This window comes from Mustela putorius, unplaced genomic scaffold (genome assembly GCF_011764305.1).
Source record: "Mustela putorius furo isolate JIRA1106 unplaced genomic scaffold, ASM1176430v1.1 tig00003853_pilon_pilon_pilon, whole genome shotgun sequence".
Taxonomy (NCBI): domain Eukaryota; kingdom Metazoa; phylum Chordata; class Mammalia; order Carnivora; family Mustelidae; genus Mustela; species Mustela putorius.
The window spans coordinates 8,026,425-8,168,804 of NW_025422005.1; the positions used below are offsets into that span (position 1 = coordinate 8,026,425).

General features: G+C 51.9%; 1 protein-coding gene and 1 pseudogene across 1 annotated transcript; one reads left to right on the forward strand and one right to left on the reverse strand.

The window, feature by feature from the left end:
* The first annotated feature begins 27,078 nt into the window (after positions 1-27,078).
* Positions 27,079-75,522, forward strand: DISP3 (dispatched RND transporter family member 3). The gene is made up of 21 exons (XM_004741498.3): positions 27,079-27,490; positions 45,904-47,008; positions 47,883-48,102; positions 56,369-56,505; positions 57,397-57,531; positions 57,819-57,979; positions 59,237-59,376; positions 60,341-60,489; positions 60,694-60,855; positions 61,723-61,884; positions 63,932-64,045; positions 64,864-65,000; positions 66,085-66,269; positions 68,045-68,175; positions 68,251-68,423; positions 69,404-69,530; positions 70,100-70,245; positions 72,155-72,314; positions 72,867-72,980; positions 73,456-73,622; positions 74,254-75,522. Exons 2-21 carry the CDS (start codon positions 45,907-45,909, stop codon positions 74,614-74,616), a joined length of 4,185 nt encoding a protein of 1,394 aa, XP_004741555.1. The 5' UTR covers positions 27,079-27,490; positions 45,904-45,906; the 3' UTR covers positions 74,617-75,522.
* A 43,810-nt stretch (positions 75,523-119,332) lies between these two features.
* On the reverse strand, positions 119,333-119,749 carry LOC101687645 (annotated as a pseudogene).
* Positions 119,750-142,380: the final 22,631 nt, after the last annotated feature.

Genomic DNA, 142,380 nt, shown 5'->3' on the forward strand with positions numbered 1-142,380 from the left:
AATGAATCCTGTAAGACTGCAGGATTAGGGCGGGGGAAGAGGAGCTAGACAGATCCCTGGGACCTGGGACTTACGAGGCTGAGAGGTATGGGGTGGACTGAGGGCTGGGCTGTGTGCCCACTGGTCACGGTGGCCATCCCAGATGCCTGTGAGGGGACAAATGTCTCCACGGTGTCGTCCTAGCCGTCATGATTAGGGAGCTTGCTCCTAATACTTCCCCCATGAGGACAGGGACATCTGTGCCTCACATTCTGGGAAGTTCACAATAGTCTTTGGCCTTTGACTCCTTGGCCCAACCTTGTGGGAGACCCTCAGCCCACTTAGGAGAGATCTCAGTGGGCAAATTGGAATTATGTGTTTTCTGTGCTTGTCTGGAGAGAAGAAAACGGATCCGTGTAGGGTTGTTAGTTGGGGGCCAAAGGCTGGGGGAGGTGTGAGGTAGGGAGAGGAGGCCAGAGCTGACTTTCCAGAGACTGGTTTCCAGAAGCTTCCACTGCTGGACCAGTAGATCACATTGGACAGGAGAGGTATCTACATTGTTCACTGCCTTGGCACGGGTGAGCTAATGGCCAAGTGGCCATGCCAGCCAGGAGACCCGTGAAGGAACCGTCCAGAAATTTCCCCATCCCTGTCTGAAACCAGCGGGTCCGGGTGGGAAGGAGGGGAGGAACGTGGAACCCTACACAGGTAGGACCCGGGTCTCTGCCAGGAAAGCCACGGTCCTCTCCCGCTGGAGGGTAGGTGCTGAGAGGTCAGCTGTTGAGACAGCGAGGCCCGAGTTAGGATCCTGCCCTGCCCCCACACCAGCTAGTTGACCATGGCGAGTCACTCAGTTTCCTCTGTGGAAAGGGGGATCATTTCTGGGGTTTAGGGTTTTCGGGAGAGTTGAGTGAGAAAAGGCAAACATAAGGCTGGCATGCAGGGGGGGCTTGGGGAGTGGCAGCCGCTAATCTTTTGTTGCTTGAGGGTCTCTCCCTAGCGGCCCATATTCTCTACTGAGAACCCTCTGCTGGGAGCAGAACAAGTGCATTGGGGCCCTTCCCCTGCTGGTCCCTGTGCTCCATCACAGCACAAGAACCCTCCGACCCAGGTCTCTCCACAGGCTGGTGTCTCGGGGCCTCCCCGCTCCCCAGGCCCTCCCTCCTGGCCCATAACACCTTCCCAACCCAGCTTGCCTGGAGAATGAATGACAGGCTGGGAATTTTCTCATTTTATCTCGGGGAAAGAAAGGCCCGATCTAAAATCCCTTGGACGAATGCCCTACAAGGATGGAGAGAGGGCTGTGACTCCAGCCAGGCCTCTGTGACAGGGGTGGCAGAGGCTGAGACCCCCCCCCCAGGGCAAACTGGAAAAGGGGCTGTCTCCCTGACATCGTCGTCTGACTCGTGGACAAGAGTCAGCTTCCAGGAGAATTCATGTCTTCAAGGAGGACAGTGGATGGAGAGTCACCACTTGCTCCCCTCAAAGCCCAGGAGAAGCCACTGGAGACCCAGAAGCAAGTTGAGGTCGATCCCTCAGTGTGTTCTCCCACCTAGAAGATGGCACTTCCAGCCCTCAAAGCCGCATCTGTCCTGGGTGGAGCCATCTCTGGTAAGAGCGATGAGAGGCATCTCTCAGGATTTAAAAATGCACCAGCGCTTGGATCCAGCATCTTCACTCCAAGGAATGCACCTATGGAGACATTCAGCGTGTGTGCCCAGAGCTGCTGGGGGCGGGGTCACTGGGGCCCAGGGAGGGAAGCCACCCATCCCGAGTGGCCCTGCTCTGTAGCCACAACGTTGAACAGGCTCCACAGCCCCCTTCCCCAGACCAGAATGGCTTTTCCTCCACCAGGACAAGGCTCTGCTGAGCAGCGACTGGCTGGGGAGCTGCTGCACGTCGGGCTGAGAAGCGGAAAGCGGATCCTGGGGGAAGGCAGATTGAAAAGACTTGTCACCCAGAGGGAGACGAGGAGCAGGAGCTGGACGTGGCCAGAGGAGTCTCTGGGCTCTGGAGCCCTGCTGGGATTCATAGTCACTGCCCCTCTCTGAGCCTCCATTTCCTGCCCCTCCCCCCGAAACTGGCACTGAACTGACCCCTACCACTTAGTGTTGGGTGAGACGAAGGTGCAAAGTGGCTGGGGGGGCACCTGCTCACCCCGGGGCTGCTCAGGAGCGGGGCCGGATGCTGCCTGGGATGGGGGGGGGGGGAGTGGTCTCAGCCAGAACACCTGGAAGCCTGGGTTTTGAAGGCACATCTGGAGAAAAAGAGAGAACCGAAGGGAAGAGCTAGGTTGGGGTTGGAATGGGACAAGGGCAATGGCAGGCTAGGACGGGCTGGGGGCTGGGCTGGGGAATCTGACTCTGGCCTCAGGAGCAGCCTCTGAGACATGGGCACAAGCCCATTCTCCTCCTCAGGCGCCTTCCACTGGTCTTCCCACCCACACCTCTAGGCTTCCTGCCCTGCCTTCTGCACACTCCAGTTTGCCTCCTTTCTGGCCTCCATCCACGTGCAGGGCTCCTGCTTAATAGTCCCCAGGAAGGATTTAAATTGGATCAAGAATTAATTATGAGAGAGAGAGCCTGCCCCATGGGCTGCAGTTAGGAACCAGAGCCTGAACTAGCAGACAGGCTGACAGCTAAGTGGGGACATTGGGGAGCTTCCTGGGTGCCTGGCTGCCTTTTGTCTCACCTCAGCTACAAGAGAGAGAAAACAGCCCTCCAGAGACCCAAGAACCAGCTCAAGGTGGAGAGGCGGAACCACGGTCCCCCTGAGCCCCGAGCAAAGCCCCTGCAGCGCTGGGTGAAGGAAGGAAGAGCAAGCTCTGGGCCGGGGCATCAGACCCCATCACCACAAGCCCCTCTCTCCCAGACCTCGGTCGCTGGGGACACTGTGTTTGGGGGTTACAGACCCAATTCCTCCTAAAAAAAGGAAGGGCTGATCAGTGAACTGTTGGTTTCCCCAACATCTCGAACTGTTCATGAACTTAAGAAGTGAAGTGAACCTCAGAAAGTTACTGGGGACGGTGTGTCATCCCAGATTTGTACCCGACTCACCCTTGCTGAGCGCGCTCTGTGTGCCTGACCCACGCAGGTGCTCGACGAGGACAATCCTCCCCAGACGTCGGCATCGCAGGCTCGGGTGAGCCCCGGGCACACCTGAGATCAAACAGCAGCTCTGGCACATTCCCTGGACAGGTCGCTCCTCAAGGAGCTGGTGTCTTCATCATCACCACTTTATAGATAGGTAAACTGAGGCTCCGAGAAGCTGAAGGCTGGTCTGAGGATCCGTGGCCGGTGGGGAAGCTTGGACTTGAACCACGGCTGATTGGACTCCAGAACCTCGTCCCTTTGCCTGGTCACGTGGGCTGAAGGAAGCTGGTGATATCTTTGTAAGAGCCCAGAAGGGGGGGGGGGTTCCTGGTTCCCATTTCTCAACTCCTGCTCTTGAGTCCAGAGCCAATGTCATCGCTGTCCCTAACCACTGTCACCCCTGCTCTGTCCAGCCCCTAGCCAGTCTTTCTTTCTGTACTTCTCCTGATGTGGAATGAACTTTGGTATGGGCAGCAGGCAGGCATCTTGGGCTCCAATCCAGGCCGAGACCTTGACCTTGGGTAAGCTGCTTGCTTTTTCCGGCCACATTTGTGAAGTGGGGATCTGCCCTTGATTCAACCAGTTTGATAAAAATTGAGTACTGTGAGAAGGGAGGTGACCCAAAGATACCTACCCCATCACGAGGAGCTGGGCCTCAGGCAGAGACTGTGGGAAGCGGGAAGGGACCCCCACTGGAGCTCCATGGCCTGACAGGTGGCTCTTACCCCACACCCAGGAAGGAGAGCTGCCTTGTGGACCATCCCTGGAGAGCCATTTGGGCTGGGTCCTTTGGTCTGAGCCTCAGGACACATTCTGCCATCACCGTTAACACCTGAGCACCGAAAAGGAGCAGGCTGGGGAGGTCAGCGTGTGCCCATACGGTGTGCTGGGGAGTGGGCCTTAGCAGGCTGGACGGAAGGGATGGGGACCGGCTCCAGCGTGGCCACACATTCCCTCGACAAGGCCCTTCCCTCTCCACTGTTCTGGGCCTCTGCCAAGGGCTCCCCCTGCTCTTTCGAGCCTGGACACATACCCAGGCATACGGCAGGTAACACACCTGCCTGGCTCTCTGCTGCACCCCTGTACCTGACTCTTGGTGGGGTCTCAGCCTACCTTTGCCTGCTGTATTCTGCCTCTCCTCACCCACCTCCGCATCCTATCCCTTGCCATCCTGTGCTTCCCACCTGACCCACGGCCCGTCCGCATCCCTGTGTGGTCCCTGCAGAGGCCGAGGCACCTGCCTTTTCCAGGACCCCATTCCCTGGCTGGCTGTGCAGGACCGCCGGGTGGTTGGAGCCGCAGGGTGGGGTGAGCGGGGCGGCTGGACAGCGACAGCGGGAGGACTAGACGACCTTACCCAGAGCATCCCAAGCCGCGGAGTTTTAATTTATTTAATCAATTCCGGCCCCCAGGCTGGGGAAGGAAAACGGCAGGATATTAAATCTGTCGCTCTCACCAATCTGTCACAGGGATGTCAGCACACATGGATTCTTCTCCTCCCGCCTTTATTAACTACCTCCTCCAGGGGCCGCGGGCTCTGCCAGTTCGTCCGGACCCTGCCCGGGAGCAGGCAGCAGATTGCAGGTGGAGAGGAGGAGTGCGGGGGCCCGCGGGGGGCAGGGGGGGGTGGAGAGGGTGGGGGGCAGGCACAGGAACCTTTCAGGAGACAATTATTATAAGAAAATGTTTAGAATTGGGAAGCGAGACTTGGCAATCCAAATTCTGCTGGAGAGCAGAGGGGCGCTGTCCCAAGCAGGGTGGCCAGTTAGGGGCAAGACGGGAACCGGGACGCAGGACTCCTGACACCCAGGCCAGGGTTCTTTTTGTTCATTGAATCAACATATTTTTCTTGTGTGATGACTAAGCAGTGATAGCATTGATCGCTCATTAGGGACTGCGTCTGGTCCCTGGGACTGCTGTAACCACATTCCCAGAGACGCAGTGGTTTGAAACAACACAGATGTATTCCCTACAGTCCTGGAGGTCAGATGCCCAAGATGGGTCCCCCGGGGCTAACACCAAGGTGTGGGCCGGGCTGTGTTCCATCCTTCCACGTTCAAAGCCAGCGACGGCTGGTCAAGGCTTTCTCACGTGGGGTCACTTTGACATTGACTTCCTGCTTCCCTCTTGGACTTCAAAGGACTCTTGTGATTACACTGGGCCCACGTGGGTAGTCCAGGTTCACGTCCCCATCTCAAGGTCAACTGATCTGTAACCTTAACCTGCCCCCCACCTTGGCCCACAGAGCGACGTGAAAGATCCGTGCTTTAAAAGGGGGCGGGGGGCAGGGACAGGCCCCTCAGCCTTTAGGAGGCACTTTTTGCTCTAAATAATTGAGCATCCTCCCCCCCTTCACTTCCCAGCCCACTCTCCCATCATATGATTTATTTGCTCATAAAATTGAAGGCCCTCTTCTCTGGCACCATTTTCTACTCGGCTTAGACAAATATTTAGCAGCCAGACCTGACCTTAATTTCCTTAAATATCAGGGGCCCTGGAAGACAGAAAGCCTGCCCAGTGGATGAGGATGCGGTGAGTCCGAGGTGGGGAAACTGCTGGCATGTTTCCCCTGGTGAGGACTGCATCTGCCCGTGACCAAGCAGGTGCACAGCCCCTCCCTCTCCCCCCACTGTCAGGTGTCCCCACTGCTGAGCCTGCAGGAAGAGGCAAGAAGCAGATGACAGGGCTGAAGGGACTCCTGTGCCCGCTGGAGCTGGCATTCTGGGCCAGGGTCTCTCTGCTGGGGGTGATGGGCAGATCTCCCCCTGCGGGGTGTGGGCTGGGCTGTACAAAGCGGAAAGAGGAGGCAGGAGTGGCCACAGAGAGTGGAGGTGCTGAGACTGGTGACTCTCTCCTTCATTCCTTTCCCACACATTGACTCAGTGACTCATTTCACTCATTGATTTATAGAGAAGTATTTCCCGTGTTAGGCCCGGGGATCCGAAGTCAAAGCCCAGGGCTCTATACCTGGAGGTTGGCCAGTGAAAGGCTGTGCAGGGAGTTTTGGAGGCATGGGGATGGGGGGGGAGGGAGGAAGGCCAGGACTGTCCTCACGGAAGAGGAGCTGGCCGACCTGAGTCCTGGAGAATGAGCTGAACAGGTTTCCTGCAGCGGGCTGGAGGCGCGAAGGAGCTCGTCGGGTGTGCAGGAAGCAGGACCTGGGCTGCGGCCAGAAAGACAAATGGTGCCATCGGCAGCCGATGACCCTTGGGTCCTATCTTCAGATTCTGCTTCTGAAGTCACTCCAAATTCCTTGTCGTCCTGCCTGCCCCTTGCCCCGAGGCTGTCCCTGCCTTCTGTACTCCTGTTTGTGGAAGCGGGGCCACCAGCATCCTCCCAGCTGTCCAAATGGGACCCACCACCGCCTCTGATGCCTGGTGACAGTACCCGCCACTGCGCTGAACGCTCACGGTCTCACAGCCCTCTCGCAGCCGCCCTGGGAATTCGGTGCTCCTCCTATTTCTGTCTTGTAGAAACAGAGGTCTGTAGAGGTTAGCCCCTGTCCAAGGCCACCCACCAGCATGACGTCAAGTTGGGAGTTTGCCAACGGGACCTGGCTGGGGGGAAGGCACCCAGGCGCCAAGGGCAGAGCGTGCAGCCCCTTCGGAGGACAGCAGGGGGCTCGGGCAGTGGGAGAAGCAGGGTGTGCCACAGGGAGGACAGGGAAGTGGCGGACAGGGAAGTGTCCTTAGAGTCAGATCTTGCGTGTCTTAGAGTTAAGTGGTGACAGTTTCCGAAGGCCTTTCCCTTCCAAACCACCTTCACTTCTGTCCTCTTTTGATCTGGCCCAGTTGCTGTTGAACTAAGTGGCCCAGAGAGGGGAGGGAGGAGCGCATGTGTATTCAGCGGCTAAGAAGCAGAGCTGGTCCCCAGCCCGGTCACCCTTCCCTGCCCCTCCCCCGGGGGCTTCTCTGCCCCTTCTGGGGAACTGGAGTCAGGCTAAGTTCCCATTTCCCAGCAAGAGGGAGGCAGGAGGGGCAGTGGGAGCCAGGGTCTCTGGCCTCTTCTTTTGTGGGGTCTCTCTCCAGGGCACAGAGGCTGGAGCCTGTCACCCCCAGCCCTTAATGCCTTGTGACCTCAGGCCTGTCTTTCCCTCCTCTGGGGCCCAGTCTCCCTGTCTGTAAAATAACACTCTCCAGATCTCTGCTCCTGGGTCACTTCCTCCAGGAAGCCGCCTTGTATCTGTATGTCTATCTGTATCCTATGCCCCAACTGAATGTGCTCAGAGCTCCAGGTACACCTTCCCCCTCACCCCACTGTCACTGCTGTGATGTTCCAACTATGGCGTGACTCTGTGCAACACGTTCCTGGGCCTGGGTCAGGATGGGGGGCCTGCCCCATGTCAGCTACGTGTCTCTAAGCCTCAATTTCCCCCCTCAATAGTCTGGTTTCAAAAGTGGGCCTAGTAATGGGACCGACCTCTTAGTTCTGGTGGGAGGACCCAATCAGACAGCTCATGCCTGAGTGCCAGGCATCAGATAAGCTGTCCGCAAACATGAGCTTCCTTGTGGGTTGAACTGTGCCCCTCCCCTCCCCGCCAGGAGGTATGTTGAAGTCCTAAGTCCCCAGGACCTGCAAATGGGAACTTATTTAGAAAGAGGATCTTTCCAGGTGTCATTAGGTTGAAATGAAGTCATAGTGGCTGAGGGGGCACCTGACCCAGTGACAGGTGTCCTCATAAGGAGAGGGAAATCTGGCCGTGTGAACACAGAGGGGGAAGTTGAAACAAGGCAGCGATGAACACAGGGACACCAAGGTCGGCTCACTGTCCGCAGTTAGGGGAGAGGCAGGGCACAGACACTCCTTCAGAGCCTCCAGAAGGCACCACTTTTGGCAACACCTTGATTTTGGACTTCCAGCCTCTAGCATGGCAAGAGAATACACTTCTGTTGTCCTCGGCCTTCCCGACCGCAACTGCGTTCATCCGCCAGAGGACTCTAAGCCAGCGTTAGGGTACAGCAGCAATCCCCCCCACAGGTCTGGGTACCCAGCAGTGCTCACTAGGGTCCGGCTGCCTTTGACCTCCTCCGGGCCACCCTCTGCCTCCACCCTCCCCTCCTCCCCCTCCCGGTGCCTGTGCCCTCCCTCCTCTAGGGCCAGGCCAGTCTGGGCCTGGGTGGTGACCGGGGGCCCGGGGTTGGTGGCCAGAGCAGGTCCTGGCCCTGCGCCCGGAAGCACAGCCCCTCATTACCAGGCAGAATGTAACGCAATTTCACCCATGGACGGCGCCGAAAGCTGGGCCTTTGCTGGGGTAACGGATGGGCCGGCAGCTGTGCTTGGCGCCTCCCGCCACCCCCCAGCCCTTCGAGAGCCCCGCAAATCTCTGTTGCACCCGCGAAGCTGGCACGCAGTGCGCCGCACAGCTGACGCGCACAGATAACCCTCAGCAGAGCGCCCGGCTCTTCGCCACCACCGCCCCTCCCACACGCACCCCCCCTCCCCGGCCTGTCCTGGAGCAAACGCCAGGAGATGAATGGGTCTCTCTGTGGGCAGCGCCTCTCGGCTGGCCCCTGCTGCCGGCTGGGTGCCTCCCCTCTGCCTGCCCAGCTCCCCTGTCCAGGGCTTTGTTCCCTTTGTTTCCTGTTTGCAATAAACATGATTCATGCCAGGGCGGCCGGGCCCCCTCACCCCGCCCGAGGCTGGCTGTATATCTCGGCCAAGAGCTGCTGTGGCCGTGGCCATCGGATGGCAGTGGACACAGGTGGAGTGAGTCGGACAGGAAGCGGCCCTGTGGGGGCAGGCAGAGGTGATGTGGGCGCCACCAGGCAGGGAGCAGAAGGCCAGGCCTCTGGGAGGTGTCCCTGTGGACCAGGCGGGGGGGGGGGGGGGGGGGGGGGGGGGAGGCACGCCTTTGGGATTAACCCTTTCCACCCTGACACATCTGTAAGTGGCTCAGCTCCTGGCTTCGTTCCAGGGGCTGCCGTCACTAGGTATCACAAGCCGGGGGGCGTAAGAAGCTGGGAATGTATGCCTCACGGTTCTGGAAGCCGGAATCCCAATATTCGGGTGTCAGCTGCGCCATGCTCCATCTGAAGGCTGGAGGGACCGGTCCTACCCTGCCCCCTCCAGCTTCTGCCAGTGGCTGGCTCTCGGGGGCGCTCCACGCCGGCCCCGGCTTCACTCGGCCGTCTTCCCTCACGTGTCTGTCTTCGCCTGGCATTCTCCTCCCATGTCTCTCTCCTCTTCTTGCAAAGACACCAGTCATGTTAGAGGAAGGGCCCACCCCACTCCAGTGTGACCTCATCTGAACTAACCACATCTGTGATGATCCCGTTCCCAGGTAAAGTCACATTCACAGGTCCTGGGGTTAAGACTTCAGCACAACTTTTGGAGGATACAACTTTTGGAGGTTCGAGCCATAAGAGCTCCCAAGGCTTCCCGGGGTTCCGGCCTCTCCCTTTCTTCCTCATCGCTCATCGCTGCTCGTCACACACCCGAGAGCTGGCCATCCTGGGCTACTTGCCATTCCCTAGACGCGCCGCGTTTTCCCTTTCCTCTGGGCCTCTGTGTGCGCTGTTCCTTCTGCCAGGATGCCTGACTTGTATCTAATTGTCCACCTGTCCTCCATGATTGTCAGTCTTGGTGAATAACTCTTCTCCCATCAAAATTAAGCTTGGCTATAACGTTTCCTGGGAGCCTTCACTGACTCTGTATCTGGGCTCCCTTAGTACCCCGTGGTCGCCTGCACGGCAGCTCACAACCCACGGAGGGACCAGAGGGGGTCCTTCTTCTGTCTGCCACTCCTCCTCAGCCTCTTAGCTCGGAGGCTTCAAGTGGGCAGGGTCTCTGTCCCAGCTCTGCATCCCCAGGGCAGAGGGGCTGAGTAAATAAATTATTAAATGAAGAATCAATCTGTATTTATTGAGCACTTACTGGGTCCTAAAACCACTCACTGTCCTAAGCCCTTGACTTGAATGAGTTCATTTCATCCCCACAATAATACTATAAGAGAGGTGTATTACCCCCATTTTTCAGATGAACAAACTGAGCTCAGAATGGTTAAGCAACTTGTCCAAGATCTAGTGATTGACAAATTACAGAGGTGGCCATGCGAATCCAGCAGTCTGAACGAGGACCCTAGCCCTGCCTCGAAGGGCCGCGCAGCTGAGCCTCAGGGAGACGATCACATACTTCGGGGTCCGAGGAGAGGCCCTTGGACTAAGGATGAGACACTGTTCTTGCACCTAACCGTGCAAGGGTCCTTCATCCTCTCCCGAGACCGCAGACTCCTGGGCGCGGGCGCGGGCTCCCCTCCCAGATCCGACAGAGCCCACAGCAGGCAGAGCCCGGCGTCTCCAGGCCTGGGGCTGAACCGGTGGGGTTTCTGGGTCCTCTGTCCCAGCAGAGCAGCCGTCCAGCGAGTCTCAGAGAGAAGCAGCTGAAAAATGCGCCAACTTGCCACCGGAAGCGGGAAAGCTCGGTTTTGGGGTTAGACCTATCGGTGCCTCTGTGCCAGTGCTGTGTGACCCCTGCCCAGTCATTTGAGCTCTCTGGGCCTTCCTTTCCTCATGTGTACGCTGTGACGGACAAGAAGGGAGCATAGCAGGCAGCTGCTGGTAATCACCATGCCTCCGTGCTTCCCCACCATCCTCCTTGGGGTGATGCACACAGCCTCCGTTTTCCCGGTATTCAACGCACATCCTTAAATTCTCGCCATTTTTTCTTTTAAGAAATGAGGCAAAACACAGATCAACAGCCACTTAGAATCATGCCTCCATAACCCAGGAATTCTCCTTCCGGTGCAATCTGTTCAGCAATTATTCTGTGCAGTGGAGGGAGAGCATCATGGGTAACCGTAGCACACCAGTTCCCAGGGGGCAGGTGAGAGCCCGGCTTCTCCAGATTGGTCTTTTCTCACCAGAAGTGTTAGCATGTCCCCAGTTTGGAAATCCAATGCTCTGTCCTGGTAAGCTCCAGAGGAGGCGGGTCTCTGCCTGTCAAGGCAGCAGCTAGCAGGGAGTGGGGTGTGGGGCAGCCAAGTCAGAACCAACACTTCTGTTTACTGCTGTGAAAATGGCCAGTGGACATCCTCTGGGCGCTGCTATGCCCACGGACCCACCAACTCGGAGGGGAGACTCGGGGGGAGCCACAGCCTTTGTCCGTGCCCAGCGAGTTCACCCAATGGCTGTGGAAATGCCCAGGCTCATGGTGAAGCTCTGGCTCCATCACTTGCTGGCTGTGTGGCTTTGGGCAGGTCCTTTAGCCTCCCTGAAGCTCAATTTCCTAGGCTGTAAAATGGGTAGCAGGAGCACGCAACCTGTAGCTGGGTGGCAAGGACTGAGAGGGAGCCTGGTGGTGCCCATGAGGAGGTTTGCCCGTGTGGCTGTCTGGCTGTCCATCATCCCAGCCAGATGAAATGAGGACTGCCTTGACAGCAGAGAAAAGAGCCCAGAGTTCTACCTAAGAGACCAGGAAACACTTCCCCTAGGAGACGGCCTTCGATCTGAGCCTTGGAGGGGGAAGAGCTGGATTTCTGTGGGGGTTGGAGACCCCAGCACGTAAGCCCATGCCCTGAACTGGCGTAAGGTTTCATTGTGAATGAGGCTCTGCACACAGAGCTTGGCACGTGGTGGGTGCTCCCTCCACGTTCCCCTCTCTCAGGACCCCAGGCCTGGCACCCGGTATGGGCTGAGTACGTAGTCCTTCACGAGGCTGACACAGAATGGGTGTTCTATACACACTCCTCTCCTTCAAAGACTGGCAAGGCGCTCAGTGCACGTCGCCCTACACAAGACGCAGCCTACGGCTGTGTTCATCCTATGCCAGGATCTTTCCCCTCCTCATCCCCCTTTAAAAGCAGAGACTGTGCCTTCCCCTTGCTGCCCCACTGCATCTCACCCATGGCTGAACACACAGTAGGTGCTCATAAATGTAGACTGAATGGGCCCTCCTCACTCCTTCTCCCTCCGAGTAGGGTTGAGCGCAGCAGATGGAGCCACACAGGCAAGCTGAGGGAGGAAGCGTCTCCAAGTCCCTGGAACTCGGCTGGGTGTGTGAGCGTGCTTATAGTCCCGGTGCTGCTTTCCCTGCCTCTCTGGGGTCAATGATCTGACGGCAGTCACCGCCCCACTAACCTGCCCCTTGGTTCCTGGCTGGAGACTGCGGGTTCGACACTGCCGCCTGTCCGCCTGCTTCTCTTCCTCCCTCCCACGTTGCTGGGAGGGTGTCGGGCCAGACAGGCTGTGCAGGACAGTCTGGCAGCTCAGGGTTCTGCACCTCTCAGCCCTGCACCTGGGCAGCAGGAGACTCTGAGTGCCGGAGGATTGGCAAGTGGGAATTTGGCCGATATGCTGGTGGAGGGAGGTGCAAAAGGTACCATTAGCAGGAATGTACCGGGGCCCCTGAGGACATCTTGCCCCTGACACTGGGAATCTGAGTGCCTCGTTCAATCACGTTTGTCTTGAGCATTTATCCCTAGCAAGCCCAGGGCTTAGTGTTAGGGATCCGAATGGGTCCCCGATCTCCAGGATCCACAGCCCACCAGTGGGGGAGGCAGACTATATTGGAGATGCATGATGGAGATGTAGGCATCTCCCTTCTCTGGTCAAGTCCAGCTGTCCCCACCTGGAGGCACAGGGGACTTCATGGAGAAGGTGTCGTTTGAGTTGGGTCTCCGTGGTACAATAGGATTAGGCCAGAGGAGACATCAGGGCCTGGAGGCGACTTGTACAAAGTGTGGGGGTGTGGAAGGGCATGGACGTGGGGACAGGTCGCCTGCCCCCTTGACACGTCTTTCTGGCCCATGTGGAAGCACCAGCTTCTCCATCTCTCAGAGTCTGAGGAGAAGGAGAGAAAAAGCACTGGGTGCCAGGGTCCAGGCTCGCACCTGCCACGAACACCGAGGAGGAGCCTCAGAGATCAGCCAGCACCTGGCATGGTAAAGAGACTTAAATTTCAGGGCCAACCCCAGCCACCCCAGAGGACCACACTGCCTGCGGACATGGGAGGAGTGCTGAGAGAAGTCCGGGGTCTGTCCAGGCACACTGGGGAGCAGTGCTGTGACAGATGGGCAGTGTGCCAGGGGACTCTATGGAGGATGGCAGCCCCGCTCTGCTGCACCCCTCCCTCATCTACACATGTGGAAACTAAAGCCCAAAGCAGGAGGGTCCCCCCCAAGGACACATAGAGCCAGGAACAGATGCCAGAGCTCCTCTCCCAACCCTGAGCCTGCCCTAGAATCACCGGAAAGACTGCTAAAACATAGATTCCGGGCCCCATCGCCAGTCTCTGATTCAGATGTTTGCATTCCTAATAAGCTCCAGGGTGATGCTGTTGGTCTGGGAACTTGGCTTTGAGAACCACTATTCTACACCAACCTGCTAGGCTGGAAAATTTGGGTAATGCTGGTTCTGAAAGATGGGGACAAGCAGGCCTTCCTGAGCTACCAGGCTTGTAGCGAAGGGCCTATGAGGTCAAGTTTCAGGACGTACTCTGTAAAGTTAAAACTATGGTCCCAGCCTCAGCTGCACATTAGGACCACCCCCTGGACACAAAAAAGTCCTGTTTGAAAAGGGATGATAACTGTGTTCGAGAATGCTATGGTGGCGTCTGTTTTGCAACGTTAAAGTGTATCAAGTCATCACATTCACACCTTAAACATATACAATGTTACGTGTCAGTTATATCTCAATGGACTCCTGCAGCCCAGGCCACAGCCCAGTCCAATTAAATCAGACTCTCTGGAATAGATCCACACACTAGGGTTTTCCAAACCTCCCAGGGTGATGCTAATATGCGGCCAGCCTTGGGAAACTGGAGAACCTTTTGGCATTGCAGATTCACATTCAGAAGGTGGGGAAATGGACAGAGAGTCTGCATTTTTAACAAAAGCCTAGATACTGCATTTGCATAATGCAATAAATGCATCTGCATTGCGTAACGCAAAAATGCATCTGCATTTTTAACAAATTCCCAGGTATTGCCAATGCTGCTGGTCCATGGACCACACTTTGACCAGCAAGGTCCAGAGGAGAAAGAGAGCCTGGTGCTGTCACCTCTGAGGCTGGTCCATCCTAGGGGTTCATTCTCATATTTGCAAACCCTTCCTCCCCATTACCAGCAGGCCATCCTGGCTGCACTGGTTCCATCCTCTCTGCAGCCCTGACAGCGGGGATGTGGGGACCATTCCAGAGCCCTGCAGGCCCCCAGCTGCTTTGTCAGGCGGGTGCCAAGCACACCATCCACCATTGCTTGTTTCTTTCAACTCCATTCTAATCTTTAGCAAACAGCCTCAGATATGATAGATTTTTTGTTTGCAAACCTAGCCTCCAGGCTGGAAATTGATATCTCCTTTCTCCGGATGTATCCTTTACATCCTGCTGTCTTTTTGCCAGTGATTGCTCCTTATCAGTTGCCCATAAGGCAGTTCAACCAATTCATGCATTGATTGAGTACCTACTGTGTGCAGAGGAGAGTACAATTTGCTCTATGCCCTTCAGCAAGTGTGTTACCCACCCCAACTGAGCAGTATGTGGGTCAGGACCTTGTTTTGGTCCCCTTAATGTCCTGAGAAATTCATACAGTGCCTGGCAAGTAGACTGTCCGCAGCTAGTATTTGTTAAATGAGTCTGCTGAATGAATGGCATCAAGGACCCTCTGAGCCTTGGTTTCTTTGCCTGTAGAATGGGAATCCAGAGGCCCCTTTCATAGAAGTGCAGTGAGGTTTATCACTATTGGGGAAGTCTTTGGTTTTCAAGTGGACAAACTGACACCAGTATATACAAGTAACAAGTCACCGGAGAAAGTGGAACTGCAACCCAAAGTATTCTACTCAGGAACCTCCATGCAGGGCAAGAGAGCCATTTGCCTTCTGAGGAAGCGTGGCCAGGCCAGAAGTGAAGCTGGATCCAGGAGCTGTGGCCAGGTGGGAGGCCCTGTGAGCTGGAGGGGAACACGGCCAATGGTAGCCCAGGTCCTGGCAGAGAGACGGGGGGCCAGCAGCCAGTGCAGCCATTGGCACCTTTGAAGATTGTCTCAGCAGGTGGGGAAGCCGGAGCGAGGTGTGAGCTTCCACTCCCTTTCCTGAAATATCTGCTCAGAAAGGTCAGCCAGAAAGTGAAGGCACTGATGCCAAGATGGAGGTTGGCACACTGGGCCAGGCACCCTGCCTCAGAGCAGTCCGGTCTGGGGCAGGCTTCTCTGCTCTCCCTCTGAGCAATACCGCTGTTTGCAGTAGCCTCTCGCAGCCATACGGCTTGCACTCTCCCAGGCCGGCTCCGACCCCATCTCTTCCCTGGATGAAAGGAGAAGAGGCTGCTATGTAGAAACACAATCACGAAGGGCCGTTGCCAAGACGAGGAAGCTGGGATCATGCATCTCATGGCATGCGGCTCACCCAGGCCAATCTATAGTCTAGTGCTTAGAACTGCAGGAGCTCCTGGTATGGGACAGATGCGCTGGCACCAGTGGGGGCCCATAAAGGCAACTTGGGTCCTCCCTTACTCCACACCCGCAGCTTGGAGGCCCTCCCCTGTTTCTTTCAGTCCGGCTTAGTCTCTAAGGACTTCATCTCTGAGATTCAACACATTTATTATTCTTTTTTTCAAAGCTTTATTTATCTATTTTAGGGAAAGAGAGTGAGAGAGAGCACGAGCAGGGGGGGACAAAGGAAGAGTGAGCGAGAACTCCAAGCAGACTCCACGCTGAGCACAGAGCCTGACACGGGGCTCAATCTCATGACACTGACACCACAACCTGAGCTGAAGCCAAGAATCAGAGGCCCAACTAACTGCCCCACCCAGGCAGCCTCCATATTGATTATCTTAAGCATCCTTGGCATTAGCTTCCCTAAATTCCATGATTATAAAATTCCATGTTTATTTAATCAGGACTCCTTCAGTGACAGAAGACCTGTTTTACCTGATCTAATAGCTGTAAAGTCTTGAGGTAGGATTTCAGGTATAGCTTGATCCAGGAGTTTAAGTCAGGTCTCTCTTTGTTCTTCACTTCATGGTGAGGTTGGCACCCTTTATTCTTGGAATCAATCTGGTGCCATGATGGCTATTAATAACACAGAATCTATAGCTTCTCTCCCACAGGAAAACCAGAATCCCTTCCTGGCTTCTCACTCCTCATGTCATGCCCAGAGAGCTGACAAAAGTCCAATTCTGAATTCTCATTGACCTGAATTTGCCAGGGGTCTATTCCTGAATCAGTCACTGTAGCCAAGGAGACGATGGGATGCTCCGATTGGCTCAGGCCTGGGTCACATGTGCATGCCTCTCATCAAATCTCATGGTCTAAATGAGAAATGGTGGTTTTCCGTTGGCAATTGATGGGTGTGGGTGTGGGCTGCAATAAAAAAAAATGGTGAACTGATGAAAATAGATAAAAATTGCTAAAACGTGTCCCCACACCAAGGTTCTGAAGCTGTGCAGATGTGTGGCCCTATGAGAACTTGACTCAAAGGTCCCTAAATCTCACCTTTCAGATTTGGGACTCTGGGTAGTGCTGGAAGATGGGGGTGAAGATAGATCTCCTCTCTCCATCCTCCCAAAGTTAAACATACTAAGTGCCGGCCTTCCCCTTCCTTTACCTTCAACTCTTGGTGCCCGAGTATTCTCTTCACATTTCTTTTCCATCACTGTTTTGCAATCATCATGGGTATGTTTCAGATGGGGAAGGTGGAGCATCAGCTGAAAGTTCTGTGGGTAGTAGCTGCAGGGAAGGAAGCTGAAGAGACCTGTCTAGTGGCTTGGGGGGCAGTCAGCGACCAATTTGAATCTGTAGGAGGGCAGGTGGAGGCCTAAACTGAATTATTGGTCTTAATTCTCCAGCCTCCCAGACAGGTATTTTATATTTAAAGCCTTGCCATTGCTACAACGTGAACCGAGTCTCCTTTGTCACCAGCTAACTTTGAGCTCGGCCAGGGAACTTGCTCTTGTCATTGGATGGCAGCAAATACAATGAGAGAAGAGCCTTGAGATGTGTTTAGTCAGTTGTGCTTGCGTTCTACCACAGCCACAAGAGGAGCCTAATCAGGGTAGCTGCAGCCCTTTATGGGACACATGGAGTGGACATGAGCTGGACCACAGCCTGAAGCAGAGTTCTCCAGTCAGGTTGTAGACCTGTGAGCAAAATACAGGTATTAGTGTTAAATGCTGCTGAGACTTTGAAGTGGTTTGTTATGCAGCATCATTATGGCAATAGCTGACTAATAAAAGTAGCAGGGAGGTTTAGAGGGTCTGGATGGCAGACAGAGGGAGTGTGCATCAGCCCAGCTGTACAATGGAGACTTTGGGGAGCCCCCACAGGATCAGAAGTCAGGGGCCCAGCTTCTATAGCTCCCTAGTGAGGTGCCATGTGATCATGGGGAAGTAACGCCTGACCTCAACTTCTGGAACAGGTGGTCCTGGAACTCTAGGCTCAGTTGCTGCTTAGGGTCTGCCCTGCATGCCCCCAGCCCTTGCCTGGAAAGTGACCCCCTCTGCAGAGTCTTCATGTCCCCTCACACCTTGTGTAACCTCATGCAACAGAATCTATATAGAAAACAAATCAGACTGTGACACATGCAGAAATAGACGTGTGAAATTGTTCCAGGAGCAAAGGAGAGAGCTGAGGACTCCGAGGGAAGAGTGGGTGTAGGGCTGGGGGGGTGGCTCCATCATGGAAGGGATGAGTTGGGCCTTCAGGATGAGTAATGTTTCAACTGGTAGAAAAGAAAAAGAGCCTTTCAGACAGATGGAGTGATGTGAGAAAGGCTGAGAGGCATGTCTGAGCCATCATGGGTTCTTGGGGGTAGGAGTGGAGTTGAGGCTCCTGAGGTCGGGGAAGGGCTCCAGTGACAGGACTGGAGAGAGGCCGCTGAGGAGGAAAGGGCCTTGGGTGCCGTATTGGGTCAGGGCTGTGTCCTGTGGGCGGTGGGGAGGGCAGAGCCATGGAGCACTTGGATCTGCAGACCCTCTATCAGGGAGCAGGAGTCTTGGGAGCTTCCTGGATGCCTGGAAGCTCTCCGGGCCTCCCACAGCTCATGCCAGCCCTGGGGTAGAGCAAGGCTGGATTCAGGGTCTCTGCAGGTTCCCATGGCCTGGGAGCCCCTCAGAGTGAGCAGGTTTGGGAATACAAGTAGCCAGGGAATCTGTCAGAGTTAAACAGGAGTCTCTTTGAAGCAAATGACTGAATGGGAACGACAGAAGGAAGCAAGAGGGTGGCAGGGGAGCTCATCTGGGTCACAGCATTGGGGGAGCTGGCTGAGCCTCGAAGCCCATTCTGCCCTTCCCTCCCAGACACAGAGCTGCAGTGTGAAACCCGGAAGCCTGGGAATCAGTCAGAACTGGGTTCAAATCCCGACTCTGCCATTTACTAGTTATATGACCTTGGACCAGTGACTTAACCTCTACTGGTTGCTTCTTTTGTAAAACAAAAATGGTAACATCCACTTTCTGAAATTGGTGTACAGATTAAATAATAGTGGGTGACATTTATACGAAGTACTTATCAAGGCTCAGCCCTGATCTCAGGATTTTCCATGTTCCCCTAACTCCTCATCGCAGCTTTAGGAAGTAGGTGCTGCTATAAGCTCCTTTGACAGGACAGTGAGGCAGAGAAAGGTTAAGTGACTTCCCCAAAGTCACATAGCCAGTATGTGGCAGAGCCAGAATTTGAACACAGGCTCTCTGGCTCTAGAACGTGGGCTCAGTACCAGCACTATTTACATGAGATGATATGACCAATTCACATATCACACATGGGACACATACAAAAATGCTGGCTATGACCATGTTACCTAAAGCCACACACTCCCCCAAAATAGGTGGAAGAGCAGTATCTAGGGAATGAGTATCAGCGGGACCACCTTGGGTTAGAGGACGTATGTTTCTCTAATGCTCTTGACCCAGAATGAGATGGAGAAGGCCATGGCCTGTGGACTGGGTACCAGACACACTACATACACTACGTTATTGATCTTCACACACACCCCCCCCTCGATGTGAGTGTTGTCTCTGTTCTACAGGCAGCGTGACCACTACCATCTGACCAGTGGCATAGCTATAAATGGACTCAAGACCCTGACTCCAGACCCCATGCCTCTAGCCACCTGCACCGCAGGCCTTCGTTATCCATGGACTGAAACGACCACAGTCACGGGGCGCCTGGGTGGCTCAGTCAGTGTAGAAACCAACTCTTGATCTCAGCTCAGGTCATGTTCTCGAAGTCGTGGGATCAAGCTCCACATTGGGCTCACATGCTGGGCCTGGAACCTGCTTGGGATTCTCTCTCTCCTTCTCCTTTTGTCCGCCCCCTCTTTAAAAAAAAATTTTTTTTTAAATGCTTTGAAATGACCATAATCGAAAAGTCCCCAGGGGATGAGGGGAGTCCTCACTTGCACATTTTCCTGACTTAGCGAGCATGTTGAACAGATGACTCTGGGCTGCCCATACACACTGTGGGAAGGGAAGGCTCAGAAGGTGCAGAGAACACAGCAACCCAGGGGGCAGGGTTGGAATCAGCTTAGAGCTTTAAAGGAAAATCAAAAGACAAAAAGCACATTTACCAGGGGCGCCTGGGTGGCTCAGCGGGTTAAAGCCTCTGCCTTCGGCTCAGGTCATGATCTCAGGGTCCTGGGATCGAGCCCCGCATCAGGCTCTCTGTTCAGCAGGGAGCCTGCTTCCCCCGCTCTCTCTGCCTGCCTCTCTGTCTACTTGTGATCTCTGTCTGTCAAATAAATAAGTACAATCTTAAGAAAAAAAAAAAAAAACCACACCTACCAAACAATCCATCCAAGACCAAAGAGAACGGATCACACCACCTCCGACCTTTTCCTCCGACCTTCTTGTCCCATATGGGAGGAGGTGCTCTGTCCCCCGCAGAAGGGACAGGAAAGTGTGTGGGCCTTACACCCTGACTTCTCTGAGCCATACTCTCCTTATCTGTAAAAGAGAGATGATTATTCTCCAAGGGCCCGTTGTGAAGATCGAAAAGGATAGTGCAGGAAAAATGCGTGGTACAGAGCCTGTCACACAGTAAGTGCTCAGCAAACATGGACTGCGGTCATTATTCAGGGAAGGAATAAGTGTAAAGGAGGGAAGACGAGGAGTCTGGAGGAGCTTGGGGTATGGGGGCAAAGAGAGGAAGGAAAACAAGGGGGAGGGGGAGGAGCAGTGGAAGGGCAGGGAGAGAGGAGGAGGAGGGTAAGGGGACATGTCACCAGCCTGGCTCCCCAGGCACAACCGGCACGCAAGCCTGGCCCAGGCTGCTCCACGACGTGGTCATTAAGACTGTTCACGTATTCCTCCTGCATCCTGCTGCCACATCCGCCAGATGTGGTCCTGGATGCCAGCGAGAACAGCTGTCCCCAGATGTACCCAGCTGCAAAATGAGGGCTCAGAGGTGTTGGGAAAGACACAGAAGCCTTGGAGGAATGGCCAAAGGAACAGGGCTGTCAGGAGGCAACCACATCACTGTAGTCACCTGCCCTGGGCCTTCATCTTCTCATAAACGAGAAGCTAGGAGTTGGCCTGGCATTTTGTGTCAGGTGATGGCTATCATGTAATGCATCTACAGCCAGTAGCCCTGGCCCCTGCACCTTGTCCTGGAAGGGAAGAGTATGACCCTTCCCTTCCGGGTCCTGAGAACTATCTTACTATTTTGCAGGATGACCCTAGTCTCCATGGGAGAATGTTCTCAGACAAAGCAATTCTCAACTTGGAATGTGAGCTCTACCTTAGCATGTTGCCCTTGGTAGACTGGGGCTCAGGGAGAGGCAGTGACTTCCCTAAGGAAGTACAGGGAGATTAGCTTCGTTGTGTTTTAGACCTAGGAAGGGGACTCTGCGAGTGGGCACACAACAGGGACCTAGTTCACTGGGGAGCAGTAGAGTGAACAGATAAATATGATATCTCCAACATCAGGCAAATCTTGGTTCAAATCCTCTCCATCACTGACTCTTCTGTGACCTTAACCAATTCCCTCACCTCTCTGACTCTCGGTTTCTCCATCTGCAAAAATGGGAATAATAACGTGGTAAAGAATCTGGGCTATAGAATCAAACTGCCTAGAGCTGAGTCTTTACCTGCCGTGTGACCTGAAGCAACTTACTCTCTGAGCCTTAATCTTCTCACCTGGAAATGAGGACAGTAAAGGGCTCACCTCCTGGGATGGTTGTGAGTTTAGATGAAGTAACGCATATATGGGACCCGGCACTCAACAAACGGTAGCCATTAATTATTAATGACGCTGATGTTGTCAGAAGCACTCCTTCCTGCCTAAAAGGTAATTTAACTGCCTGAGCACTGATGGTCTCTCTACCAGCCCTTCATTCCAGCTCAGGGGCCCTGGCCACAGAGTTCTCTGGCACAGAAGATTCCCCACCCTGCTCACACTGGATGTGCTGGAATAAGAGCTAGCACTGGGGCAGCCCATCAGAGCTGTGCAGATCTCTGACTGGGAAAATGCCAGAAAAGCTCTTTCTTGCAGTCACTGCTGGGGCCGAGATGGGGCCTGGTGGTCAGGGTTAAAGCTGGCTTGGCTTCTGGCGCCAGTGGGCCAGCCAGGCTGAAGCAAAGGGAGGCACTGCCAACTTGTGCCAGGAAGCCGAGGCCAGAGGGACAAAGGGTCAGGGTAGGGCGGCGTGGGAGTGGGGAGAGATGGGGCTGGAATTCCATGCTGAGTCATGAAAGAGCTCACACACAGGCAGGTGCACCAGGAGCCTTAGATATTCCTGGGGAGGGGCTGGGAGACGGGCCCATACATGACCCTGCTCTGTAACACTTAGGCAATCCCGCTGGGCACTCGGAGACACCCACCATGGGTAACTGAGTTATTATTAAACATCAGCATCATTACAGCATCTCTGAGGATCCAACTGAATGGCTAAGTCCATGTCTCTCATCCTTTTGCCCTCACCTCAATGGTGGCCCAGAGGTTTGGAGGCTGGCATTTGCCGCTGTTCATGGTCCTGAAACACTCTACCAGTGAGAACTGGGCTGAGGACTTCTACCCAGGCTCTCCCAAATAGTTCTGAACCAGGTGATGATCTTTTCCCCCTGCCTTGATAAAAGGTAATTGGTTTCTTTTACTGATGCAGAACCAATGGATTTGTGACTCTAGGCTTAACTATTTATGTAACTGGTTTCATGTTCTCTTGGCCGTTCTATTACCTTTACTACTACTGCCATTCACCCCTGAAAAATTGGGGATTCTACACTCCCATGGCCTCCTACCCATTCTAAACTCATTCCTTCTGCTCACACTCTTCTAAAAAAAACTCAGTTAGAGGGGCTCTAGAGCTCACTAGCTTTGTGCCTTCCTTTGTCAGGTCGGAACAAGAGGCCAGACTGGAAAGGGCACCAGGGCCACAGTGGAAGTTATAGCAAACCTGGGTTCAGCAACCAGACCTCTTAACTCCCTATCTACCTCCTTCCCCATTGCCTCCCACTTCTCTCCCCTGCCAAGGGACAGGGGACCCACAGGTAGCATGGAGCCTCCTGCCAGGGCTCTATCCATATAGAACAAAACACCATTATTTACAGCTCGCCCCATGCCACCCACTGTATTTCTATGTGCTTCTGCACAGCATTTCTCTGAATCTCCCTCCATGAAGAGGTGTGACCACCATCCCCAGTTTACAGATAAGGAAATGAGCTCAGCATCATGAAGGGATTTTCCCAAAGCCACAAAGCTAGTATGTGATTGAACTGATTCGAACCAGAACTTTGGGTGCGTTTCTGATCTCTCCCTTGCCAGTACTAACAATAAGATCCTCAGGAAATATATTTAAACCTTCAACCTGGAGGTTGTACTCTCTTCTACACAATGGGATAGACTTTGGCTAGTGCCACACAGTGGGCTAGATCTTTGGCAAGAGCTTGTTCCTTCCTGCCAGTGCTTTGACCCTGCTATGCGTAAGATCTAACCCTTGAGTGACTTCCACTTTTAAAGTCCTCAGAAAAACTTGGTCTTCTCCAGATACTGGGGTCAGAGCAAAGGCCCCTAGGAACATGGATGGGGAGCAGGGTGGTGTTGGGGGAGGATTATGCAGCAGAGTGAATACTGAAAAAGCTGTAATTGGTGTTTTTTTTTTTTTTCCCAGAGCCTTGGTGTCTGCAGGCCCAGGCACTAGGGCTAATTGTTGGAGGCAATTAATAACTTGGATTGTATTCACTCTGGCACAGGCTGCCTGCTTCCTTGGAGGAGGCAGGCAAGGCTGGGAAAGGAGTGCTAGGTCTGGCTGCTTGCAGAATTCTGGAGGCAGAAGAGTGCTGCCATCTGTCCAGCCTCCCCCAGGCCCTGTGTTTTAGTGCTCCTATCCCAGCCTGGCCCTATCACCTTTCTCCAGAGCTTTCTCTCTTTTCTTGAATTATTGACCCCTCTATCCTGTGCTCCCCATAAACTCACACTCACCTCCTGAACAGAGCTCCAGGGAGAAGGAGGAAAGATGGTGCCTTGGTAGAAGCTCAAAACTGAACCCAGGGAGGCCTGCGTCCAACCCAACTCTTCCACTAACTTCCTATATCACCTTGAGTCAGAAATTGATTCACCATGAACTTGGGCAAGTTTCCTGAGCTCTTTTGCATCCATTATATCAAAGGAAGTGCAGTCAACCCTGAAAGTCATGGAAAGAGGGATTGATCATTCCACCTATCTCTACATATAACTATAACTACATATAACTATATATATAACTAATTATCAGATAGTTGCCTATAAATCTGTGTTCTGCCTCAGCCGAGAAGATAATTGCAGGAATACTGTAGGCACAGGTCGTTTTACTCCCATTTTGCCGCTGGGGAAACTGAGTCTCAGAGAAATGAAGTGACTTATCAAAGGTCATAGAGTTAGTAAAAGTCTTCTACATCCAGAACTCTTTCCAGCACACCCAAGTCCACTTGCCTCTACTCAGTGGTTTCCTGGAGAGGTGAGACTAGTTGGGGCCAAGAGCTCCAAAGTCAGTGTGTTAGCAGACTGAAGAAGGAATTACTTTTAAATGTAATTATTCTATTCCTAGTTGCTGGAATAATGGAGCAACTGTCTTACTCTTCCATAGTTTTCAGGATAGACAATTCCAATCCCACCCATATACTCTTCCCTTGAGCTGCTCAACCATCTCGTGAGAGACTTGGTTTGTACACAGCTCATCTCATCGGGGGTGGGGCGAAGAAATGAGAAAGGTTATGGTCACCTCCAGCAACACATCTCCAGACCATCTCTTGCTTAGCAAGCCATCCTCCTCCTCCTCATCATCACCATCACCACCTAAACATTTATTTAGAGCTTGGTTTGTGCCATGCACTGTGCTAAATGCTATTGCACACTGAGATTCATTCATTTAATAAACTCTTCATAACCACTACTATGAGATAAGTACTTCTCCCACCCCCATTTTATAGACAAAATAACTGAGCTCAGCAAGGTGAAATGACTTTCCCAAGGTCACACAGCTGGTAAGGGGTGGAGCAGAAATATGGCTTTACTGGGAGTGGTGGACTCAGAGGTTAGGCTCAGAAGCCCTGCTTCAGACATAGCTGGAGAGAAAATGAAAACAGAAATAAAGGGATGGGAATGAAGGACAAAGCAGCCCTTTATAGCTCAAACCCGTTACAAAAGAAGCTTTTGAATTAGTCGTGAAGACAGAGTATAAGGGAAGCTGCTTATCGGCACCAAGAGGCATTTAAATCAGACCCAGGAAGAACTTCCAGCAGACAGCACTGGAGCAGGGCACGGGGCGGTGGGGGGGGGGGTGTTGAGGGCTGGGGGGCGGGGGCGTGGGGAGGTAAGGGGGGAGTATGGACTGTGGGAGATGGAGAATCTCAGTCTCTGCTTCCTTTCTGCAGGACAGATAACTGAGGTAAAGGAGGCTTCAGGGAGGTGCCCTGAGGTTGGGCAGGGATCTCTGAGTCCAACATCCCCAGCTCCCCATAAACACACGTCCTACAGGCAGAGTGGGGAGTGGAGGGAAGGAAGCCTGAGGATGAGGCCCCGCGAGGAGGCTTCTCATGACTTTCCACACCCGCGCCAGCTCCCGCTGCCACCACCAGTTCCACTTTATGGCAGGCATATTTCAAAGGCCCAGTTCCATTTGCATTTTTAAAACTCTGCTGATGGCCTGGGAAAATTGCATCTTTTCAGTGTTCTTGGGCACCACACTCCCTACCTCCTCCCCCACTTTGTGGGCCTCTGCCTCTGCATCCTCAGTACCCAGAAATCCCCGGACAAGGGCAGAGCAAGCCCATCCCCTACTGGAGATCATCTGGAGACCCCCAGAGGCAGGGAGGGCTTGGAGGAGGGCGTAGTTAGGGTGTCTACAGCTGTGGCTAGCTAGGTGGCATGAAGCTAGGACCCCCGTCCCACTAAAAGTAGTTCCCAGGGGATCGGGGGCTGTGTCCCCAGGTGTGGGCTGGGGGTGGCACCGTACTTTGGGGGCTCCCCAGTGGCATTCTCTGTGGATCTGTCAGACTGAGAGCTACAGTCCTAGAGGCTTGGAGAACTTTAAGAAGACTTCTGGAAGCAACAACTCCAGGAACCAACTGGGAAGAGTAAGCCATTCACCCAGCAAAGAAAACCCTTTGCTCTCAGCTGGGCTTGGGAACACATTTTGTATCTCCCCTATTGCTCCCTTAAAAACCAATCTTTCCCCTGTTCTCCTTCCTCCCACCCTCTCCCATTGCTCCACATTTTCTGGCTTCCCTCTGGGATGTGGCAAGAGAGACTCAAAGTGTGCACGGTGGTGCTAGGTCTGTTCCTTTGTACTCCTGTGTCAGCTATGGCCACTGATCTTGGGGGGAAGCAACACACATACTCCCCACTTCTCAGGAGAGGCCTCCTGTGTCTGTCCCCCGCCCCTCAAGCTCAGGGTGACACCCTTTGAGTCAGGAGCTGCTTCCAACCCTAAATGTTTTCAAGGCCAGATGAAGCCACTGGGAGTTTCCTAACAGGCTTGGCCAGTCTGGCAATGGCTCCCCTGAGGATCCTGAGCACATGGGGAGTGAGTGCTGGGGCAGGGACACTGGCTCGGGCCATTTGCTTCTGCATAGAGGAGCTCTCAAGGCATCCAGGGTCATAAATACCAATGTGTCTAGTTGGCAGTGAGCCAGCGGGTACAGCTCCCAGGAACTGGACACCACCGAGCAGGAATGACAGGTGAGCCACAGGGCAGGAGCTCCACTCAGCACCCTGGAGTTAGAGGTCCCCTCAACTCAGCTTTCCTCTTTTAAAGAGAAGGGCTGGAGAAACCAGCATGGGTTGAGTACCTGTGTGTGAGTGTGGGGCTTAGTGTTTCATTTTAGAATTCTCTCCTGTTCTCATCCTTCCCAGAAGCTGGGAACTTGCTGTAGGCTGAGTGTGTTTCCCCCATCTCTGTACTCCCTGCTCCTCTCCGCACACACGCTGAGGATGTATGATAATCCGGCTCACCCCTCACACAACAGTGGTGGTGGCCTCCCTTCTTCCTGGCTCCCATAAGGAAAACCTCTGCATCCTGCAGCTGGCGCCCTATGGCTACCCCACTTTTGAGGCGACCCCTTCAGCTCTCCCCAGGTGACACCGATGTTTATGCCTTCTGAGTCCTGATGGACAGAAATGGGCCAGGCACTGGCCTTTGCTGCCCAGTCCTTTCTCCTTGTGGCCTTCAGGACGGGGGTGTCAGGCAGACCACGTGCTAACGCTGGAGGGATGCCCGGTCCCAGGAGTTGGCATGGTTCTGGGCTCTGGTGCCAGGAAGGTGAATAAAGGAGGGAAGAGGGGATGGCGCCAGGAGCCCGGGTTTGGCAGCTCCCTCCGGAGAAGACCCGGGGATACCCTCGAGTGTCCGGGCGGTTGGTGATCTGCCAAGGCTGTGCGGAAGGGGAGTCAGGAGCGCAGGCCAGAGAGAGACCTGAGGACCTAGGAAACTTGGGGGCGGGGCAGGAGTCACGGCCTGGGCCGTTTGCAGAGGCGTGCACCGACCCCCAGGGGTCGCTACGCCTCTCGCAGCCCCGCCCGCCGGCACTTGGAGCCCGATTGTACCACCGTGCGGCTCCCGCAGGGGGAGAGGCGGCCACCGCGGCGCCTGGCGGCGGACTCCAGAGACAGCAGTAAGCGGCGGACCGCAGGCCCTCACCGGCCACTGACGCAAGGCCAGGCGGCGCGAAGGCCGGAGGCGCCCGTGGTCTGGGGGCAGTGCAGCGCCAGAGCCTGCCCCGGACACCCCCACACACCGTGGTAGCAGCCGGGACCCAAACAAAGGCGGGCGGCGAATAAAAGGCGGTGGCGGCGCTGAGTGCTTGGGTTGCGCGCTGGGGACCAGGATCAGCACCAGGCTGTGCGCGGTCTGTGCTCTCTGGAGTGGAGCGGGGAACCCCGGCCTCCTGCAGCCCTGAAGAGCTTCTCACTGAGACTTCCGCGAGGGGACAAGTCCTCCCGGCGGGGTGGCCGCAGCCCCCAGCCCCTCCCGTGCACCTTCTTCCAGCGCCCGCGGCTCAGCCAGCTCAGCTTGGCCAGCCGAGGTGAGTGCGACGGCCGCTGGGCGCCATCCGGGTCAGGGCTGGGGGATGCATTGCTCGGAGAAAGGTGCAAGCCCTTCGCGCCGCCCCACCCCGGCCTGCACGGGGCTGTGTGTGAAGTTCTCTAGCTCTCCAGCCAGCCCCGGGTGCAGGCCTTGGCGTCCCCAGGAAAGCCAGCTGGCGGTGGGCAGAGCCCGGAGCTTGCCCCCCGCGGCCGGGCCCCAGCTGCGCACCAACTCGTCCCGGGGCTGGAGCAGCTTCGGTCTGCGCGGGTCAGTTTGACATCCACAGTTGGCGAGATTTCCGGTCTCCGGGGAGGCTTTCGACCTCCAGCCCCCTGCTCGTCCTCGCGGGTGGATGACTGATTCCGTAAAAGTTGAGTGTCAGTCTGGAAGCCGCCTGGGATCCGGATCTCAGCCAGGCTAGAGCAGAGGGAGGAAAAGGTTAATGACCTCCTCTTCATCCACTCCGCACCTTAGCGCACTCGTGCTTTCGACCGGACCTTTCCCGAGTCCTGGAAAGCAATTAACCTGGTTGCAGGTCCTGTCGGGCGCGCGGGAGCTCTGAGGCAGACTGGGCGGGCGGATGAAGCCGAATGCGATAGGGTCCCCGGGCCCTGCGGAGAGGCGAGTGAGGGTGGAGATGGGCTGAGCAGCGGGGCAGTGGTGGTGCTGAGGCTTGGAGTAAGATTTCTCCTGCGAGTAGCGCGGAGTTCCGTGAGCCAACCTTGCCGCTGGGAGAGAACTTTTCCCAACTCCCCGGGGAGATCCACAACTGGGACTGAAAAGGCGCCTCCAAGGAAGACTTGGAGACTTCCTTTCCGAGGCCCCTGTCCGGCAGCCCCCCTGAGGCTGGACGCAGGTGCCATTCCCGTCCACGCCCCGGCTCAGCACCGCGGACAGCGCCGGGAGCCTGCCTTGGAGACGCACAACCCCCGCGCACACGCCCACGGACCCAGGGTCCCCGCGCACACTCACACCGACCTACAGACCACCTGCAAACAATCCCCACACAGATTCACAGTCCACACATGCAAATATATATCCATTCACAGTCCACACACAGAGGGGCGATCCATCCACTCATACGTGGGCAAACTCAGGTCTTCCCACAGACCCTACCATCTGTGCGGCCTCTTCCTCCAGGTCCTGCTGTCTCTGGACATCTTACTAAGCCTGACTCCAGAGCTCCTTTCTGGGTGCTCACAGAGATAACCATTGATTCACAGAGCTACTTAGGCTCCCCACACAACACACACCACACACACACACACACACACACACACACACACACACTTTCTTGGTGAGGGAAAGCAATCCCCCCCCCCCACCCCCAACCCCCAATGCAGACCTAAGCAGAAAGCCAGGCATCTGCCAAACAGAAGGAGAAGGCTGTGGCCCACTGGAAGCTATGGGCAGAAACCTGGCCTTACAGAATCTGGATTTTAGGCTCAGAGTCCATTTTGCTCAGCTCACCACCCTCAGACCTGCTCCCCTTCCTCAGACCCTACTCCAGACAAATGTGTACCAGGGTACACGCCACTCTTTCTGCATCATTTTTTGCTTGCACTTTCTCTTTGTTTCCCTGTTCTCTGCTCCTCTCCTGTGTACCTCTCTGTTCCCCCCGACCCCACCGTCTTTCTCAGTTCACGCTCCACCAACTTTCCTTAGCCTGGGTCTGACCCCGTCAGTCAGTCTTTGCTCCAGTATGGACACAGCTGATCTTAGAGGGAGCTGACTCCATTCTCCAGGCAGACCCCCCCTCACTACCCTCTCTGTGAAAGTCTGACACTGCCTCCCTCCCTGCCCATGGCCTCAGCAGCTTCCGGCCCCTCCCTGGGAATATGTCTAGGGACGGATGTCCCAGAGCCCCAACAGTCTCTCCAAAGGGCCAGGATTCCTCTGTTCTGGAGGGCCCCCATCCCATGGGGATTTTGAAGGCTCTGGTACCCATGTTCTGGCTTGCCCTTTGATACCTCTTCTGCTATTGCCCTTAATATCCAAAACTGTTGGAAAGGGAAGAGTCCCAGTGTGATGTGGTGGAAAGAGCACTGGAGTGGGAGTAAGGAGACCTGCATTTTGTCTCAGCTTGGCCACAGTCTCCCGGTGTGTCTTTGGTCAAGTTACTTCCCTTCGCTGAGCCTCAGGCTTCCCATCTGTGCAAGAACAGGGCTGGCTGAAGTGAACCTTAAGGGTCCCTATTTAATCCTAATAATAATGGGGAACATTAACTCACTCTTGAGTGTGGGTGGGATTGAAAATCAGGGTTCTAACCTCAGAGGCTATAGTACCTTACCTCCCTGCTCAAGGCACACCCCACTGGTGAATTCATCCTGTCCCCTGAATGAGGGATGTTCAGATGACTTCCTTTATAGGAACAGAGATGTCAAGTAATTTTCCTGAGGTCACATTGCCGAAGCACATTCTCTGTTGAGGCAGACATTGATTCTGCAAGAACACCTGGTTCTGCTGGTGGATGCTTGGTGAATGAATGAATGAATGAATGAATAGTAGAGTAGGAACTTCAGCTGGGATCTCCTGACCCTCAGAGCCTTAGAATTATGGTTTAACCCCTTTTCTCTAACAGTTTAAGCACACTTATCTTGTCCCTTCCTCTCCCCTTCACTCCTCTGGTCATCCAAAGGCAGACGGAGTTGTCTGAGTTAAGGTCAACTCCGGGCTGGTTGTAAATGACCACAGAGAAGACACTAGCTGAGAACACCATTAGAGGCCTGCCTGGTGGGTAGGGTCTTGGTAATCAGCCCTAAGACCTGGACCAAGTCAGCGGATCATGGGCAGCTGGCCAAGATCGGAGGCCAGGAGGGAAGACAGTCACTGCTGCCGTTTGACTGAGTGGCCACTTCTTACAGCCCCGTGAGCTGAGTTCTGCAAAATCACCTTTACAGATGAGCACAGTGAGATGCTGATAGACGAGGTGGTTTCCCTAAGGGCAGTCTTCCAGGCCACTGTGAGTCATAAAAACAGGCACCCAAAAGTGGTGGTGGTGGTGGTGACAGCCTTAGTTGATAATAACATTATTGGTATTGATCATGATTAGCCTCTTTGGTTTTTTCCTCCCCACTCTGTGGAGTTGTTTCCCCACCTGAACCTCTTCTATTCCTGCCCCCACCCACATATGGAGATCCCGAGGGCTGGACCAGTGAGGCAGGGGTGTCTGATTGTTGGTGGGTCCTAGCTGAGAGAAAGCTTGTCATTTTAAATCCTCTTCCCCCTGCCCACCCACCCCCACCAGAGCATGTCTCCTGCCAGAGGAGCCGGGAGCAGTGTCAGAGTCTGTCAAAATGCCCCTCTGAGCTGGGTTCTAAAGGCAAAGCCCAGGGAAAATAAATACAGAGAGCAGTGTCAGCCCGAAATAGAAACATGCACCAACTCCCAAATATGCATGTTTTCTGAAAGTCGTATTTCACGGGCAGGCGGTGTGCCTCACACTCCAGCTGCTTGACAAAGGCCAGAGGCGTGGATGCTGCCAGGACAGCCCAGGGAAGGTGGCAGAGCCTCCCCAGCGAGCCAGCTCGCTGCCCGGCCACGGGGAGACCAGACGGACTCTTTGCCCCTCACCAGCTGGAAGGCACATGGGTGGGAGGGCTGCGATTCTGTGTGGGCATCAAAGCTCTCTGGAAATGGGCACCGTTCAAGGGTAATGGCCTCAGGTCCTCTGGCTTCCAGGGGGAGAAGCAGGCCGGTAGTAACAGTGCGGATCATGGTGCTGCCATTTGTTGGGTACGTACTAAGCATCTACATATACTGTTCCATCAACCTTATAACCACCTCGTGGAGTAGGGATCATTATTCCCATTTAATATATAGGAAAACCAAGGTTTGAGAAGTGAAGAGGCTTGCCCAAGGCCATACACTGAGGAGAGGCCAAATGGGGGATTTTTATCAAATAAACCGAAAGTCCCCGTTTTGCCCAGTACTCCGCATTGTTTTTGGCATTCATCCATCCATCCATTCATTCATTGAATGAACAGTTTTGTTGAGAAACCATTTACATGATGATTTTCAAAAGAATGTGAATTCCTCTGCTGGCCCCACCAAGGGTGAAGGGTGAAGGGCAGGGCTGTGTCCCGAGTTCAGCTCTGGCCATCTCTCAGGGACCGGAGATGGGTACCTGTGCTTTCTGGGCTAGCGCTGGGAGTGGGGACTTTGCCTCAGTGTCTTGGACTCTGTCCCCAACCACGGGAGCCCAAACCTGTCTGCCTGTGGATGGGCTCAGGTGGGAGACTCCTTTAAAGCTTGAATTGGGAAAAATGATTTAACTCTGTGAGATGTCAGGGCTTTAAGAGGCCTCTGCAGATGGGGAAGTGACTTCAGAGAGGGCGAGCTGCCCAGCATCATGCAGCAACACATTGGTAGCAGAACCTGAATGCCAGGGAGCCAGGCTGGTGTGTGTGTGTGTGGGAAGCATCCAGGGGACCCCAGGGAAGGAGCTGAGCCGATGCAGGCGGTCACTGTAATACTTCCTTTCCAAGCACAGGGGTGAAGCACGGCTGGCTTTCACTGCATGTCACACCAAGTCCTCTCCTCTGCACAGGGCACCCCCACCTCGAGCCTGACCATGCTCACACACCCAGGTCCCCAACCGTGCATGATCATAACAATACAGAATATTTGTCATGTGCCAGACACTGTGCTAAATGCTTTACACGCATTAATTGATGGAATCCCCACAACAACCCAGAGGCAGGTATTTTTACTCCACTTCACAGCTGAAGGGACAGAGGCTAGAGAGGTTGACTCACTCGCCTAAGGTCACACAGCTAACCAAGAGGTAGGTGGAGCCCACAGAGCCCCCCACTGGCAAGTTTTTTCTGTGGGTAGGAAGGGGGAGAATCTGGAACCAAAGCCAAAGGGAAGGAGCTGCTGATGGGCAGCAGCAAGCTATTTATACTATACCTCTAGGTCTTGTCACGCTTGCTGGCATTTGTGCCAGGAAGAATTGTGTCTCTGCCAAAACCTGGAAGGAAGAAGCCTGGCTCAGGGTCCTGGGACCATTCCCTGGGGGACTTTACTGAAGTGTCAGGTCTGGGTATGTTTCTCCCTGAACTCAGGGGGAAACCCACTGGGCAGGCGGAACCCCTAGAGCGTGCCCTTGCTTCTAGCATCCTGTTTCCTTCCTTTGTTCCTCTCTCTGAGGGAACCAGACTGGGAACCTGGGAAATTCAGAAAAAGCCATCACATGGCAGAGCTAGGGTCTTGCTTTATGCAGTGAACGTGACCCCTGGAAAAGAGGAGGTGGCGGGGACAATGAGAAGGAGTGGCTTGGATTCTGATGCCAGCAGGTGCCATCTAGGACTCTTATAGGGGTGCTCCTTGAACCAGGGAGTGATGTCCTGGGAGACAGTGTCCAGAGGCTTAAACCTCTACCAGAAAAAGTCTTCTCCTTAGTCCCCCATCCCACACGTGTCTGCCCAGGCAGCCCCACTGTGTGCCAGACACTGGGCGCAGAAGTGGAAAAGCCTGTCTCTGTCCTTGTAGGGCTCACCAGAGCCTCCCATCCCCAGCCAGCATCTCCTACTTGGAGCAGAAGTGATAGATGAAAACGATGGCTCCTGTAGGTCCCCTGCCAGAAGTAGAAGAGAGACCCAGGTGTCCTCTGGGGCTCAGAGGACATGATCCAATCAAGCAGTCATTCCAGGGTCAGAAGAAAAGCCTCCCACGGGTGGTGCCTGCAGCATGCTTGGGTGACCTTCCCAGCTTGATGTCTTGGTGGGAGATGGGGTGTGGTGGGGAAGGCTCATCCCGGCCCAGCCATCTGCCCAGGCACCCGATGCATATCCTGGCACCTGGACAGTGCCAAACCTTCTCAATAGGGGAGACAGTACTCCTAGCTGGACACCACTCCTATTACGGACGAGAATGTGGGGATCTTCTTGTCTCTGGGAAAGGCAGCTTAGATGGGGCTGAGTTGGGCAAGGGGTTTGGCGAACTGGTGTTCCTGGAATGTTTGGGGAGGGGCATGTGTCCCTCTCCCCCATTTTGGCCTTTGTACTCTCCGGAGGATTTCGCATCCTCTTGGCTGGGAGGGCTCTGCCAGGTGACGCCTCCGATGATGACGATGATGCTAAGAACAGCCAACAGATTTGGAGTGTTTCTACCTGCCAGGCACTGGCTTAGAGCTTATAGGTGTTACAACTCCATCTTCATAGCAGCCTATGAGGACATCACTATTATTACTCCACTTTGAGGATCAGGAATGTGAAACGCAGAGAGACGAAGTAGCTTGCCGGTGAGCAGTGGGACGCGGGCAGGCTGGACTCAGGTGTTGTAAGAGCAGCCACCATACGATGACCAAAGCTTCGGCCTTTGTAGTAACTTGATTTGGGTCTCTTAAGATTGCAGCCAAAGTGCCTTTGGACCCTTCAGTAATCTGAGCAATTTGTAGGTACGGGGCTGTGTCCTAGTTGACAGGGCGACATGGGTAGACCATTTGCTTCTTGACTGCCAAGCAGCCACACAGATCATGTTTCAGATGTCCAGATGTGTGCAACATCTGGCAGACTGGCAGGCCTTGTCTGGCTTTCCTCCAGATGTTTCCCCCTTTTCATTCCATGTAGACACAGCTGGGACTTGGATCCCTCTGGACATGACCGCATGTATGAAATCCCTGGTTGAAAAGTATTTGCTGGCTTTGAAGCATCATCCTGTGACTTCCCGAAGGCAGGATGTTGGTTTCAGACTGAGACACATTAGGGTAGGCTAGAGAGAAGTCAGGCTTTGGAACAGTGTCGGTGATCAGAGGAGGAGACCCCGCCTTCCCTTCTTCCAGCAGAGAAGCTGGAGAAGCATTGCGGGAAATAGGTGCTGCGTGCTCTTTGTAAGGGTTCCTGGCTTCCTGACCCAGTCTTCCAGAGGCTTTGAGCAGATGGTTCCAGAGTAACAGAGCCAGGAGCTTGTGATGGACAGGGATGTGTTAGCCGAGGCATTCATGGGCATGGATGAGCACTAGAGGCATTTGTGGGCATGGATGAGCACTAGAACAGGTCTGGGCTGGGAAGCTTGAGAGAGACTTCTGGGGAAAAGGAGTTCAAGTAAAGACAATTTAACAGCAAGTCTTTATCTTATAGAGCGAGCACCAATGAGTGAATGAAGGAAGACAGTGAATGAATGAATTAGGGGATGAGTGAATGAATGAAGTGGGCTGTGCCAGGGCTTTGCCAGGCCCTGGATCTGACAGAGCCTGATGCCAAGTGCTGACAAAGGGAAGGGACCTGTTCTTGTCCCCAGAGCATCCGTCAGCACAGGATCCGGGAGATTGAGCCTGAGTCCTTGAACCTTGTCCTCTCACTTCTACCCCCGCGCCCATTCTGCTGCACCCTCTGGTCACAGGGCCCCTCTGGCTCTGGTCATGGCACGGATTGGAACCAGGTTGCTGCAAAGCTGATAGAGGTGACAGTCCCAGCACCCTGAGAAATCTGCGATGCTCTTCACCTTCCTAGCTGCTCCCTGGGCCCTAAGCCACCCCATTTTCTCTCTTGTCCTACTTCTGTGTCCTGGCCCTTTGTGGACTCCAGATGACAACTGGGTGGTGTATCTGAAAGCTCCTTGAGTCTAGCCCTCCCATTTGACAAAGGGAAGGAAGACGAGCCTGAGAGCCCAAGCAGATAGGAGACAGAGCCCCATGATTGTGACAGGATTGGGGGAGAGTTCCCACTGACTCGGTTAACACTGCGCCATTGAGCAGGGGGGTGGGGTGGGGCAGAGAGCGACTGAGATTCTTGAGCCCAGGTGGCTTCACTGGGGTCTCTCCTGGCCTCTGGGGCTGGGAGCTGCTGTTAGTTCCCCGGGAGCCTGAATCTCCCAAGCATTTTATGGGAAAGGCAACAGAGTTGAGGAGGGAGGGTACTTGGAGATCCGCTCTCCATCCCCGGCCCTCTGCTCCGACCCTCAATTCCTGTCTCCGTAGGTAGCCACACCTTCACCGAGTGTGGGCTGAGGCGAAGAGCCAGTGTCAGACTCCCCACCCTGTAAGGGGCCTCTGTGCTGGCCTCATGTATGCAGGGGTACAAGGTACCCCTCCTAGACTGATCCCTCGACCCCCACTATAGGCACCCGAGTTGCCCATCGTCAGGGTAGCCAGGAAGCCCTTCCCCGGAGCCACTGACTTGTGTGGGCACCGGAGCTGCGTTTCCACCCGGACTCCCAAGTTGATGAACTTGCTTGTTAGTCCCTGAGGCTTGCCTCCTCCCTTCCCTGGGGCCAGAGCTGAGCCTAGACGGCGGCCAGAAAACTCTGGGGGCAGACACTGAGAGAGAGACACGAAGAGAGCAAGAAGGAGCTCACAGGTGTGCACACCAGTGGGGACGAGGAGAACCGCGTTTTCAAACATGTGAGACTCAAATAAAATCGACTATAGTGAGATATATCAGGCTTATCAGAAATCTGCTTCAAATAAATCCCTTTACTTCTTTTAGCCTCCTTTTTCTTGTTTGCAAATTAGAAATGATTCCTAAGACTTGGAAACCCCTGTGAAAATGACCTACAAGCTGTAAGTTGCTGCATAGACACAAGACCCATTCGGTCTCCCTGGGTGGGAGGGGGAGGGGCCGGGAGAGTGGTGGCTCTGGCCTGGGGACACAAGGAGCCTCCAGCATCTCTGTGCTGCGCTTCTCTCATCCGGTGCTGGCCCCCTTGTCCCTCCGCAAGCCCCAAACCTGGCAGCAGGGGCTGGGGGAGCCCTGAGGGTTCAGAGGGGACATTTGCCCTGAGGTTTCACCCTTCCCGTGCCCCTCCCCCCCAGCCCTGGGCAGTCAGGCTGTGGTCCAGCCTTCTTAGAGCTCCATCCCAGGCCACTTGTTGTGACCTCTCTGTGGATCTGAGCACTTTGCATTATGTGCTTTGCATTTTGTGGTGAGGGGCTGAGAAGGGTCTTGCCATGTGCCTGGACCCACAGATGTGGTCTGGGTGTGCTGGGGGGTGGGGAGAGATAGAGTCTCCAAAGTCACCCTGGAGCTAAGAACTGACAGGTGGCCACCTGCTGTGTTTCAGCCAAGCTGATGGCACGGGGCACACTCCGCTTAGCTGGTGTCACAGCAGGACCCTCCCTGCATGTCCCCAGGGCCCCCCAGTTGTACAACAGCTTCTGAATGGGATGAAAGGGAGCCCTCTCCCTAGCCTTTGTCTCTGTGTCTTACAGCAGAGGCTGAGAATCCAAAGAGGGAGAGTTTGAGAGCATCTCTGCCTGGATGGGGGACTGCTCAGGGGTTGTAAGCAACTTGCTCTCAGTCACACAGCCAGTAGCAGGGGGCATCCCTAACCCCAGCCCCTGGGGCTGCATTTACTGCCCCAGATGGCAATCCTTGCTTCTGCCTCCTTCCTTGTCCCTGAGCTTTGAGCTGCCAGGAGAGCTGGCTGGAACCAGAGATGACAGGGGAATTGTTTTACATATTTGTTAATCAGGTCTCAGAGAGAGAGAGAGAGAGAGAGAGAGAGAGAAGGACCCCAAGCTCATCATCTACAAAGGAATCCAATTTGGCTTTTATGGCCATGGTTATTGGTCGTATTTTGTAGGGATCTTTTTATTACTATATTTTTAAATTCACCTAGCGGTCCAGGGGCTGGGTTGCTGACTGGCTACCGGGCCCAGTGGGTCCTCCGGGCTCACACTGAAGTCCAGACAATGGCCAGGGACAGCGGGGTGGGGAAGAGATGGTGGGAGGGGGACACGTTGCCCAAGGCATATAGTGAGGGTTTTTAGGAACCTTCCGACCCTTCAGGCAAGGGGGCACCCAGGGGCCTGGCTGTATTTTATGGGCTCTGTAAGTGTTACTCATTTTATTAAGCTTTCATTGCCTTTTCTTCAGAGAAGCCAAGGCTTCTTGGCGGGCTCCAGGAGCCAGGACTGATGGGTCTGGGGCGTGAGGCCTGAACTCTTAGGCAGCAAGAGGTGGGGGGGAAAGCGGGGAGGCAGGCAAAAGTGGGTCAGTCTGGGTATAACACCCCCCAGCAGTAGAACACAGAGGCTAAAATGATGGGGCTCTGACATTACCCTGCAGAGGCCCAGACCGCAGCCACCCCCAACCCGTGCACCCTGCCTCCTAGAGACGCGGCTGGATCAGAGATGACATAGATAAGTGAAGTGACCAGCGCTGGGCACATGGCAGTGCTCGGTTCAATCAGAGCTCCCTGACCAAGCCCCTCGCACAGCTTCTGCCAGACAGTAAGCCCCTTGGCCTTCTATTTCCTTTCACTGCTCGTTGAAGAGCTGGTTGGCAGATCTGGGCAGTCTGTCTGGGTCCCTCTCCCTGGACATAGAATCCTGTTCCTGGCCCAGAGGCTGTCATTTCGCCCTTCTCCACCGCTGGTGGAAGAGGCGCTTGGAGGAGTAAGCCCTGGCCAGAGACCCAGGAGCCCGAGTCCATCCTCAGGACCAGGGGTATGGCAAGTCTGCAGAGAGGCAAGTGTGAGGCCCTGGCCAGGGAAACGTCGATGGTTAGACCACCTCCTTGAAGAAGTCACTGGGGACTGGGGAGGGGACCGGGGTAGCAGGGTCTTTCAAAGGATCCTGGACCACCTGCCACAGAATCATCCAGGGAGATGGTATGACTACAGGTTCCTGGGCCTCACCCCACCCATCGCCCCCACCCCGTCCCCAGAGAGTCTGATTGACTGGACCTGGTGTCTGCCCTAGAAATCTGCATTTGAATAGGTGCACCCGGTGCCTGACCCATGTTAAAGTCTGAGGGTTAAGGCGGTAGAGAATAAGAGTTGGCTCTGGCCAACTTCCACCCTTGCTCATGGGCAGAGGCCAGATTTGGGGCTCTCCCTATCTCTGAAGCTCATCACGATCGTACTGGCAGCTGTGACTCGGCGAGCAGGGTGTCACCTTTGCCATTGTACAGATGAAGAAACTGAGACCCCAGGCCCCCAGCGGGTGGCAGAGGTTTGAACCCAGGTTTATCCGACTGCAAAGTCTGTGCTTAGTTCCCTACCACCACCCCCCAGAATCAGGCCCCAGTGCTCTCATACCCCATAATCTTCTTAGTGATGGGGGGATGCGTTTGGTCCCCCTGAGCCCACTAGAGAGAACACAGAACGGGAGAGGGTTGCGGTGCTCTTGTAACCATCAATACTGGATTCCTCTGGTGCTGGCTGGGACATTTCCCCCGGTGATATATTGACCAGAGCAAAGCTTGTTTGCCGGATATATATTGAGCTGTTGGGCTTACGAGTCAGTGCCCAGTTTCCTCACCAGCTGTCAACCCGGGGAGAGCAGCTGTCCTTCATGAGCGCCATCGCAGCAGCCCGCCCTGCTCTGGGAAATGAGAGGCTAGACAGGCTCACCGCAGAGGCCCTGCGACGCCCTCTCCCACTCCTTCTGACTCCCGGTAAATAAGCCCAGATTTTCTTTGCGGGAAGTGGCCATGTGCATCCCTCTAAACTTCCTGCCCTCTGCTGGCACATTTAGTTAATGAGGCTGGTGTTTCTTGGGGGACAGGAGGTCTGAGGGGTGTAGGTGCAGGTGCTTGCTTCAGCGACAGCTGCAAAGCCAGGTTTCTCTCAAGCCTGGGGCAGGGAGGGTAGGGGTGGGGGATTTCGGGGCCTCTTGCTAGAGAAGGGCTCAGACGTATCCTGAGAGCTACCTAGCTACGCCCCTCTGTCTACGGATTTGGAGGTCATTCCCTGGCTCTTTAACCATTTTCATTTGAGATGCTGGGTAAGACGTGGGGCTTTTGGAGAGAAGACGCTAGGAGACACCTAAGATCTAGCTGCTGAGCTGGGGCTCCCTGCATGAACCCCACTTTGCCTCTAGGGAAATTGTATTAGAAAGAAACAGAACCGATGTGATGTGGATGGATGGATGGATGGATAGATTAGAGATAAGATAGATGGATGGATAGATAAGATGAATAGATTATAGATAAAATAATTGGCTCAGGTAAGTATGGAGACTAAGAGGTCCCACGGTCTGCAATGGGCCACCTGAACACCCAGGAGAGCCAATGGTCTAAATTCCTGCCCGAAACCCAGCAGGCTTGAGACCCAGAAGAGCCGATGTTTTAGGCAGAGTTTGAGGGCTGGAAAAGACCGAAGCCCCAGCCCCAGCAGCCGACAGAAGTGCCCTCTCACTCAGCCTTTTTATTCTCTCCAGGTCTTCCATTGATTGGATGAAGCCCGTGTTAAGGAGGGTCTTTTGCTTTACTCAGTCTCCACAGCCACACATTGGTCCGATGTCTGGGCGTGCGTCCCCTTGCCCAGCCACAGAAAATTAAGCACCAACCCATGCTCCCACCGAAGGGAAGACCAGGTTTCTGAGACTGGTGGGGACTTTCTTTAAGTCATGCCTTGAGCTGTCATGTACCGGAAACAGAACTGATGACACCTGAGTGATCTGGGGTCTTGTGGGGCCGGTGTAGGCTTGCTAAAGAGCTGTAGGTTTCCTCCATGGGTATTGACATCTCAGCTCTCAAGGAACTTAAGGGCTACCTGGAGTGGAAAAAAAGATCATGGGCGCCAGAATCTGAAGATCTGAGGTTCAAACTCGAGTTTCACCCCTTATTTGCTGTGTGACCACAAGGAGTCACTTAACCTGTTTACTGGCTGTCCTACGGGGATACTTGTAATGCCTCCCTTGCAGAGCTGATGTGAGTACCAGAGAGAGTGGATAGAGCACCTGCTCTTGGTAGACAAGCAGTGGATTATTAGACTATGATTATCTTCATGGGTGGCAGTTCCCGCATGGAGCACCTTGGGCTCTTGTCTTCCCCCCATCTGTGTGATATGGCCCCAGTTTCACCACCTTGTCTCTAATAGTTCTGCTGTCTCCTGGCCTGAGATGGAGTGCCCCAGTCTTGGAGAAAGGCTTGGGATTCAGGATGGCTGGCACAGAGCTGGGGCCTCTGGCGGGGGTGGAAGGGGGTTGCAGATTCTCAAAAGATAGGGCATGAGGACTTAGGACATTACTGCCCAGGAGGGACCTCCCTTCTCTTGTCCTCCCTTCTCTGCCTCAGATGAGCTGAATTCGCAAAAGGACCAGACCCAGAATCAGGAAGCAGAGAAGGACATAATGTCCCCGCTCCAGCATCAGGGGAAAATGGAGCTGTTCAGCACAAACTATCTCATTTTGAACTTGCGCCCAAATTGCTCAGCCGAAAGGAAGGAGAATCAAAGACCCCAAGATGTTTCCAAGGACCAGTGCTGCTGCGTGCACCAGGGAGGCAAAACACCCCGAGACAGGAAGAAAAAGCTGATTAGCTCCTAATTGCCGTTAAATTATATATACATATACGTATTTTAAGTCAAATCTGCATGTCTAATGTGATCTTTTTTATTACATTTTAATAGTCTGGCTGGGATAAGGGAATGAAGAAAGAAGGTTTCTGTCACCCGTTGCGGGGAGGAGGGAAGTTACAATCAGGGTTGCAGGCAGTCTCTGGCGTGGGGTCTCATCCCTGGGAGCTGCTCTACAGGAGAGCAAGGAGGGGGTTGGGGGTGTCTTTGAGGCAACACTGCCTCCCATCAAAGTCCCATTCTATCCAGGTGGGGGAGTCCATCTGGCTTGGGACTTGAAGAATGTGTCTTTCCTTAGACCTTAAAAATAGCTTCCCCATTTGGCTCTTTGGGTGCACATGCCTGGTTGTTTCCGGGGACTGCCAACCCCACCCTCCCCCGAATCTGATGATGGAGCGGACTGAGCTCTCCAAGCCAAGAGTCCCTCTGCCACTGAAATAAGACCTTGGGTAAGTCCCTTCTCTTCACTGGGTCTCAGTTTCTCTAGCTGGAGGATGAAGGAGTTGGACTGGCTGTGCTCTGACGTCCCTTCTGGGGCCAGGGAGCTATGATCTACTCCCTGCTCATTTTCAAGATCTTTCTGTTCATCTCGGGGGAGCAGGAGATTTCCATACTCACTCACTCATCGGGCACTGGCCAGTTCCTTCTGCTGTCTAACCAGGGTCTCTCCTGCTGCAACTCAGTCACCCCCTCCTCATTTTCTCTCCTTGGTGGACAGAACCCTCCTCCCAGGCTGATTATAGTAACTCCTCAAAGAGTTGAAGGCTGTTACCAAAATCTCTTCCATATACACAGACACACACACACACACACACACACACACATTCTATTTTTAAATAACAGTGATTCCTCACTCTGAAAGTAAGGCTGCACCTGATCACTGCAGAAAAATTGGAAATAGACAAGTATAAAAAAGAAAATAAAAATCACCCATAATCCTCCCAGACTGAGATAACCACCATAAATTTTTTTTAATGCGTCTACATGCGGAATTTTTTTCTGTTATAAAATTAAGGTTATACTTCAAATGTGGCTCTGGGTTGCCCCACACTTGGCCCTTAGAAGTGGGCCATCTTCTTCCTCCCCAGGCCCCAAGGGTCTGCCATTTCTTGCAGGCAGCTGCCCCTCTCGCTCCTCCCAAGAGGAGGGAGAGCTTGTTCTGTGGATGTGTGCCCCCCTTGGCTCACGGGCTCCTGGGAGGCCCAGAGTTTAATTCTGGCCACCTCTGCGAGTGAGTGTGTGTGTGTGTGTGTGTGTGTGAGGAGAGAGAGAGAGAGAGAGAGAGAGAGAGAGAGAGTGCGGGAGAGAGAGGACATTAGTTACTGAGCAGAAGCACCCCCCAAGAGCCAACCCTAATGGGAGACCATAAAGGCGCGACAGCAGCCAGCTCATGATGGGCACTGTGGAGCGGTCTTTAGCTCCTTTCCATGGAGCAGCCAGAGCTTCTTGCTAAGCTGATCAATTCCCATCATTTGAGAAAGGAAAATAAGTGTGCAGTTTGCTGTCCGCCCTGTAGAAGGGCCCAGGGAGGTGGTCGCCCACTGAGGCATGGTTGTCAACCCTCCACCTGCCAGCTGGGCCTCCCTGGACTTGAGGGGGTGTCTCTCAGATCTCGCCCCCCCCCCCATTGGCCTAGGACTGAGACTTCTCAGCAATTTGTAGGGATGTCACACTTAGCAGGACCTGGATCTTCACCATCCCAGGACCAGATGGGCGAGACAGGGCCCCAAGAAGGGAGGGACAGGCCCAGGGCCACACAGAAAGTTGGTGGCTGAGCCAGGTCTGAAGCCAGTGTGGCCGACCACCAATCTTGTATCATTTCCTACGTGACAGCTTTTCTTTTCAGGGGTGGACTGAGAAGGTGGGCATGGAGGGGGCAGGGGGCGCCATAGACAACTCACTGAGTCTAATTCTTGCTTGTCTGTTTCATCTTCCTCAAGATCCTCTCCCCCTCCCCCCCCCGCCCAAGGAAGAAGTCACCACACTCTCAGCCATGTGTTTGTATTGTTGAGTGACTATCCTCTGTGCAGGGGGAGGTCCTATCTAATGTCTAACTCAGATTCTCCAGAGATTTGGTTGCCTTCTTTCATTCAACAGTATCTGCTAAGCACTGATCACTACCCCCCGCCCCCCAACCAAGTACTTTAGGCCATATGGAACCCAACAGGGAACATAACAGCTAAGTCCCTGCTCTCTTGGAGTTCATGTCCACCCAGCTGTGGTGCTCTCACCGGGAGGCAGAATGGCTGTGCCCAATTTTCTGGTCATTTAAATCCAGCAAATGTTGTCTGCAGGGCATGGAGTCACACGTAGGGGACAGGGCTCCGTTTCAATTGTCCCAGTTGCTATGTCAGCAGTCCTCTCCAAGCTTAGGGATGTATGACAACCAATGCATTTTGCTCATGGACTCTGTGGGTCAGGACAGGGGACAGGAGAGGGTGGCTTAGCTCTCCTCTACGGTACCTGGGTCTCTGCTGGGAAGACTTGAAGGCTTGGGTTACTCCTTGACCAGAGGTGTTTTTCCCGTGTGTGCGGTGGTTGATGCTGTTAGCAGGAGCTCTTACTTGTCGTCTCTCCTCCTGGGCTAGTCTGGGCTTCCTCCTAGCATGGCAACTGGGTTCCAAGGACCAAGTGTCCCAAGAGAGCCCGGGGGGAGCTGCCTTTCCCTTTGTCTCAGACGTCTCAGAGCACCACTTCTGCTGTGGTCTCCACCCTCCCACCACACCCCGCCACGCTCCCGGATTCAAGGGGAAGGAATGCAGACACTACTTCCAGACGGGAGAAGTCTCAGTCATACCATGAGAAAACACATGAGATGGGAGAGATTGCTGTGGCCATTTGTGGCAGACGCAAAGGGCCATGTGGGTCTTGCAGGAGTTCACAGCCTTTGGGAAGAAGCAGGGCATAAGAGAAAAGTAGTCTTTTCCCAGGCACTGTGGTCAGCCTGCCATATACATCATTCGAACACCTCTGTGAAGGGTATTGTTAGCCCCGTTTTGCAGATGGGAAACCCGAGGCTCAGGACAGCTACACTGCCTGCCCTAAGTCATACAGCTGAGATCGGCACCCAGGTTTGTCTGCCTCCAAAGCCATAGTTCTTGATATTCTGCCTCTCCCTCCTTGTCCCTAAGTGCTTTTTACCCCCCAGGTGTGGTGACAAGCTTAGGCAGGCAGCTGGGGGCTTCAGATCTGGGAAGGCTTCTTATCAGAGGTGACACTTGAGCAAGACCTTGAAAGATGCCTTAGACTTGGACACCTGGGGAAGGGAGTGGCATTCCTGGTGCAGCAGCAGTGGGTTAGAGGATCCCCCAAATCTCTCAAAGAATGAAGCTGTGGCCCAGAATCCTGGCCTTGGACCATCACCACCACACGTCAATATATTATAAACTGTACATCCCGAAAGCTGGGGACAGGGTGGGTAGACCCCAGAAAAAAGGCAAAAGTGACCCCAGTTCCTCCACCATACGCCATCAGCATCCTCCTTCCAAGGCTGGGAGTGGGGCCAAGGCTCCCACCTGCCCCCACCTCCAAAGGTCGACTTCGTTCTGCCTTTCGGAAGTAGGGAGAGTCTGAGCTGCCTCTGGTTCATACTCAGGAGTTTCTGCTAATACAAATTGGGCCCCGGAGCAGATAGCATCCCCTCAGCAGGCTTGCTTTAGGGCATGGCAAATGGAAAGTTTGATTATCTCATCATAGGACTCTTGCATATTTCACGAGCTGTTCCCACCCCTTCTAGGCCTCTCTCCCTTTCAAGTCTTCTGCTTTGCCCTCCTCCTCTGCCACCTACCCTCGCCCCACCCTGTTTCTCTCTCCCCTTGTTTCCTTATTCCCATCTCTGCCTGCCCGCCCCCACCCAATTCCACTCTCCTCTCCGTCTCCTCTTTCCAACTGTCTCTCATCTCTCCCGTTTCCTGTCTCTCTGTCTCTGCTTCCCTCCTTCCCCTCACCCTCTCTTCCTCACTTTCTTTGGGCTGTCGGCAGCCCCCTCTCTTCCTGGACAGACCGTCTAATTGAAATGGAGCACTCTAGAGAATGTTAATAGGAAAGGCAGCATTAATTAGCCAGCTCTGGCATAATTAGCTTCCTCTTCTCAATGCCTGGCGTCTAACTTGATAATGAGTCTCTCTCCGTCCAAACAGAGGACAGGAGGGACAAGGGGGACAGGCCATGCCCGGGGATGCTGGAAGGCCTCCTGCCTTCGGGCCACCCTGCTGGAGTCCTCAGGCTGCCCAGCCTGCCCTCTCCTGCCAGGCCCTCCTGCTGCTTGTGCCCAAGTCTTGGGGAGACAGATGCCTGGCCCCGGCTCATGCCCAAAGGTTTGACGTTGCTGGAGCTGCATGTTAAGTGGTCTGAGTCTGACAAACAGTGGCTGCAGCTGCAGCGTCTCAAAGAGGGGGTGGGGAGCCATGGAGAGTTCTTGAGGAGCGCCGTGACAGGCATCTAGCTCTGGCAGAGCCCCATGGCAATAACTGAGCACATGACGGCCCCCAGAGGGGAACAAAGAAATCCGTTTATGTGACACGTAATGAGTAATATACTGCACAGACTGCAGTGCGCTCCAACCCTTGACCTACCTTGCAACAGTGTGGGGCAGGGATGGCCACCTCTGTTTTACAGACAAGGACTCTGTGATTCGGAGGGATTTTCCCTGCTGCCAAGGTTCAAATGACCAGGACCCAAATTCGGGTCCATCTGATTCCAAAGATCGTGTTCTTTCCCTTTTACCCTGATACTTCTGCAAGGTACTTCAGAGTTGCTGATTAAATAAAAGTGATTCTAATGGAGTAACACTTCACATTGGCCATGAGTCCTGAAATCAGAGCATGAAGCAAAAGCTGGGAAATCATGTGTAGTAAAAGTTCCCTTCGAAGAGCCCTTACATGGGAAGAGATGTCTCTTCCGTTTGCAACTGGGTTGTGATTCTCCCTTTTCTGTGACCTTGAAAGTCAAGATCTAGATGGGGGAGGTGAGGGACAAATAACTTTTTTTTTTTGCTTTCTGTGTTGTGTATGAGTGATTGGATTCAGTTGAGTTAAATGCCTGCTTGATTTGTAATTCCATCGTAGTATTCGTGGACAGGGTCAATCCCCAGGGCTGGGCAACTGTAGCCATGGGGTACCATCCTCTCCATCTCTCCAGCTTGCTGACCCTCTCCGTCTCCTGTAGGCTATGGACTCGGAGGATGACCCTTTGCTGCAGGATGTGTGGCCAGAGGAGGAGCAGGAAGAGGAGGAGGAAGCAACAGATGAGGCCTTGAGGAGAGCCCAGAAGCCAGGGCCGCAAGCTGGGGGAGCAGGACAGTGTTGCTGGAGGCGTTGGACCTTGCCTTCCCGGCCCCCGGCCTCGGGCTTCTGGAGTACCCTGGGCTGGGCTTTCACAAACCCGTGCTGTGCGGGGCTGGTGCTCTTCCTGGGCTGCAGCATCCCCATGGCCCTGTCAGCCTTCATGTTCCTCTACTACCCGCCGCTGGACATTGACATCTCCTACAACGCCTTTGAGATCCGCAACCACGAGGCCTCCCAGCGCTTTGACGCCCTCGCGCTGGCGCTCAAGTCCCAGTTTGGGTCCTGGGGGCGCAACCGGCGCGACTTGGCCGACTTCACTTCTGAGACGCTCCAGCGCCTTATCTCAGAGCAGTTGCAGCAGCTGCATCTGGGAAACCGCTCCCGGCCGGCCCCCAGGCCCCCACGGGCAGTCCTTGAGGCCCCAAGGCGCCGCCGCCCAGGCCTGTCTCCCGACACTTCTGCGGACCAGAAGCCAGAAGCCAATCGGAGTGGGCGTCTTCGGCGCGAGGCCCCACCCCCGGAGGATCTGGCAGCCAACCAGAGTGAAGGCCCAATGAACCAGAGGCTGGAGAAGAATGGGCAGTGCCAACCCAGTGCCCCGCCCCCTGCTGTGGCTGCGGCCAATCAGAGCCGAGCCCGCCGAGGGGCCTCACGCTGGGACTACTCCCGCTCCTCTGTGAGTGCCAACACCCAGACGCATGCGCACTGGCGCATCGAGCTCATTTTCCTGGCCCGCGGCGACGCGGAGCGAAACATTTTCACCAGTGAGCGGCTGGTCACAATCCACGAGATTGAGCGCAAGATCATGGACCACCCGGGCTTCCGGGAGTTCTGCTGGAAGCCCCACGAGGTGCTCAAAGACCTCCCACTAGGGTCCTACTCCTACTGCTCCCCACCCAGCTCGCTCATGACCTATTTCTTCCCCACCGAGAGAGGCGGCAAGATCTACTATGATGGCATGGGCCAGGACTTGGCTGACATCCGGGGTGAGCAGACCTGTGTGTGGCTGGGGGGTGGGGTTGGATGGGGAGGGGCGCGTCAGGGACGGGGCCTCCGTGAGGCCGGGGGTTGGGTTTTCCTGGGGTTGAGACAAGGTGCTTTAGAGGCGCATGGGAAACCGGGCCTTGAACTCACAGCTGAAGGAGGGCAGCGTGGGACTTGGCCGTGGGGCGGAGTCAGGCTGGAGCTGCCTGCTGGGCGTGACCTGAAGGTGACAGGTTGAAGGGCTGGGAGCAGGGTTGGGTGTGAGATGGGATTCCAGGGAGGCAAAGAAGGGGGTCTGGACGCGAACCGGGGTTGAGGGAAATTGGGAGTTAGAGAAAGCATGGGCCGCGGTTGGGCCTATGAGGCTGGTTAGAGGGAAGCCTGGGAGTGGTGGCAGAGGACTGAGCATCTAACCAGGGGAAGAGACTGGGGTTGAAGGGAGACCAAGGTGGGGTTCGTTGCAGGTAATTTGGGGATGAGACTTGAAGAGGGTTAGAGAATGGTCGAGGGGCTTGGGGGCTTAGGTGTGCCTTTTAAGGGACACATGGACAGGGTTCTAGGGAGAGGAAGGGGGACTGCAGTGGGAAGGTGGAGTTCTAGGACTGCAAAGACTGAGCCTTGGTATCAGGCGAAGTTCACATGCAAATAAAATGTGAATTTATTGGGGGCTGCCTGAGCAGGTCTCGGGGGCTGCCGCTCGTGGTTAGTGAGTTCTTTAAACCCTCTCTCTGTCCTGTTAGGGACAGTTGGAGGCAGCCTGAGGGGGAGATGCCTACCTCCTTAGAGAGGAGTCAGATAGTGAGGAGGGCAGGGTGATGTTGATGGAGGGCTGGGGGGTGTTGACCCTCTGAGTTCCTTGGGCCCCCGCCCCTGCAGGCTCCCTAGAGCTGGCCATGACTCACCCCGAGTTCTACTGGTATGTGGACGAGGGCCTCTCCGCAGAAAACCTCAAGAGCTCCCTCCTGCGCAGCGAGATCCTGTTTGGAGCACCCCTGCCCAACTACTACTCGGTGGACGATCGCTGGGAGGAGCAGCGGGCCAAGTTTCAGAGCTTTGTGGTCACCTACGTGGCCATGCTGGCCAAGCAGTCTACTAGGTAGGAGGTCCAAATGCACCAGTGTGTATTTGCCCTTGTGTATACCAGGAAAGGGCTGTGTTTGGGCAAGAAACTGTCTTCCCTGGCTTCTTTTTCCTAAACCCCAGATCACACATTCTCAACCTTCTCCCTAGGAAGTCTCTCTTCCCGAATCAGGGGCAGAGCCAGGTGCATCCTCGCTGTCACTCTGACAGCTGATAAACCCTTTTCTTGATCAGTGCTCATGGGTACTGAACATCACAGCTTTGGCAGAGGCAGGGAGTCCCGAAGCCCTTGCCCCCCGGAGGTGTGGAATACTGCTTTTCTCCTGAGATGGTGCTAGAGGGCTTTCTGGAAAGACTCTTGACCAGGGAGTATTGGCCTCTCTGCATCTACTACCCAGGGAGATAGTTGGTGAGTCGCTCTTCTTCTCTTTCCCTACTTGTAAAATAGGAATGGTAAGTCCTGATACCCTTCTGGAGGCATTAGGAGGAGATGAGCCAAGAGATGCGAAGGTGCTCTCAGGCAGTGAGTGCTCTGGTTGTCTTTCAGATGTTGGGGTATGTGTCTACGAATACAATGAGAAAGGGAATTAGCTAGTTCATCTGTCAGTCCTGATGGACAACTGGAATGCTTCTCAGTCCTTTGCCCTGACAGGCCAGCCCCATACATAGGAGGAAATATTCTGCCTGAAATACCCTTGTTCCCTCCGTTACCCATCCATTAGTTTGCGCAACTACATTGAGCAATGACTGTGAAAATCAGCTAACATTTATGTGGCACAGAGCAGGCAAAAGCCCCTTCTACACATCTCATTTAATCTTCACACTGACCCAGCAAGGTAGGTGCCATTCTGATTATCTCCGTTTTATAGTTGAGGAAATTGAGGCACAGCACAGTTAAGGAAGTTGTCCAAAATGATAAATGGTGGAATGACATGAAAATCCAGGCTTTCTGGGGCGCCTGGGTGGTTCAGTCAGTTAAGTATCTGACTCTTGATTTCCACTCAGGTCATGATCTCAAGATCCTGAGATGAGCTCCGCACTGGGTGTGGATCCTGCTTAAGATTCTCTTCCTTCTGGGGCGCCTGGGTGGCTCAGTGGGTTAAAGCCTCTGCCTTTGGCTCAGGTCATGATCCCAGGGTCCTGGGACCAAGCCCTGCACTGGGCTTTCTGCTCGCTGGGGAGCCTGCTTCCCTTCCTCTCTCTCTGCCTGCCTCTCTTCCCTACTTGTTCTCTCTCTCTGTCAAATAAATAAATAAAATCTTAAAAAAAAAAAAAAAGATTCTCTGCCTATGTTCTCTCTCAAAAACAAACAAACAAACAAACAAACAAAACAAAACAAAACCCAGACTTTCTAATCTGGACTCCTTACCCTTTGTGCTTGTATGCCAGTCGCTGCACTCGGAACCTTCTCCCAGTCATGTTTCTTTGCCAAGGAACCCCCTGTTCATCCATTAAGATACAGCCTGGGCAGATCAAAAGCCCACTCGGCCCCCTTCCACCATGCCCTTCCTTCTCCCTACAGGAGGCAGGAAAGAGCATACACTGAGGTAGACATATCTGGGGTCACATAACAGTGACTTCGCTTAGCTGTGGTAGTCCCAGTGAGTTCTTGCACCTCTCTGAGCTCCAGTTCCATCATGGCCCTTGACAGTCTGTCGTTTAGTTGTTTAATTCCTTGTTTCTGAAAGGGCAGCCCTCAGATCAGCAGCGTCAGCATCACCCAGGGCTTGTTATAAATGCAGACTCTCCAGGCCTTTCCTTGACCTGCAGGATTCCCAGGAGATTTGTTTGCACATTAAAGGTTAAGGAAGTCTAGTGTCATTACGTTTCAGTAGACTGGGAGTCTGTTGAGACTGGGATTGTTCCTGTCTCACTTCTACAGGCTTAGCCCCTGTGCCAGGAACCCCATATAGGGATTTGTCTTGGGAATGAGTGAGTGGATGGGTGGATGGATGAATAAATGGGAGTGTTCCTAAGAAAGGTGCTTTGCTGGGTTGGGAAGCTGGGAGGGGCTGGCTGAGGAGGATCTTTAGGGTTTCAGATACGGACAGTTCCTTATGGGTAATATGATCAGCTGCTGAGTCAAAACCTCCACCTGCGTAGAAAAGCCTCTCGCCCCCCTTCCCATCCCCTTAGAGCTTCATAGGTTTGGTGACAAGCAGAATCCCTGTAGACTTGGCTTCAGTATCTTCTTGTAGAATAATCAGATCCTTTTATTATTCTATTATTGGTTATCCAAGAGATGGCAACATGTACCTTAACTTATTGCAAAATAGTACACATAATCTCTTTTACTACTTCCTTGATAATACTAGAATCTTAGAACATGTTCACTGCACTTATATCCCTTCAGCCTTTGCATTTTGTTGCATGCATTTTAATTCTATGTACATTTAAGCCCCGTAAGACATTACATTATTACTTTACTGAATCAGTACTCATTTATCTTTACTCACATATTTACTTTCCTTGTTGCTTTTCATTACTTTCTACAACTTCATGTTTCCCTCTGGAATTGTTTTGCTTGTATCTGAAGAAGTCTCTTTAGTAGGGTTTTTTGTTTGTTTGTTTGTGTTTTTTTGGTGCAGGTTTGCTGGTGATAAATTGTGTTGTTTGCCTAGAAAACATCTTTAATTTACTTTCATTTCTGAAGCATATCTCTGCTTGTATAGAATTATAAATGGGTAGTTTTCTTTTATTGCTTTAAAGTTGTTGGTCCATTGTGTTCTGATTTCCATCATTTCTGTGGAAAAGTCAGCTGTAAATATTTTCGTTGCCCCTTTGAAATGTATCTTTTTTCTCTGGCTGCATTTAAGATTTCTTTTTGGCTTTGGTTTCAGCAAGAGTAGGAAAACTATGATTTATGTTGGTGTAGTTTTCTTTGTATTTGTTCTGCTTGGGGTGCACAGAACTTCTTCAGTCTGTAGGTTTATAACTGTCATCTGTTTTAAGGGTTTCCTGGGTATTTCCTATTCAAATATTGCTTTTACCTTTTAGGAGTCCTTTTTAGAGTTCTAATTACACAAATGTTAGATCTTTTCACTGAGTTCCATGTATTTTCAGTGCTCTTCCCAAGGTTTTAATTTTTTTTTCTATGTTCTGGTATATGTTACTTTCTGTGTTTAATTTCCTTCTGTGTTTCAGATATTCCAGTTCACTGTTATACTCCAGTCTTATGTTATATCTAATCTGCTAATTAATGTCTATTGAGATTTGAAGGTTAATGTTACATTTTTCTGTGGAGAATTTCCATTTGATCCTTTGTTATTGATCTAAATCTTTGGCGAAATTCTTCAGTTTTATTTACTTTGTCTATACTATCCTTTCTCTCCTTAAACATATTAATTATCATTATTTTAAAGTCCTTATCCATTGACTTTTGATATAGGGATAACTTGTGGATTTGTTTCTGTAATCTGTTCTTCACTTGGTTTTTGGTCATGTGGTCCTGTCTATGAGTATGCCTGGTAATTTTTCTAAAAGATTTTATTTATTTAATTGACAGAGAGAGAGCTAGGGAGAGAACGCAAGCTAGGGAGAGGGAGAAGCAGGCTTCCCGATGAGCAGGGAGACCAATGCAGGGCTCAATCCCAGGACCCTGGGATTATGACCTGAGCTGAAGGCAAATGCTTAACGACTGAGCCACCCAATGCCTGGTAATTTTTATTGAGTGATGAACATTGTGTATAAAAAACAAAGAAGTCCAGATGATATTTTTTCATGCACAGAAAGTTTATCTTTCTCTCCACTAGGCAGAGTTGTAACTGATTACCTTAAGTAGCCAACCATTTCACTGAGTCAAGGCTATTTTGCAGCCCTGCAAAGTCTCAGTCTGCCTCTTGTTTGCTCTTGATTCTCTAGAATTTTCAACTGGGAACCTGGTGTATTCTGCACAACTCTTTCCCCTGACAGGTTACAAACTTTAATATTTGTTTCTCAAAACTACAAAAACAAAAACAAAGCTCCATGTCACCTTTTCAGAGGTTTCTGCTTAGACTTTTAGCCTAATACTTCCTGCAGCTCCAGTACTCAGTACAAATACTGAGAAAGAAACTGACATTTTACTCCGCTGGTCTAAAGGTTTCTGCCCAAAACTCTGCTAATTCATCTGACTCCCAGACTTAATTTTTAGCCTTCAGCCTGTGTTCAGAATCAGCAGATGCCTCCAGGATGAAAACAGCCACAGAAGGACAATTTACCTTTCCTAAGTTCTCTTTCCAGAATCTTTCTAGAGTTCCTTTCCTCATTATTCTCATATACTCTCTACTGTCCTCAGATTATTTTTTTATTTTATCTGACTTTTTGTAGTTCTTGGCAAGAATATTTTTTTTCCATGAGCTATTCCTTTATACCTGAGAGTAAAAATTTGGGCCTGTGTCTTTTTATAGCCAGCAACTAAGATAGGACCTAGAACTTCAAAGGCACTCTATAAATGCTATACAAATGAATGAATTAATTAATTAATAACTAAGGAGTTGCTTGATCTTTCAGTGTTCTACTCTAATGAAAGATCCATTAACCTATTTAGTTCAACAAAGTAGGTAATCCAAGGATCTTTTCTACTTGGCTTTTAAATGTTCCATTTGGTTTTTTAAACAGCTTTATTGAGATATAATTGACATACAACCCAGCTGCATATGCTTAAAAATTACAGCTTGATTAGTTTTGGTACATGAATACACCATAAAACCTTTACCATAATCAAGATGGTGAACATATCCACCTCCCCCAAAAGTTTCCTCTGTACCCTGGCTAATGACTCCATCCTCCCCCTTCTTGTCTGTCCACCCCTATCTCAGGCACCACTTTCCATTTTCTATTACTGTATACTGGTTTTCATTTTCTAGAATTTTATATTCTTGGAATGATACAGTATGCACTCATTTAGTTGACCTCTTTCATCCTAATTATTTTAAGTTATATCCATGTTGTTATAGGTATCAATAGTTTGTTATTTTTAGATGCTGAGCAGTAACCAGTGTGTGGAGATGCCACATATTTCTATACAGGTATCTAATTGTTCCAACATTGTCTATTGAAAATATCATCCCTTTAACAAAGATTGCTTTTGCACCTAGGACAAAAATCTATTATCCTTATATATGTGGGTTTATTTATGGTCTCAATGTTCTATTTCATCAATCTATTTCTTTATTTCATATTTTAAAAATACACACACACACAGGGATATTTCAACTTTAAAAAAATTCATTTAAGAAATATACATAGGGATAGTAATGTTTTCTATTTTTTCTTGGATGAGCTTTGGTAGTTTTGAGTCTTTCATGAAGTTTGTCCATTTCATTTAAATTGTCAAATTTGTTGGTATAAAGTGGCTCATAATATTCCCTTATTATCTTTTAAATATCTATAGGAACTAGAGATATCACCTCTTTCATGTGTATCTTCTCTCTTTTTTCATGATTAGTCTGGCTAGAGGTTTATTGATTTTACTATTCTTTTCAAAAAACTAGCTTTAGGGTTCTTTGATTTTTTTTCTATTGGTTTTGTTGTTTTTCATTAACTTTTCTGATCTTCATTATTTCCTTTCCTCTGTCTACTTTACATGTAATTTTCTCTTGTTATACTTTTTCAAGTAGAAGCTGAGGTCATTAATTTGAAACCTTTCTTCTTTTCCAATATAGGCATTTATTGCTATAAAATTCCTTTTCAATATAGTTTTAGCACATCCCATGAATTTTCATATGTTGTGTTTTTATTTTCATTCAATTCAAATAGTTTTTTTAAAAAGATTTTATTTATTTGAGTCAGAGAGAAAAAACACAAGCAGGGGGGTGGGGCAGAGGGAGAGGAAAAACTAGAAGCAGATTCCCCACTGAGCAGGGAGCCTGATGTGGTCTTGATCCCAGGACTCTGGGATCATAACCTGAGTCCAAAGGCACTTAACCTACTGAGCTATATAGGTGCACCTCAAAATATTTTCTATTTTCCTTTCTGATCTCTCTCTCTCTTTTTTTTTTTTTTTTTTGACACATGGGTTACTTAAAAGTATGTTATTTAGTTTCCAAATATTTGGTGATTTTCCAGATATTTTGTAGTTGATTTTTAATTTAATTCTTTTGTGGTCAGAGAACATACTTTGTATGACTTTGGTCCTTTTAAATTTATTGGGTCTTGTTTTATGGTCCAGCTTGTGATCTGTCTTGTTAAATATTCCCTTGTGCCCTTAAGAAGAACACATATTTTGCTATTGTTGGGTGGGGTATTTAATAAATATCAATTAGGTCAAATTGGTTGATTGTGTTATCTGGATGAATTGAACCCTTTATCATTTTGAAATTGTCTTCTTTATCCCTAGTAATATTCTTTGCTCTAAAATTTACTTTATTTGTTATTAACATAACTATTTCCACTTTCTTTTGACTTAACATGGCATATCTTTTTCTATCCTTTTGATTTTAACCTGTTTGTGTCTACATTTAAAGTGGGTTTCAGAGGAGCATGCAACTCTTAATCTCAGGGTCATGAGCTAGAGACCCACGTTGGGTGTAGAGATTACTTAAATTAAAAAAATCTTCAAAAAATCATAAAATGCATTTCTTGTAGCAGCTAGGTCTTAATTTTTTAAAGTTAGTGTGACTGTATCTGCCTTTTAATTGGGGCATTTAGACCTTATAGTTAATGCAGTTGTTAATATGGTAAGACTTACATCTCTCTTATTTTATTCTACTTAGCATATATTCTTTGTTTCCCTTTTCCTCTCTTTTGCCTTCTTTTGGACTAATTCATTATTTTTTATTATTGCATTTTATTTCCTTTGTTAGCCTTTTAGCTATAACTTTTTATTTATTTTGGTGCTTGCATCAGTGCATAGAGTATGCAACCTTAGATTATCACAGCATACCTTCAGATGATGTTATACATATTGTATATTGTGTGAGAGCCTTACAGTGGTATACTACCATTTCTTTCCTCCTGGCCTTTATGTTATTTTTGTCATGTGTTTTATTTTCATGTATGTTATAAATACCACACTACATTATTATTTTTGCTTAAATGATCAATTATCTTATAAAGAGACTTAAACAAGTAATAGGAAAGTTTTACATATTTGTTCATGCCTTGCTATTTCCAGTTCTTTTCATTCCTTTGTGTAGATCCATGTTTCCATCTGTTATCCTTCCCTTTGTACCTGAAGGACTTCTTTTGACATCTCTTGTAGTCCAGATGTCCTGGACTTTTGTGTATTTGGAAAAAGTCTTCATTTTGCCTTTGCTTTTGAAATATAGTTTTGCTGGGTATAAAATTCTGGGTCAGCTGTTTTCCTGGTAGGTAAAAGGTACTGTTCCATTGTCCTCTCATGTGCATGGTTTCTGATGAGAAGTCATCCTTAGTTTTGTTCTTCTGTATGTAATGGGTCTTTCTCCTCAGGTTGCTTTTAAGACTTTCTTTTGATTACTGGTTTTGAGCAATTTGATTATGATGGGCATTGTTGTCATTTCATGGTTTGGGGGTTTTTTTGTGGTTTTCTTTCTTTCTTTCTTTCTTTCTTTTTTTTTTTGTACTTGGAGTTAGTTGCTTGAGCTTATTGAATCAGCAGGCTTATAGTTTCCATCAAGTTTGGGGAAGTTTCACCCTCCTTTGGGTGGATGAGATATATAACCCATTATGCTGCAGGGAGCCCAGCAGCTCTCAAGGTGATAAGTGAAGATAAGCACAGGATCCATTTTGATTCTTATCTCTCAGGTATCATCATCCTGTGTTGTCTCGTGTCCAGAATCTTGTTTTATATATTTTCTTTCTTTTTTGTTGTTGTTGTTAATTTTAGGGGGAGGGTAAATCTAGATTTCATCTTATCACTCCATCGTGGCCAAAGGCAGATGTCCCTCCTGTTTGTATTTTAAAACTCAATGTGATCAGCTGGTTATTTTTTTGTTATTATTAAGAATAGCTTGTATTCTCCACACATGGAATAGCTGTGTGGAAGCTGGTTTGAATTTAGGGTTTTGCAGTGAATATTGAGGATTGGGAGATGACAAAGGATTCGACAGTGATTGACTATTGTCTGTGTCAAGCAGGGTCTCAACATTGGCCATACATTTGAATCACCTGGGATTAAACACTGATGACTCCACCCCACCCCAGATATTCGGGTTTAATTTGTCTAGTGTCCAGCCTGGACATCAGGATTTTTGGAAGTCCCCAGGTGATTCAACATAGAGCCAAAGTAAAGAGCCACTACAGAGATGGATAGCTCCTGTTCCTCCAAATGTCAACAGCCATCTGCAACCCACTTCTGTGTTTCCTCTCCACCCCTCCAGCAAAGTCCAGGTTCTATACGGGGGGACGGACCTCTTTGATTATGAGGTGCGCAGGACCTTCAACAATGACATGCTCCTGGCCTTCATCAGCAGCAGCTGCATCGCAGCCCTCGTCTACATTCTCACCTCCTGCTCTGGTAGGCCTCCTCAGAAGGCCCAGCAAGAGCCAGCTCCCCTCCCCCTTCCCCGTGTGCTCCTGTCCCACCAAAGCCTGCCTTCTCCAGAATGCCACGTCTTGAATCCACTGTGTCAGAGCTGGTGGAGCGGGGTGCTCAGAGATCACCTTCCAACCCCAGGCAGGTGGACTGTAGTCCAGATTCAGCTCGGGCCATACCTGAGGGCCCCTGCTCCCAGGACCCTGCATGCTTAACCTTGTACCCTTTGACCATTGTTTCCTTGCTAAAAATTTTGTTTTGGGGGTCTGGAATATCGGGCCCTCCTTGATGGATTATTCCATTGCATGTTTTATAGTCTCAGGTCAGCTGCCCTTTTGTCCCTTAGTTCACCTTAACACTACCTTCCCACATATCCTGGCTGCTTCTTACTATGTATACAGTAGGTACTCTCTATTGCCCAAGCAAATGGCAGGTTCATCATACCTTCACAAATGGAAAAGATATCCTTTCATTCACATAACAAATACAAATTCAGCACTGACTATGTGTCGGGTGCCCTGAGGCACCAGAGATCCAGTAATGAACATCACAGACACATTTACTAGCCCCATGGAACCTCTAGTCTGTTGGGGTGACAGATGTGAAATATATAATAATTCCCTACCAGCAACTGAGGTCAGTTCTAGGAAGGTGAGGGCCTGTGAACCACCCACTCAGATGGCTCCCTCTGCCACTCTGGCCTCCTGCCTGGACCCTTCTCTCTGGGCATGAGAACTGTTCAGGGCATACCCGGGCAGTGGAGGGTACTCTGTGGGGACACAGGGTATGAGGCAGGACCCAGTTGTGTGCCCAAAGGGTGTGTGGTCTGTTTGACCCTCCCACTCTAACCCATGTACCTCTCGCCCTGCCCAGTGTTCCTGTCTTTTTTCGGGATTGCCAGCATTGGCCTCAGCTGCCTGGTGGCACTCTTCCTGTACCATGTGGTCTTCGGCATCCAGTACCTGGGCATCCTCAATGGGGTGGCTGCCTTCGTGATAGTGGGCATCGGTGAGTTGCCTCTGTGGCATGGCAGGAAGGGTGGAAAGGAGGTGAAGATTTGGAATAAGGGCCCTCATCCTGGGGAAGCGTGGAGGGTGGGACTTGGATTCTGGGGCGGGGGGGGTTGCCGAGTCAGATGGGCCTTTCCAAACTCCAGGCTGAGAAGTAGGACTGTCTGGGAGCCTGACCTCTTGGGGGGCCACTCAGGGTTGGTGCAGGCCCAGCGTGGGTCTGATTCTGGAGAAAGCAACGTGATCCTGAGCCTGCCCCTGCTGGCCTGGGGCAACCACCCATAGGTGTGGACGACGTCTTTGTGTTCGTCAACACCTACCGCCAGGCCAGCCACCTGGAGGACCCACAGCTGCGGATGATCCACACCATCCAGACGGCCGGCAAGGCCACGTTCTTCACCTCCCTGACCACGGCTGCTGCCTACGCAGCTAATGTTTTTTCCCAGGTGAGAGATGGCCTTTGTCCCGGGCTCAGCCTCCCCCTTATGCCCATAGACCCTGGGCTTGCTCCTCCCACTCACCCCTTCTCTTGCAGCCACACAGCCTTGGCCTCAAGGCTCCTGCCATGTCCCTAGACTCCGTTCCTGCTCCTGGATGATTGCCAGAAATTAACAAATGGAGAAATTACAAAAATACAAATAGTATTTATTATTAATGCTCATTAATAGTAATCCAACCTCTGCCCTGAAGGGTATGTGACAATTTGCAAAGCTCCTCCACATTTAGTTTTTAAGACATATGAGAAAGGTACAATTACATCCCTTTTTTCCTAATACTGAAACTGAGGCCCAGAGAGGTAACGTGATTTCCCCAAGGTCACACAGCTGGTCAGTGGTGAGCCTGACCAAGTCCACAGACCCCCAGTCCAGAGCTCTTCCCACCCAGCAGCTTTACCCTACATTGTCATCCTTCTCATCAATGTCCCTCTCATTGGCCCCATGCTCCTTCAGGCCCCTGAGTTGGGCTCAGGAGAAGGATCTGAGTTACTGAATTTGGGCCAGGTCCTTGGTGCTGACAGAACCCGAAAAGCAGTGAGCCCACCCGAGCCTTCAAAACATTTAAGGACCTAGGCCAAGTATCCCATTTAGAAACCACTAGATGCTTTGGGAGTATCCAGGTTTCGCTAGAGAACTGTGTCCCGAAAACAGGCAGAGCTGGGTTCTAGGTTCCTTTTGTGACTGGCTGTGTGACCTTAGGACCTCCAGGCCTCACTCACCTCCTCTGTGGATTATTCAGGGACTGAAACAGGCTGGTTGTCCAAGTTTTTCACAAGCAGCAAAGGCTTGCACGCTGCTGGTTAGTTTCCCTCTGACTGCCACATCCCTGTGTGTGTCCCTGGGACACCCCATTGCTCCGCAGCCCCGGGAGCACCTGTGAGCACTCTCTCCCTTTTCCTCACTCACTTGTGGCCTGCTCTAACAGGCTGTCTTCCTCTGAGCCCCAGTCACTCAGGTAACATCCGTTAGCGAGCGCTTACTCCGTGCCAGATGTCACTGTGGGCAGCGAGGCGCAGTGTGGACCTGAGCTTCCCCCAGTCCCTTGCCTTCTGAGGTCCTCCTGGCAGCCTCGGCCTCCTCATTTCCCCTCGCCCTGCATTCTGGGAGTGGTCTGGGGTCCAGAGAGCCTTTGGCTGCAGGGATGCTGGCTCCCTGGATGCCGGACCCGAGCAGCCTCACAGCCCACCTGTACCTCTCCATTGCCAGATCCCAGCCGTCCATGACTTTGGCCTGTTCATGTCTCTCATCGTGTCCTGCTGCTGGTTGGCTGTGCTGTTCACCATGCCGGCTGCCCTGGGCATCTGGAGCCTTTACATGGCACCGTTAGAGAGCGCCTGCCAAACCAGGTGAGTGGCCATAGAGCTGGAGGGACTGTGCTCTCTTCCCACTGAATGTCCATAACAGGTCCTCCAGGAACTCCTGCAACTCCCCCCTTCTACAAGCTTTCTGATCCTTTATGGAGCACCTTCTGTGTGCCCAGTTCTCTGCTGGGCACTCCTGCAGGCACGAGGAGGGAGAAGAGGATCCTGCCAGGTAGTTACCATTTGGGAACACTCCTCCATGCCAGGAAGTGGGCCAAGTGCTTTTATATAAGACCCTATTCCCCCCAGGACCCTTGGAGCTAGGTTCCCTTGTTTCTCCCTGTTTACCGATGAGAAAGCAAGGGCTGGGGGAGGGTGGGCGACATTCTCAAGGTCGCCCATTCAGTAGGCAGCAGAGGCAAGATTTCAACCCAGTGGTCTGAATGGCCCCCACGCCAGCCTCCATGTTAAATGCTTCTCGCATTCTCGCCTTGGTGGAGTAAAATTTAGACATAGTGCGCTGACTATGTCTATCTAAAATTTAGACATAGTGGGATAGGTCAGCCCCCAGTTGCTGCCAGAAGGTGCAGGGCTGGGGTCTTGCAGGCTGAGTGATCTGGGAAGGTAAGAGAGGACAAGAGGGAGGGCAGGAGGCCCCAGGGAGCCGGGCCCGGGTGGCTGGCTTGGGTACTAGGGAGGACAGGCGCTCTGGGATTGGGGCAGGCCGCACCAGGGCAGGGGACCCTCTCCCTGGATCATGGCTGCCGTCACCCTTTGTCTCCCTAGAGGAAGTGTGGTGGCACCGGAGGTCTGGGTGAAGGGGGCGGGAGAGGGACCCAGAAAGAGATCAGGCAATGGGCTCCTGGGAGTCCGTGCTGAATGTCTCCCAGGAGACGTCCACAGCAGCATGTTGGGGCTCAGGATGGTAGCTGGGGCCTTGCCCACCTGCCCTGCACACCTGGGGTCCTCGGGGCTCAACCCGTTCCCCCCCCCCACACTGTCTCTGCAGCTGCCACCAGAAGTGTGGCCGCAAGAGCTCCCTGCACTTTCCTGGGGACGTTTTCGCCGCCCCGCAGCGGGCTGGGGACAGCCCTGCCCAGGGCCCCATGCCCTACCTGGACGATGACATTCCCTTGCTGAATGTTGAAGAGGAGCCAGGTGAGTGTGGCCTCAACCTGCCCTGCTGACCCCGGCGGGAGCTGAGCCTGCCTCTGTCAGGGAGGTCACTTTTGCCAAGACAGTGTGAGGACAGGCTGGTGCTCACGGTTTCGGGCATCCTCATCAAGCATTTAGGCTTCCCTAGAGAGGATGGGGACCAGGGTGGCCTTTGACCTCTGAGGGGCTGCTGCTCTGTCCTGGCAGTGTCATTGGAGCTAGGAGATGTGGCCCTGGTGTCTGTGCCCCCCGAGAGCCTCCAGCCAGCCCCCGACCAGGGCAGCCGTGGCCAGCTTATTGCCCAGCTACAGGAGCTGCTGCACCACTGGGCGCTGTGGTCCGCTGTGAAGAGCCGCTGGGTGATCGTGGGTAAGTGGGGTCTCTGCCTCCTTCCCCTCAGACAGGCAGCTTTTCCCCAGTGCCTAAGGTATGGGGGACAGACTCCCCCAAAAGACGCATTGGCGGTGGGAGTCCAGCACCCCTCCTGCAAATGATCCTGGGTTGGCGTCTCGCATCTCCCCTTCCCGTGTGGAATGGAGCTGGTCCCCCATCATTGTTGCTGATGGAGCACCCGCTGTGTGCCAGTCATCACACCGGGCTGTGGAGCAGATTCTTGGGCTCTGGAGTCAGACCAGCTTGGCCAGGTTGGAATCCTAATTCTACCATATACTGGCTGGGTAACCTGGAGTATGTCAGTCAGTCTGAGCCTCAGTTTCCTCACCTGTTCCTGAGGATAAGAATAGTATCTATCTACTAGGGCAGACGGAGGGCAAACCACGGTGCAAGGAAAGAACTCGGCCCAGGGTGTGGCACGCAGTAAGTGCCCAATAAAGGCTCAGTGCTGTTATTATTCTAATCACGAGGTGCCTCGTTAGCGCAGTAGGTAGCGCGTCAGTCTCATATTATCCTAATCACGGGCTGTATTTAGGGCTGTGTATAATTAAGCAGACGTGTGGGCTCTTTAGAAACTGTTAGGTACTCTCTTGCCCAAGAGTGCAACCTTGCAGCTTCTCGTCTGCCTCCCCAAGTGACACAGATAACATCCAGCCCCGAACCCCAGAGGACCAGTCCCTGACCAGCTTCCCCCACAAGCTGCCGTGCCACACCTCTGCTAGCTTCCTGGGGACACTGCCCCCCCCACACTGCTCCCCCATAAAGGGAGCAGCTCTTCCCCAGGGCTGTGAAGGACCCTCCCTAGCCTCCCGGGCCCACCTAGCGTGCCTCCTCTCCTGGCAGGGCTCTTCATCTCTGTCCTCATCCTGTCCCTGGTCTTCGTCAGCCGGCTCCGCCCCGCCAGCCGGGCCCCCCTGCTCTTCCGGCCCGACACCAACATCCAGGTGCTACTGGACCTCAAGTACAACCTGAGTGCCGAGGGCATATCCTGTATCACCTGCTCAGGTGAGAGTTCAGTGGGGTTTTCCCCCCCGCTCCCTGCTCTCTTTGGAGTTCAGGTCTCAAAGACTGTCAGCCTGTGAGATGCAAGGTCCAGGCTCCTATCACTGTGCGACCTCAGCAAATCATTTCACGTCTGAGCCTCAGTGTTTCCCCATTTCTTGAAACAGGTATTTACCAAGTGCTGGGGAAACTGTCGTGGGCCAGACAGGCTTCCTGAGCTCTGGGAGTCCATTTGCCTGCTAGGGGCCAGCATTGGAATAGTAGGTAGCTGTGATGGAGGGAGAACGGGGAGCCTGGGGAGCTCAGCATCACAGAGGGCTTCCTGGAGGAGGCAGTGTCTAAGCCGAGGCTCAAAGAAAGGGAAAGACTTAGCCAGGCTGAGAGAGAAGAGAAGAGGTCTTGGCAGAGGGAAGCACCAGCGATGGGCAAGGCCGAGGCCAAATGTGAGAGAGTCAGTCACAGGAGCTAAGGCAAGGCAGGTGGGCTGGGCCAGGGACTGGAGGGCTGGCGTCTGCATTTGATTCTAACAGTCAGGCAAGCTCCTGGAGGATTTTAGGCAGAGAAGAGCCATGATTCAGTGTCCTGGGCACCGTGTGGATGTGGATGGGAGGGTGAGGGTGGCAGCTGGCCGGGAGACCAGGCAGGAGGCTGGTGCCCTCGTCTGACCCCGAGACAGCGGGCCTGGGGCCAGCATGCTCACGGTGGCCGTGGAGTCAAGAGGTTTGGAGGAGGTGAAATCCATAGAAACAGTGATGAGGTGTGGGCGTCAGGAATGAGCAAGGAGGTGAGTTGAAGATGTCGCCTTGCTTTAGAGGTCGTCTGATCCAGGCCCTCATCTCACAGGGGGGAGCCGGAGGTTGGGGTTGGGGCCAGGGGAGTCTGGCGCAAGGTCATACAGCTTTGCCAGGTCCGTCAGAATCAAATGAGAGGATGCGGGGCTTGTCGTTCCAGCTCCTAGGAGAAGATGCACCGACTGCTGTAATTGCCTTCATTTAATTAGGGCGGTGTTCGCATTAACCTGGCCTTCCCCTCGGTAATGGCATTAGCCAAATGCGCGCTAATCGACTGCAGCTCAGAGAGGTGCCTGAAGAGCGCCTCCGTAATTGGAGCCAGCCCCGGCCGCATCCCCGACTCTTCTCCTGCCCGTGCGTACGCATCGGACTTCGTGACCACTGCTGCTTGGAGGCCACCTGCTGTCCCCCGGGGCTCAGAGTCAAAAAGCCAGTCCCTGTTTCCTAGCTAGGTGAAACCCACAATGGTGCTGAAGCTCCTAAAATTGTCCAGAGAAGGGCCAGGACGCTGGCCCAAGTCCAGCCCTCAGCCTCTTGGCCCTCTTGGCTCCCTGAACCGCCCTTTGGGAGGCCTGTTGGGTTTGTGGCAGAAAGGGCTTTCAGGGCCACCAAGACAGGATCCAAATGAGGCTCTTCCTGTCACTTCCTCCGCAGGTCACAGAACCTCCCCGAACCTCTCTGCTTTCTCCTCTGTCATATGGGGTTAATGATAGTGACCTCCGAGAATTACTGTGAAGATTGCATCTTTGAGGGTGTAAAATTCTTCTTATGAAACAACAACAAAGGAAACCAGAAAATTCATCCCCAGTTGTTGAGGCCAAACAGGACAATCTCCTGTCATCTCAGCTGGTGGATGGCATTCCATTTCTACCTGTTCCTGCTTGTGGAGCATTTATCAGCTAAATGCGTGAGAGGCAGTGTCCTGTTTGGTCCTGCCGCCCACCCTCTGGAGGTTCAGCATCACCCATTTGACAGAAGAGGGGCGTGAGGCGCGGTGAGGGTGAGGAGGGAAAGTGTCAGTGTCTTTCTCCAGATGGAGCAGACAGGTGCCTTCCTTTTGCCTTAAGATTCCTGCAAATTCAATATTTGGCATTTTTTGTTCAGTTCTATCCAGTTTCTTTCAGACCCCTGTCGCCCGTCCCCCGAGCCGGGGGCCCTGAGGCCCATGTCCCTAGGGTGGCCAGCTCTCTCAGTCTCTGCCTTCCCCTGCCGGGCTCAGCCAGGGAGGCCCAGCTGTCCCTAACGAGCTGCGGGGGTAGGTCTGTTCCAGGAGAAGCCCCACAGCCTGCAGAACAACATCCGGACGTCTCTGGAGAAGAAGAAGCGGGGCTCGGGGGTTTCCTGGGCCGGCCGGCCTGAGGCCACCCCACAGGGTTAGTGGGGAGTGTGGTCTGGCTGGTGAGGGAGGGGGGTGGCTTTGGGAGATCCTGCCTTAGTACTAGGGTGTTCCTGATGAGAACAAGGGTCTGTGCTTTGGGGACACTGAGGTGGGGTTGGGTTGGGAGGTGAACTCGGGCCCTCGCCCACTATCCTACTAGCTCTCCTCAGTCGGAACAGTGGTATCCCCTCCTGACACCACCCCAGCCAGGCCTTTGGCTTCCCATGGACCTGCTGCGTGTGCCAGATCCTTCCTCAGTGTCTGGGGATGGGCAGGAGTGTCCTGAGCCCCAAAGAGTGACTTACCCTGCCCAGATCCCCATCAGAGCTGGGACACTGGGACCCGTGTGGGAATTAGCTCCCCCATGGGGCACTTCTGTGTGTCCTTGTCACCCCATGGCTGTCTTCACCCATCTGCGCTGCCTGCCATTGTCATTCGCAGCTCTGGCCCTGCCCTTCACCCCCGCCCCCATCACAGGCAGCAGGGCAGCTACCCTAGCCCAGACGGCACATCTTCCCACGACTTGTAACGTCGTTGCCAGTGTGGCCACCTACTGTGCCGCCCCATCCCGGTGACCACGACCACCTCCCACTTCCTCCGTGCCCGCCACCCCATCCCCACGTCCACCACCAGCATCCCCCATCATGACCATGGGTTCGGTCCAGTGGAGAGGAACAGAGCCCACATTTAGAAAGGAGCCCAAGTCAGGGCTTAGCTCCTCGGGCCACAGAACAGAGAGTGGGCTGCTCCAAGTCCAGGGAAGCCAGGCAAGGTGACTGTCTGCCCCTTCTCCACCCTTCATTTGTCTCCCAGACTCCCCAGGCACCGTGTATGTCTCCAAGGTGAAGAGTAAAGGCCACCCGGCTGTGTACAGGTTCTCCCTCAACGCCAGCCTACCAGCCCCTTGGCAGATCGTGTCCCCTGGGGACGGGGAGGTGCCTTCCTTCCAGGTAAGCCTGGGCTGCCGTGACGTGGACTGCCAGTATGGGGAAGGGGCCCTCAGAACCACACTGGTGGACCCTGGCCACATCGGGAGGGCGAGGCAGGGTCTGTGAGGCAGACGAGGACCCTCTCCCAGCCAGGTCTGTGGTACCTACAGAGTAGTGACGGCACGGGCTTCTAGGTCAGGCAGACCTGGGTTCGAGTCCTGGCTCTGCCATTTATAATCTGTGTGTCTTGGGGCAGATTGCTTAATCTCTCTGAGCCTCAGTCTCCTCATCTGTGAAATGGGGTGCATGAATGACAACCAGGGTTGGAGGTACATGAGGTAAGGGTAGGTAGTGCTTAGGACACAGGAAGTGCTTGGTAGCTGGTAGCTAGGTGACTATTCTTGGCAGCTGCTCCGGCACCCCAGAACGGGGCCTCTAAGGGCCACCCCAGTCCTCCAGTTTCTCCCTCTCAGGAATCACCTGTGTATCTTGGACAAGTTACGTCCTGGGTCAACTCATTTGTTCAGGGTTTCTGTTTCCATCTGAATGGTGCGGTGTCTGCGGCATTTCCTGACTCTGAGACTTTGCATTGCTGTTCCCGCTGCCTCGAAAGCTTTCCTTCCAGCGGAACGCATGGCAGGCCCCTCGTTGAGGCCTCAGCATAAATGTCACCCCCTCAGACAGCCCTGCACTGACCCACTTCTTGGTGTGCCGTCCTCCTCCCCGGTCTTAGCATCCTGGCACATTCATAGCCCCCAGTAGAACCTAAAGCTGTTGTGCCTGGGGGCTCCCTGGAGGCAGGGGCCAAGACCATCTTTCTCGCTGCTGACGCTCACTGCCCAGCTCAGGACCCGGGCAGAGTAGGTGCCCCGCTGGGGGGGGAGGACCGAGGCTCAGACAGGGAGAGAAGGGCGTGCTCCATCTTCACACTCGAACCTAGGCCTCCTGAGCCTCTGCCCAGGGCTCTGCCCCGCCCCTCTGCGGGTACTGGGACAGGGTCGGGGAGCTGCCCAGGAGGGAGGGAGGGGCCGGAGCCTGAGGCTGGGCCCAGGCTGAGGCAACCCCCCGGAGTCACCTGTCTTGTCTCTGTCAATCCACTGCTTAGGTGTATAGAGCGCCTTTGGGTAACTTCACCAAGAAGCTCACCGCTTGTATGTCTACAGTAGGGCTGCTCCAGCCGGCGAGCCCCTCCCGCAAGTGGATGGTGACGACCTTGGCCTGCGACACCAAGCGGGGCTGGAAGTTTGACTTCAGCTTCTACGCGGCCGCCAAGGAACAGCAGCACACGCGGTAACAGCCTCGTGGATAAGCCCCTTTTGGCCAGCAGGACCACCCCCTCCACCGAGAGATGTCAGCAGGCACCTTTAGGTGCCTTTAGGCTCCTGTCCACATGCACACGTGTGTTCAACTAGTTCCCAGCCCAGGGCTGGGGAGCGGGGGACGCCGGCGCAGAGGATGGGCCGGGGACCCGCTCCCCTGTCTGCCCCCTGCCCCGCGCTGGCTCCGCCCCTCCGTGCAGTAGCAGGCACGTCTCAGGCCTCCGGGATTCAGGTGTCCACTCCAGGGTCCCCTCTTGGGAGAGGCTGTCGCTGACGGGAACTCCCTCCCCGACCAGAAGAACCAAGCGTTTCCCCCTGCTCCCTATCCAGCCCCCAGCACCACCTGGAATCACTCTGACCTGTTTATAACCTGTCTCCTCGGGAGCATCCTTGACCATTTCTGTCGCTGTGTCCCCAGCGTCGGGCCTGGCACCCAGGGGGTTCTCGGTGAACACTGGCCAAATGAGTGGATGTGTGCGCTTTTTACCTCCTCTCCAAGGCACTATTCACTCTACATATAATTAATTCAGTAAATATTTAATAAATGCCACCCCCCACACCACTCCTCCCCCCACCCCCGTTCCGCCAGACTGTAAGGAGACAAGAGAAGAGACTGTCATATTTACCTTCTGTATACTTGGGCCCTGCCTAGTGCCTGGCACGTGAAGGTGCCCCAGAGTGCTTAATGGGTGACAGCATTCCGTTCCTGGGGAGGCGGGGGGCTCCGAGTGGCTGGGGGCACCTGTATTCAGACCAGGGCCTCACATTCATGTGTCCACTGAGACTGTATTTCATTGCTCACTGAACAAACGTGGGGCACCGAGTGTGTGCCGGCACCCTGCTGGAGCTGGGGCTTCAGTGGTGAACAAGACAGATGTGGCTCCTGCCCTTAGGCTGGCGAGCGGGAGACAACAGCTAACAAGTCAACCAGTGTCGTTGCTAATGCTGGCACGTGCTCTGCTCTGGAAGGGGGAGCAGTGCTGGGCCTGGACAGCGATAGTGCGGACCCTGCCCTGGGGACACATGGGGCTCTGGTCTCTGACCGAGCCTGACCTTCGGGCTCTGGGTACCCACAGAGGCTGGAAGCCCCTTGGGGCAGAGGGCAGTGGCATGGAGGTGGGGGAAGGTGACCAAGATGGGCTCACTGGGCCCTTCCAGTCCAGGGTACCTGGGCTCAGGGGGTAGGGGTCCCTCTGCCCATCCTCCCCTGAGCCCGGGACTGGGCTTGCTTTGCATATATACAATAGCAAATGGGATCAGGCTGCCTGGAGGAGCTTAGAACTTTCTAGAAAGAACCTTGAGCTATGTCAGGTCCAGTGGTGAACAAGCTAACCACGGAACACTTGCTTCACACAAAATCTTGAGGCTCAGTAATTGTTCCCATTAAAGTAGGGGGTGCTTGGGAGCAGGGAACTGCCAGGCTAGCCTGGGCCCCTCTGCGAACTCTTGCACCCCCTGGAGGATGGTTTGGAAACTCCTGGTCTCCACCCTCCTGGCCAGGGGTGGGGAGACCCACACAGAGCCGGAGGCTGCTGAGCAGGAGCCCCTGGCACGGGGGGGACCAGGAGTGACCTCCACATCCCAGCCCCCAACCTGAGACTACATCCTCGTGCTGGGGGGTGGGGACCCGAATCCGTCCCCGCATTCTTCTTGTCCTTGTGCACAGCCACACACGGCTGTGCTGGCCTCACCTCCCAGGCACCTCCTGGCCTTCCCGGCCTCAGCCAGGCTCCTTTGCCTCCGCAGGAAAGTGTACTTTGCTCAGTCCCACAAGCCTCCTTTCCACGGGCGCGTGTGCGCCGCGCCTCCCGGCTGCCTGCTCAGCTCCAGCCCCGACGGCCCGACCAAAGGCTTCTTCTATGTGCCCAGTGAGAAAGGTACATGCGGGGAGGCTTGTGGGGCCTCGGGAGGCTGGGCCCCGCCTTCGCATACAGATGTGACTCCCTCTGCAGTGCCCAAGGCCCGCCTCTCGGCCACCTTCGGCTTCAACCCCTGCGTGAACACGGGCTGCGGGAAGCCAGCCGTGCGGCCGCTGGTGGACACAGGGGCCATGGTCTTCGTGGTCTTTGGCATTATTGGCATCAACCGCACACGGCAGGTGGACAACCACGTCATCGGAGACCCGGTACATGGGCCCACTTTGGGCAGATGTCAAGGGGCCAGACCGCACCAGATGTGCAAACAAACGCCAGCCCGGGCGGCCACTGGCCCAGCTCCCCACACATCCTCTTGCTCCTCTGACCGCTCCTGAGGCCCTGACAGGACCACCACGGGCCCTCAGGGGTGGTTTCTCTTGAGGAGCGATCAGGGCGGGGCTCTCAGAATCACCCAGGAATCTGGGTACATTGTGGGCCTGGGCTGGTTGCCCTTCACCGTGAGGGGTTAGAACGGAGCTAAGGGAGATGCAGGTGTGTAAACTGCCCCCCACCCCCCGCCCTGCAGGAGGCCGCTCCCTGTACCCACAGCCCCTGCTCTGTGCCTGACTGCAGGGCCCTCCCCTCTGTGTAGGCTCCTCGCCCTGTAGATGTCTGTGCCCTGCGCTGGGCTCTTGGGCTTTGGAAGGGAGAGAAACTGCTGGAGCCATGGGGTCTGTGTGACACGGATGGGTGCTGAGTGTGTGTGGGAAGGACCGTGGGTGTGACAAGGTCAGAGCTCCTGCCTTGAGAAGTCAGTCTGGCTGGGTAGACAGGATTTCAGACCCGAAGTAGTTCGGGAGCCAGGATAGTCCGGATCTGTGTGCTCTGTCCCGACCGCGAGTCCCCCAGGTGTTCAGAAGAGGGGGGGAGGCGGGGAGGACACAAAGCAGTCGAGGGAGGACGGAGATTTGGCTGTGCGGAGCAGCGAGAGACAGGAGGAAGCCCAGGGTAAGAGCTTGTGAGTCAAAGCAGGGCTGAGCCTAGGGGTCTGTGCTGGGAGCAGAAGGTGCTGGTCGGAGCGGGACAGAGCAGTCTCGGGCAGGGGGCTCAGGCAACCATGCAGAGACTCCAGTCTGATGTCTGTGATGGTGGCCGGGGGCTGGGGAGGTTCTTCCCCTTGGGGTGGGGCTCAGGACCGAGTTCCCAACTCATTGAGCGGCCCGTGCCCACTTGTGTCTCCTTGGGAAAGGGCAGTGTCGTCTATGACAGCAGCTTTGATCTCTTCAAAGAAATTGGGCACCTGTGTCGCCTCTGCAAGGCCATCGCGGGGAACTCGGAGCTGGTGAAGCCAGGCGGGGCCCAGTGTCTGCCCTCAGGTGTGTGGGAGAGCCATTTGCCAGAGGGAGGACACACCGGGGAGGCCGTGCTGCCCCTCCCAGGGCGGGCCGCCACGAGGACCTCCGTGCCTGGCAGGGGTCCGGCAGACACACGTCCTTGCTGGAGTTTGTGTCCCTACTGGGGCGAGGGGCAGGGGGTGAGACTTCTAGAGCCAAATCGTGCCCCGACACGGATTGGTGTGGAGGTACATGAGTGTGCGGGATGTGTGCCGTGTGTGGGGGCACACCTGCCAGAGTGGCTTTTCCCAACCAGGGCTGGGGTGGACGCCACTAACCCGGGCGAGGTCATGCCAGGGCTCTGCTGAAGGAGACCCAAGGTGTCCTTTTCCACCCCAGCGGCAAATGACTGTTGCAGGTCACCTTAGCGCCCACTGCCCCTGGTGACCGACACATGTTAAGGCCAGGGGCTTGGGGGGAGGGCAGGGCCCCTCCTACGTGCCCTCCCAGCAGGTGCACACGTGCCCTGGGTGGGACGGGGCGGGGAGGGGAAGGGGCATGCTCCCAGGGTCCCCAGCCCCACCGCCTCTCCCCCCCCTTCCTCCCTACAGGCTACAGCACCTCGTCCTTCCTGCAGATGCTGCATCCTGAGTGCAAGGAGCTGCCCGAGCCCAACCTGCTCCCGGGGCAGCTGTCTCACGGGGCGGTGGGCGTCAGGGAGGGCCGGGTGCAGTGGATCTCCATGGCCTTCGAGTCGGTGAGCTCCCCGTGGCCTCGCCAGGCCCAGGGCTCTCCTCTCAGCGCCCGGCCCAGATCTGAGAGGCGGCTCTATGGAGGGGGGGATACTGCAGCCCAGAGAGCTGAAGTGACTCCCCTTGGCTCCCACGGTTATGGGTGTCAACATCAAGTGTGAAGCCAGACGTCTGACCACAGGGCACTGCCCTTTCTACCATGCAGACTGCTCCCCCCATGCCAGGGCCTGTGTTGCTTTGTCGCCTCTGGGGTGGAGAGCCCTGGCGAAAGTTCAGAACGCTCCCCTCTGCTGCTCTGGGACGCTGGGCGCTAGGCCACAGTCCTGGGTGCTGGGCCGCCTCCAAGAAGCTTGGAAGCCAGGGGACCCGCCATCCGCACCCCTCACTGCCTCCTCCCTCATACTGACACTGCCTGGACTCGGCCCAAGGAGGGAGGCCCACATGCGCACGTGCGCGCGCACATACACACACACACACACACACACACACACACACGAGCACGCCTGACCTGGGCCTCTGCAGGCCCCATGGCCATGCTGCTTGGCTCCAGAGGCTTGCCGAGCCTGCCGCTGCTGCCCGTGTGCTGAGACCCGGGGTCCAGTCCCAGCCCTGATGCTGGAGCGCTCTGTGTCTCCTTGTGCCAATCACGGCTCCCCACCGGCCTCCAAGGCCTCCTCTGAAGCTCAGGGTGGGATGTCGCTCCCCGCTGTCTGGCAGGCCCGGGAAGCAGCAGGGCCGTCACCTAGAGATGCGGGGAATGAAAACCAGGCCTCGTGCTCTGGCCTGGGGCCCTGCTTTCCTTGCCGCCATCTGCCAGTCGCCGCACCCAGCCCCAGAGCCCCTCCCAGTCCTCCTCCACGGGAGCCCCAGGCTCATGTAGACACCACTTCAAAGCCCCAGGCAGTTTTAAAAATTGTGGTAAAATATGCATTGTAAAATTGACCATCTTAACCATTTTGGAAGAATGGTTCAGTAACGCTTAGGATATTTACACTGTGATGCAACGAGTTCCACCATCCGCCTCTGGAATTCTGTCCCGAGAGACACCAGCTCCCTCCCGCCCCTCCCCCAGCCCTTGCACCCACTGTTCTACGAAGTGTCTCTGGGAACCTGGCTTCTCTGCGCCCCCGAGGTAACCGGAATTGACAGCACTGGTCTTTCTGTGTCTGGCTTATCTCATTCAGCGTAACGGTCCCCAAGTTCACCCACGTCTGACCTATGTCAGAATCCTCTGCCTTTCAGAGGCTGAGGCCCTAGACAGTTTGAGAGAGGACAGAACCCCTCTCGGGCTTGGCCATACCACACAGTGTCGCTTCCAAGCAGACCCCACCAACGCTCAGACACACACATGTGCACGGACACACTGTAACGTGGTGTGCTTGGGGAGAGCAGAAGTGGGTGTGGGAGCAGGCAAAGGTCCAGGAGAAGGCTGAGTGCCTGTCCTCCCGTGGAACAGCTCTGCGGAGCTCAGGGCTAGAGACGGGCAGGATGCTGGGCCGTGACAACAGCTCTGATGGGGAAGCACTGCGGCTTGGCAGAGCCCAGCAGAGGCCTGTCTCAGGGCTTCCAAGAAGGCTTCCTGGAGGAGATAGAGCCCATGAGAGGCTTGAAGGATGTTGGGAGTTGGCTGTGCGGGCAGAAGGAACTGTGTGCACAAGCTGGGGTGTGAGAGCTTGGGGGCTCTGGGAGCTGCCACTGGTTCTGTTAGGAAGGGACGGGGACTTTGGTGGCATCAGAACTTGCTGCCCTTGTAAGGCTCACACATGCACCCAGAGGCTGGTGCGAGATAATCCCGGACTGGGGCCCAGGTGCCCAAGGGCCGGCTGCACCTGCCACAGGGCGGACCAGCCATTACATGGGAAGTGTGAGTGTACACTGTCCCCTACCCATCTCACTGGCTCATGTGCCCCACAGACCACGTACAAGGGCAAGTCCTCCTTCCAGACATACTCGGACTACCTGCGCTGGGAAAGCTTCCTGCAGCAGCAGCTACAGACCTTCCCCGAGGGCTCAGCCCTGCGCCGAGGATTCCAGACGTGTGAGCACTGGAAACAGATCTTCATGGAGATCATAGGCAAGCGGCAGCCCAGCCCCTCACCCCCTAACTGCCCAGGTCTGAAGCGGCGGCGGATGGTAGCAGGTTACCTGGGGCAGGGAGGGCCGGGTGTGGCCTGTCTGAACTGCGCACTTCTCATCTTCTCCAGCCTGGCCAAGAGCCCCAGGGCAACTGGAATGGCCCAGTGGCCAGGAGCCCCAATCAGAGGCTGGAGTGTGGGTCTCCTGCTCAGGGGCATCTAGCCGCATTCTCCTTAATTTGGTCACCTGAACAGTGACAATGATCACCATTGTGGCAGCTCTCTGGTCCCTTCCTGGGACCACATCCTGTGCCAAGGGCCTGACCGTGTTCTTTAAACCCCAGAGGAGGCCTGTGGGGTGTACTCCTGTCGCTCGGTGTTACAGATGAGGCTCAGGGAGGTCCTGTGGCTTACCCAGAGTGACATGACCAGCTCTGACGGTGGCCATCTCTGGGATCCCAGCAACCTCTGAACCATGGAGGGGCAGTGGGGGGTACTTACAGGTGCCCCCCTTGAAGCCCAGCTGAGGACCCTCTTCTCTTGCCCTCCAGGGGTACAGAGTGCCCTGTACGGCTTGGCCCTGTCCTTGCTCATCTGCGTGGCTGCAGTGGCCGTGTTTACCACCCACGTGCTCCTCCTTTTGCCTGTGCTCCTGAGCATCCTGGGTATGTGCGCCAGGGGGATGGGGGAGGCTAATAGGCAGGCATCAGGCTCTTGGAGCCAGGAGTGGGCAGGAATCCCGAAGGTGGCCTCAGGCCAGCAGGTTCCTCTCCATCCTGAACTGTCACATGTCCTTAATTGAAGGTTTCCCAGCCACCCCTACATCCACTCCAGGCAGAAAGACCCCGTGCGATGGTCGCTCCCAAGACTGTCCCGGACCAGCCTGTGTGCTCCCGGAAGGGACCCGGATGTCGCCAGGCGGTAGCTCCTGGCCCAGTGACCTGTTGCTGCACCTGTCCTTCGCCCAGAACCCCCACTTCTCTCTGACCCTCCTGGTCCCTCCTATCACCAGAGGTGGGGGCTCCACTCTAGGCTCTGCCACCTCCCCCAGGGACCCTCTGAGTCCACCCAGTGCCCCTCTAGACTGCGTGGGTAAAGCTGGGTCCAAGCCGCCTGCCCACTGTCCCTTGCCCCCTGCAGGCATCGTCTGCCTCGTGGTGACCATCATGTACTGGAGCGGCTGGGAGATGGGGGCCGTGGAAGCCATCTCCCTGTCCATCCTCGTCGGCTCGTCCGTGGACTACTGCGTCCATCTGGTGGAGGGCTACTTGCTGGCCGGAGAGAACTTGCCCCCCCACCAGGCTGAGGTGAGCGCCCTGCCGGCCTGACGCCAGGGTGTCCCCCGAGGCCAGCTGGACACCCCGGTGCCCAACTCCCAACCAGCCTGTTCCGCTAATGAGCACAGGGCCTCCCTGCTTCCCTCAGTCCAAGTCTCCTTCTCCAGCCTGGGGAACGGGGTGGCCCGTTCTAGTCGTGACTCTGAAGCCACCCACCACCCCCCCAGACGTCTGTGGCTTAGGGAGAACGCGCTCATCTACTCAGCACCAGCTCCGGGTCTTTTCAAGGGCTTTGTTTTCTCCTAATTTGGAGTTGTGGTGGTGTGGAAATGTTCATAAATACCTACATTAAGTCAGTTATGTTTTTAGCTGCTTTGGGTCCAAAGAAAGAAATCCGTTCCCCTCAGGGCCGTTTCTGAGGACCTACTACACACCCCAGCAGCAGCCCGGTTGTCCCAGCAACCGCTAAGCACCTGCCTGTACACCCTCGTCAGGGAACCAGGTCATCTTCCCACCAAGCCCGGGGAGCAGGGGCCGTCCCTGGCCCCGTCTCTGGAAGCAGAGCTGGGGCCGTCCAGAAACAGGCCGGCCCCAAGCAGGGAGGGACCCCCCAGGCACGTCGGGTCCCCGGCCCCAGCTTTTGCCCTCTCTTTGCACCCAGGACGCCCACTCGCAGCGCCAGTGGCGGACCCTGGAGGCCGTGCGGCACGTGGGAGTAGCCATCGTGTCCAGCGCCCTGACCACGGTCATCGCCACGGTGCCCCTCTTCTTCTGCATCATCGCCCCATTTGCCAAGTTCGGCAAGATCGTCGCGCTCAACACGGGGGTGTCCATCCTCTACACGCTCACGGTCAGCACGGCCCTGCTCGGCATCATGGCACCCGGCTCCTTCACCCGGACCAGGACTTCCTTCCTCAAAGCCCTGGGCGCCGTGCTCCTGGCAGGGGCCCTGGGACTGGCTGCCTGCCTCGTGCTCCTCCGGAGCGGCTATAAGATCCCCCTGCCCGCCGGGGCCTCCCTATAGCCCTGGCACTTGGGTCCTGACCAGCGCACCTTTTGTCCGGCGGGTGTGGAACGAGGTACTTGTTCTGACCCCAGAGGCACGTTATTTCCCGGCTCGGCTCTAACTAGTTCTGTTCCCAGGCCTGGGCCGAGAAAGGCACCCCATCGCTCAGTGTGGGAGTGGACGCCTGCCCGCGTGGCCCGCACTGCCTTCATGACGGCACCCGGCCAGAGCTGGGTGGGAAGCCGGCCGCCACCCCCCTCGTGCTGGGCGGCCAGCGGCTGTGTCAGGTACCCCCTGACAGCCCAAGAGCCCAGCCCCGCTCCGTGCCGGCTCACCACAGGGACCTCCCCCTTGTACTGCCTCAGTGCTGACGACGGCTCTCCCACGGGGCTGTTACAGGGCCTCCATTCTACAGATGTGAACACTGAGGCTCCAGGAGACAAATTGGTTGACATGTAGAAGGCTCGGTGGCAGAGCCCAACTGCCTCCTGAGCCCTGTGCCTTGGTCGGAGAATTTGCAGGAAGAGCACAGTGGGTTCAAGGGCAGGGGTCTTGCACCCCTCTCCCCCTTCCCCTCCCCCCCAGCTTCGTGGAGGCCAACGCCGGGTGGTCCTGTGGTCCCTCCCAGGCCTTTTGGTCCTGGCCAGAGAGCACAAGAGACTGGCCTGGGTTCTGCATGTCCTACCCCTGGCCCGGCCTCAAGGGGCTCCTTCTCCCCAGGGGTGCTGTGGGGCCCCCCAACACAGCCTTCCTCACTGATCCAAGCCCCCACCTCCCCGACTCGACTCTGGGGGTTGGAATTGGGGGAGGCAGTCCCTGGGTCGGGGGCTGGCTGTGCCTGCCACCAGCTCACAGCAGATGGTTCCTATTCAAGTGAAATGGCACTGCGGACGGCCGCCATTAACACGAGCGTCGTAAACGTCACGGGCTGTGCGTTCTTCCCGTTGTAGTAACGAGTGCTCACAGGCTGCGCGGCCAGAGCCCAGCACGGGGGTGGGGGTGGGGGCTGGAGGGAGATGGAGGTGGGTGGAGGGTGCCAGACTCCCCAGGGACCGAGGCCCCACAGTGCTCTGCGGGCCCAGGTTGAGGTTGGGGGCCTCAGTAGCACTGTGGGAATGGGGCTCCGTAGATGAACCTTCTTCTTTTTTTTTTTTTTTGAAGATTTCGTTTATTTATTAGACAGAAATCACAGGCAGAGAGGGGGGCCAGGCTTCCTGCTGAGCAGAGAGACCGATGCAGGGCTCGATCCCAGGATGCTGGGATCATGACCTGAGCCAAAGGCAGACGCTTAACCCACTGAGCCATTCAGGTGCCCCAGTGAACCTTCTTTTAAGGAGCTTGTCTGGCTTGTCAGTTGGGGCTCTTTTTTAAGATTTTATTTATTTGAGAGAGAGGAGTGGGGGAAGGGGCAGTGGGAGAAGCAGGCTCCCCACTGTGCAGGGAGCCTGATGCAGACTCGATCCCAGGACGCCAGGATCATGACCTGAGCCAAAGGCAGACACTTAAATGACTAAGCCACCCAGGCACCCCAGCTGGGGCATTTCGGGGCACTTCTGGTGTGCCAGGCACTGTCCTTCCTTGGGGCACATGTTGCCCCGTGAGTGTTAGGAAGCCGGACACAAACAGCTGGAACTGAGCCCTGAGTCCTGAGTGACCTTCGGGTTAGCTCATCTGGTCATCTGGAAATATTATCTGGGGGCTGCATCTACAAGGCAGAGGTGTAACAACGTGTCCCCACCCAGTGCCTGCCTGGGACCAAGTGGGGACTCAGTATTTGGGGAATAGCCGACTTTGGAGCCACCATCTATGGTGAAGCCAGACCCCAAGTAATTCATGGTTCTACTTACTGTGCCAGATGTTCTCAGGATTTGTACCTGTCCGCTGGGGCTGCCAGAACTAAAATGCCACCACTGGGGAGGGTGGGGGGCTGCTTAAACAACAGATTTATTCTCTCCGTTCTGGAAGCTGGACGTCCAAACTCAAGGTGTTGGCTGGGTGGTTCCTCCTGGAGGTTCCGAAGGAGAATCAGTTCCAGGCATTTCTCTTGGTTCCTGCTGGTTGTGGGCAGTTCTTGGAGTTTCTGGGCTTGTGGAAACACGTTACTTTCATCTCTGCCTCCATCTTCACGTGGCCATCTTTTCTCTGTGATGTTCACGTCCCCTTCCCTCTACAAGAACTGGTGGTATCAGGTCAGGGTCTACCTCAGTGGCTCCACTCGATCACCTGCAAAGACCCTGTCTCCTAGTAAGCTCACATTCATGGGTACCAGGGTTAGGACCTCACTGTATCTCTGGGGGGACACATTTCAGCCCTGAACCAGTAGGGGTCAACATGTGTCAGCTCATTTCATGAGCCCTACCGAGCGTATGCTATCATACCCATTTTAGAGATGGGGAAGCCAAGGCTCTCTAAGAGATTGACTTGGCTGGGTCACACAGCTGGTAGCGGTGGAGCCAGATTTTGACCCTAGACAATCTGCCCTAAGGTGTACTCAGCCTTTAAAGGTATACGACCTCGGGGAGAATTGTAGCAAAGCCTGACGATGGGAACCTTCAAGGAAGGTTGGTGGTCAAATCAAGAGGCCTGTTCTTAGAAAAGCTGGGTGGGATGGAAACCCTTGAATGTGTATAATACTTCACCCTTAAGTACTCTCCCATCAACCTTCGGTGAAACCCGAGCCCTCAGAGGCCCAGCAAAGAGCAGAGGATCGGGCAGGTGGAGCTCGGGACCACACAGCCCTGAAGGGGCTTCTCAGGGGTTCAGGCCGGTGATCCCAGGGCTCCTTCCAGTGATTGGTGCTGTGGGAGGAACAGGCAAGCTTGTGGGAGGAGTTCAGGTGGGAAGGGTGACAGGGAGGCAGCTGGCAAGGTGACAAGGCATCCCAGAGGCTCTCGGAGAAGGGACTGTCCTGGCCAATAACCTCTCCAACAACCTAGTTTTCATGGGGATGCAGAGTCGTTTGCATCTCATTTGCACACAGTCCAAATAATGCCCGTTTGTAAAGAATACCCCACTTAGCCCGCTTCCTTTTAAGAAGCTGCTCCACTTCCTTCCCCTTGACCTTTGCTTTCTTCCAGAGTGTTGCGGAGGGTCGTGAGCAGGTAGGCCTTGGTGTCACTGTCACCTCCTCCCAGGTGACTAGGGCTGCCCGGCCCACGTACAACTCTGGTGCCCCTCACAGCTCTCCGCAGAGAGAGCTGCTCATCTCTCAGATGAGCTCCCGGGGCCCTGAGAGGGGAATGCAGCTTTGGGCAGTACCAGGCTGCTGCCCCACCCCGCCCCCTGAGGGTGACATTCTCAACTTTGGATCTTAATTTCCTCATCAAAACTGACCTGTCCTGGTCCTTCAGGCCCTGCGTCTGTCCAGCTCCTGGGATGTGATGTTCTCCCTCCCAGGGGCTGGGGGAAGGACTTGGGTGACTCTTTGGGGCCACACCCTCGGCTGTCTACTTGCCTACAGATAAATCCCCCTTTCTCTTGTTTGTGAATATTGACACTGAGTCCCAGAAGCACTAACTCCCATGAGAAGAAACTTGACCTTCCTTTGCTACTGATGCACAGCTCACGGTCTTAATGGGCTTTTGCCGAGCGTTAATGAGAAGCCCTTCATTAGCTTGGGCACAGCAGTTAGCCTGGGGTCTGCGAGGAGGTGCAGGCATTCAGCAGGCCAAGGAGGGCCACAGGATACAAGGGGAGCCCAGGGGAGAGAGACCCCTCTTCCCTCCAAAAGTTCCCCAAGCCCCTGCTTCTCTCCCTCCTTCTCTTGGAGGCCAGGAGGTACGAATGAGAGCCAGCTTTTTTGGAGCACCTGCTGTGTCCTGGGTCCTATCCATGCATTTTTGGGAATCCTCGCTGCATTCCTCAGAAGGGAATGTTTCTGTTTCTATCACTGCTAAGGGAAATTGAGGCTCAGAGACACGAAGTAACTGGCCTGAGCTCACACAGCTTGCGAAAGTTAGCCAGGCTTCCCATCCAGGGCTGTTGACTCCTGGGTACATGCTCTGTGTCCCCTACAGCCTCCCAGCATGCACCACATTTGACTCCAGGGACAGCTGGCCAGCTTCCAACAGCTGCTTGCCCACCTGTGTGCTGCCCTAAGAGAAGGGAGCACCCGATCTGGAGTTGAGAGTCCAGTGTCCAAGTCTTAGCTCCAGCCCTACCCAGGTGACCTTGAACAAGCCACTGAACATTTATTTAATCTGGGAAATGGGGCAGGGAACAGAATGACACCCAGAGCTCTGATCTGTTCTCTGCTATGCTGGCAGAATTGGAGTCTCCTGAAATCAAGCTGCCCTGTGCCCACCACCGGGGACCGTCCCCTGAGTCTTGTTCTCATTGTTGTTCACATCTCATAAGCAGAAGAATCCGCATTGCAGCTGTGCGTCCATGTGTTCCACAACTTGGTTACTGAGCACCTACTATGTGCCAGGCATCATTCCAGGCCTCAGTGATACAGGGAATGCAAACACAGACCCAGACCCCGATCTCATTGACCTTACTGTTGAGGTGGGGAAAAGAACTTTCATAGAAGAACCCCTCAAACATAAAAACACAAACCCGAGGGCAGTGAGGGAGAGGAGTGAGGCAGAGGGGCACAAAGCCATGAAGTCGGGGCTGGCAGAGGGGTCTCTGGAGAAGGATGAGGACCACTTTCCTTGCCTCTGGGGCGCTGATCCCACCAGACACAGGCCTTCTGGAGCCAAAAGGACAGCTTACTGCAGGCTGATGTGAAGGCATAAAAGAAGGAATTCATTGGACCTTAGAGGGACTAAGGCCAGAGCCTTCTTGGGGCACCAGACACAAAAGGGACAACACACTGGCCCAGGAGAGAACATCTGGTTCAAAGGGACACACACAACCCACCAGCTGAATCGAAAGAGAGCCGAGCAAAGCACATGGAGTGTCCTGTGCACAGGGCTCTCCGGCCAGTCTCCCTTCCTACAGAGAAAGTTGCTCAGGAAGAACCAAATCTCCTTTGGCTCTTGAGGCCTCTAGAGGAGTTCGGGGTGGTAGTCACACCCATTTCAGCAGGCTAAATACCATTGCCTTTGGCATCCAAGGCCCAGTGGAGTCCTGTGAAATGCTGGCCTCTCTCAACAGATGTACAACAGGAGCCCAGCCTCTGGGGGCCATGGGTCCCTAGGGGTCAGGCTGGCATGGGGCCTGATGTCCTTTCTCAGCCCCGCTCTCTAAGGCTGCCTGGATTTGCCTTAGAGATGAGGTCTGCGTCCTGAGACCAGGAGGGTAGAGTGCGCTCCCAGCCACAGAGAGGCGCTCAGCCCCCCCACACCACAGCTCCAACAGAGGAGCTCCAGGGGGGCTTCCTCCAGGTCCCTCATCCTCTTCCCAGCCTTGACTGTTTCCTCCTTGGTTTCCCCACCTTTAATCAGTCTCTCATACAAACCCATTCTTCCCTCTTCTGGTCACTGCACTTTAATCTTTTTTCTTTGAGGCTCTCTCCCTGTCCCAGACCTGTGGTGCAGGTGAAGTTGAGGCCACCCTCCCTCACATACCCTCCCCCAGTTTCCCCCTTACATTACCCCCCAACCAGGTGTGCATGGCATGTAACCCAGGCCTGGCCAATCAGTGCATTCCATCTTCTGGTCACAGTGATAGGTTGAGGGATGGACTGACCCAAGCCAGTTCAATGAATGTCTTCCTGCGGACTTGCTGGAATTATGGCAAAGGTAGACTCTCCTCTGACCAATATTTCTAGGTGTGGGAGGAAAGTCTGGAGCCTACCTAGGAGTTAGGCCAAAACAGAGGAAAGAGACCAAAGGGTAAAAGTCAAATTTCTGATAATATCACTTAAGCCCCTGGATCCAGCCATGCCTGAAGCTAAATGTGCTTAGCTTTCTTTCTTAAGCCAATAAATCCCCTTTTCCTTAAGTCACTTTGAGTAATGTTCTCTTTCACTTTAAATCAAGAGTCGTAACTAAAGAGTCTCCCCCAAAGGCTTCAAGTATTTCTACCATTTACTGGTTTAAGCCCCAACTCTTACACAAGACATTCAAGGTCCATCATGATCTAGCCTCAACCCTGGCATCAGGCTCATCTCCTTCAAGGTCCTCCAGCCATCCAAGACATTCTGCCCCAGACATTCCCCATCTCCATTCTGGACTACGCACCCATGTCTCCCTCTCTTTTCCCCATTAACGCTTGTCAGACTCTGACCTGTCTCTCAAGGCTCAGTTCAGATGCTACCTTCTCCACGAAGGCTTCCTCTTCTCTCTCCTGGCTCCTTGTTGGAACGCCAAGTTCCATGCTATCATGAGTTGTGTCCACATCTACCTTTCTGGCTGACAATAAGCCCTTGAGAAAGGAAAAAGCTGAGCCCACCACCAGGACTACCCAAGGAAGCTAGACTCTATCCCAAGGAAATGGGAATAAAATGAAGGGTTTCTTTAAGCAGGAGACCATTTGGAGTTTATCCAGTTGATAAAATTCTAAACGTTTGATAACACCCTCTGTTGGCAAGGCTATAGGGAGACAGGTTCTCTTACGCATTGCTGGTAGGAGTGTAAACAGCCATTATGAAGGGTAATTCGGCAATAACTCTCAAAATCACAGCTGCACGATCCTTTTGATCCTTTTGATTCTGAGAATTTATCCTGAAGATAAACTTACACCGGTCAAATGTAGAAATTAATCACTGAAAACTTGTCTGGTATAGCAAAGGACTGGGGGTTTCTAAATGTCCATCAGCACAGGAACCAATGAAATAAAGTTGTCTCTTCAGACAATAGGATACTCTGTAGCTATAAAGAAAGAAGGAGGAAGCTAAGTGCTAGCATGTGAAACATCACCCAGCTGTCAAATAGGGCAACGTTGCAAAACAGTGTGTAAAATGTGCTAGTTTATGTTTTTAAAAAGGGGGGCAGGTGAGAGGATATGTACTCATTTTTGCTTGTGTATGCATCTGAAGGAAGCACGAGAAAAGCTAAAACACTGGTTACCTGTGGGTATGGCGTCGGGGGCTGGTACCAGGCATATGGCAGACAACAACTGAAGGAAGATTTTTTATAAATCTTCTCACATTCTGGATTCTTTTGACTGCAGGAATGTAGTACCTAGATGATTCTTTTTTTCTTCTTCTTCTTCTTCTTTCTAAGCAGAGGAGAGATGTGGCTTTCATTTGCTCCTTAGAGAGCTCACTCTGGTTGCAGGGCAGAGGGTGGGCTGGAGGAAGGCAGAGTGAGGCAGGGAGAGCAGTGAGGAAGAAGAGGAGGGGTGTACCTCCCCACTCAGAAAAGACATCAACAAACATTAGCTGAGATTGTCTGAACCCAGGCACTGCTGGGAACTAGTGTGGCCAGCGGCTCCCTCGCTTCCTCCTTCTCTAAGCAGAAACATGGGATAGTCACCTGCTCTGTAGCCAAAGAGTTTAATCAGAGCCTTGGAAGTGATTGGGAGTGTGGCATTGCCTGGATGCCTCTCCCTCTCCCCCTTGGAGTTGAGCATGCAGAAGGAATGCTTGGGAGGGGCAGCACAGGGTGATAGGAAAAGGCTGGGTCTGGGCTCTGTGGCCGTGTCAGTGTGGAGTCCTAGAACTTCGGGTTTGTGTCCTCATTCCGCCTCCATTAACTGTGTGAATTTGAGCAAGTCATTTGCTCTATCTTAACCTGTTTGCTCATCCATTAAATAGAATAATCCATGGTGCATGGTTGTTGCATTTTGAATGAGGTAATATAATGCCAAGGGCTTGGTCATAGCGATACCTGCTAAACCATCATCACGACCATCAGCATTGTTATAAAATAGATTTCTCCCAACTCAGGGTAGCATTTATGTACTTAGAGATGCAAAGCACTTCAATAAACAGGGACTATTTGCTCCCCAATTAGTCTTTCTCCAACTGTGGGTGGAATGTGTTTTCTTGTCCCATTGATTCTGGGTCTAGCCATATGCCTTTGAATTGTCGATTGGGATGCTGGCAGGAGTGAAGCAAGCAAAGATTTGAAATACGTCTGTCCGAAGGGACTTGCCCTCTGACCTTCTGCTTCTCTAAGGGAAAGACATGCCCCAGGGAGCCCACTAGCTCCAGCAGGCTGAGAGATATGTGGAGTAGACTCGAAAGGTGGAGCAGACTCGACACAAGCTGTAGTCTGGAGCCAAACAAAGCCGGTCCCAGCATAGATCACCTGACTCTCAACTAACACTGGTGGCTGTTATTTTAAGCCACTGAGTTTGGGGAAATTTGTTTTGCAGCATTATTGCAACAGTAGCTGACTGAAGCATTGGTCATCACTTTCAGAATAAAGCTGAAGGTTCTTCAAGTTCTTTTAGGATCTCACTGGCAGTTTCCCCACTTTTATCTCACACTACTGCCTCCACTTTGCACCTCAGATCTCAGCCGAACCAAACTTTCGGTCCTGATGCATGTGGTGCTGTGGCTCACCTCCAGCCTCCACTCAGACTGTTCCTCCTTGCCTGGAACGTTCCTCCCCTACTGCATGCATCTTCATAGCTCCTATCTATCCTTCAGACTCAGCTTCCACCAGGAAGCCCTCATTAGTGCACCAAGGCTGGGCTGGTCATCTTGGGATGTGACCCCATAGCACTTTGGATTGCTTCTGCCCTGTATTTTTAGTGATCTTCTACTTGTCTCTCTCTTCCCACAAGGGCATACTCCGTGAAGACAAAAGGCTGAAAATCCCCAGCTCCTGGCACAGGGCATGCTCGCTGTAAATTTTTATTGACTGAATTAATTTCTTGCCCCTTCAAGCCTCCATCTGCCTACCTGTAAAACGGGAACCATCTCATCGGAACCGGGGCAGAGTGAAGTCCAGGCTGTGCTTCTCTGCAAGTAAAACAGCTTTTACTCTCCAGCAACCCTGCATCCCTCCTTGCCTTCACCTCCTCCCCCACCTCTTGTCAAAAGGACTCAAGGTGAAGGACATGTTTTCTCAGCAGATCAGTGGAGCCTTTGTTCTACACAAGCCTACCTGACAGAGATGCTGCTTGTACTTCTCTGGCCTGTGTGGGGAGAGGAGATGGGCTTCTGACCAGGCTTTCCACGAACAGTCACTACACTCTGCCTGTCAGAGTGCCTTCAGGGCAGATCTGCCTTGCCTTGGTGAGAACAGGTAGAATTCTGCAGGGCAGGCGAGAGAGGGAGGGGTGGAGGGAAGCGGACATATAGCCAAGGCCCTTCCACATGCCTTGAAATCACTTCTTCCCTACGACCCTCCCTGGAAGGAGGATTGTATCCCCGTTTTTCAAAGAAAACAGTGAGTCACTTGTCTTCACCCAGTGGTGGGATTCTAACCCAGGCTGTCTGACTCCAAAGTCAGTTTCTCCCGCACGCATCTGCCTCCACACTGAGCAGTGATGTGGTGTGCCTCAGTGGTGCAGGTAGGATCAAAGGGGACAGAGAGCATCGATGACTTTATTACAATAAAAAGAGAGACGCCCTAAAATGTGTACAGCACTATGCAATTCACAAGCCACCGTCTCACCAGTTTCTCCTAACTTTGCCAAGCAGACCTATCGCCACCTATTTTACAGAGGAGAGAACTGAGGCTCAGCAAGGTGAAGTGATTTCTCCCAAGGTATCCTAGCAAATAACGAAGCTGAGGTAAGACTCCTCCCACCCTGTACCCTGGATCACTGACTTCCGGAGGTCACACTCAGGGACTCTGGGACCCTTGCCCAGGGGGACTTTGGGACACATCCTTTCCCCATAGTGTGGTAACCAGACCATCACCTATAGCTGTGCAACCTTATGAAAGCCGCATGAGCTCTCTGAGTCTCAATATACCAGTTATCTATTGCTGCCTAATAAGCCATTTCAGAAACTAGTGGCTTAAAACAGCAGCCATTTATTTAGCTCATGATTCTGTAAACTAATTAAATTAAGCTGGGCTTATCTGGGTGGTTTTTTCCAATCCTAAAGTCTCCCTCCTGCATCTGCAGTCAGCTGTAGGTTAGCTGAGTGGTTTTGCTTTGGGGGCTTTGCTGACTGTCAGGCTGGAGGAATGGGGGTCATGGGGCCATACGTCACTCACCAGACTCGTTCACAGGGCAGTGTGTTCCTGGATAATGAGTGGGAGCACACAAGGCCTCCTATTATGGCTTGAGTTGTGTTCAACCCTCCTGTTATAGGTTGAATCCCAGAAGATAGATTATCAAGCTTTGTTTTAGAAGAAGAGAAGCATGGGTGGATGGGAGAGAAAGGACACATACATTTACAAACCCCAAAATGCAATTTATAAAATGAAAATCTGGTGTGACATTCAACTAAATTAACAATTTATAGATAATTCACTATGCTTAAGCCATTAAGCAAATGCACTTTAAATTGATTTCAAATTAGTGGGCTAATGATTTCCCCCAGGTCCATTCTCTGCCAGCCCCCCAGTGCAGTGTTTTTAATAAGAGGTAGGTGTGCAATAACGGCCTCTTTATTCCATAATTGAAGTCATAATTGAACTTGAGGTCATATCCAAGGGCCCTATTGATCTACATAGAGAGGGAAAGTGCTGACAGTGACCATCTTCAGGCCAGAGGGATGGGGTAGGCCAGAGGAGAATCCTGCAGTCATGGCAGATTTGGAGATCACTTTTTGTATGACCTGCAGATAGACTTGATGGCTGATAAAGAAGTTAAATAACCTTGATACAGGCAAAACTCTTAATCCTAGTCTTGCAGCGACTCCCTAAAGGCATGTCAAGAACCCATGAGACCCTCCAAGATTCCCAGGGCCTTAGGGTGAACACTGCATCCTCTCTTGTCCCACCAAGCCTATCTGACCCGGAACTCCCTAAGCCAAAGGGATCCAAGTCAAGGTATACCAAAAACATGTTCTACTATCCTTCCTCATCCTAAGTTTCAAGTCCTTTAACTCTCAGCTCAGCCAAGAGCTTCTCCAACCTCAACTCAGAAAGGCAGGGTGGAAGTTCTTGGGTTCTTTTGGCATAGCTCTGATTGCTTCCATTTCATAAAGCACAAACCATTACCCACCTCTATTGCTACCTCTAAAGGGGCTATAAGAAACTTTAGCTCCATCTCAAGAGAAAGTTGGAGTCTCATTTTATTTTTCACCAGCCTTTTTGGCTGTTCTGAACCCAGAGATCTTTTTTCCAAAGGGTATGCCAGACCAAAGGAGTGGGAGGAGTAGCAGAGAGGGAAAAGCGAGAAGTCTAGAGGAAAGGAGTGAGAAGAATGACAGAGACCTAGTGTTTAAGAAGGAGAGCATAGAGCAACTGAGAGAGAGAAATTTTACAGAGGAGTAAATGTGTAATGGAACATCTCATGACCCTAAGGTCAGGGAGAATGATCAGGGAGGTGAAGCAGACTGTGAGCACTGGGTCTCCTAATGAATGGATCAATGTTTAGGACAATTTGTAAAATAATCCTTGTGTGCCCTTGAGATTGTTGAGCTGTCTATAATACAGTCTGATTTTGAATCTTAAAATTATCTAAACATTGTATACTAGCAGTAGATACAGTAGATACAGTGCTCCCAAATCTCATAAAATCTACAGAAAAGACAAGAATGGGAAAGAACAAAGGAGGAAGCACTTGCCATTTCCCCTGCTGCCTATCCCCATCCCATTCTTGGGACATAAAACTGCTTGCAGATTTTTAACTGGGCTTTAAGTGTATGGAACTCCCAAGATTCCTTCATTGCACTAGGGGGAGGGGGGTTAATACCATGCTCTTAGCTCTTCTTGACCAGATTCTTCTCTCAGACATGTCATACCGGGGTGTGGAGGAACAAGGAGAGGTTATTCATTCTAAGCTCTGCATCACTTCATTCGCATTCCATATCAGGGGTCATTCAAGGTGATAACCAAAGACAAGAAAGGTCTGAGAGAAGAATGTCTTTGGTTTCTAGGAAGAGATTAATATGGAATAATCATTGAATCAATATTGATCAATAAAATGTTCCAGAAAAAACTAAACCCACATTATTTAAACAGAGTCTTCCCTAGAACATCTTCTCTGTTGATTAAAAGAATGAAGAAAGGCAAAATCAGAAAGTAGAAATCATTTTTTCCCCCAAAACATTACTGTGACTTGATGGAACCATTTTAGAAACATATGTATATACCATGATCAACAATTTCACTCCTGGGCATAAACCCAACATGCATGCTTTGTCCATCATAAGGCGTGCACAAGAATGTTCATAACTTCATTCATAACAGCCTCAAACTTGAAAAAAACCAAATGTCCATCAACATTCAAATGGATCAATAAACTGTGGTTTATTCACACAAAAGAGTATTACACAGAAATAAAAAAGAACGAACTGCTGATATGCAGTGACATGGATTAATCTCAAGACATAATGATGAATGAAAGAAGTCAGACACAGAAGAGTAAATACATTTATGTGAAGTTCAAGAACAAGAAAAACTAATCAATGGTGACAGATGTCAGGAAAAGGGTTACCCTAGGCGGGAGGCAGCACAAGGAGAAGGTACCAAAAAACGGATGGTGGTTACACTCACACACACACACACACACACACACACACACACACAAGCTGTATACTGAAGATCTGTGTGCTTTATACAAGCTACTACTCAAAATGACTAATAAGTATTTTTTAATGGTCACTCCACTCCACTACATAAGCCCATAATTTAAATCATCACCTGTCATTCACTTCTCAAGGACCATGAAATTCAGAAACTTGTGCTTTATTCTCCATCTTGAGGGAAATGGAAACATACTTTCCCACTGTGCAAATGAGGATAATGAGGCATGGGATCTTTGGGCAGAGGCTCTGCTTCAAACCACGCAGTGTAAGGCTGAACTGACAGATGTCATGGTGAGTACAGCTGTGAACCGCGATCTGTGGCACCTCTGTCCTTCCTCATGACATTATTGATGTGGCTGACAATGCCTGAGGCTGGACATGCCCCTTGGAGCTGCCAAATTTCTTATCGTCCCGTAGCCCTGATACCCTCCCTACAACAGAATAGGATGGCTGTTGCAGAAGCTCCTGGATTAACTTCAAGAGATGCCAAATTAGAATTGAATTATATTTCAGCCTTATGATTTCCAACAGTTATCACTGCAGTGACCCAACCTTGGCCGGGCTTGGTGACCGCATGCCACTGGTAGCTCTCAGAGGCTACTTCAGCACCTCTGACAGAGGTGCCCCTGTCCCCGGTGGTGAACACCAGGTGCCCTTGGTTCTATTGTTTCAGCACTGGGGACAGCGACTCATGCATTAACCTGCTGCGGATACACTGGTCTGGCAAAACGTATTTGCAGAGAGCAATCTTCCCACAGTTTGCTATTTACACACAACGCTACTGCTTCCAGTTTTGTATAACAAATTAAATTCTGACAGCATTAAAAATGTATGTGTGATGAGAAGATTGGTTTGGAAAACACCCAACATTTACCTCCCTTCTACCTCCACTTCCTTCCTCCAATGCAGGTGTTTCTCAAGGGACCCATGCTTCAGGGAATGCCCAGGTAAATGGGGTTTCTCATATGTAGAATTGTCAGTGGAATGCATGGGTAGAAGGACAGAGCCCCTGGGACGCAACTTATTTTCCTTCTGAAACCTAGATGCAAGAATACATTCCCCTCTGAGAGATTGAAAAGCAAGGTCATTTAGAATCTTTCCTTTAACATATGTGCACAATCAATTCATTCATTCATTCAATTAATATTTATTGAGACCCTAGTGTGCCAGGCCTTGTGCTAAGTCCTGGATAAATAATGGTGAGCCAAATATATCAATAACAAGGGTAATTTCCATTCATTGTATTTCTATGAAGAAAGTAAGTAGAGGAAACGGGCTATGTGGTGACAGTGAGAACTGTTCTAACTAGGAGAGGAAGTAGGAAGGAAACTGACAACATGGGCTTTGTGGGTCATATAAGACATTTGGATCATAAGCATGGGAGGGATCTGATTTGTGTTTAAAACAACCTACTTTTTTGACTATGTGAAGAATGGACTGGGTAGGTAGGAGAGGAAGCTAGCAGACCAAGTTAGGCTGTTGCAATGGTTCACTGGGAGACAATGGTGTTGATAACCCCTTCTCACCTCCCACCATATGCAATTTAATCTCCAAGATTAAGGATGCACTTCTCTGAGCTATCCATACTCCCTTTCTCCAGTCCCTCTTGTAACCAGTGCCATACACTAGATATTGTGAGATATTATGAGAGAATATGCACAGGATCACATATTATGGTTTATTTGCCATTGAAAGGATGAATAAATGGTGGCTTCAGAGCTCCTTGTCTCATCTAGAAATAGAATCTATTACCTCTTTGATGCCAGTTTTTCTCACTCTTTCAATTCATGAGTTACCACTTGGGGAGGAAGGACATGCAGAGCACTTAATCCACTCCTCATGGTTCGTCATCTGAGAAACAGCCTCATCAAGCCAGTGGGAATTGTAGGCTCATGCTGATGGGATGCCAATGGGGGAGACTATACACTATTAATTATGAAGTGAATAAAAACATCAACATATATGATATTTAGAGCATTAATATAACAGGGATATTAATTCCCAGACCAGCTGGAGGACTCAGGGAGACTACAAATGCATAGTGCATAAGCCCATGCTCTACCCAATCTTTCCAGGCATAAGAGCCTTAGGAATTGACATCCAACATGACCACCGGGAAGGGAGCAAACTGAACAATGAGGGGAAAAACTAAAGATTACTTGACTTAGTTAGCATCAGGACCTCTGGCACTTGGTCTCATCTCATTCATGAATGCACTTGAGAATGTCAGGCAGATCCTTTCCCTTCCCTGTGCCTCATTTTTCTCAACTGTAAAGTAGGGGGTTTGTTTGAACCTCATGATTTTCTAGCTCAAAAAGTCTCTGAATCTGTAATGGCCCTAGGACCTTAATTTTCCATGTTCTTTTGAATCTCCTTTTGTCCTCTCCAAATCCCAAAAAAGTATGGAAAGCATGTAATATTATGTCCATGGGAAAACTGAGGACTTGAGGTCACAAGCACTAGTCACAAATTTACCAACTGAATGAGAGAGGGCTTAAATGCTATAACAGCTCACTCAGGTAAATCTTAACTCTTCCAGAAGGAACAGACAGCAGTGCATTCTGCGAGCCTTACTCACCTCATTCCAGACATTCCCTTCCCCTTTTGCCAGGCCCTTCAAGTGCCTGCTGGGCCCTGGCTATCCCGAAACCTTTCTGGTCATACCCAGGAGGAGTACACAGGCACAAAGATGCCTGTGCTCCATGCAGTCTCTGGGTATGCATTGCTACTTCAGTTTCAAGGCCACTGGCAAATTCCATCATGGCCAGGCCCTTCCACTGGGTTCATAATTGAAATAGATCAGCTCATTAACATGGGGAAAGGGAGGAAGACAATCTGGGCTTTATTCACCCATTCTGATTTAGTAGGTGTTCCCTATGCAGCTCCTGGACCTTGGAGGAATATGTGCCCCGCCCGAGTGTGTCTGTGTTTGTTATGGAAATTACCACGCGCCCATACATATAAATCTGTAAGAGAGCCTCTTGTCATTTCTAATAGTTCCACAGGCTGCACTGAGAGAAGGCTGGGCAGAGCCAAGGCTATCTGAGAGGGGAGGAAACTCCTCTGTGCTAACACCTCTTTGTGTCAACATTAGAGGAAACCGGACCACCCAAAGAGCTCATGTAATAGGTTCCAGTCATGAAGAGCTTGCAGTGTGCCCAGGACTGTGCTCAGGGTTTCCCATGTGTCACCCCATTTAAACTTCCCAAAACCCTATGATCTCCACATTTTAGATGAGACTGGTGAGGTGAGGAGAGATTTAAGTGACTTGCTCAGTGTCACAGGAATGGAAAGCAGCTACCTTTAATTGCCCAACTTCTAGGTTATCTCCATGATTCTTGGATTCTTTGGGGGATAAATTCATGGTGAGAGGAGAGGAAGAAATGGGGGTGATATACTCCATGGGAGATGGAAACTCCCCAGAGCAGTCTCCCACTATTTCTCTCCTGGAAGGTGTTCTGCCTCCTTCTGGAGGAAGTTTCTCCCCCAAAGAATGAGACTTGGGCCCCAAATCTTGGTCCTTACACTACCTTCGTGTTACATTCATCTCTGTCTCCCTTGCTTTATTGTTAAGAATTCTTTCAGTTGTGCCAGAAACGTGAAAATCCTGGAGAAGACCTGGATGGGCGCGTGACTCTACCCAGAGGATCAAGCAATGTTGATAGAACTCTGTCTTTCCAACTCTCAGCTCTGCATGTGTCAGCTTAGAATCATTCTACCAGTAGCCAAGAGGGTCACTATAGGTCCAAAATATCATAGTCCCGGACTAGAAGAACACCATTATTGACAACCACACTAAGTATATGTAGGTTGTATTTTTCCATTCATGGCTCCCACAATATGTCTCATCCTACATGTTCTCTTAAAGTGTAACATTGACTCTCTTTCCATCTCACGGGCAAGGGTATGTCCTCTCCCCTGAATCTGGGCACTTTGTGGCTACTTTGACCACTAGAATATGGCAAAAGTAACGTTTTCCCCAATTCCAGGTCCAGCCCTTAGAAACTGGCAGCTTCCAGGATACCTGGGCGGCTCAGTCAGACAGACATCTGCCTTGGGCTCAGGTCATGATCTCAGGGTCCTGGGATCAAGTCCCACATCGGGCTTCCTGCTCAATGGAGAATCTGTTTCCCTCTCTTCCTTTGCCTCTTCCCTGGCTTGTGTGAGCTCTCTTTCTCTCTCTCTCTCTCTCTCTCAAATGAATAAATAAAATCTTAAAAAAAAAAAAAAGGAAGAAAGAAACTGGCAGTTTTCATTTTTTTTTTTTAACCTCTTGAGACACTCATCTCTGAAGCTCTGGGCCCCAATTTAAGAAGTTCAAGGCCACCGTGTTGTGAAGAAGCCCAGGGCACTTAGGGAGGTTAAAGCGGACAACCAACACCACTACCAGACATGTGAGTGACATTGCCTCAAGATGATTCCTGCCCCTAGAGTCAGTCCTACTTTGTAAAGCCCCATATATCATATACACAAAGACAAGCCACCCCTGCTGCATGTTTCCCCAATTCCTGACCCACAGAATCCAGAATCATAATAAAATGGTTGTTTTAAGCAACTAAATCTAGGTATATTGGGTTAGGTAGTGAAAGATCACTAGAAGTGTGTGCGTGTGTGTGTGTGAGGGGGTGGTGTTGGAGAGGTCGTTTCCCATAGGAATTAGAAGGCAGATGGCTAAGCACATCCGACAAACAAGTACTATAGCTAACACCTGAAGAACTGCCCCCGTGGCCCACCATTTCTAAATGTACCAGCTTTCATTACTGGCCGGAGTGACTGTGTGGAAAAGGCGATGTACAAGTTGGTCTGTTCCAGGTGTTGGGCCTCAGTTATTGCCCAATTAGCCTGGCAGAGTGTCAGAGCACTTAGTGGGCTCTCCTGTTTATTCCCTTTTCTTCTACCCAGTGTGTTGGCTGCTCCTCTAAACAAAGTGTCTCGAAGCAGGGTCTCTAAACTGCCCAAGTACAGGGTTTACCACTCACTTCTTTTTCCTTATAAACGATGCCCACCACCCCATTGTACTATGTCAGTGCATCGACCTCGAGGTCCCTGTCCTTTTCACCCACCAAACCCAGGCAAGTCCCTCTCAGAGCCCCTCCAGCCCCTTCCTGAGCCCCTCTCACTCCCCTGTTCCCCTACAGTCTCCTGGATTCTGACTCAGGAACACTCTCTAAATTCTGCTCCTTTTTGTTTGTTTGTTTCTGTGCTTATTCCTTCCCTCCAGGCTCTGCAAAACTGCCCTGTCTCTCAGGTCTTCCTCTCCCTTTCTCTGAATGCTTAGATACTCAAGAAGTCCCCAGTTTCTTCTTCCTCTACTTTCCAGAATCATCTCAAACCACAGGACAAAGTAGAACTGCCTTCCCCCAGGTACACAGCATTCAGTCTAAGACTGTGGTTTCTAAGCCAGCCTGACTCTAACTCCTGGCTCTCCCACCTGCCAGCTGTGTGTTCCCTGGCACCTTAGTCTCACTGTGTTTCATTGTCCCATCTGTGAAAGAGAGATGAAATAGCCCCCACCTAGTGGAGTAGCTGTGAAGATTAAATAAGATAATCCAGGTAAAAACTCTGCACTCTGTTCCTATTAATTGAAATGAGACAAGGTTCTCTCAAACTCCCTGTTTAAATTTGAATTCCAACAGTGTTGGGTTTGATCATGCTTTTTCATGCAGGAGAAGAGACAGTGCTCATCTCCTCCTTTGGTTTTACAAAGACAACTCACAAGTATTTATGCCTTCCAGAAAACAGAAATATCCACTTATATATTATCACCAGGGTAATAAATTATTAAGTAAGACAGTCAATCAGAATTACGGGGGATTCTTTAAGAGTGAGAACTGTTTACAAAGGAGTATTGTAACCATCTCTGAAGTCAGGGTGCCATATAAAACTCTTTTGTTCGAAATAACATTTGCAAGGATGGATTTTTCATGCAGACTAGAATCTGCTTTCCTATAGCTGCAGGGAAAATGGAGACTTTTTTTTTTTTAACCTCTTATCTTGCTGAGATTTCTTTCACCAGCAGTTATAACGACCTACAGCTTCAAGACCCGATATTGGAATTCCATTAGTCAGCACAGAAGGGAAAAAAAGCAGTCCTGAGGAGGTCAAAACTTGCAATGTAAAAGAGAAAAAAGCAGAATAGTGTTGTTAAATGAAATGTGGGCTATTTGATAATTCTTATTCATACATCGTACATAGTAACCCTCAGGAGATGGTAGGTGTTATTTCTTGTCTTTGTTCTTACGACATGTAACCCTACGAAAACCACCACCCAATGATCAGTGGCCCCATGGCGAAGGCACACAGTCCAGCAGACAGAAAGTTATTTAAAATTATTTCCATTCTTCAGATCTGTATCTCAGACCTTTTGAAGGGGACACAGAGTCAGAAAAATGTCCCAGTGTCCTTGTCTCTGTCACCTCTCTCCATACAGTATTTGGCTCCCCTGGTGCCTCCTTCCTGCCAAATCCCCAGCCCTAACTCCTACTCCTGAGCTACAGATTTTCCAGATCTTCCCCCCTATCTTCCCTGATCCTGTATCCCAACAGCCAAAGAGCTGGTCTGATAACATGAGGGCCCTCCCTGGAGTGGGGAGGGGGACCAAAAGGGGTGGAAAGATCCCGGGAGACAACACCAGAACCCCCTTTATCGAGTGGGGTAGGGACAGGCTGGGGACACCCCAGGTTAATCCTTTCTGTCCCAGGTTAATCCTTTCTGTCCTGTCACACCCCCATGAGCACAAGAACTCTCCGTGGCTAATATCCCTCTTCTTCCCAGGAGCATCAGCATTCCCTATTTGACATTTATGATACATCATTCCAACTCTTATTTACCGGGGATTGTAGCAAAACACAGAGTTGGGGCTGCTGCCGTGGGAGAAAGTTTTGCTTCTGTCCCCCTAGCTGTTCATAGCAACCAGCCCAGAACAATGGGAAACAACCTGGTGATAGTTTTCATCTCAGTCCAGAGCCCTTGGGAATGGCCCTTGGGTACTGGCCCTATTACCAAATCCCAGTGTAAACTGGAATGACCCCTGGGATCTCACCTGCCTGCCCAGCCTAGCCCAGACTGATGGGATGCGCAATCAAGGCAACACTTTGGAAGACCCCCTTCCCCTTTCCTCAAAGAGAGATTTCCTTTCCGTGCACCTACCACCACTTCCAACACACCGACCATTCAGCTTAATTCTTCAGCTTCGGAAATTACCTCTAAAACATTCCCTGAGAGCAATGGTCAGTGGCCCCATAGCGCTAAGGTGTGAGCTTCTCAACCACAGGCACTTTGTCTGACACATAGTAGGTGCTCAGTAAATAGGGATCGAATGAATAAACGAGTGTCCACTAATATAAGAGCATAGATTTAAATTAGATCGTGTTACTCACTGATATCTGGCTGAGAGCAAGTTTTTGAAGGGTCTGGGTACTGAGATGATTTGTTCATCCACTTGGCAAATACTAGTTGAACCTACATGCAGTCACTGTGCTAGGCACTGAAATGCAGGTGATCGGGGCAGAGACTCTCCCTGTGCTTGTGGGGATGGAAAGAACTGCCCTGGTTTGACATGAGGATACTTCTGCCCTGCCTCGGACGGAGCAGGACTTCCTCGGCCCCTGGGGCCTCTTTTCCAGAGAACCAGCTCTCTCCAGACCCCCATCTCTACCCCTTCCTCCCCACCTAAGAAATTCACAAAATGTGAGACCAGAGGTGAGGGAGTGAGTGTCCCTGAAAATGGCCATTATCAGATTAGACAAACCCCATGGCCTCCAGCCAGCACCGCCCACAGCTCCAGCAACCAATTTACTGGGATGAAAAAGGCTCATCCATATTTCATCTCAGGCACTCCGCATTCTCAGCTGCTGTCCCTTCCTTCAGTGGGCCCATTTCATGCCTCCCTGCCTCAGAGATGGCCCCGGACCAAAGGGGACACGCAAGCCCTGAGATGACAGCTCATTTGCGCAAAGTCTGCCGCCAAAGTCTGCAACACGCACATTCTGTGATGGACTCAGGCCCCTCTCGGAGCCCAGTCCCCACCTTCTGTCCATTCCCAAGGGCCAAAAGAGGATCTCTTCACCCCCCTTACCAGGGAAGGCACTCCTGCTCCTTCATGCCCCCACCCCGGTGTCCCCCCCCCCCACCCCCAAGGGACCTGGGCTTGCCACACAGCACAAATCAGCACAGGGGTGGAGGAGCCCATCTCGAGTCCCTGCAGGCGGATCTAGGACAAGATCACGGATTTTCAAGCATGAAGAGGACCTCAGAGATAAGGGAACTGCTATTCATTTTCTCCCTCCCCCAGCAGAGTGATGGGCATTTGCCTTTTTTCTCCCTCCTTGCAGAACCAACTAGAAACTAAAGCAGCCAGAAGGCTCGGCAGGACCCGACAACCTATGGGAACTGCAGGATTTTAGTAGCTTGGCTACAGAGGACCGGGGGCCTGAAGAGTCAGCTCAACAGGATAAGAGGCGGGCAGGAGCCGGGGGGACTGCTCTGTCCTCATCCTCAAATGCAGCCAAACAAGATTTGGAGAATTGAGGAAGTGGAGGGGAGCCCTGAGCCTCCAGGGCCTCAGGGCCATGAGTTAGGGGGTGGGGGAGGTGTGCTCTTGGTCACCTCCCTTACGGTGACCTTGGAGGAGTCCCTTCCTGTCCCTGGAATTAGTTCACTCAGTTATAAAATGAAGAAATTGAATCAGGCCAGTGATTTTAAAGACAGAGCTTAAAGGACACACCCCTCCCAGAGCAGAGTGATGTGGGGACCCCTCCTTACTAGAACAAGCAGCGCCAAGCTCAGAATGAGGAGGGAGTTTCTGAGCACTCCTGGCAAGAGGTGGTAGGTTTCAGCCTAAGCCAGGGGTTCCCACAGCGACTTGATAATCTAATCTAGTGGGGGTCCCCACATGACCCACTGAATCCCCATCTTTAAGATGGAGAATCCAGCCATCGGCATTTTCCAGAAGCTCTCCTAGCAAGACTAGTCACAGACCAGATTCCGAAATAGCTGGGCTGGAGGGGTGGGAGGGAAGGGAGATGGGGTGGGGACCCTCTGAGGCTTCCAGAGCAACAGGCAGAGGAGCGTGAGGGCCAAGGCTATCTGGGGAGCACCTCCGCTGTCCACCCACACGCAGAGCATGTGCAGGAGACACTCGCTATCCAGCACCTCCCCCCGCCCCCCCCAAGAGGAGCTAGTGCAGGGCTGGGCGTTATCTGTCTCCCTGAAGCCTTCTTTACTGTACAGCTGCAAGCTGGGAGCTCCTTCGAGGGCTCCCCTGGAGCACTGGAGTGTCTGTTTACAGTTCATTAGCTACTTGACAGAGAGGCTCCAAGAGCGAGAGACATAAAGAGGAAGTGTCAGGGCCGGGCCCAGCGCAGATCCGTCAGAAATGAAGATAAAGCCGCCCGCAGATGAAGAGGTCTGACAGTAGCTCCCGCAGCTCGGGCTGGGCGCCTGGCCTCGCAGGTGGTCGGTGAGCACCGCTCAGCTGACCTGAGACGGCGACCGGTGTCCCCAGCTCGCCCGTGGCCCAGTCTGCCGGCTCCCTTGGCGACTCACATCCCAGAAACCAGCAAGAAGTCCGGCAAGAGGGGTTAGTCGGAGAAATGACTGCACAGCCCCTCCAGGGCATACTCTGGGGCCATCAAGAATTATATTTACAAGGACTGTGTCACTACATGAGAAACGACTTCTATGCTGTAAGAGGAGGTGGGGGGGAAGCAAGATGTGAAACTGTATGAACAGCATCAACCCAGTGGAATGAAAATTACACATGGGGGGAAAAAAAAGAAACCTAGAAGGAAATACTCCAAAAAGTAACGGTGCTGGACCCTGGGTGTTGAACGGTCTCTCTCTACTCCCCTCTGGTCTCCATTTCCCACAGTTCCCATGCTGAGCACCAGTGCTTTTATAATGGCAACACCAAACTTCACTTTTAAAATAAAAAGATTTTTTAGAAAGATTTTATTTATTTTTATTTGAGAGAGAAAGAGAGAGCGCGCATGAGCAGCTGGGAGGGGCAGAGGGAGATAAAGAAGCAGGCTTCCTGCTCAGCGGGGAGGACTGATGCAGGACTTGATTCCAGGACCCTGGGATCATGACCTGAGCCGAAGGCAGAGGCTTCACCCACTGAGCCACCCAGGCGCCCGAAATAAAAAGATGTTAAGTCTTTTCACCATCTGAACTTATTCTATCCTGCCATTCACAGGGTGAGGACAGGTCCCCACTTCCCCACCCCCTTAGGACCCAAACCATGTCTCCTGACGTGAGCTGCATCCCTGAGCCCATTACTCTCCCTGGAAGCTCAAGGCAGACGTCCCAGTAACTGTTTCTGCAGCCACCCCTCCAGCTACATTTTGGGGCCGGGGGGCTCCCTGGGAGTTGGCAGCCCCTCCCAGTCCGCCCCCTTCACACCCAAGGACAAGGTGCCTCTACCATGCTCACCAGTGGAGTCATTGTCAGTGGGTAATTGAAGGTAATTGAGTATCTATGATTCTTTACCCCCAAGGCCCAGAGAAGGAAAGACAAACGGAACTCGGGGGTGCGTTTTCAGGGAGGGAGGTGGGGGCGGTGGGGTGGGGCGGGCTGGAGGAGCTGCCGTGGAGATTCTCAGCAAACCCTTGGTCATGACAGTAACACGCAACAGTACTGAGACCTTTCCATGGACCGAAGTGGCTTGAATGGGGAGTCCCCCGAAAGATTGCTCACCTAGAATGGATGGATGTGGATTCATTTGGAAAGGGGGTCTTTGCGGATGCAATTGAATTAAGAATCTGGAGAGGAGATCACCCTAGGTCCATCCAATGGCACCTTTCCTTGTAAGAGACGGAAGAGAGACCCACAGACACACAGAGGTGAAGGTGATGGGCAGACCAGGGCCAAGGTCCAAGTGATGCGTCCTCGAGCTCAAGGGAGGCAGGCCCCGGCAAGAAGCTGAACCTCCCGAAGGAACCAAGCCTGCCAACATCTTGATTTCGGACTTCTGGCCTCCAGAACTATGAGACAGGAAATTTTTTACTTTTTAAACCCCATCCCCCCAAGTTAGTGGTCATTTGGGCAGCCTTGGACAAGTAACACATGGTGAAGCCCTTTATGCCCATCATTTGTCTCGTGAGATAGGCTCCTCTATCATCCACATCTTGCTGATCTGAACGAGTTTCAGAGTGGTTATGCAACTGACCTAAGGTTGCACAGCGGTGAGCAGGAATGGACTGGGGCCCAGGTCTGTCATCCTCCCAAGTCCCTGACAGTGCCAGGGACTGTGCTAAAGCTTCATACCCATGGTCTGCTGCTCTAGACTCGGGCTCTAGCTCCATCACTCACGGGCTGTGTGACCCCCACACAAGTTACTTAATATCTCTGAGCTTCAGCTCCGCATCAGCAAACTAGAGAGACTACTACGGGCTATCCCTAGGGCTGTAATAAGGATTTGAAAACTACCGTGAAGCTCTGAGCTAGAGGACCCCTCCCTGTCAGGGATATCCTCTGTACCCCGTCTGCTCCCAAGGATCTCCCCAACTCCCACCACGGCCAAGCCACGAGCCCAGCCTCCCTCCGTTTGCATGCTCCAGACACAGCTCCCAGCAAGCCGGAGCAGCACCAGCTCTAATGGCAACAGCAAATTATGCTCGTAAATTAGGGTTCAGCTAATTGTGACTTTATAGACCAGTAGTAGACATTCCTTTTAAAACCCTGTCTGTAAACACACAGGAGCCCCGCTGAGCAAGTGCCGAGCTGTATAAAAACTCTTTTAGGCAGAAATATATGGGCTGTGGTAGCTGACTCTCCAGGACAGCACCTCATTCATTATGTTTCCTTCTCCTCCCTGCGCTGAACAGCTCTGCACCGAGCTGATCCGCCGCATCGCTCCCTCTCTCTTCACCTCATAAATCCCTGGATTGCAGCGGCCCCTGGGCACCGACACCTGCCAACGGGCAGGACAACACAGTGGAGACTGGGTGGGGGCTGCCCCTTGCAGGGTCCCCACCTCTCATAAAAAGCCTGTGAGGTCCCGCCCTCCTGAACCCGTCACTTGGGCACGGGGGAGGGGGAGGAGCTCTGGGCCAGGAGAGCAAGAGCCCTGATGCTTCGTATTACAAAGCCACCCCACTCCCATGCTCCATCCTCACCAGGAGAAATGGGGCTGAGCTGGAAGGTCCAGGGCAGCATATAGAGTTTGCATGAATTGCATGGGGGTCCGGGGTGGAGAGTCACTGAGAGCAGGTCCCCAGGGGAGGAGAGGCTGAGGGGAGTGATCCGGAGGCTGGGGGTGAGTCTCCCACTGTGTTCCCGCTGTCCCCTACCTCTCTCAGGAGCCAGTGACCTGGAGGTCTCCCCAAGACCAGCCAGGGGCTTCTTCATAGGGGTGGAGAGAGGAAGAAGGATGCTGCCCTGTTCTTCCTACAGGAGAAAATGCTCTGCCTTTGCAGTCCGTCTATCCTGGGCTCAAATCCACTCTTGTAGAGCACCGGCTGCGAGCCAGCACCTTGCTTGCCTTGCTTGTTGCCTCTTCACCTGATCCTCTGTGGTAGCTATGTATGGACACCTTCCCATTCTGCAGAGAAGGAAACTGAGGCCCACAGACTCTATGAAATTTGCTGGGGTCAGCAAAAAAACGGAGGAAACAGGATTTATCCACCCTAACCTTTCCTTGGTTAGACCCCAAGGCGGCAAGTTGGTCATGCTGAGCACTCATGCCTCATTTTGTTTTTGTAAATGAACTTTTACTAGAACATGGTCACGCTTGTTTACACCTGCCTATGGCTGCTTTCTTGCTACAACGGCAGGTTGGGCGGAGACTCTATGTCCTCAAAGCCTGAACTATTTACCATCTGGCTTTTTGCAGAAAACGTTCGCTGACCTGAGCCTGGGTTTTCTGGTCTCTTCAACCGCAGCTGAAATGAAATCATCTGCACACAGACCCTGAACACAGCCAGGCTCGGCAGAGGTCACTCCCTGTCCTCTCCCGCTTCTCTCCATCTTCATTCCCGCCTACGCACCCTCCACTGCCACCATCTGCTCACCACACTGGGCACTGGATCTCCATCCCCTCCCCCACCCAGACAAGGGCGAGGGGCTCCTGGGCCCCAGGTAGGATTCCAAGTCATTAGTAAATCAAAACAAAATTTCCTCCCATCCCCCTTCTTTCCCACACTACTCCAGTGCCAATTATGCTGAGCCCCAGCCTAAGCTCAGCGGAAAATGTTTCACTTTAAGAATGAAAAGTATGTTTTAAAAGAACGTTGTTATTCTATGGAAACTGAATCCCCAAATAAATCTCCAACCCTGCAGCCACACACAATGGAGAAAAGTCGCTAAATAAACAGTCACTAATTTGCACAGGAGCCAGCCCTGACCCACTTCTGGGTCTTGCCTTTCTAAACAGCCTCTTTATGGTTATCTATTCATCACCGACCCAGTTTTCTTCCCTGTGTTCCAAAGGTTGGATTCTCTTCAGCTTTAAGCAGACACTTAGTTTGTTATTTAAATTATTTAGGTTGCATATTTGAGCATTTTGAATTACATTTTATTTACAACTGTGGTCAGTTAACAAATATTTAGTGCACTGAGGTTGGCATGTACAGTTGTGCAGGCTGTGCACTGTGCAAATCTAGGAGACACTGCTCACCCTTCATGCTCTTAGATTTGTATATGGATGAGGAGATAAGTCATCCATCAGATGTAAGTCAACTCCCTTAAGGAAAGGGCTTTTTTTTTTTTTTTTTTCAATTTGCACTAAGCACCTTGGGCTGTGTTCTGAGTAAATAGCTGTCACTAGCAGTCACTGTCTTCATGGAGCTCACAGTCTAGTAAGAAGGGAAGGACAACGGTGACAGTAAAAGGAAAGGCATATGAGGGTGTTCTGGAGAATCTGGTTGGAGGGAGTGGGGTGAGTGGGAACCAGCTAGGTGGCAGGGTAGGGCAGGGGAGGGGAGGGTCACATCCTGTGAAAGGTCTGGAAGCAGTAGGCAGCAAGGACTTCTCTCTAAAGGAAGATCCTTGCTGACTCACTTCCTGAGCCCCAGTGTGTTTCCTGAGCCTCAGCAAGTTTCCTGCCTCTTCAAAGGAGCACCGTGTACTTTCCCCTGAACATCCCTGGGAGAAGAAGCTGTGTTCATGCCTTGATGGAAGGAGAGGGAGAACATTCGGCTCGTTCTGTGGCAATGACCTGCGTGATGGAACAGGGCCAGTTGGTAAGTACACTCGGTGCTTCAGGCTCAATCACAGGTGCCCATGACCCAGAACACAGTGTCTGGAAGAATGAATATGGGAAGCGAGTATGGCTCAGCAGGAGCTCAGCCTTGCAACCAGACGCAGCACCGCCCCCTTCCCCCCAAGCACGGATCCTGGCTTCAGCCAGCTGCTGCCCTGCACCAGAGGCCAGGCAGGAGTGGCTAAGGTTCAGTCCCACCTCCCCCCAGCCTCTTCCCAGCTGGGCAGGGCAACAGGACTGGTCAGGCTAGGTCATGAGAAGCTGCCTGTGTTTAGATCTGACCTCTGCTGTGTCTGATCTGTGTGACCCCAGGCAAGTTACTAAACCTCTCTGAGCCTCTGTTTTCTCATCTATCAAACGGCATAACAAGAGTGCCTACTTCGGAGGGTGCTTCCTTCATTCAGGAGTTATTAATGGAGTGCTTCCTGCTTGCAAGATCACAGGACCGCTGATGTTCCTGAATTCTCTTTCGGGTGTTTTGGGTGTCTTGTGAAAATCCAGCATGCAAATCACACTTGGTTTGCCTCCCAAAGCCGGGCTCCCCGGAGGCCTCATGATGATCTTGGTGAGCCTTTTCCTCTTCTATCAGTTTGCTGCTCAGACAAAGGCAGGGTGGCAGCAAATTTGAGGGAGGCCAGTGTCAGCAGAAAGGAAGTTCCAACGGATTATGGCTGTCAGCACAGAGCCCGGGGCTGTCCGGTGCCAAGTGCCTGCGGGTCCATGGGGAGGGCTGAGACACTTCAGAGCCTCACCTCCCGATGGGGATGAAGACAGTGCACTGCTTGCTTCACCATCGGGGTGGCAGGATCCTGTACTGGGGCGCTGAGCCTGCATCACACACACACACACACACACACACATACAGCCCACATAGGCGGACTTAATTTTCCCTTGGGTAGGATGGGTGGTGGGTTTACAGTGGACACAGAAGCCCTCATACTTTGGGGGAGGCCTACAGCCCTCTAAAGAGAGGAGCCAGGGCTTTGGAGCCCAAAAGGGAGAGGAATGAGTGAGACTTGCCCAGAGGGGAAGAAGTGGAGGCTCCCCCAAGACTACTCTTTCCCACACACGCAGCACGTGCACCCTGAAAAGAACCCCCACATACCTGGAACCAGAGGTGCAGCACAGGACCCTGGATCCCGGGATCCAGGCTGTCTGATCGGTTCATTCCATCCTCTTGGCCACTGTGGTCCAGAAGGGTGTCAGCTGCACAACTGGGGCCCGGGAGGGCCTGTGGCTGAAGCTGCTGGCAGCCACACTGTCACCACGAGGGGAAGCCTGTTCAAAGTCAAAAAGTAAATAGAGAACTGGGCATGGCCGCATTGAGCTGGATTTTCTCTCCCCCGTTGGCAGTGGCCTTCTGAAACACAGTATTGGGGAGGACAACGGGGTGTGCCTGGGCCAGTGAGGACGGTCAGGACAGTTTTCTGGGCCTACCACACATGTCTAAAGGACAAAACAGGAGCATGCATGTCACACATGGGCGAAGGTACCAGGCGGAGGCAGCACATACCGCAGCGGCGCAGGTCAGGGAGAGGCTGAGGAGGCCGGAGGTGATTCTCCCGGCAGTGGGGTGCTGACTCTGTAGGTTCCAATCCCAGGCGAGCTGCTGTAGAACCCTAGGTAATTCACTGCCTATCCCGCCTCCATTTACCCAGATATAGAATGGGGATGAAGAGAAGCACCAAGCTCAGGGTTTTGGAAAAGAACTCCCAGGTGTTTTCAGCAAGTGCTAAATTCATGCACGTTGGAGTCATACAGTCAGTGTGAGTTGTCTATTTCAGGATATAAAAGCCCGCTTCTCTCCCTCACAAATGCACGCACATTTTCTCTCTCTCTCTCCTCTCACAAACACACACACACACACACACACACACACACACACACCCTCTTCCTGATCTCCTTTTCAGACACAGTGGAGAACTGGCTGGAGCTGGGGGTGGCAGACCAACCCGGAGCTGACATGGCCCCGGCCACCAAGCTTCTAGCAGTGATTATAGAGTCACGCTGGGAGCTCCTGAGGGCACCATTCATCCAATCCAGGAGGACACCGTGGAGACCACGTTTGCCCAGAAGCTGAAGTCAGGGCCACACAGAAGCAAAAAAATCGTTTGAAAGAGCCCACCTGCAATGCAGGTTAATGGGGTGGCTTTGGTTCCCATGGCCAGAAGAGGAAATTACAAGCTTGAAAAGATTCAGAGGCTGAGGAGGGGCCATAGGGGAGCTTTTTTCTAGAAGCCCTGGAGCTAAGCTTCTCTGCTGCTGTGCTGGGAAGATCTGGCCAAGGCTGAGCTTCCTCCCACCCCTGCCACCTCCAATTTGGGACTTTTTCATGTCAAGGGACCAGGGGTCTCTGAACCTATCTGGACTCGAAATGCTCTAGATGTTCCGTTGGGCATGACTTATAATTACAAAGCAAGTCAATTGCTCCATTAGCATAAGGTCATGGGGTTAACAGTTTTTTCTCTATCTTCATCATTTTTCTCAGTTGTTTGTGTTACTTTGAAGATAATCCTAGCTAATAGTGATACAGCCCTTTCCGTGTGCCAGGCACTGTAAAATGACAAATATTAACCCTCATAACAGATCTCTGTGGGAACAGAGCAGGGAAGGGAGCTGAGGCTCAGAGATGCTGAACAACTTGCTGGGGACCAACCAGCTGGGAAGTGACAGAGACTGACGGTGGCGTCCATGTCCCAGACCACTGCCCCACACTGCCTCACAATGTGTCGCCTATCTTTGGGCTTGCGAGTGATCGATCCCTGCTTTTGGCCACCTGCCCACTTACCCCATCTGAAGAGACATGGAGAAGACAACCATCTCCAAGCCACGGAGAGAGGTCTCAGAAAGAACCAACATGGCCAATACATTGATTTTGGATTTGCAGCCTCCAAGCTGTGAGACAAAAAATTTCTGTTGTGTAGAAACTCTGGACCTGCCTGTGGTCCTTTGTTATGGCAACACTGGGATGCAACGCTGGGCCACAGCCCTGGGGATAAGCTTCCTGCCTCATAGCCCCGATGGTGGGTTCGTGGTCAGAGTCAACACCAGTACAGACCTCTTATATTTCCTCCTTTGCCCTCCCCACCACTGCCCTGTGGGAAGAGAGTCCCCTTCTTCAGCCCCCAAAGCTGGGTTGCTTAAAAACAAAAGTCCTGGGGCGCCTGGGTGGCTCAGTGGGTTAAAGCCTCTGCCTTCGGCTCGGGTCATGATCCCGGGGTCCTGGGATCGAGACCCGCATGGGGCTCTCTGCTCTGCGGGGAGCCTTCTAACTCCTCTCTCTCTCTCTGCCTGCCTCTCTGCCTACTTGTGATCTCTGTCTGTAAAATAAATAAATAAAATCTTAAAAAAAAAAAAAAACAAAAGTCCTCCCCAAGTGAAGCATTTAATAGACACACAATCTGTATCTAAACACTTTCTTATAGAGAATCATCAACTTTGTGGGCCTGGTCACATCAGGATTCTTCCCCCACCTCCCACCCCCCATCTCTTATTTCCTCTGCATTGAGCCCTGGGCCCCAGCTCCTCGCAGGAGTGAGTCAGACTCTGACCCTTACAACCTGGTCTTCTCCAGCGTGGTGTCTCTGCTGGTGTCTGGGGCTCTGAGGTGCGGAGAGAGCTCAGGAATCAGAGCCTACAAGGCAAGCTCAGAAAGGGGTGGGGGGGAACTGCTTGGCTGAGATTCTTTCTTTCCTTTTTGTTAAAGTTTTTATAAAAGTTTAAAATGCGTATGAAAAAGTGTACGTTCTAAGTGTTCAGCTCAGTGAATTGTCTCAAGCCCAGACCCAGACGAATAGTGCCCAGTCAAAATACAGAAAGCTAGCAGGACCCCAGAGGTCCCCCTCATGCCCTTTTCTAGCTACAGCCCCCAGAGGGAGAACCTAGCAGTCCTACCCTCTGTCCCAGGCTAAGGTCCCATGCATTGGGGGCTTCACACTTTGGAAGACTTCCCTTGAAATTCTTTAGTCCCCCTCTGGTGGCTGAGACAGCCAGAGCAAACAAAGCTTTCTGGACAAAGCACCCCAAACCCAGTCCAAGGTCTGTAAAGGCCTGGGTCTCTATTTCTCCTCTAGTGTTCTTTCCGGCCCCCTACCCTGTACATAGGACCGAGCAGATGCCCCCATGGGGCTCTGGGACTCACACCTATGGCTTGTCCTGGAGTCCGGCATTGAGTCTCTGGTTCTGGGCGGGTGGGCTGGTGTGCCGAGCACTTTTGCTGGCCAGCATGTATTTCTTCTGTGAGATTGTGCAAGATCGGGCCACTAGAGTGGTGCTGACATGCTGATTTGGAACAACTCACTCACTCTGGACACAGGACGAGCTCAGGGCTCCGGGCTCCCATGGGGCCACTGCTACCCTCCGGCTGGAGCTAGGTGTCACCTCTTGCCCATCTGCTTTCTGGCTATAGTGACACCTCTGGTCTGCAGGATTGAGGACGGCAGGGCTGGTGGCAAGTGTCCCCAACACTGTGTCCTTCTGGCTCCCAGGCCAGTGACCCATCCTCCTCTCCAGGACGCCACTTGTCAGGCGGTCTGGGAGGTGGCCGTGTCCCTACCTTCCAAGGGCTTCTGAGACCATTGCTCCCTGAGGCCCACGGGCCCATCTTGCTGGTGTCTTCTCATTTTCTACCAGTGTGGGATGTTGTGCTCTATCGTCTTAAGTCATGCCAGACAAAGGACGAACACTCCTTGCATGAAAGGGACCTCTCTCTTCTTGCTCAGGCCTTGTCCCCCTACCCTTCTCCCTGTGGATGCTCGTGCGGAAGGCAGGTGTATGGCCAACATGGAAAGACATTGCATTCTGGGAAGGCCATGATTACAGCCCAAAAACTCAAAAAAGGGGTTGGCTGTTCCATGTGTATGTTATAAATGCTCGAACAGCAGACCTACCATTTCCGGAACATGCGTTCCCCACGCACACTGGTAAGATTTGCATCTGCGGTCATTGTCACCAAAGGTCAGTAACTGCCTCTGAGAGAGTCATGAGAAGTGAGAACACAGGGGTGGCCCGGTGCAGGCGGCAGCATCATGAGCGTGGCTCCGGCAGCCCTGGGTTGATGCATCAGGGAACGGCAGAGATGAGAAGATCTATACTATTTCTGTAACAACAGGTTCCAGAGAACCACAGCCCTGTGAATCGTAATGGCACTGTTACCTTCTCCTCCTGGTGGGAGAAATGAAATTAGCCAGGAAAGGCACGTCCTACAACAAAGAACACGAAGCCAGAGCTTCTGGATCTAAATGGGAGAGATGGTGTCTGGACACTAACAGGAAACGCCACCAGCCATAAAGAAACAGACCATACGATACCCAAATACGTAAGTAACTCACTCTCTGTCCACTGTTCTAAATCTTCATCAGTAAATCACCATGTCTCATGTGGACCCATGAGCTTTGTGAAGTATTTTCAGCAAAACTGTTTGTCTAGACAAGGGTCTTGCAGAAACAACACTTGCCCTGAGCCTTGCAGACCACAAGGATGGCATCACTCACTGGTATAGTTGCTGGATCATGCAGGTTCGGTTGCAGGAGGCTTGGCCCATTGCCCGAAGAAGTTTTGCCAATTTACACTCCTACCAGCGACGTCCCAGGGCTCCTGTTGTCGCCCCCCACCCATCCCTGCCAGCGTCTGGTACTTCCTTTTCACCGGTTCATCCTGGTACTGGGAATAGCGGGATCCTATTATGGTCTTAATTTGCTCTTCCCTGATCATTAATGAAATGGAGAACCTTGTCACATTTTCCTGGGCCATTCTGGGGGCCTCTCTCTTGCTGTTGCTGGAGGGATCCTCTGTCTCATTCTGGATGTAAGTCTCTGCTCAGGTACATGTATCACAGATATCCTCCCCCACCCTGTGGCTTCTAGCTGGGACTTTCAAGTACTCCGGGGTTGCCCCTTACACGGCCCATTTGGACCTTTTTAAGAATGGGAGCTCTCACCACTGCTGAGGGCTCCCGGCAGCAGGTGTGGAAGAGAGAGCGAACAGGAGTGAGGGGTGGAGAGTTGGGGAGACACCCAGTGCTTCTGATGTTGGAGGCAGCCTCCATGAGGCTCAGTACCCAGCCCCTGCGGTCTGGCAGAGCAGGGTCAAGTCCTGGTTACCCAGGATTTCAGCTACGTGGCCTTGGGTGGCTGTCTTGATCTACGCTGCTGGTTCTTCTGCATCTGAGTCACCTGGAAGGCTCCTTAGAACATCGGGCCCCACCCCAGATGAGAATTTACATTTCTAACAAGGGATGTTGATGGTCCTGGTCCGGACACCACAATTTTGGCACCATTGCTATAAACCTGATGCCCTGTAGGTCACTGTCTCAGAGCCAGCAAGGGAAATGGAAATCGAAGTGTTTGCACACCCTCTTACCCCCGGGTCTGACCCAGTGGGAGGTGTGGGCAGGTGTTCTTCCGTCGCAGGGCCCAGCTCTGTAAGGTGTCTGGGTCTCAGGGCTCCCACAGACCCCACTGAGACCCCACTGTAAGCCAGCAGACCCTGCAGTCAGCCAGATCCTGGCACCTCCCTCACTCATGGGTGACACACCTACAGGGGGAGGCCTGAGCCACACGGCTGTCCCCTTAGCTGCGGCGGGCAACCATGCACGCACACTCCTACTGACCACCCCTGCGCAGCCTCCAGCCTCCCCCCTTACCTCCTGCCTCTGCCCACACTCTCCTCACCAGTCCAAGCTTCCTCGGAGATGTGAGAACTTGTGGAAAGAGGACTGAGGGTATCAGAAGGGACTAGAACAGAGAAAAAGGGTACCCTCACCGTGCTCCATCCATTGTCTCACCCCATGCCAACGGCAAGGAGGGAAGGAGGAAAGGGGGTGGTTTCTGGAGCCCGTTGTCTGGGTCTGACACTCACTTGCTGTGTGTCTTTGGGAAAGCTACTTAGCCTCTCTGTGTCTCGATTTCCTACTCTGTAAAGTGAGGATGATAATTATACCTCCCCCTAAGATTGCTAGGAAGCGTTAGTGAGTTAAGGTTCATAAAGTGCTTAGCAGAGCGTCTGGCACACAGTAGGCCCGTGATAGCTGTGGGTGGTCATTATTATCCCCATGATAAGTCCTACAGAGGAGATGAGGAGCTGGGCTCCGAGAGTGCCACATGCGGTGAAACTGGCAGATGGGGACTGGGACCAGGCTCCCTGAGGACTCACCAGAAGCTATGCCCGCTCCACAGAGGCATTCCCCCTTCTCCCCAAACCGACAGCTTCCCCAGCCTGTTCCACATCAGTCCACTCCCTCCTTCCCGGTGACCAGACCCAAAACCTTGTTGCCACTCTACCTTAGCTCTCTCTCCCAGCCTCAACGGATCCAGATCCAGCGGCGGCGAGCCCCAGGGGCTCCACCTTCAAATGCACAGAGAGTCTGCTGGCTCCCCACCCCCACTGCCCTGCAGGCCCCAGCTGGTCCCCCCTCAGGTCCCCCGCAGCTCCCCTCCAGGAACAACAGCTAGAGGGACCCAGCATGCCCCCTCTCTGCTTCAAACCTCCAAGGGATCCCATCTTGCTCAGACCACAGCCAGAGTCCTTGTGGTGGCCCCAAGTTCCTGCATCCCCGACACCCAGTCCCTCTGTCGCCTGACCTTCAGCCCTCACTCACCCTGCTCCAGCCCCCCTGGGTTCCTGATGCCCCTCCAACATCTCCCTCCTCCACCTCTTCCCCTGGGAATGCTTTCCCCCACAGAGCCACATGGCTCACACCGACCCTTACTTCAGGTCCTTGCTCATAGGCCAAGGCCATAGTGCTCACGGACCACTCTGCTTCAAATTGCAAACCAGCCCCCAACCAGCCCCACCTCCTGCTGACTTTGTCAGTCTCACAAACTATTATTATTTCCCATTTCCTGATTTATCTTACTCTATTTTCTTTTTTGTCCACTAGAATCTAGGCTCCACGAAGGCAGGAATACTGGCCTGCACCATACCCAGGGCTTACAACTGTGCCTGGAACATAGTTCAGTGAACGTTTGTTGAATGAACAAATGACCTGACAGAGCTTGGAGGGAAAGAAGCTGCACTTGGCTCCGTCCCTCCTCCCTTCTCAGCCTTGGCGGGTTTCCCTGTGTACCCACAGCAGGAGCTCAGTAAGTGGGCACACCATCTAGGTCTCCCTGCCTTTGATTTTCTGGCTGGTTAGATTTTTAGAACGTTTTTTCTGAGCCATTCACGTGTAGATTTTCACGGAGCAACTGTCGACTGGTAGAGAGAGAACCACAGTCTCCAGGCAGAGCAGCGGTGGGGCTGGGGGCTTGGGGAGTAGCTCCGTGCCACCGCCGGGGCTAGTGAAACGGTGTTTACGTCCAAGAAAAGTCATTGATGGAAGGGAGACAGCCAGGAGAGAGAACAGAAAGAGAAGATAAATGCCTTTGTTACTTATTTTTCTGTGCACCTCCACTGGAACAAGAATAATGGAAATCAGAATAGAAGGGGGAAAAAAATTACCCATGGTCCTGACATCCTTCACAAATCACGCTGTGACATATTTATTTGTGATGAGAGGCTCTGGGCAGAAGCCGTGGGCAGTGGGGGCAGGGCCATAGAGCGGGGAACCAGGTTCCAGAGCCGCCCCTAGAATTCCCAGCCTCACTGCCAATATGCCAGAGAAGCCGGAGCAGAAGAGGGGGGCAGCTTCCACTGAGGTCCCATCTGGAAAATGGGACAGAGGAACAGAGTCAGCAGAACACAGGGGCATCACATTTGGGATGAGAGGGAGGCTGGGGTGGGTGAGAGGGAACCCAGGCAGGCAGGAGTGGGAAGCCGGGGCTTCAGCACTTGGACCATGAGGAGTCATTCTCAGCTCCAGCCTCTAGGCTGAGCGCTCTGAGCTTGGTGATCTGGAACAACTTCACCTCTCCAGGCCTCAGTTTTACCTTCTGCAAAATGGGGTGTATATCTCACAAGGTTATTGAGATGAAATAATACAATATTTATATAGTTAGATACAAGAGTAACCATACACATCTATGTACAATCTATACACAATTTAGCACACATGGAAAGCATTTTACAGACGTACTAAATCCTCCTTCTGTGACAACTACTGTTACTACTACTTCTATTAAAGGGAAGAGCAGAGTAAACAAGTGAAAGAAATCAGAATAAAAATACCCCTCTTCTCACTGCTCACAGGGTTTTGAACCCAGTAGACGGAGGAAGAAACTCCTTTAGAACATATTATTCAAAACACAAGAAACTGGCTGTTTTCCAGCCAAGGAAAAAAAAAAAGAACACCGTAACGTATCACACACGCACACATATCTTCTTTCATCGGAATCAAGCTGAGGCAATTACCAAGTCTCAGAGCGCTGCCCCGAGTCATGTCCCCTCAAAAGGAATTTGTGAGCATGACTCCTATTTCAGAGTCTAAAATCCTGCCAAGTGGGGGAACTGACAGCTCAGAAAATTGCAAGAACCCTGTGATGTAAGGAAACACACAGCGTGGGCCCTAACCAAGCTCCTGAATTCCATCTGCTTCCTGTTTCCTCAGCAGGTGCCATCCTGGAAGGAGGGGCCTGGCTGGAGGGAGCACAGTCGTGTGACGGGAGGCAGGAGGTGTGGAGTGGGCTCCGCGGGCTCTGCGGTCCGAAGCTGGCTCACCTCCTGGGCATGTGTGAGCCTGTCCTTTGGCATTTCCAAGACTTGGTTTCTCCATCTGTAGATGGTCTTCTTGAGTCTCTACTTCCTGGGAGATGGCGGGAGCTATCAAACAGCACAATGCCTGATGCCTGAGATGCTCTCGCAGTGAAAGCTGTGGGTGACCTTCCAGTCCCGCTGGCATGCACCCTTCCTGCCAAAGCCAACAGCTTCCTACAAACAGGCCTCTGTAGGTCCTTCCCTAGAGCCTTTACTTACTGCCTGGACCCTTGCAGGGATGACAGTCTAGAGTTGGCAGAGGGACATCTGGGTGGCTCAGTCAGTTAAGCATCTGACTCTTGATTTCAGCTCAGGTCATGATCTCAGGATCGTGCGATCAGAGCCCCATGTTGAGCTCTGCACTCAGCATGGAGGCTTGAGGACTCCCTCTCTCTGCCCCTCCCCCTGTTCTTTCCCTCTCTCTTCTCTCAAATAAATAAATAAATCTTTAGAAATTAAAAAAAAAAGAGTTGGCAGAGAAACCCCCAGCTTCTTTACCCCTCACCAGGCAACTCTGCTCTAAGAAGGCTCCCTGACGTCCCCAGAAGCGAGTCTGTTTGCCCACAGCGGTCACCCGCTCATTAACACCCGTTGCGTTGGCTTCCTTCCCTTCCCTTTTCCAACTTTGCTTCTCCCAATCAGTGATCCCTGGGCCTGCCTCTAGGGAAATTCAGCCTAAGACAGAGCTCAATAAAAGTCAGCTATTAAAATAGTAAGAAGGGGGTACCTGGCTGGCTTGGTGGGTGGAGCGTGTGACTCATAACCTTGGAGTTGTAAGTTTGAGCCCTACATTGGGTGTAGAGATTACTTACAAGTAAAGTTGTTTAAAAATAGTAAGAAGAAGAGGGGCCAATAACATGGCAGCATCTTGAGTCTGAGGTCCCAGCAGAACATCGAGTTAGCGTCCCATCTAAGGCTCAGGAGAAATGACTAGAGAAGACCACTGGAGATCATCCACAGAGAAGAGATGGTGGTGGGGGGGGGGTGTTGTTATTGTTTGGTTTTGATTTTCCAAAGATGCATAGAAACAGAAATAAGTTGGTCAGACCCTGGTTGGGGGTAGAAACAAAACTTGTTTTAGATTGAACCAAAGCACATCCCAAAAATATTGTATTGCAGGAGATCTTTAAAATGAGATCTGTAGTGAACTTTTCCTCCTCTTCTGGGGAATGTGGTTCCTAAGAACTACCACCTCGTTCTGATCCAAATCGGTCTTGTGCTCCCGGGAAGCTGCAGGAAGTTACTTGAAAGCTGATTCTTTAAAATACGGCTTTCTATTTTGTTCTTACTGCTACAATCTTGACTGTACTGAGCATGAACAATTTTGCCTTGAGGTCACTGGGATTTCAACAAGTCCCAGGGATGGACCCTCCACTTTTGGTTGCAAGTTCTCTCTTCAAGGGTTCTTTCTCATGCACTCATTCATCACACATTTATTTGTCGACATAGATGGGATAGACAACGGTGCTGGTGGGTTTTGGGGTGCGTGTGAGCCAGAGAAAGTTTGCAGAGGTTGGTTTTGCTCAAATTTACAAGGGAATGTGGAGGAAGAAAAGAAAGTGGTTAGACAAAGAGCTGCAGGGCAGACATTTGTAGGACAAGACGGGAAATGGGAGGGATGCAGACAGGACCACGGGCAAAGCCAGAGGAAGAAAAGCTCAAAGAAGTGGGGCAGGGTGGGGAGATTTTTCACTATTAGATTAGAAAAAATATTAATGGTAATATACAGTGTTGTTGAAGACATAGAGAAACAAGCACTCTCCAACATGATCTGTGGTTATAACTTGATATAATTTTTCTAGAGGACATGTAGTAATATGTACCCAAGAGCAATTTTTCTCATTCATTTATCATTAGATTTTGCTTCTGAAATGTTCTTCCTAATTTTGTTTTAATAGGGGGAAATCGGGATCCCTCTGCATTTACTCTAAAAAGTCCAGAACAATAGGCATTTGGTTCAATAAATTGTGGTTTTACCCAGACTGAAATATCAGGAGCTGTTTAAATGGATGGTGTGAATGTTTACTGGCGTGAGAGAAGATTTGACAATATGGCAAATGGGAAAACAATTCATGCCAAGAATGATCTCAATATTTTCTTCTGGTTGTTAATAGCTATTGATTAAAATATACAAGAATCAGAGCTCCTGACCAGCTCTGTGGGTATAGCATGCAACTCTTGATCTAGGGGTTGTGAGTTCAAGTTGGGTGCAGAGATTACTTAAAGATATAAATCTTTAAAAAAAAATAAAAAGGGGTACCTTGGTGGCTCAGCGGGTTAAGCATCCAGCTCTTGATTTCAATTTAGGTCATGATCTCAGGATCGTAATATTGAACCCTTCTTTGGGCTCCACAGTCAGTGTGGAGCCTGCTTGGGATTCTCCCCACCCTCCTTCCCTCTGAACCCCTCCCAAAAAGTGCCATAAATAAATAAATAAATAAATAAGAACTGTAACACAGTGTCAATAGGGGTTCTTCTTGGTGATGGATAGTGAGGATGTCTGTGGTGGGACATCAGCTCCTTGTGGTCCATTAGGACCTTCAGGTAGTGTCTGTTTCAATGATGCCAGAACCACTCAACCCCCTTCTAACGTGCCTTCCCTTCTGCCAATGTCGGAATTGCCCCCCCCAAAAAACCCCACTGTATTCCAAAGGCTCCCTTGCAGCTCAGTCACCTCAGGGAGCTTACAGCTTTTAAATACTCCCACAGAATAAATTGCATCCTTCCGAAATTCATACATAGAAGCCCCCCACCCTCAGTGTGATGGGATTTGAAGGTGGCCCCTTTGGGAGGTGATTAGCCAAGGTCATGAGGGCAGGGCCCCTTAGAAGAGGAGACACCAAACAACTTGATTCCCCACCCCCACTCTCTCCGTCTCCCTCTCCAGCTGTCTCCCTCTCCCTCTCGCCACCATGTGAGGACCCTGGAGGAAGGCAGCCTTCTGCCAGCCAGGAAGAGAGCCCTCGCCAGGAAATGGATCAGCCAGCATCTTGCTCTTAGACTTCTCAGCTTCTAGAACTATGAGGAACATGTGTCCGTTGTTTAAGCCCGCCACTGTGTGCTATTTAGTTAGCAGTAGCCTGAACTAGTACAAATACCATTTCCATCTTTTAGGTGGCAAGCCAGGATTCTGAAGTCAGATTCCCTTCCACATCTTTTTTTTTGTTTTAACTTGTATTTATTTATTTTTGAGAGAGAGAGAGAGAGACCATGAGCAGGGGGAGGGCAGAGGGAGAAGCAGGCTCCCCACTGAGCAGAGAGCCTGATGCAGGGCTCAATCCCAGGACCCAGGGATCACGACCTGAGCCACCCAGGCACCCTTCCTTCCACCTCTTAAATGTAAACCTCTCTTGTTTTCTAAACACTGGCCTCCGTGGGACTTGACTGCTTTGGCTATATCTGTCTGGTGACTATAGCTCCACTTCTGGGGAGTTCCAGTGCCCCGAAATCAGTGACCTGGCAGATCTCAGGACCCCAGTGATGCTGGTGTGGACAGTGGCAGCTGCATCCTGATTCAGCAGCTGGGTTAGGGTGGCAGTGGTGTCAATCTGGAACCGGCCTCCAGAAGAGCAGCACTTCCCCCTCCCACCAACTCCACAAGAAGTTTCCTGAATGTGAAAGTGACAACCTCCCCATTGGTGGCCCAACTCTGCTGTGTGATTATAGAAGTCAATGCTGAAACCTCAAACTGGAGTCTGGGTCTTCAGGCCCTGATGATTCTACAGACCACTGAGGACCCTGAGAAATGTCCCCATTTTGTTCTGCAACTAGCTGAGTGGCCTTGCCTCGTTACACCAGGCAGAGGATCTGAGTATGTCCCTTCTCCATCATTCTGCTTATTTTCATAGCACAAACTCCAAACCCAACTTCCCTTGGGACCTTCCCTTTGATTCTCAACACATCTCAACAGTGACTATTCTTGTGCTCTTGCCATAATTAACCCTAAGACAAGGTGATTCCTCTGCCTGACCAGGACAGCTTGTCTCCTAAGACCTGATTTTGAAAATTTAGGGGCACCTGGGTGGCTCAGTCGGTGAAGCAGTTGCCTTCAACTCAGGTCATGATCCCAGGGTCCTGGGATCAAGGTCCACATTAGGCTCCCTGCTCAGTGGAGAGCCTATTTCTCCCTCTCCCCCTGGTTGTGCTCTCTCCCACTATCTCTCTCTGTGTGTCAAATAAATAAATAAAATCTTTAAGAAAAATCTAGGTCACCATCTCTGGTTGTTTCTGATATTTACTATCATATGTTACTAACATCATAAAAGAAGTTTCAGAAATAAAGATGTCCACCCAAAACCATAAGATACCTAGGAATAAACCTAACCAAAGAGGCAAAGAATCAGTACCTAGAAAACTATAAAGTACTTATGAAAGAAATTGAGGAAAACACAAAGAAATGGAAAAATGTTCCATACCCATGGATTGGAAGAACAAATATTGTGAAAATGTCTAAGCTACCTAAAGAAATCTACACATTTAATGCAATACCTATCAAAATACTATCAATTTTTCTCAAAGAAATGGAACAAATAATCCTAAATTTTATATGGAACCAGAAAAGACTCCAGTCACCGGAGGAATGTTGAAAAAGAAAGCCAAAGTTGGTGACTTCACAATTCCAGACTTCAAGCTCTATTACAAAGCTGTAATCATCAAGACAGTATGATATTGGCACAAAAATAGACACATAGATCAATGGAACAGAATAGAGAGCCCAGAAATAGACCCTCAACTCTATGGTCAACTAATCTTCAGCAAAGCAGGAAAGAATGTCCAAGGGAAAAAAGACAGTTTCTTCAACAAATGGTGTTGGGAAAATTGGACAGCCACATGCAGAAGAATGGAACTGGACCATTTCCTTACACCACACACAAAAATAGACTCAAAATGGATGAAGGTCCTCAATGTGAGAAAGGAATCCATCAAAATCCTTGAGGAGAACACAGGCAGCAACCTCTTTGACCTCAGCCACAGCAACTTCTTCCTAGAAACATCGCCAAAGGCAAGGGAAGCAAGGGCAAAAATGAACTATTGGGACTTTATCAAGATCAAAAGCTTTTGCACAGCAAAGGAAATAGTCAACAAAACCAAAAGACAACTGACAGAATGGGAGAAGATATTTGCAAATGACATATCAGATAAAGGGCTAGTATCCAAAATCTATAAAGAGCTTAGCAAACTCAACACCCAAAGAACAAATAATCCAATCAAGAAATGGGCAGAAGACATGAACAGACATTTCTGCAAAGAAGACATACAGATGGCCAACAGACACATGAAAAAGAGCTCCACATCACTCGGCATCAGGGAAATGCAAATCAAAACCACAATGAGATACCACCTCACACCAGTCAGAATGGCTAAAATTAATGTCAGGAAACGAGAGATGTTGGCAAGGATATGGAAAAAGGGGAACCCTCCTACACTGTTGGTGGGAATGCAAACTGCTGCAGCTACTCTAGAAAACAGCATGGATGTTCCTCGAAAAGTTGAAAATAGAGCTACCCTCTGACCCGGCACTTGCACTACTGGGTATTTACCCTAAAGATACAAATGTAGTGATCCTAAGGGGCACATGCACCTGAATGTTTATAGCAGCAATGTCCACAATAGCCAAACCATGGAAAGAACCTAGATGTCCATCAACAGATGAATGGATAAAGAAGCTGTGGTGTATATATGTACAATGGAATACTATGCAGCCATCAAAAACTGAAATCTTGCCATTTGTGCAACGACGTGGATGGAACTAAAGGGTATTGTGCTGAGGAAAATAAGTCAATCAGAGAAAGACAATTATCATACGATCTCTCTGATATGAAGAATTTGAGAGACAGAGTAGGAGGTTGTAGGGGGCAGGGAAGGAAAAAATGAAACAAGATGGGATCGGGAGGGAGACAACCATAAGAGACTCTTAATCTCACGAAACAAGCTGAGGGTTGCTGGGGGGAGGTGGGATAGGGTGGCTCGGTTACGGACATTGTGCTATGGTGAGTGCTGTGAAATGTGTAAGCCTGACGATTCACAGACCTGTACCCCTGGGGCGAATAATACATTATAGGTAAATAAAAATAATTCAAAAAAAGAAATGAAGATGTCATATGGGAAGATGAAAGAAAGGGCAACATCTGAGCTATGTTAGACAGAGGAACACAGTGTAGGAATTGGTTCCCTGAAAGGAGATGAGTAGATTTTACCATCGGGTTCTTGGTGAGTCCCTGGGCACGTGTCATCCAATACCATAGTCACTGGCTACACCTGGCTACAGCACACTTGAAATATGGTTATGGAGATGGGATAGAGGTGCAAAATACACATCAGATCTCAAAGAGTAAGTACAAAAAAAAAAGAATAGGAAATACTCCACTAATAATTTTTTTAGAGATTTTATTTATTTGACAGAGAGAGACACAGCGAGAGAGGGAACACAAGCTGGGGGAGTGGGAGAGGGTGAAGCAGGCTTCCCACCGAGCAGGGAGCCCAAGGTGGGGCTGGATCCCAGGACCCCGGGATCATGACCCGAGCCAAAGGCAGACGCTTAATGACTGAGCCACCCAGGTGTCCGTCCACTAATAATTTTTTATTGGTGACATGTTACAAGTTGAAATGATACCGGTTTGGATATACTGAGTTAAAAGAAATATATTATTAAAACTAATTTTACTTGTCTCTTTTTACTTTTTGAAGGTGGCTAGGAGATGTTCAAGTCCACGTGTAGCTGGCATTCTAGTTCTCTCCCAGGGATGGTCCTGCCCTGGTGCCTCTTGGCGGTGGGGAGAGGCAAGAGCCTCAGTTTGGGGGTCAGGAAGTGAGTACGTTAAGGGGAGACCTGGGCAGAGGGCGGAGAGGGAAGTTTGCTGTTTCAGAAAACGCAGGGAAGAGAGAACAAGGACTATGGCTTGGGGAGAGGAAGGGAGAAGAGGAGTTGTATCTGAAGATGGGGAACCCGAGGACGCTGGCTGAAGATTAGGATACAGGAGGGAGAAGGCAAATCGGCCAGAGAGAGGAAGAAATAATGAGCCAGTCCCAGAGTGGGGATGGAAGACAGGAGCAGACACTGGGGAGGAGCATACACGGGCATTGTTCCCTTAACTGAAGAGACAGGCTGAAACAGTACAGTACACATTGGAGACGACGTATTACGTGTAATATGCACTTAGACAAAAGACTGGGGGTGATCACAGGGAACGTACGCACTCCCTGGGAGTAGGATTGCCATTTTCCCTCACGTGGGTTTTTCTGTGCTTTCCCCAGTCTCCTCCGACATACAGGTATTGATCTTGTAATTAGAAAAGCAAATAAAAAAAATTTTTTTTTCAAGACTCCAAGAGGCCAGGGAAGCTTCTGGGCTGGAGAAGGACACACACAAAGCAGTTGTTCTGAGTCCCCTGAGATTCACCCCAGACCTGACCCCAGGTTTAAGAATTTGAATCTTCACGAGGGAGGTCCCCCCAGCGATTTTGAAGGGAGTCCCACTGATTCTCTGGCTCTGCTGCACAGCCCATAAAGGGGACTGGAGGCATGGGAGGCTTTGCAATGCAGAGGTGCATGCTGGGTACAGGCTGAGAGGCTATTGGTGCTTAGACTGAGAGTCTTCCGGGGGTGGGGGTGGGGGTGGGGGTGGGGGGCTGGCTCAGCAAACATTCTCAGGCAGCAGTGAAGAAGCCTGAGAGAGCTGTAGGGACACATTGGCAACTGGGAGCCTCCCGGCCAGACTTGAGGCTGAGGGATGGAGTCAGCACCAGCCTGGTGGGTTCCTGGTACTGTCTGTTGCATTCATTTTCTCAAGTCCTCGGACTTTAATCCCCTGCACCTGGCAAGGGCTGATTTGGATCATCCTAGTTTACTTTGAGGTTAAGAGAAAATGAGCTCATGCCTCCCTCAGAGAGCGCTAACTATGTGCCCAGCAGTGGGGGAGCACTGGGCATGCCTCATCCCACTGAACCTTCCCAACCACCCCGCAGGAGCCAAAATCTGCAACCCTCCCATTTTACAGATGACTAAATGGGCTCAGAGAAGTTAAGTCATCTGCCCAAAGGAATGAAGGTCCAAGGGTGATAACCAAGTGGCAAAGGCAGAATTCTAACTAAGGTCTGTTCATTGCACAGAAAGCCCATCCGGCGCTTTCTTACTTTTTTTTTTTTTTAACTCCTCCAGTGTTTATTGAATAGTGAGCTGTTGCCAGCACTGTTGAAATCTGCAACTCACTCACCCAGTTCCTTCTCTTTGCTACCGCCTGAGAAGGAAGCCAGGAGAAGGGCCACCCCAAATGCTAGAAAGTAGCCAGAGAAGTGAGGATGCAGGAAGAAGGGAAAAGCAGGGAGAGGAAGGAACAAGACAGGGTACAGAGCTACACTCACAGGGACACACACACACACACACATACACACACAGATACGCCTACACACAGATACTCACACAGACAGACACACATGCACATGCAAGGATCGGGGTGTCAGTTTCTGCCCCCACTCAGTGGCCACAGGGACATCAAGGAAAGACCAGGCATCCACAAGACCTTCCAATCCTTCCTGTCTTGAAGCATCTGCTGTGAGGGTCTGGGCCAAGGTCACTGGCCCATCCAAAGCAGCTTGGATGGAGGCCACCAGCTTCAGAAACTTGCTCTCCATGTCTATGTAGCCATTACCTCTCTTCTTGGAGTGAACCAACGTCACCGCTACCATCACTTCGAAGAAGCCAGTGGCCTATGGAATCCCTTCACCATAGACGTCCAGGCATCTGGGGACCTCATCTTCCAACTTCTTGAACTGAAGATTCTTGGACTTGTAGCCTCAAGCACCACAATAAATGATTTGGTTGGTGAGGGCCATGGCTAGGGACCACAGCATGGGAATCAACACAAATGGGCAACCCACCTACGGCATGGACAGTTGAACTCTCCGTCCTGAGCTTCTTGCCTTGCTCAGCCTTTGGTGTGCATATCTGTGCATCATGGATGTGGGGTTTGGACTTGAGAGAAGAGCGGAATGCTGCATCTCTCTCCATTACCCATCAGGAAGGTGGAGAGTGTCCAGGCTGGCCTCCCGAGGAGGGACACTGGGAGGCGGGGGTGGCTTTCAGGGAAGGGACCCCTGGGACTGGGCCCAGAAGGTACTCTGTTCAATACGGCATCATTTTCAACTTGCCGGGACTTGCCAAATGAATTACAAAATAAAGACCCAAATGACAGAATAATGAGCAATTCATTTGAAATGTAAAATAAATAGGTAAACCTCTGGTGAGAAGGCAGGATAAATGGCATTCGTCTGACATTTGGTGATTAAATTAAACAGTAATGAACTTGTGAATAATGTGCCTAGAGATGGCTAGGGAGGGCGATTATTTTTTTTCTGAAACCGAGGCCTTAAAGCTCCAGCTGTTCTCAATTCTCATGGCTGGGAGCCTAGCTGGGGGTCACAGACTCTGGGAGTTGGTGGCAGGTAACTGGTCCACCTACCCCACCAGAGATCCAGCCTGGAGGGCAGAGCTTCCAGAGACCCAAGTCCAGGTCTGTCGGTACTAGGAGAACCTTCCAGACCATCAAGTCCACTTCTGGACCGGTAGAGCCAGTATCAAGTCTTCTGGCCTGCCTGCTTCACCACATTTCCTCTTCTCCCCTGTAGTAATTGGTCCTCAGAGATGACCCCCCCCCCCAGAAACCACACCTCCTGACATTCACACCTTTACATGGTGCCTCCCCTTAAATCCAATCTGGCTTGTGATTTGCTTTTAGCCATGATGGAAGTGACACTGTGTAGCTTCCCAGGCTGGGTCACAAGAAACTTTGTAACTTCTACCTAAGACTCTTGGAACACTCCAGAGAAAGCCAGCCACCGTGTAAGAAGTCCAACTCATCCTCCATGCTGTGAGGAAGCCCAAGCTAGCCACATGGAGAGGCTGCATAAAGAGGGAGAGATTGGGGTGTCTGGGTTGCTCAGTTGGTTAAGCATCCAGCTCCCGGTTTTGGCTCAGGTTGTGATCACATGGGTCATGAGATCAAGTCCCGTGTCGTGCTCCGCACTCAGTGGGGATTCTTCTTGAAGATTTGCTGGCTGCCTTTCTCTTTCTCCCTCTCTCCCTCTCAAATAAATAAATAAATCTTAAAAAAAAAAAAAAAAGAGGCGAGATTGCTGAACAGCTGTTGGGTATTCTGGGGCATCTCAAATGAGGCATGTGCATGAAGAAGCCATCTTGGAATCAGCCCTGCCAAGCTTTTGGATGATTCCAACACCAGCCACCATCTGGCTAGAAACCACATGAGAGACCCCAAGTGAACTGAGTCTAGTCGACCTACAAAGATGTGAGAGTTAATAATAAATTGTTGTTTTCAGTTAGTGTGGTGATTGATTATTTTTGTCAACTTGAGTGGGCTAAAGGATGCCCAGATAGCTGGTAAAACATTATTTCTGGGTGTCAGGTGACCCACCAAGCCATAAAGTTGGGTGTGCACACCACACTCTCCCATCAAATGAAAGTGGTATAAATGAGATCAGACCCAATCAGGCCTTAAAGGCACAAGTAAGTTACAGGAAAGAATGTCCCAAATGCCCATGGTCCCTATTCTTGCTATACTGCTTTCTCTCCCAGCCTATACCACATGGGGAATTCCCTACCATTGGCTGTCAGAGGAAGGGAAGAACTCGGACCTGGTTTGTGGGTGGCTCTGCACAACATGCACGTTACCACCCAGAGTGGACAGCCACAGCATGGCAGTCCTTCCCTGGGACATCCCTGAAGACACGGTCCCAAAGACAAACTCCCAAAGGGGCAGACAAAGTGGGCAAAACTTTGGACCATGCACCTTGTTGTCCACTTTTGTTGGCAGGAAAAACTACCAGATGTGTGGCTATATACTGATTCATGAGCTGTGGCCAACGGTTTAGCTGGATGGTTAGAAGGAATGTGATTTAAAAATTGGTGACAACAGAATTTGAGGAAGAGGTATGTGGATAGTCTTCTCTCAATGGGCAAAAAAAGGTGAAGATATTTCTGTTTCACATGAATGCTCACCAAAGGGTAATCTCAGCAGAGGAGGACTTTCACAACCAAGTGGATAAGATGACCTCTTCCATGATACCAGTCAGCCTCTCTCCTCAGCCACTCTGTCATTGCCCAATGGGTTCATGAATAAAATGGCTGTTGTGGCAGGAATGAAATTTCTTTATGGGCTCAGCAACATACTTCCACTCACCAAGACCAACTTGGCTATGGCCATTGCTGAGTGCCCAATTTACCAGCAGCAGAGACCAACACAGAGCCCCTAATATGCACCATTCCCCAAGGGGATCAGCCAGCTACTGGTAGTAAGTTGGTTACACTGGATCACTTCTGTCATGAAGGGACAGGTTTTTGCCCTTACTGGAATCGATGCTTATTCTGGATATAGACTGCATGTAATACTTCCCCTGCATGTAATGCTTCTACCAAACCTATCATATGTGGATTTAGAGAAACCTCACTCACTGTCATGGTATTCCATGCAACAACATTGTTTCTGACCAAGGATCTAACTTACAGCAAAAGAAGTGTGGCAATGAGCCCATGATCATGGAAGTCACTCGTCTTATCATCTTCCCCACCATCCTGAAGCTGCTGGCTCGATAGAACAGTGGAATGGCCCTTCAAAGACTCACTACACTGTCAGCTAGATGGCAAAGCTTTGTAGGGCTGGGGCAAGGTTGTCCAGAAGGCTGTGGATGCTCTGAATTGGCCTCCAATATATGGTGTTGTTTCTCCAGTAGGCAGTTTCTCCTTTCTAGTGGAGAAACATAAGAACTACCACTCCCCAGGGGCACTTGGATGGCTCAGTGGGTTAAGCCTGTGCCTTCGGCTCAGGTGGTGATCTCAGGGTCCTGGGATCGAGCCCCACATCCGGCTCTCTGCTCAGCAGGGAGTCTGCTTTCCTTCCTCTCTCTCTGCCTGCCTCTCTGCCTACTTGTGATCTCTCTCTGTGTTAAATAAATAAATAAAATCTTCAAAAAGAAAGAAAGAAAGAAAGAAAGAAACAAAAGAACTACCACTCCCCAAATCTTATTCACAGCCCCAAAAGGGAGGGCTGGAAATGGGAGTGGCACCACTCACTATTAACCCTAGTGACTCACTAACAAAATTTTTGCTTTCTGTTCTAGAGACTTTATGCTCCACTGGGCTAAAAGTCTTAGTTCCCAAGGGACAAAGACAACCACTAGGAGACGCAACAATGATCCCATTAACTGGAAGACAAGACTGCCACCCGGAGATTTTGGGATCTTCAAGCCTCTTCAAGCTTCAAGTCAACAGGCAAAAAAGGGAATCATTGTGCTGGCTGGGGAGATTGATCCTGACATCCAAGGAGAAACTGAACTATTACTCCACAATGGAGTGCTGAAGAGTATGCCTAGAATCCAGAAGATACCTTAGAGAATCTCTTAGTGTTGCCCTGTGATTAAAGTCAATGAAAAATTATAATAGCCAAACTTAGGCAGAACTGTGAATGGCCCAGATCTTCAGGTATGAAGGTTTGGATCATCCTACCAAGTAAAAGACCATCACTAGCTGAGAAGCTTACTGAAGGCAGAGGGAATACAGAATGCGCAGTAGAAGAAGGTAGTTATAAATACCAACTATGACCATGTGACCAGTGACAGAAATGAGGACTGCAATGATCATCAGCATTTCCTCTTTATTTGTTGTGAATGTTTGTGTGTCTATGTACATATATTAAACAAATATCTTTGTTTTCTTTCCTCTCTTATTCCCTTATCAAGTAACATAAAATGTTGTGACTTACTGTCAGTATTCATGAATTGTTAATTTTATATCCCAGTGTTTAAGTTATGGGGCATCAAGGAGAAGAGGAAACAGCACTCAAGGACTTTGCCTTCTCTTCTGGGGAAGGAGTTAGTGTGTTTGGGCTCATATGCAGCATAGCTGAATCGTGTTAGGTGGAATTATGACCTTACAATTGTCTTTATTTGGAGATTAGTGTGGTTTATGGAAATCGGTGGGAGTGTCAAGTTGACAAGAGTTACACTTGTGATGGTCAATCTGTTTGTCAATTTGACTGGGCTAAGAGATGACCAAACAGCTGGTGAAATGTTAATCGGGGGAGGGGGGAACGGTGTTTCCAGAAGAGATTACCATTTGAATCAGCAGGCTGAGTAAAAAGATCTCCTTATAGACATGAGTAAGCATCATCCAATCCATCTAGGGCAGGAATAGAACAAAAAAGCAGAAGAAGGGCCAGTTTCTCTCTTTGCTTGAGCTAGGACACCCATTGCCTCCCGCCTCAGGCATTGGTGCTCCTGGTTCTTGGGCTTTCAGGCTCAGACTGGGACTTACACCATCGGCCCACCCAAATGTTGGGCCTTTGGACTCAGACTTACACAATCGGCTTTCCTAGTTCTCAGGCCTTTGGACTTGATGCAACACCACCACCAGCTTTCCTGTTTCTCCAGCTTGCAGACAGCAGATGGTGGAACTTCTCAGTCTCCATAATCACATGAGCCAAGTACTAAAAAAAATCATATATATGTGTGATATATATATATATATATATATATATATATATATATCCTTTTGGTTCTGTTTTCCTAGAGAACACTGACTAAAACAGCTACTAAGTTTGGGGGAAGTTTGTTACACAGCAGTTTATAATCAGTATAGAACTGACTTTCAAAAGAAGGAGGAGTCATCAGAAAGATATAGCAGTTGGAGACCAGGGTCCTTGGTTCCCTCCCTCTGTGTCTAATGTGGGTCAACTTTAACTTAGATGTCCCATGAGAACCACCACTCCCCAGTCTGCAGGAAACCTGTCAGAGGTCCTAGAGAAAATGACACTTTGGTTTCTTGACTTATTTATTCAGCAAAAATGAATAAAGTTCTACCATGTGAGTAGTATAGATATAATTGCAAGAAAAGCAGGTTTTGTCCTGGGGCTCACCGCTCACCAAGAAAAAGAGACGTTGATCAAGTAACCCTGACAGGAAAAACCAGGCTCAGGAGTGGTATAAGCAGACCCCCAGCTGGGTATGGAGCCTGACTTGAGGCACAATCTCACTACCCTGAGATCAGGACCTGAGCCAAAATCAAGAGTTAGATGACTTAATCGACCAAACCACCAGGAGCCCCTGTTTTTCATTATTACCATTATCACTAATAAAAGTGGAGATGCTTTACATAATTCTTCCATTTTTCCCCAAATTAATGGAGAATCTATTGAACATCTTCTCAATGCCTACTTTGTAACCTCTCTGCAACCAGATACTTTCCAAGTCCCTGAAACTTAAGGTCCCCAGGGGTTTTCCCCCAACACTGCTCAACCTGGCTACCTCGCTCTGTCAGGGACTCCAGCATCCATGGCTTGAGGACACTAAAACCTGGCAAAAGGTACAGGATGGGGAAAGTTGGGAGAATAGGCTTCCAACCCTAGGACAGAAGACACTACAGATCTACAGTCCTTCAGGGTCACTGACTGCACCCACATCTCTCAGACGGGAGAATCAGCTTCCTGACCCAGGAAACCAATCTCCCACTTGGAACCAAGCAAAGCTTCACTTCCCATTTTGCTCCAAGTGGCAGCTAGATGCATGCATTAACCTTGGTCATTCTTTACTCTAAGAGTTGGGGGCAGGGACAGATGTGTATTCATACTCAGTTCTAACCACGATCCTTCCCATTTGGAGGATAACTTACCTTTCTGAAACTTCTGCACCCCAGAAACCCTCTTGATTCTCCCCCTACTCTTTGGGACTACTCCCGCATGATGACTACTGGGGAATCCCACCCATGCCCCTTGGCACTCCCCTCTGCACACAGAAGACACTTACTGCAAACACCTGCAGTTCATTCCTCAAGTCTCTGCAAGCATGGGTGACCTCTGACATGGCAGCCACTCCATCTGCCCCCTGTGGTGTTTGATGAGTCAATGAAGGTGGGGTTAAATTTGAACTCTAGAGCCAACCATGAGAACTACCACTCCCCAAATCTTATCAAGAGTCAGATTCATTCAGCTTCATGCACCTGACACTAAAGCTCAGAAACCAGGGCCAAAACAGAAGCCATCTCCTATTCGTGCATTCATTTCACACACATTTACTGAGCACCTACTGAGTGCCAGGCAATGTGATAGCTACTGGGAATAGAGCAATGAACAGCTTGACCTCAATCTCAGTGTTCTGTAGGTGAGGTCATAGAAGGCAGTGCAGCTGAAACCAGCAAGGTGCTTAGCAATCCCCTTTCCATTTCTTTAGCACACAAGAAAACTACATTTCCCAGCTCCCCTTGCAGTCTCTCAACCTCTCCAAGCCTCAGTTTTTACCTCTGTGAGATGGGATTAATGACAGTTGACTGTGAGACTGTGGGGGAAAAGTATTTAGCATATAAAGGCTGCTTTATAATTGCTCCTGCTCCTGCTGCTGTTGGCTAAATGAGTTTAAAGAAGAGGTGGGATCTGTCCCTGGTTGTGAATTTCATCAGGAACAACTGTCTCTCCCAACCCAGGGACTCCAGGGTCTTGTGTCCAGCCTCCCCAGATTTCAGACTCAGAGACAGGAAGACCAACAGCCAAGAGCAGAGGACACATGAGTTTGTAGAACATTTGCAAAGAGTCACAGTTACCAAGAGACAAAATAATGTTTTCTTCTGAGAAGTCGGGAGACCCTTGTCCCCCCAACCCCCTTCTCCAGATGCTACATGAGTACAAACTGAGGACAGCAACCTCATTTTCCCCAAAACACCCAGAGGTGGTTGGGGAAGGAGGAAAATCAGATCCAGAGTGGGGAGTTAGGAACCTCTGCCCGTAGGTCTATCTCCATTCCCCCCAAGTCGATATTGTTAAACTGAGGGTGCCATTCCCCACCTCTAACTGGGAATGTTGTAAGACTAAAATAACATAATTGGGGTGAAAGCTTTCTGGAGCAATGGCATTCCAGCACTCCTGGGCAGTGCAGCCCTGAGACAACTTCCATGGTCACAGATAATAGCCCTGTGAAGCCATTAGGTTATTACCAGCATTACCATTAAGGCACTTGGTGTCACTGAGCTTAATTCACACCCCACCCCCAGCGATAGGAACAGATTCCAGAGCAAACACTTGGGGCCTGAGAGTCCTGCCCTGGGGATGGTGGGACTCTCCTATTTTTCTTTCCCCAAAGAGCCTTTAATCTTCTACACAGTGGCTCTTTATTAAACCTAGACATTATGTAAAAGGGAAAAAAATGTTCCTAATAGTGAATTTTCATGAGGTTAGAAGCAGGAAGATGCTTTCCTACTCTCATTAGCCCTGGAGTGTGTCTATCCTGAAGCCATTAGCTTCCAGCACAAGGACATCTGTGTTGCGACCTTGGGGCCTCTGCACATGCCAGTCCTCCTGCCTGGGTGCTCCTCCCACAGGATATCCACACAGCCTCCGTCTCACTCACTCAGATCTCCATTCAAAGCTTGTCTCTTCAGAGACGTCTCCCCAACTACTCTTCTAAAGAACATCCCCAGTCCTCTTTCTCTTCTTATATTGCTTCATTTTCTCCTAGCTCTTGTCCCTGTTCCTCATGGCATTATATATTCACTGGTTATGGCTTGAGTCAGACACTGAAATGAAATCTACATTCCCAGAGGGCACGAACGCTGTCTCCCTCACGACGGCATTTCCAGCACCTCGGACAGAGCCTCCAGCACCTCGGACAGAGCCAGGCACACAGTAAGCGCTCAGCAAAATTTATTTCTTAACGAATACCTGAAATGGATATTTATGCTTTATAGTCATTCCTCCACAATATACTGAAGGTAAGCCAAACAGGAGCACAAAACCGGGCTCAGTTTTATCCACTAATACCCCATCTCCAACCCTGACAGCCCCCCTGAGCCCCAGCCTCATTCATCCAGCCATTCGTTTAAAATTGTTACTAGGATAGGAATTCAAAACAGAAATTCTGATTTCCCCCCGCTCTTCCCTCCTGTTTGGGCCCAAGGGCACAGGCTCTACTTCAGTTGCTTACGCCAAAAGCCCAGGCAGCATCTTGTATTCACGGCTTGCCCACCCTCTGCACCCAACTGGCAAGTCCTGTGGGCTCTGTCTCCAACACATATCCCAAAATATGCTTCTTCATATGTCCCTGTCCCTAAATTCCTTTTCCAAGTCAACTCCCTAAATGCTTCCAGCATCCCTGCCCACTCAGCAGCCAGAAGGATTTTTTAAAAAATATAAATCAGATAGGACCACCCCTCCCTTGCTTAAAAGCCTTCAGTGGCTCCCGTACCGATTAAAACTCCTTGCCTGCTGATTTGTCTGACCTCATCCCACACATTCCATGTTACCCACCACCACCTTCACCCTGCACTGGCTCTCCTGTTGCTTCCCAAACACTCCAGCCTCATTGTTTCTACCCCAGGGCCTTTGCATTTGATATTTCCCCTGTTCAGAAAACTCTTTCTCAAGACCTTTGCAAAGTCAGCTCTGTCTTATCACTCGGCTCTCAGATCAAATGTGTTTTCTCAGACAGGCTTCCCTTGACCACCAAACCCCACTCCCAACCACTGCCATGGCATTATCTCATGGACTCCCTACATCTCACAGAACACCATCTGAAACACTCATGTTCCCCTATGTGTTGCTGAAGTGTGTATCTCTGCCACTGACTGGAATGGGGAGACCAGGCCCCAGAAAGCAGCTGGTAGGGAGGTTACAGAAGGAGGATGGCAGGTCCTGCCTGGCTTTGTTGAGTCTGAGGGGCATGGGTTTGTCCAGGTGGGGATGCCTAATGGGCAGGAAGACCTGTGGTTCTGGAACTCAGGAAAGTGTTCAGAGTTAGAGATGGAGATCTAGATGAGTGCTCTGAGAAGGGCATGAAGAGCAAAAAAGGGAGGCGGGTAGATTAGCACAAGGGGTAGCTGGTAACCACAGCAGGTGCTGAGCAGGTGACAGAGAAACCTAGAGAGAAGTGCTGGCCAGACAGGCCAGTGAGGCCAGTGGCACAGGACAGAGCCTGTGCCCTGGGAAACCCAGCCTGGTGGTCCTTACACTGGGGTTAGAGAGGAAACCACAAAGGCAGGACCCCCAGCATGGGATCTGCTAGGAGGGCATCCTCTCCCCTTCTGCAGACAGGGGTCTGAAATGTTATCGGGATCCCAGCTGAGGCCCCAATTCAAGTTGCTCTCTTCACTCTGCTCCACAGGGACAGCCCCACCAGGCCCTCGCACATCAGTTCTCCTGCCCCTTGGCTCTTAGCAGCTCCCGTCAATCGATGGCACTGAATGGAGTCAATAGGGCAGGGCCAGAGGGTCTTGGGCTGAGAGATCATCACAGTGGTGGGGCTGCCAACATGTATGAGGACAGATTTCCCATTAACACGACAGCCCTCTCCTGGAGCACCCTCACTTGGCCTCTAGCCACAGGCTTCTGGCTCCTAAGCTCTCCGTATCCCTGGCTCCCTGCTGGCGAGTGCTGAACTGGGGACCATGCTGGGCTGGGTGTGAAGAGCCCCAGGAAGCTGACCCTCTTGCAGAAAAGATCCAATGGGAGGGCAGCCCCTCTGTACCAACCAAGCCCCATTCCAGGGAGCAGGAGGTACAGAAGAGGAAGTGGCCATCCCAGGGGTCCCAGAAAGAGCCTCAGTTCCCAGGGCATTGACGGCAAAGTGTCAGCAAGGGCAGTGTGACCTAGAGGTTAGTTCTATGGCTCTCACTCCCCATCCACCTCCCAATCCTTGCACTTCCCAGCTGCATGGCCTTAGGCCAATCACCAGAGGCTCAGCTTGTCCATCCATAAAATGGGGACAATAATAGTACCTAATCCCATAGGGCTGTGGCGAGAATTAGATAAAATAATCCATGTGAAATGCTCAGTATGGTGCCTGGCTCATTGGTGCTTGAGAAATATCAATATTCTTTGACTCTTTTTTAGAATGAGGTAGAGATGAAGGAAGAAGAACCCGAGGTTTCCCCAATATTTCATCCCCAATTTTCTTCCCTCCCAGACTATTTAGCTCAGGAGAGCCTATATTCCGTGTTACCTGGAATATTCTCCACAGTCAGCTTGGCCAAAGGATGGAAACATGTTGCTGCTCACTATGACCCTCCAGCCCAGGAAAGTCCTGCCCCCTTTCAGACTCTTGGCCACCCCTCCTCCAGGGAGCCAGGACCACAGTCCAACAAAGACCCCAATCAGGAGGTTCCTGGCCACATTCAGAGACTCTGGACCCTTCAGGTTCTCCGCGGGGTGTGAGGGCTGCTGAGGGTGGGCAGGGGTCAGAGTTATTGGTAGGAACAGCAGCAGGTGGGTCTTCCTGTGTCTCTGGACCCTGAGACGGGGAGGGATGCTGTGGAATGGTGTTTGTAGCTCCCAGTACCAGGAGCTCAGAAAGGCATGGGCTCTTGCTGTTTCTCTCCAGATGGAGTGATTTCTCTGTGACAAATGATAGAGTTAATGATATCTCTCCTGGGTGGGGAAGGGATATCTTCCTCTGGAGGAGGTCTGGACCGAGGGAAATGGCTGCTGATAGCTGATGCCACCCCATGGGGTGAGCAGAGCCTGTCTCTGCCTCTTTTTATAGATTAAGAATCTATAACCTGAGAATCAGGCTGAGAACCTTGTCCAAGGTCACCCATCTGTTACATGGGGAGAGAGGGTCTAAAGCCCAGATTTCTGACTCCAAGTCCAGTGCTCTCGCAGGAGTGGGGAAGGGATGGGGTGAGAGCTTTTCAGGGAAATGGCTTGATCACCTGCTTTCAGTGGTTTGAGGCCCCAGATACATGTGTCCCCACAGGGGCTTGGTCTCTCCGTCCACCCTGCAGGAAGGCCCTGTGGTGGAGGATGTGGGGACCCAAATGGGAAGGGTGATGGCAGAGTAGGAATCAGAAGAGGGTTCTGGCCTCACTGCTGTCCTGTCTCCCCCACGTGACCTCGGACAGACCCCTTCCCTTCTCTGAGGCTCAATCTTCTCAGTTGTAAAACAGAGAGATGACATTGACAGACCTGTTCTTGCTCTCAAACTTCAAAGGGATGCTCCAACACTGTCAAGTGAAGGCCTGAGGCCCAGAGAGGGACAGCATCTTACTGAAGGTCACAGAGCTCCCTGTGGCAGAGCCAGCTAAGGTTGGATGCTGGACCAAATAAGGACCACAAGGCCAGTCATGGCTGTCCTTCTTTGGCCAGTTCTGCAACACCTCTGCCAAGCCAGGGCCGGCCCCAACCATCAGGCTGCTCCCCAGTCAAGCCTGTGGCTTCAGTTCCCATACTGCCCAGGCTGTGGGTCTCCCGCTGTGCTCCCAGACTCCAGGGGTCTTTTCCTATTGGATCAGATGGCAACCAGCCCCACAGAAGGACCTCAGCGACAGAATCGGAGGGGCAGGCGGAGTTCCTTCCTGTCTCTGCTAAAACCCCTCCCTCAGCCACGGTGAGGGATGACTGGCAGTAAGGGCATTGGGAAGGCCCTCACTGAGGCTCCCCGAGTGGGAAAGGGCAGGCCCTTTATTTAATTTATTTGAGAAAGAGAGAGAACATGAGAGAGCAAGAGCACAAGCAGGGGGAGTGGCAGAGAGAGAAGCAGACTCCCCACTGAGCAGGGAGCCCGATGTGGGACTCGATCCCAAAACTCTGGGATCATGATCTGAACCGAAGGCAGACTGACTGCCTTAACCAACTGAGCCACCCAGGCGCCCGAGACAAGAGGACTTTTAAAGTCCTCCCTTCAGTGGGAACAAAGTACACCAAGAGCTCATATTAAATATACCATTTTTGCAAACAATTTTCTACAGAATTTTTATAATTTGGTTCTTGGAAGTGTTTGGCTACCAGACGCCGATTTGACTTGCGGTTGGCTTTGCCTTCCTTCTCATCCATTCTCCAGTTTACCCGGGATTTCTTCCCAAGTGAGAAAATGTAGCTGACAAATTGCTTTCATGAGTAATGACACTTTTATGAATACCTAATGTACTAATTAATGCAGTTGACCCAACGTTACATTTTGTAGACATTTAACATTTATTAATTTCGATTTCACAGTTTTCTTTTCCCATTTTGTAGCCAATATTTTAAGTTCTCAGATATTTTTGCAGGATCCTTAAAAGTTCGTAGGCCCAAAGAGCTACTGTGACCTTGAAAAAGGGACTGAACCTCCCTGGGCCTCAGCCTCACACCCCACCCCGTCCTGTTCCCCAGGGGCCCTGGGGAGCTGAGCCACCCCATGGGGCAACATTTTAGAACCACAGCTGGTCAGACCATGCCCAGCAGGGGCTCCCAGGCCCCCGACGAAGACATTCAGAACCACACGAAGACAGAGACAAAGACCTCCCTTTCACCCATGAAGAGCAAAGCAATAAAAAATGTTATTTCGCCAGTCGGTTGAATTTCATTTGTGTGGTTTGGAGTGTATTTTCTAGTTAATGAACCTGCCACATTTATGACCACTCTTTTTCAATTCAATGGAGAGAAAGGGGGAAAAGAAAGGGGGAAAGCCTGCCATATTTCCCCCATACAGCTGGCAGATCTGGGAAGAGCAGGGCTGCATAGCTGTGGACCTAATAGCCCGGTCAAGAACAGGTTCATGGGGGGAGGGCTCGTTCATGCAGCATGTATGACGTAGGTTAGACCTCAGGGACAAGTTGCCAGCATAGGGCACTTGCTGGAGGGATGTCCCCAACCCCACCTCCAAGCATCTTTCCTGGGTCAAGGTGACCATGTCTGCTGTGTTCCTCTGTCGGCAGGCTGGAGGATGCCCAGTGGCCAGCACCCTCTACCTTAGTTAAGCAAGTTTGTGGCGGAAGGTGAGAGACTAGAATGTGGCCAGGGGAAGAGGAGAGGAAGGTACACCCCTCGCAGACTCGTCCACCCATGAGGCACACTGTGGCCGGGTCCTGAATAAGCCACAACCTGTGGAACCAGTGGCTCCAACTACACACACACATACACACACACACACACACACACGGGATCCCTCTCCACTTCCCAAGGAGCAGTTCAAGGCCTCAATTTCTGGGGGGATTCTCAGCTGCCCACCCCACCATTACCTAGACAGGAAACATCCCACCCACGCTGGTCAAGAACCAAGGGCAGCAAACCGGACATGACTTTGCAGGGCCACCCAGTGGGTGAGCTTTGGCAGGCAAGCCCTTATTCAAGCTAGAGAGATCCCTCTTCTCTGGTGGCTCCCTCGGTCGCCCCCACGCCACTCTCAGCCTTCACAGCAGCCCCGGCTCAACTGCGCAGTCGTCAACCAAGTCTTCATTCATTCACACACTTTCGCCCCCATCCACTCTATGCAGGCAAACATGGCGGACCACAGCCCCTGTGCCTCGGGAAATTCTCAACACTGCTAGAGACGCAAGTATGGGAGTCACAGAGGAGGAGCCACATTCTGATTGGGGAAACACAGGCTCAGGGAGCACAGTGGGTACCCTGCCTGGACGGTGGAGGCAGCGTTCCTAGAAGACTTCCTGGAAGAGGAGACAACTCATCTGGGAAGGGAGGGGGATTCTTAGCGGAAGCCAGGCCAGGCCGCAGAATGATGCGTCTTTCAGCTCCACCAGGGCCAGGCGGAGGCTGCCACAGATCGATGGCAAGAGAGGAACCAGAGCCCTGAGGCTTGCTTGGAGCTGCCGCACCCACATGGCCGCAGGGGGTGTGAATGGGAACTGAGGAGAGAGTCTGAGTCACTGATTTCAGGCTACCAGGGCCTCAAATCTTCCACTTCTCCTAACAGCCTGTGGCAGCTGGCCTGCGCCTGAACCTCCCAAGGGATTTGCATTAGAAGAGGGATTCGAGCCCAGGAAGGGCATCCGCTCAGCTCTCCATTCTCTGCAGACTTTCTCTTGAGCTGCTTCTCCCTTCCTCCACTCCTCTCCAGACGCTGCACCCCCACACCCATCTTATGGGGCGATCACCATAGTAACCCCTACACTGCCCCTGCTATTAGCTTGGGGCACACTGGATCTTTCACAGCACCTGCCCTGGCCGAGCCGGGACTGAGCGCGGCATTCCTGCTAGGCCGCGGGGAAGGGTAGGAGGCGAACACTAGGCCCTCCAGGTTGCTCTGATTTCCCGCCTAGGAAGACCTTCACATTGTAACAGGAGTGTCTAGAACCCACATCACCTCGTGGAGGGTGGAGAGAAGTGGAGTGGAGGACCCTGAGGCCGGGAGAGCCGGGGACTATTCGAGGCTGCAGAACTAGTAGGTGTCTTGGCTCCGACTTGAATCCAAAGCTGCGTTGTTCCAAAATGTGGGCTTCTATGCGCTGGGTCAGTAAGCCACAAAACCCCAAACACCTGCCACAGCTGAGCAGGTCAGAAGTTGAGTAGAATGTGAGTGGTGGGTGTTGTGGGGACTCGGCCCCATCTATACAGACGGCCAAAATTCTACCCCAGCTGACAGCTGCTGTGTGGGAAGGTAAGACTCGGGATGTGAGATCGTCTGATTCTTTCAGAAAGCTGGAATCCAGCTTTTTGCAGGAGATACTCAAGTTTGTAAGGGTTACTAATCAAAATACATGTCATTACATATCGTATTGGTTAAACAAGACATGTCTACCTCCAGTTTATATGTATTGACTCAGTAAATAGTTAATGAACATCTACTCTATGACAGGTAGTGTAATCGAATCTTCCCAGTGCACCCAGGCTGTGCTGGTTTGAAGACTGACAGTCCCACCTCCTGAGAACCCCCTCAATCCCTCTACCAGATACCAAGCTTTGGATCTCCAGGGGAGCCTAAGAAGAAGTCCCTGGCCTGTGGCAACTTCCACCATGGGAGAAGGGGACAATACACGCATCCCCCAGGCAAGACAGAAGGAAACAGTACAGGGTAAAGGGATAGACTCGGTGGGGACCCAGGGCGGTGGGGTGGGGGGTGGGGATGCTGATCAAGGATGACTGCTCTGAGGGGGGTGACAGTCGTCCCCGCAGAATCCTGAAGGATAAGAAGGAAAGTAGTGAAGAAAACATCTGCCATAACAGATACACCGGCAAAAATAGGAAAATGTGTCCATAGAAGCTGTTCGCTGCAGCTCTGTTTGTGAAAACAAGACTGGAAATGACCCGGATAACATCAGTAGGGGACGTGGGCGGTGCGGCACCACCAGGAGAGAAAAGGAAGAGCTGTGTACCCCCTTACACAGTGCCTGTTGTCAAGGACACACGGTTGAGTGGAAAGCCGGGGTGGAAAGATACCCTACGACAGGCTGCCATTTATCTAAGATACTATGGGCGTGTGCTTACATTTTAAAGTAAGTAGTACAGGGATGTCCGGGTGGCTCAGTCGGTTAAGCGTCTGCCTTTGGCTCAGGCCGTGGTCCCAGGGTCCTAGGGTGGTCCCAGGGTCCTAGGATGGAGCCCCACTTGGGGCTCCCTGATTTTGGAGAGTCTGTTCTCCCTCTCCCTCTGTTGCTCCCCGCTCTCGTGCTCTTTCTCACTCTCTCTCATAAATAAATAAAATCTGGGGGAAAAAAAGTAAATAGCGCAGAGTTACCTGGATGGCTGTTGGTTAAACAACCGACTCTTGATTTTGGTTCGGTCATGATCTCAGGATCGTGAGATGGAGTCCCACACGGGATCAGCACTCAGCAGGGCGTCTGCTGGAGATTCTCTCTCTCCCTCCGTCCCTCCTCGCTCGCTCTCTCTCAAATAAATAAATAAATCTTAAGCGGGGTGAGTGGAAGCTACCTGAATCTGGAGCTAGGCAGGAACCCCCGGTACCCCCAAGTAAAAACTCAATAAAAATAAATTAAAGCACTGCCAAAAGGAAAATGTATGGGCCAATGGGGGAAATTTACCAGCGTCCTAGATGTCGGGTGATATTAAGGAAATAGAGCTGATTTCTTGGGTGTGAAAATAGTGTTAGGATTACGCTCTGGTAAGGAGTCTTTTTATCTTTTGGAGATAATGCTAAAATAGCTACAGATTAAATGACAACATGCTTGAGTTTTGCTTCACAAAAACCCCCGTGGGGGAAGTGGGTAGGGCTATAAATAAAACAAGACTGATTGGTCATGAATTAATAATCTTTGGATCTGGGTGATGGATAGAGGAGAGGTTCATTATTTTCTCTCCTATTGTATCTGTTTGAAAGGGGAAAAAAAGTAAAAACAAATGAAGGAAACAGGATTTGGGGTGAGAACTTTCTAGACAGAGGTTATCAGCAGCCACAAAGGTTCTGAGGCTGATGTGAGTGTGGCCAGTGCAAGAGTAGGGAAGGAGGCCTCTGTGGCTGGAGCGTGATAGATGATGACTAGGCGTGCCACACGAGGCCACACGAGGCCACACGAGGTCAGAGACGCAGGGATCCTGGCCACACAGAGCCTGGGGCCAGCGGAGGAATGCAAGCTTCACTCTGACCACTGAGCAGGAGTCGTTAGAGAGCTGTGGGCAGCAGGGGGGCAGAATCTTTTGATTAACAACATGTAGCCTCCCCACGTGGTAGAATATTATGCAGCCACAAACAGGAATGAAATACTATAGCTTTTAACATACTAAGAGAAAGAAATCATACATTAAACGCCACATACGGTAGGATCCCAAATACGTGAACTATCCAGAATAGGCAAACTGATAGAGACAGAAGGCAGACTCATGGTTGTCCGGGGCTCAAGGAAGGGGGAGTAGAGACCGACTGCCAATGGGTTACAGAATTTCTTTCTGGGGAATAGAATGTTCTGGAATTAGTTGTGACAGTTGCACCACATAGTGACCATACAGAAACCACTGGATTATACCCTTCAAAATGATGGTTTTTGTGTTATGTGACTCATATGTTTTTTGAAAACCCCCAAAAGACAAGATTCTTTTGGCTGCTCTGGAGAGTAAGCAACAGGTAGGGAGTGGGGGGGGCAGGAGGAACAGTGCTGGGACAGGACCAGCCGTGGCCATGGGAAAATACCGCTGTTCATGCCCTCAGTGGGCTGGCTGGGGAAGATGGTAAAAGGGGTGGGGATGGCTGAAAATCACCATGCACCAAGATGAGGTAGGCCAGAGTCCCAGGAGTATCAGGCTTCTGCTCCATAGTCCTTAAATTCTAGGTGCTTGCTGGTCATTAGTATTTCTCCCTACATCATCCCAGGCCCCCAGGTATGGGTTGGGGCCATGCTGCCCGTTTGGGCCGATGAGGTATGAGCTGAAGTGAAGTGCATAAGGAGACCCTCCAGAACTCAGCACTAAGGTAACTTGCTACATTCAAGATGGTGGCTACTTCGCCGACCTGGGTTCTGGAGTAAGAAGACATGCTCAGAGCCCCAGCGAGTCCCAGTTCCACCATCACTCAGTGAACGACCTTGGGAAATTGCTGAAATTCCTGGCGCTTCTGTTCCCCACCTATGACGTGGAGACCATCATCACACCCACCTTTCAGCACCACCTGGCCTGAAGGAAGTGTTGAATATATGCTGATGAGACTAATAAAGGAATGAAAGTGGGTATGCCAGTCTGGCGCCTTTAGTCACCAGGAACCGAAGTCCAACCCAAGCTAGTTCATGGGGAAATGGTACTCAGCAGCTACAGTAATTGCAAATTCCAAGTATGGTAGAGCTGGCTTCAGACACAGCTGGTTCCAGGGACTAAACAAAGTCTTTTGACCTCCTCTGTGTGTGTGCGGGTGTGTGTTCTGCACACAGCTCCCTCCATGTATCAGGGGATAGCAAAATTCCAGCTGACATCATCCCAGTAAGCAGCTTTAGATGAAGGAGGGCATGCAAAAGAAGAGAGATCTGATTGGCCCAGCCAGGATCTCATGGGCCCTCATTAAGCAGAAAGGAGTCCAGAGATGAAGAGCTCTGCACAACTAAATAGAATGGCCAGGGGAATGTTCTCCCAAAGGAGGGGGCTCTGCCATCAGGAGAGGAGGGAGCAGTGGTGCTGAGCAGATGCAATATGGACACATTAGAGTCTCCCAGTAGGTGACTGGGCAGCTGGCTGGGGTGGGGCTACAGCCTATGAACACTGGGGAGGAAAGAGTGTCGGAAGAGGGGAGAGGGGTATTGGGGGGAGAAGGGGGAAGAGAAGCAAGAGAGAAGGAGAAAAGAAAGGAGGCAGAAGGGAGAGAAGGGAAGGGGGTGTGCCCGGACCACACGGGGCCCCACCTGAGCTCAGCACCCACACGGGCCCCCGAACACTGCTTGCATGAGGCCAGCCTCACCCCAGCCCTAACCCACTTGCCACAAGGTCATCCCACACTCCTGGCTGTGGTGCTTGGTTTCCACAAACCAGGTCTGAGCCCATCCATTCATGTGCCCCTCTGGCCAGTCAGCCTACCGGGAGCCAAGGACTTTTGCTGGAATTCTGGGTGGACATATCTCTCTCCTTCTGGGCTGGGAGGCATCGCTGGGATGGGCAACTCTTTTGCCACCATGAAGGAAGACATTCTCCAGTGGAAACCAACACCAGGAACGGAAGACAATGGAGCAATGGGAAATAATTGGACAATCCATGACACCACTGAGCAGCTGAGTCCAGCTGTGGGGCATGCTGACAAGAGCTGATACACGCCCTCGCCGGTTTAAGCCACTCTGAGCTGAGTTCTATTATGTTCACACAAGGGCAGCAGAAAAGCTGTGGTAAATGGAGACCAGCCACTGTCCTCTCCCTGGGCCTCCGTCTGTTCTGCCTGATGCCAGAGTGGGGGCCAATGGCCACAGGGTGTCTATATTAGTCAGGGTTCTCCAGAGAAACAGAACTAATAGGGTGTGTGTGTGTGTGTGTAGAGAGAGAGAGAGATTTTATTTAAGTAACTGGCTGGAAGTCCAAAATCTGCAGGATGGCCAGCAAGTTAGAGACCCAGAGGAGAACACATGCTAAAGTTCAAGTCCAAAGGTGTCTGGCTGACCCAGAGGTCAGGGTTTTGTTCTTTTCAGGCCTTCAACTAGTTGGATGAGACCCACCCATGTTATGCAGAGAAATCTGCGTTTACTCAAAATCTATTGTCCACTAATTTAAGTGTTAATCTCATTCCAAAATACCCTCACAGAAACATCCAGAATAATGTTTGACCACTTGTCTGGACACTGTAGCCCTGCCAAACTGACACAAATAGAAACTATCATAGGGTCTCCAAAGGCACCTTGTTCAAACCCCTCAGGTACAGATAAAGAAGCGGAGAGGCCCTCCAGAGAGACCCATTGTTCTGTCCAAGGTCACACAGCAATGTTAGCAGCAGAGCATGGCTGCCTCCATCCCAGCTCTCAGGTCAGTGCTCTCTGGACAGTCCCCTCACTCTTGTTGTGGCCCCTGGGAACCCAAGGACCAGATGAGAACACGAGTCACAGGAAGGCTAACCACTTTGCCAGCCTAACACACCTGAGCAATTAGCCTTCAAGAAGAAATGCTGGCTGGCATGGAATTTGCATAACGTTTACATGCTTTTCCCCAAAGTTCAAACAATACAGAAATTTCTCAGAACTACCTTTTCCCCTAGAGCCTTATAGCTTCAGCTGAATTCCTTTGGAAGGATCCAGAAGCACTGGTTCTTCTGTGTTAGTCTCCTTCCTCATCATCTGTCCCCTGACTCCCCCGACCCCTAGGCTGTACCAGTCATGAAGTCAGATTCAGCTGACCGAGGTTTTCCTCCATGTGGAAAACGTACCACTGCCCATGTGGGAGTTCCTTCAGGTGGTGCCAGAATAGACATTTTTTATTTTAATCGTCATGCATTCATTTTTATGTTGCTTTGAATTTATGACCAGGGATGTTGGTTTCCCATTTATGGAGGTGATATAAAGTTTCCCTTTAAACTAAATTTAAGTTTTTTAAAAGTGAGTCAATGGAAATAAAAATAGTCAGTAAATAATGGAACAGGAAGTATGTCGATATGGCCAAAACGGAGATGAAAATTATCAAGACTTTAGAAATGCTGGACTAACCGAATTATCTCCTGAAACCATGTCCACCCACTTCCACTTGGCCTGGCCCCAGTGGAGGTGAGGGCTGAGGAGATAGAGTCCCGTGTGTTGGGGAGACGTGTTCACTCTCCTGGCTCAGGAACTATGGCATGCCCAGCCATCATGCTCCAGAATCCCATAGACCCCAGGGAAAGGTTCCCAGCACCCATTTTTGGGACTCAGTATCCACCAAAGGAATATCCCACCAAGACCTACCTCCTCGAAGGGGAGTCATGGTTTCCACCTAGGCCACCCACCAGCATGGAAATAAGCCATTACTCCATACATAAAAGCCTGCAAGGTAATTAATATCCCAGCCATTTAACTCAGCTGTAATACCCTCACCGTTAATAAGCTAGCTAAGAGCTCCGCTTGAAATTAATAACTTGCAAATGACCCAAGAGCCCTGGTTTCCTACCTTCTTTTTTTTTAAACCGAGAGAGAGAGAGAGAGAGAGAGAAAGAAAGAAAAAAAAAACCCAGAATTTAAATAGAAAAGCAATTTTCATTTATGAGCCAGTATCATTATTCATAACTGGAGAATTGTAAGGAGTAAAAGCCTTTTCCACTTAATTAGAATCTTGAGCATCACAGCAAAGGGGGAGGCCATATGTAGCGCAGGGGCAAAAGGTACACATCGAAAAGAAGGCAGTCCGTCCCAAGTAGCTGCAGGTCTCCTGTCTCCATGCATCTACTGCAGGGTGAGCCCCGGGCTTGCTGCCACAAGGGGACTGAGGCCGGCATGTCACGTCCATGTCCTCAAGACACAAGCAATGGGGGCGCCTGGGTGGCTCAGTGGGTTAAGCCGCTGCCTTCGGCTCAGGTCATGATCTCAGGGTCCTGGGATCGAGTCCCGCTGAGCAGAGAGCCTGCTTCCCCCTCTCTCTCTGCCTGCCTCTCTGCCTACTTGTGATCTCTGTCAAATAAATAAATAAATAAAATCTTAAAAAAAAAAAAAAGACACAAGCAAGGAAGTCTCATCTTAAACTACAAGGGGAGCAGAAGGGAGAGAGCCGAGCCAGCGAGTGGAGCTGCAGAGACCAGACCTGCAGAGACCAGACCTGCAGAGACCAGACCGATGAGAGGCTGGGGTGGGCGGGGGAGGGGAGGGGGGGAGGCAGGAGGAATGAAACGGGAGAGAGAGCTGTCTGTCCTTCCTCCCATTTGGAGGACCAGGCCCTGAGGCTCATGACCCCCAGCCAGCCCACCCCTGTACCAGACGCTAAGCAGGTGTGCTCTCAGGTTAGTCTCGCGGTCACCAGCAAGCCTCACAAGAAGACAACCCATATCTCTGTACCGGGGAGGAGGTGAGTCTCAGAGAGGGGAGGCACCTGCCCTGGGGTCACCCAGCCGGTGACGGGCAGAGATACGAAGCAGACTCAAGTCTCTGATTGCATGCCAGGCCCAGCATCCAAAGCCACCAACCAGCTCTGCCTTCCTTTTATTTTTTAAGATTTTATTTATTTATTTGAGAAAGAAAGGGAGTGGGGAGAGGGGCAGAGGGAGAATCCCAAGGGGACTGCTGCTCAGTGCCGAGCCCCATGCGGGGCTCGATCTCACGACCCTGAGATCATGGCCTGAGCTGAATGCAATAGTCAGACGCTTAACCAACTGAGCCCCCCCGGGCACCCCAGCTTCTGGTCTTTCTTTTAAACTTGCCAGCATCCTGGTAATGTAGATGTCGTCATCGCAACTGAGGTTCAGGCTAGCTGAGGGCAAGTACCAGCCAGGGCCAAGGCTGGAACTCGAACCCAGGCCTTGGGCTCAAAGTCCAGCGCTTCCCTCGCACCAAGGCACAAACATCAGGAGAGTTGATGGTTGAACCAGAACACAGGGTTCAGCTGAGCCCCTGGAAGAGGCATCTAGACTCAGAATGTCCAAGCTCTATAGATCCGGCGAGGGCGCCGTCTCAGCTGGTGAAGCATCTGCCTTCGGCTTGGGTCATGATCTCAGGGTGGGATGGAGCCGCACACCCGGCTCCCTGCTTGGCAGGAAGTCTGCTTCTCCCTATCCCACTGCCTCTCCCCTCTGCTCATTCTCTCTCTCTCTCCCACATGAATAAATTAAAAAATCTTTAAAAAAATAAAATAATAAAAATAAAGAAGTGTTGAGTCCCCCCGTCCCCTGCCATGCTCATTCTCCAGGTGAGAAAACTGAAGCCCCAGACAGGATGCCCTGATCTGGCCAAGGTCACATGCTCCTCCTGCACTGCCCTCCCCACTGGCCTCCTGGGCATCCCCAGGCTGGCATCCCCCCCTCGCACCCCCCACGTGCATGGGCACGTGGTGAAACCTGACAGCCCCAGGAAGAGCTCTCAGCTCCCAGATGTTGCACCAGCTGGCAGGCCTGGGTCCCCCTGTGTGCCCCCCACCACGTGTGAACACAAAGCTGCCCCCCCCTTCCAAGGGGCTTAGGTTGGAGTCTGGGCTCAGCAGACACTGCCTCTCTAGTCGTGGGCAAGATGTACTCCATCAGCTCTCAAGGGGGCTGAGGAGGCAAGCCGGGCTTCAGATAGGAATGAGCTTGTCGTCCCGTCTGAGGAACCAGATCTCTTAGGCAGTGGTTTACAAATGTCAGGTCAGGAACCCACTCCATCAGCATCGCTTCTCCAGAATACAGCCCCTGGGCCTCAC

Excerpts from the sequence above, each read along its gene's own strand:
- DISP3 (XM_004741498.3), top strand. The coding sequence starts at position 45,907 with ATGGACTCGGAGGATGACCCTTTGCTGCAGGATGTGTGGCCAGAGGAG. Across the intron at positions 48,103-56,368 it reads CTGGCCAAGCAGTCTACTAG|CAAAGTCCAGGTTCTATACG; the intron begins GTAGGAGGTCCA and ends CCACCCCTCCAG. Across the intron at positions 73,623-74,253 it reads TGCCCCCCCACCAGGCTGAG|GACGCCCACTCGCAGCGCCA; the intron begins GTGAGCGCCCTG and ends CTTTGCACCCAG.